This window comes from Symphalangus syndactylus, chromosome 6 (genome assembly GCF_028878055.3).
Source record: "Symphalangus syndactylus isolate Jambi chromosome 6, NHGRI_mSymSyn1-v2.1_pri, whole genome shotgun sequence".
Taxonomy (NCBI): Eukaryota; Metazoa; Chordata; class Mammalia; order Primates; family Hylobatidae; genus Symphalangus; species Symphalangus syndactylus.
Genome location: NC_072428.2, coordinates 114,730,661 through 114,874,839, shown reverse-complemented (window position 1 = coordinate 114,874,839; position 144,179 = coordinate 114,730,661). Strand labels below are relative to the sequence as shown.

The window sequence follows — 144,179 nt, the reverse complement described above, 5'->3', positions numbered from 1 at the left end:
GGGAACCCTCAGTTCCAGGAATTCCCCACCCTTTTCTGGAAAACTTATGAATAATCTACTCCATTTTTAGAGTATGATCAAGAAATAACCATAAAGGTAACCAATCGGCACCCCTCAGGGCCATTCTGACTACAGAATAGCCACCCTTTTATTCCTTTACGTTCTTAATAAACTTGCTTTCACTTTATTCTGTCAACTGGCTCTTCAATTCCTTTCTGTGAGAAATCAAAAAGCCACATGGCCTCCAGGGCTGAACCCCAGTTTTGGGATTTGCCCTGTGATAGTTCTTCCTGTGTCTTCTAATTTCTATTTTATCTTTGGCTTCTTATTTTAATGTTTTTATGAGTTTTTACCAGCTTTATTGATGTATAATCAATAAATAAAAATTACATTTATTTAAGATATACAGTGATTATTTGATGTATGTATACACTGTGAAATTATTACCATAATTAAGTTAATTGACACACCTATAACCTCACATAGTGACCTTGTGTGCAGGGGGAGGATGAGAATATTTACAATCTACTCTCTAGCAAATTTAAGATATATAATACAGTATTATCAACTATAATCACCATCCTTGTACATTAGACTCCCAGAACTTATCCTGCCTAACTAAAACTTTTTTTTTTCTTTTGAGACAGAGTCTTCCTCTGTCACCCAGACTGGAGTGGAGTGGCATAATCTCAGCTCACTGCAACCTCCGCCTCCTGGGTTCAAGCGATTCTCTTGCCTCAGCCTCCTGAGTAGCTGGGATTACAGGCACCCGCCACCACACCCGAGTAATTTTTGTATTTTTAGTAGAGATGGAGTTTTGCCATGTTGACAAGACTGGGCTTGAACTCCTGACCTCAGATGATCTGCCTGCCTTGGCCTCCCAAAGTGCTGGGATTACAGGCATGAGCCACCGCGCCCAGTCTAACTAAAACTTTTTACCCTGTAATCAACATCTCTCAATCCTGACTCCACTTGAGCCCCTCGCATTCTCTTTGATTCTGTAAGTTAAACTTTTAGATTCTACATATCAGTGAGATCATACAGTAATTGTCTGTGTCCGGCTTATTACATTAAGCATAATGTACTCCAGATTTATCTATGATGTAGCAAACGACAGAATTTTATTCTCTTTTAAGGCTAACATTTCTTTGTGTGTGTTTGTGCATATATCTCTTTAAAATATTGATTTCATTTCATTTGGAGACATACACAGTAGTGAAATTTCTAGGTCATATGATAGTTCTATTTTTAATTTTCTGAGGAACATCCATAATAGCTTTTCCATAATAGCTCTGCCAATTTGCATTCCCACTAACAGTATGCAAGAATTCCTTTTCTCCCACACTTTCTATCCCTTAGTCATTCTGATAATAGCCATCCTAACAGTTGTGAGATGCTTCAAATGTTTTTATTCTTTAGTATGAAATATGTGTTTTCTCATGCTCTTTCTGTAAGTGCTTATGTGGTTTACTTCTGAGAAGATTGAGTTTTTATGGTCACAACTTTTTATAACAATCTTAATTTCCTTTTATTATACAATATTTATTGACTTACCACTATAAGCAATTAGAATATCAGCTTACTTCACTCCCTCTGACTCTAGTTCCTTCCATTTACCACCTAATTTACGTGAGTTATTTTACTGTTTGTCTAGTAATTATTTTTACCTCATATATTCTTATGCCACTATTACCTGGTTTAATCAGCATTTTGGTGTCTGCAAACTTTACTACTACATTTTGAAACTATGAAATCAGGATTTTTATAAACCTCCCTTCTTTTTCCCTCTATCATTTAACAATTTGATATTAATAGTGTTATTTCTGCCTTGTCACAGAACTTGTTCTGTAACCACAGTTTTCCTAGATATGAAAGTCTTACTTCATTTAAATGACATTAGGCTTAACCACAGTCTTTGCGTTTATTTCTAGGTTGGTTGAAATGCATCCTCCAGTAATTTCTTAAAGAAGAGTTTTTATAAATTATCTTGCCTGAATTCTTACCTGGCTGAAAATATCTGCTACCTTTAGAGATATTAAAAAATGTAGAATGGTACAAAAAGTTTGAGTCATACTTTCTCTACTTGGTCTTCCGAGAATTGCTTTACTTCCTTATTACTTTGAAAAATGCTGTAGAGAAGGCTAAAATCAACCTAACAAGTACCTCTTAAGGTGAGTTAATATTTTATTTTGTATAGTTTTGGTAGTTTCTATGCCATAAAAATCTTGCTTTACTTTTAATCATAGGAAATTTATGTGAAAAGGTCTTAGTATTAATGAATTGGAGGCAATTTTAAATGGAATACAATATCCATTGAATTGAACCAAGTATTCTTTTATTTCAAGAATCTTTTTCATGGCTATGTCTTTAAATATAGTTTCTGTTCTATTTGTTCTATTCTCCTCTACATGAACCCCAAGAAAGAATGTAATGGATCTATTTTGGCAAACTCCCACATCTACCTCTTTCTCTCCAATTACTTAAATGCTTTTATTATTTTCTATTACATTTAATTCAATATTCTGAAAACTGCTCTGCATTTAAATAGGTTTGTTTTCAGTGGTATAAATGCTTCAATTTTTTTTTTTTTAATTGCACCATGTTCTTTAACTTTGTCGCACACCCTTGAATATGAGAAGTTCTTTCTGGCCCCAGTTATTTACAGAATTTAATGTGGAAAGAGACCAGGTGAATACTTTAGGCTAACATAAAGAAGAGGGTGGTAAGCTGCCTTGTTACAAAAATTGAATACATATAGTTTTATTTTCTTCAATCCCAACTCCCTTGCCACTAAGGAGGAAAAAGAGGGCTTCTTCAGTCATGCTACACACTAGACCTTGAATGTCTAACACAAGATTAGTTAAATTTCCACTGGATGGTAGTAGTCACTTTGGAAATTTACTACAATGACAGATCTGCTCATTATCTGTAGTGGGTGATGATCTCTTTCAGTCTTCTCTATCAAAATGGTCCAATATTTAATGGACTTGGCATCCTTTATAAAGTCTGAAATTATTGCTGCTAATATCATCTAAGATAAATTTCCCATTTCTATTTCTCATTTTCTTTGTTAGGAGTAGGCAGATTTTGTTCTTCCTCCAGCTTAAAACTGCAGGTCTGCATGGTTCCATTTTTTAAAGAGTAGGTCTTTCACTGTCTTTTCCGTTGTGTCTATTCTCATTAATTCCTATTTTCTATTACTCTAGAGCCAATACAGGTAATTTATATTTTCCTAGAAAATTATCTATTTCATTTAGCCTTCAATTTTATTGACAAATTTTTACACAGCATTAGTTTATACTTGTTTAACATTCTATATCTGTAATAAGTCCCTTTATTTCTAATATTTTTGTAATATTTTGGCTCACTCTGAAGATACTAATTATATTCATCTAAGAGTCTTCTGTTTATTTTCTAAAATACTGGGATTAACTTCCTGTCAAATTGATGACTTCTGTTAATAAACCACATTTTCCTCACAATTTTGGTGATTTTATTTTGCTAGCTTCTCATATTTTTTATTATTTCTGCTTGCCTGGATGCAGATGTATGTTCTGACATCAGAGCTGGACTCAGGAGATAGTGGGAAAAAAAACTGCTGGTAGATTGTGCCAGAAATTTCTGTCTGATTATGTCTGGCTTCAGTGATCTAGGCACTCTCCCTCGCAATGTTACTCTGAGCGCAAATGAAGCGGATGCACAGGGAAGGAAAGAACTCTGTCCACCTATTCCACAGGCACTCACCCAAAAAATCCTTTCTCTGGGGCTCTCCCCAACTGTTTGTCTGTGTTGACTCTGGGCTTGAAGCATCCTTTGGTACCATTCCACATCTGTTTCAGAATCCTCTTCAGTATATCTTTTTGGCTGTGGTTTAGACGAAACTTTTATCTCTGTTTCCTGTATTTAGTGAATTTCTCAAATTACATGGTTAATAGACAAAATAGATATTCTAGGTTTTCAGTACCACTTGAGATTTATTATTTTGCAAAATATATATGGCCATTTCAAACAGAATTTGCACTGGAGAGGATGACCATGTTTTCAGTCAGACAACTTTATCCAGTATCCACGTTCGGCACATTCTATGATAATCTGATTTGAAGCCTGTTTTTTACTCTGACCTGTATTATCTGAGTAGATCTCTGTTTTCTAGAAATTTGAGCATTTATTTGTTTAAGAGGCGTTTTTGCAAGGGACACTTTCCCTTGCAGAATGTTTTCTCCATATGTGCTTAAGGAAGGAAACAAATTCTAAAAGTTGTAATAGTAGAAAAAAATGGTTTAGTTATAGCTGACACATTAAAATACAATAATCCGTGGTACAAAGATCAGAATAATATCATTACATATTTTGTTATCTAATGATACTAATTGAAATTAGTTTAAAAAAACTCGTGGATTACTTTATGTGGAGGTTAAATACTCATATTTTCAAAACCTATGCTTTTCATCTTTGTGGCAGTCATCACCATAAAATGGAAATAATGGGGTGTAGACAGAGCACAAATGAATCTGTGCAAAAATAAAAGTATTTGCACTCAGCTAAATGACTCTAACATTCTGTGTTTTATGTCTGTTTTTCTTGAAATATTAGGGGGATCTGTTGACGATAACATGAAAACTCATATTAAAACTTGGAACTATATGAATGTAATTAAACATACAATTATAATTAAAAAATGCCAAAACCATCATTTTACAAAAATGACTCTAGCTTGAGTATATATTTTGTTATTTGAGTCTGGAGAAAGCTAGAAAATTGTAAATTTTATATGGGCATATAGAAATTGCCACATATAAAATTTCTGGGAAGAGTCTTATGATTTTAATATTTCATCTTCATATTAATTTTTTATGACTTTTCTCAGGCTTTCTGGGATTTACAAAAGTGTTAAACTAGGATAATAGATAGCTGTATTTACCAAAAGGCCTCTAAGAAACAGGATTTAGATTAACAATTTATCACAGATTGTTTGTCCTGAAAAGTGTCTTTGTCACTGTTTTCTCCAGGATTTCTTTTTATCTTCAAAAATAAACATTTTGAACGAGATTAGCACGGCCTTGAGGCACTCACCATGTGTACTTTCCTTTTAATTCAGCAATTTCTAAGAGATAAGTGCTTTACCTCCTAATTCAGTGTCCTGAAAAATAGTTATAAACTAGTCTTCAAAAAGTGAAATAAAATTCCTATAAGGTTATGCCGTATATCCTTTCCTTGGCCCTCTATGCCTTCTCAACAGTCTCCTTTGACCTACTTTCTACCAGAAGAGGCTGATATGTATAGATCTCCTCACCGCTACCCCATATACCCTCTGACTTTTTTTTTTTTATTTTAAGTTCAGGGGTACATGTGCAGATTTGTTATGTACGTAAACTCATGTCACAGGAGTTTGTTATACAGATAATTTTGTTACACAGGTACTAAGCCTATAATCCATTAGTTGTTTTTTTTCTGATCCTCTTTCTCCTCCCACCCTCCATCCGCAGGTAGGCCTCAGTGTCTATTCCCTTCTATGTGTCCAAGTATTCTGATCATTTAGCTTCCATTTATAAGTGGGAACATGCTGTATTTGATTTTCTGTTCCTGTGTTAAATTGCTAAGGATAGTGGCCTCCAGCTCCATCCATATTGCTTCAAAGGACATGATCACATTTTTTATGGCTGCATAGTATTCCACTGTGTATATGTATCATATTTTCTTTATCCAGTCTACAACTGATGGGCATTTAGGCTGATTCCATGACTTTCCTATTGCAAATAGTGCAGCAATGAACATACACCTTCATGTGTCTTTATGATAGAATGATTTATATTCCTTTGGGTACACACCCAGTAATGCGATTGCTGGGTCAAATGGTAGTTCTGCTTTTAGGTCTTTGAGAAATCTCCACAGTACTTTACACAATGATTGAACTACTTTACACTCCCACCAACAGTGTATAAGCATTCCTTTTTCTCCACAACCTAGCCAGCATCCATTATTTTTTGACTTTTTAGTAATAGCCATTCTGACTAGTGTGAGATGGTATCTCATTGTGGTTTTGATTTGCATTTCTCTAATGATCAGTGACATTGAGCTTTCTTTCATAAGCTTATTGGCTGCATATATATCTTCTTTTGAAAAGTATCTGTTTATGTTCTTCGCCCACATTTTAATTGGGTTGTTTGTTTTATTCTTGTAAATCTGTTTAAGTTCCTTATAGATGCTGGATATTAGACCTTTATCAGATGCACAGTTAGCAAAAACCTTCTCCCATTCTGTAGGTTGTCTGTTTACTCTGTTGATAGTTTCTTTTGCTGTGCAGAACCTCTTCAGTTTAGATTCCATTTGTCAATTTTTGCTTTTGTTGCAATTGCTTTTGGTGTCTTCATCATGAAATCTTCACCTGTTCCTATGGCCAGAATGGTATTGCCTAGGTTGTCTCCCAGGATTTTTATAGTTTTGAGTTTTACATTTAAGTCTTTGATTTATGTTGAGTTGATTTTTGTATATGGTGTAAGCAAGGTGTCCAGTTCCAATCTTCTGCATATGGCCAGCCAGTTATCCCAGCACCATTTATTGAATAGAGAGTCCTTTCTTCATTACTTGTTTTTGACAGCCTTGTCAAAGATCAGACAGTTGTAGGTGTGTAGTTTTATTTCTGGGCTTTCTCTTCTATTCCTTTGTTTTATGTGTCTGTTTTTGTACCCGTACTATGCTGATTTGGATATTGTAATCCCATAGTATAATTTGAAGTCTGGTAGTTTGATGCCTCCAACTTTATTCTTTTTGCTTAGGATTGCCTTAGATATTCAGGTGCTTTTTGGTTCCATAAGAATTTAAAAATAGTTTTTTCTAGTTCTGTAAAGAATGTCATTGGCAGTTTGATAAGCATAGCATTGAATCTGTAAATTGTTTTGGGCAGTATGGCCATTTTAACGATATTGATTCTTCTTATGTATAAGCATGGAATATTTTTCCATTAATTTGTGTCACCTCTGATTTCTTTGAACAGTGTTTTCTAGTTCTCATTGTAAAGATCTTTCACCTCCCTGGTTAGCTGTATTCCTAGGTGTTTTATTCTTTTTGTGGCCATTGTGAATGGGATTGCATTCCTGATTTGGCTCTCAGCTTGGCTGTTGTTGGTGTACAGGAATTCTAGTGATTTTTGTACGTTGATTTTGTATCCTGAGATGTTGCTGAAGTTGTTAATCAGTGTAAGGAGCTTTTGGGCCAAGACTCTTAGGTTTTCTACATATAGAATCACATTGTCTGCAAACAAAGATAGTTTGATTTCCTCTATTTCTATTTCAATGTCCTTTATTTCTTTCTCTTGCCTGATTGCTCTGGCCAGGACTTCCATTACCATGGTGAACAGGAGTGGTGAGAAAGGGAATCCTTGTCTTGTGCCAGTTTTCAAGGGGAATGCTTCCAGCTTTTGCCATTCAGTATGATGTTTTCTGTGGGTTTGTATAGAATAGATGGTTATTCTTATTTTGAGGTTTGCTCCTTCAATATCTAGTTTATTGAGAGTTTTTAACATAAAGGGTGTTAAAATTTGTCAAAAGCAGTTTTTTTGCATCTCTTGAAATAATTATGTGATTTTTGTCTCTACTTCTGTTTATGTGATGAATCACATTTATTGATGTGCATATGTCAAACCAACCTTACATCCCAGGGGTAAAGCTTAATTGACCATGGTGAATAAGCTTTTTGATGCGCTGCTGGATACAGTTTGCCAGTATTTTTGTGAAGATTTTTGCATTGATATTCATCCAGGATATTGGCCTGAAGTTTTCTTTTTTTGTTGTATCTCTGCCAGGTTTTGGTATCAGGATGATGCTGGCCTCAGATAATGAGTTAGGGAGGAGTTCCTCCCCCACAATATTTTGGAATAGTTTCTGCAGGAACAGTACCAGCTCTCCCTCATACATCTGATAGAATTCAGCTGTGAATCTGTCTGGTCCTGGGCTCTTTTTGGTTTGTAGGCTATTTATTACTGATTCAATTTCAGAACTTGTTATTGGTCTGTACAAAGATTCAATTTCTTCCTTGTTCAGTCTCGGAAGAGTGTGTGTCTCCAGGAATTTACTCCTTTTTTCTAGATTTTCTAGTTTGTGTGCATAAAGCTCTTCATAATATTTTCTGACAGGTATTTGTATTTGTGTGGCATCAGTTGTAATATACCCTTTGTCATTTCTAATTGTGTTTATTTGGATCTTCTTTTTCTCTTTATTATTCTAGCTAACAGTCTATCTATCTTATTAACTATTTCAAATAACCAACTCCTGAATTCATTGATCTTTTGAATGGTTTTTCATGTTTCAATCTCCTTCAGTTCAGCTCTGATTTTGGTTATTTCTTGTCTTCTGCTAGTTTTGCGGTTGGTTTGCTCTTTGTTCTCTAGTTTTCTTAGTTGTTTTGTTAGGTTGTTAAATTAAAATCTTTCTAACTTGCCGATGTGGGTGTTTAGTGCTATAAATTTTCCTCTTAACGTTGCCTAAGCTGTATTCCAGAGATTCTGGTATGTCGTATCCTTGTTCTCATTAGTTTTAAATAACTTCTTGATTTCTGCCTTTATTTCATTATTTACACAAAAGTCATTCAGGAGCAGATTATTTAATTTCCATGTAATTTTGTGGTTTTGAGTTATTGTCTTGGTCTAGATTTCTAATTTTATTGTGCCGTGGTCTGAGAGAGTGGTTGTTATGATTTCAATCCTTTTGCTTTTGCTAAGCATTGTTTCATGTCTTAATTGTGGTTGATGTTAGAGTATGTGCCATGTGGCAGTGAGAAGAATGTATATCCTGTTGTGTTTGGATGAAGAGTTCTGTAGATGTCTATCAGATCCATTTGATCCAGTGTTGAGTTCATGTCTTGACTTTCTTTGTTAATTTTCTGCCTCAATGATCTGTCTAATACTGTCAGTGGGGTGTTGAAGTCTCCCACTATTATTTTTGGGAGTCTAAGTCTCTTTGTAGGTTTCCAAGAACTTGCTCTATAAATCTAGATGCTCCTGTGTTGGGTGCAAATATATTAGAGATAGTTTGGTCTTCTGGTTGAATTGAATGTTTTACTATTATGTAATCTCCTTCTATGTCTCTTTTGGTCTTTGATGATTTAAGGTTTTTTTGTTTGTTTTGCAAATTAGGATTGCACCTCCTACTTTTTTCTGTTTTCCATTTGCTTGGTAGATTTTTCTGCATTCCTTCTGAGTCTGTGGGTTTCATTGCATGTGAGATGGGTCTCTTGAAGACAAAAAACCACTGGGTCTTGGTTCTCTGTCCAGTTTGCTACTCTGCTTTTTAATTGGGGGCATTTAGCCCATGTACATTCAAGGTTAGTATTGATATGTGTGAATTTGATCCTGTCATCATGATGTTAGCTTATTGTTATGCAGACTTGTTTGTGTGGTTGCTTTATAGTGTCACTGGTCTGCGTACTTAAGTGTGTTTTTGTAGTGGCTGGTAATGGTCTTTTCTTTCCATATTTAGTGGTTTATTCAGGAACTCTTGTAAGGCCAGTCTAGTGGTAACAAATTCCCTTGGCATTTGCTTGTCTGAAAAAAATCTTATTTCTCATTTGCCTAAGAAGCTTATTTTGGCTGGATATGAAATTCTTTGTTGAAATTTCCTTTCCTTTAAGAATGTTGAATATTGGCCCTCAATCTCTTCTGGCTTGTAGGGTTTCTGCTGAGAAGTCTACTGCTAGTCTGATGGGCTTCCTGTTGTAGGTGGCTTGACCTTTCTCTCTAGCTGCCTGTAACATTTTTTCTTTCATTTCAACCTTGGAGAATCTGATGGCTATGTGGCTGAGAGATGATTTTCTTGTGAAGTATTTTACTGGTGTTCTCTGCATATCCTGAATTTGCATGTTGGCCTCTCTAGCTAGGTTGGGAAAGGTCTCATGGATAATTTCCTGAAATGTGTTTTCCAAGTTGCTCCCATTCTTCCCATCTCTTTCAAGGACACCAATGAGTCATAGATTTGGTCTGCATAATCCTATATTTTTCAGAGGTTTTATTTATTCCTTTTCATTTTGTTTGTCCATCCTCATCTGACTGTCTTATTTTAGGAAGTCAGTCCTAAAGCTCTGACAGTCTTTCCTCCACTTGGTCTATTCTGCCATTATTACTGTGATTGCATTATGAAATTCTTGTAGTATGTTTTTTAGCTCTGATTGGTTACATTCTTTTTTTATACTGGCAATTTTTTCTGTCAGTTTCTGTATCATTTTATTGTGATTCTTAGCTTCTTTGGATTGGGTTTCAATATACTTCTGCATTTCCATGATCCGTGTTCCTATCCATTTTCTGAATTCTATTTCTGTCATTTTAGCCATTTCACCCCAGTTCAAAACCCTTGCTAGAGAGCTAGTGCCATTGTTTGAAGGAAAGAAGGCACTCTAGCTTTTTAAATTGTCAGAGTTTTTGCACTGGTTCATTCTCATCTGTGTGGGCTGATGTTCCTTCAATCTTTAAAGTTGCTGTCACTTGGATTTTTTTTTCTTTTATCCTATTTGATGACCTTGAGGCTTTGATGGTATAAGGTAGGTTCAATCAACTGGCTTTATTTCTGGAAGATTTTAGGAGGCCAATGCTCCACTCACAATTCCTGGATTGTGTGCCCTAACTCTGGGGGACTGGTATCAGGCCCTGACTTTGTTCTCTGGCTCTTTGAGATTAGGAACCCACTGCACTATGGAGGCTGAGTTGCTCTCAAATCACTGTTCATAGCACTCCAATAGGTGGTGCCAGCCAAAGTGTTTCATAGGGTGATGGGAGCAGGATCCATCTTCATTCACATGTGCCCACAGCAGCAACAGTGGCAGTGTGGCAGGATGCATGATCATCCACTGCAGTAGAGTGTCAGCAAGTGCCAGGGTGCCAGCCTTCCTGCAGGTGTTTGCAGCAGCAGCAGAGGCAGCACAGCTTGAGGAAGGTGGGTGCCCTGCTGGTGACTGTGAGCAGTTGCACTGGTGATAGTTTTAGCATGTGGGGTGGGGTGTTGGTGGGCACAGGTCTGTATGCACCCTCTGCGCATTCACACAGGTGGAGGTGGCCACTGAAGGTAGGGAGAGTTTGCTGTCCTCCATGCATAGTTTCACTGTAGTGGCAGTGTTGGCACAGTGGAGGGACACTGGTGGCAGCAGAGCTGGTGGGCATAGGGCCCACCAAGGCTCCAACTACAATGACAGTAAGATGTTGGGGTTGGCAGAGTACACTTTGCTGGCAGCAGTGGGAGGCCAGCTTTCATGCACACACATGCACTGGTGGGGCAGGGAAGGCAAGATGCCCTCTGGCTTTTGATTGGCCTTGGCCAGTGAGGAACCTTGACAGTGTTACTGAGGGAGTATAGGTGTGTAGGGTTTCCTGAGGCTGGCTCTATCAGGATATTGAAGGCCACACACCTGCTCAAAGCCGTGCTCTCTATATGACTTTCTGCTTCTGAGATCTACAATCTGCTAGCTCTCCTTGCTATTGATGTAAGTGGTCCTACAGCTTTACATGTTGACATAGATGGCATCAAGTCTCAAAATGGAAAGATTAATATCACTAGTAAAGAAAAAGAGATGGCAATAGTTTCAATAGCAGGGTTCACATAATGTAGATAAGATCTATTTTTGGCTTATGGACAATAAGAACTTGCATTAATTATTTTAAGTGAAAGAAACTCATCAAATTTTTATAAGTAAAAATGGATTGACTCTTACAACTGGAAAGTCTAAAAGTAGATAAACAGATTACAACAGATTGGCGGGGGGGGGTTGTAACCCTGCCTTTGGACACTTGTGCATATCCCTTCATTCTTATATTCCTCGGCCTCTTTTCTCCAACTTCTCCCTTTACTCTTTCTTAGTTCTACTTTTGTTTTAAGGGATTTTATTCTCAGCAAGCTCTATGTTTATCAAAGTTGAACTTACTTATGATCTTACAATATCTTAGTGTCTGGAAAGCCCAATGTAAGGAGAGCTTCTGTTTTTCTAGTTATTACAGCAAAATTCCCTAAAGTTACCAAAGTAATTGGCTGTGTGATTGTTTCTAAACATCAATTAGGGCGGCTGGGGGGATGGAATTTGTTAACTGACCAGGCTTGCAGCAAATGAATGCCTATGATCATGAGGATGGGAGTGGGGTTACCCATCAAAATATTTATTCAATCAATCAATTAATATTACAGACTATATCCCTATCACTTAGGAGAGTGTCTATACCCTGTGGCACTTTCCTAAGTGATAGGGATATAGTCTGTAATAAAATCTCTGTCATAATTAAACTTAACTTCTAGTCACAATTATAAATGGTAAAAATAAATAAACTAGAAATATATAGTGTATTAGTCTGTTCTCATGGTGCGATGAAGAAATACCTGAGACTGCGTAATTTATAAGGAAAAGAGGTTTAATTGGCTGAGTTCCGCATGGCTAGGGGGGCCTCAGGAAACTTACAATCATGGCAGAAGACACCTCTTCAAGGGGCAGCAGGAGAGAGAATGAGTGCCAGTGGGGAAAATGTCAGATGCTTATAAAACCATCAGCTCTTGTGAGAAATTACTCACTATCCTGAAAACACCACAGGGGAACTGCCCTCATGATTCACTAACCTCCCACTGGGTTCCTCCCATTACAATTCCAGATGAGATTTGGGTGGGAACACAGCCAAACCATAACATTCCACTCCGGCCCCTCCCAAATCTCACGTCCTCACACTTCAAAACATAATCATGCCTTCCCAACAGTCCCCCAAAGTCTTAATTTATTCCAGCATTAACCCAAAAGTCAACAGTTTAAAGTCTCATCTGAGGTAAGACAAGTTTTCAAAACCAATCATGCCTTCCCAACCATCCCCCAAAGTCTTAACTTATTCCAGCATTAACTCAAGAGCCACATTCCAAAGTCTCATCTGAGACAAGGCAAATCCCTTCCACCTATAAGCCTGTAAAATCAAAAGCGAATTAGTTACTTCTTAAATATAATGGTGGTATAGACATCGGGTAAATACACCCATTCCAAATGGGAAAAACTGGCCAAAGCAAAGGGGATACAGGCCCCATGCAAGTCCAAAATCCAGTGGGGCAGTCAAATCTTAAAGCTCTAAAATTATCTCCTTTGACTCCATGTCTCACATCTAGGTCAAGCTGATCCAAGAGGTGGGCTCCCATGGCCTTGGGCAGCTCTGTCCCTATGGCTTTGCAGAGTACAGCCCCCCTGCAGGCTGCTTTCACAGGCTGGCATTTAGTGCACATGGCTGTGCAAGTACCTATGGCATTGAGTGCCTATAGCACAGTGCAAGCTGTTGGTGGATCTACCATTCTGGGGTCTGGAGGATGGTGGCCCTTTTCTTACACCTCTACTAGGCAGTACCCTGGTAGAGACTCTGTGTGGGGGCTCTGACCCCACGTTTCCCTTCCATACTGCCCTGGCGGAGGTTATCCATGAGGATTCTGCCCCTGTAGCAAACTTCTTCCTGGACCTCCAGGCATTTCCATACATCCTCTGAAATCTAGGTGGAGGTTCCCAAACCTCAATTCTTGACTTCTGTGAACCTGCAGGCCCAAAACCATGTGGGAGCTACCAAGGTTTGGGGCTTGCACCCTCTGAAGCAACAGCCTGAGCTGTACATTGGCTCCTTTTAGCCATGCCTGGAGTGGATAGGGAGCAGGATGCCAAGTCCCCAGGCTGCTTACAGCAGAGGGGCCCTGGGCCCAGCCCAGAAAACTATTTTTCCCTTCTAGGCCTCTGGGTCTGTGATGGGAGGGGCTGCCAGGAAAGTCTCTGACATGCCCTGGAGACATTTTCCCTATTGTCTTGGTGATTAGCATTTGGCTCCTTATTAGTTATTCAAATTTCTGCAGCCCACTTGAATTTCTTTCCAGAAAATAGGATTTTCTTTTCTACTGCATAGTCAGGCTGCAAATTTTCCAAACTTTTATGCTCTGTCACCTCTTGAGTGTTTGATGCTTAGGAATTTTGAAACCGCCTTCGTAAAATTATGACTGAAACAGTGAAAGAGATCTAACTTAACCGATTCCATCTTGTTCTAACCTCCAAGCTGTCTTTGTTTATTCCTGGGCATAGGCTGAACTAACTTTGGGAGAAACTTAGTTTGTTGTTTTTAGTTTAAACAAAAATGGTAATAGCCCTTAACCAAAGCAGACCTCTTTCTTGCCTGGTGACTAAACTAACATTAGCCACAGGATTAGAAATTATGGTTTAGGAGTCCAATGAGCGAAGTGGCTTACGCCTGTAATCCCAGCACTTTGGGAGCCTGAGGTGGGTGGATCACGAGGTCAGGAATTCGAGACCAACTTGGCCAATATTGTGAAACCTCATCTCTACTAAAAATACAAACAAATTATTAGCTGGGCATGATGGTACATGCCTGTAGTCCCAGCTGCGTGGGAGGCTAAGGCAGGATAATTGCTTGAACCCAGGAGATGGAGGTTGCAGTGAGCCGAGATCACACCACTGCACTCCAGCCCGGGCGACATAGCGAGACTCTGTCTCAAAAAAAAAAAAAGGAGTCATGCAACTGGAGGTTATAATATTCTGACCCTCCCTACACTGCTCCTAAGATCAGCGCTTGAGATATTTTGCAGACCCTGCACTTGATGGATCTGCTTGCACCACCCAGATAGATAAACTGGCTCCTTTGATCTTGTGGCCACCACCCAGGAACTGACTCAGTGCAAGAAGACAGCTTCTACTCCCTATGATTTCATCTCTGACCAATGAGCACTCCTGGCTCACTGGCTTCTCCGCCACCCACCAAGTTATCCTTAAAAACTGTGCCCTCTGAATGCTCAGGGAGACTGATTTGAGTAATAGTAAAACTCCGGTCTCCCACACAGCCGGCTCTGCGTGAATTACTCTTGCTCTATTGCAATTCCCGTCTTGATGAATCGGCTCTGTCTAGGCAGTGGGCAAGGTGAACTCCTTGGGTGGTTACAATTTCTTTTGCCAGATACCCTAAATCATCTCTCTAGAGTTCAAAGTTCCACAGATCTCTAGGGCAGGGACAAAATGCTACCAGTCTCTTTGCATAGCGAGTGACATTTACTCCAGTTCATCATCTCCATCTGTGACCACCCCAGCCTGGACTTTATTGTCCATATCACTATCAGCATTTTGGTCAAAGCCACTCAGCAAGTCTGTAGGAAGACTGAGAGTTGGACATATCTTCTAGACATCAAGTGGAAATAGTTAATACACAGTTGAAAACACAAGTCTGCAATTTAGGGAAAAATACAAATTTGGGGTGTATACATCTAGAACTGAAGATATAAAATTGGCAAGTCATAAGCATATAAACTGCACTAAGAGTGGAAAGGGAGTGATTTACCAAAGGAATGTCAAGCTGTTGTTGGATAGTGGAAGGATGAGAAGTTAAGTACAGAACACTTAGGTGCTATACATTTATTAACTGTATTCTTCCACCTGGTACCAGTTTTTACTAAGTGCAAAGATTATTAGTGATTTTAGATGTCATATGCCTGTGAATTTCCTGATGTTTGACTGAAAGGAGACTGTTATTTTACTGCCAGTAACAGAAAACCAAAAACTCAAACTGACTTAAAATAATAAGGAAATTTTCTAGTTCCTGTAAGTAGAAATTAAGAGACACATGAGATTTCAGGGTTAGCTCATATAAGGGCTTAACACTACCATGAATGTTGCAGATTTTTTTTCTTTTTTTAAATTTATGTGACATTCTGTTCACTCAACCACAGGATTGGCTTCATCTTAAGTTGGGCTCCCTTTTGGTTGTGGAATGGCTGCCAGGAATAATCGGATTACACATTTCCTCACACAGCATCAGGAAGAGGAGAGGCTGATTTCCCATATTTCTCCAGAGAGAAAGAAAAAAAAAGTCCTAGAAATTCCGGAAGGTATTTCCTTACATCTCTTTGGCCTGAATTTGTTACATGCTCATTTCTGAATCTGTAGCTATAGCAATGAAGACAGGATTTTTCTGCTCCCGGATAGATGGTTTGATATAAAGGGTATTTGGCCAAAATGGAAAGAAAAGAAGCATTTTTACTATGAGGGAAATTAAGGAGGAGATTGATCAAGATTAATATCATTAGTATTTGGATGTATAATATGGATAGAATTAGCAGATTATCTAGAAGTGGTAGAAAATTATCGATGGTCAGATATAAATAACGAGACAAAAGGAATACATTTCTGTTTTAATATTTCCTTTCAGTCTACTAGACTTACAAGTCTATTAAACAAACACGCCTCTATACTTATGACTGGTTTACACCATCCTCATGTGAAAATAAGTAAGAGTACCAAAGTATTTCTTTTTCTCCATCTGTTCTGTTCCTTTGGCTGTGCCAGACTCTGATGCCAAGTTCCGGGTTGAATATATCCTAATTAAACTGAAGTTTTTCAAATGCAATTGTATAGTAATCACTTCTATTCTGCTCTAATCATAGAAAAGATATCTTGGAATAATTTTTTACTATTGAGAATTAGGTAAGAGGGACAACACAAATGAGATTTTATCTAATTAATACAATAGCTGTAAACTTATCCTTCTAACAATACATAGCCTTTGATGGGCAAATTGTGGGGAAGAAAGGTAAACTCACATTTAGCTATAGAAAGTCTCAATCTTATTGCACACAAGTGAAAAATAAATAAGCTATCCACAGTTTTCATCAAGGAGACTATATATTGACTTTCCCATTTCCCATAGAAGTGTATGAATGTAATGAATAGAGGCAAATTTAATTTAAATTAATAAGAAGGTTTGGACAAAGTTACAAAATGTCTTTCTGTGTTAAAAGTGCATTTTCATCCTAAAACATATGGTTCTCAATTACTTCAAATAAGCATAATGAACCTAAAAAACATGCAAACTCTTAATTAGCTTTCCATTATTTAAAACTATTCATTATAAAGTTTCCAAAATTGTGCCAATTTTTGATCATTCAAAAAACAAGAGGAAGACAAAGAAAAGTATCAGGCTAACAAATTGCTGTCTGCTTCTGTGCTCTCCAGCTTAGAGTTGGTCCATTATTTTTCAAAACAAATTAACTATCAATGCTTTTTTAAAAATCTAAGATTACACAGAAAAGAGGCTGTAGACGTGGGCATTACTACAGATTTTCCCAGGACATATCTTCATGATACAAAATGTAAGATACGTAGATGAAGGGGACATTAAACTCAAGACATAAACCCCTACTTCCACAGTGTAAAGGAGTTGAAAGATCCTCTTTGACTAATCTATTTTCTGTCTATTAATTTCCAGCAATTCTTTTCTTTTTCTTTTTCTTCATGTGCCTTTTGTGTGTGCTGCCTGAATTAGAAATGCAGCAATCTGACATAAACCAAGCTCCTCACTGGTTTTCTCAAAAATTTCACTCATTCTTAAGCATTCTGCAAGCTCGATAACTTTTCTAAAGATTTTTTCTTTGGATTGAATGTGGGTGCAGCACAGGCATCAAAGAGTGGCATCTCTTCTGGGAAACATACATACTCTCTTGGTTTTTCTGGTTCAATTTCTTTTCTTTTTCTCTTGCTTCCCCATCTTTACAGAGAAACCTGAAGAACCAATCATTTGTTAGGCAACATAGTTCTTCTCACACATAGGCACCTGGAGGGTCTTGGCTGTTACTATAAGCAGATTTGTCAAAGAATATGTTTCTGAATAAGCACTCAGAATTATCACTCAAAATAATTTTCCTAAATGCAGTTTTTTTAAAAAAATTCAATAAATATCTTTGGTGTAATTTAACCAAAACTTATCTCTGTCGAGATAGTCTATTTTAACCTTGTGCCTTTTACACACTGAGTCACCTAGGTGCCACATGGCACGGCTCAAAATTAGAAAATGACCCATTTCTCTCCACTATGAAAATTTTGCCTCTCCTTGCTTAATCTGTGCCTTGTTGCATGTCCTTTGATCCTCTGTTATGCTAATTTGACTTTGAGGCTTTTATTTTCTTTCCAGTCATTCATTTTTCCCTTAGTGCATGGCTTGTCTCAGCATTTCTCAGACAGCGCTTTTCATTGTATTTGTTTTCATTCACTCTAAGTCATTACCCCATCAGATGCAGTGAGAAGGGAGCTTAAAAGTAACCCAACCTGATTAAAAAATATCCTCTGTTGCTGAGAGAAGAGATGGCATGAGGGATCTTAATCTCCAAAGAGTGCTGGAGATAGACCTCTTGTTTAAACATTCTAATTAGAAACTATCTAATTCAAAAATCACTTGTCTTTATTAGCCTATGTAAACTTACAAAATTTGAATCTTGACTAATGTATGACATTACATTACACTCAAAAGTTTTTTCATTTTACTTGTAATTTACAAAACATGGTCTTTGAACCACTGGTAGGCCATACAGATTCTCCGTGTTATTCATGGAATAAAGATATATAATGCTCATGTTTATAATGTAGCTTCTCTACTTTTCTGGCATAAATAAGAAATTTGCCTGCTTTTCATCATCATAGACAACCTCACTGGTGTCGATCCAAAATCAGTCTTTCTTCATAACAATCCTACTGATAATTTCCAAGCGTTGCTATATTGAAGTTAATGAAATGTGTTTGTCTATTGGCCTGTGGACCACTGGAGACAGAACTGGTTAGTGAATCATTAGGCATGGTGTCTTAACCATTCATTAATCAAGTATTTATTGCTTGCAAAACGAACAAAACAGGCTGAAATCCCTACTACTGTGGAGCTTACCTTTTAGTGTGGAACACAATTAAAAGGGTCAGTTTTACAGTATGTTAGAAGATGACTAGCGCTCTGGGGAAAAAGAAAAGGGTAGCAAAACTCTGGAGGGATGTGTGTGCAAATTTAAATACAGTGGTCAGTTTGGCTGCTTTGACAAGGTTATATTTGAGGAAAATTCTTGAAGTAATTGAGGGACTTAGTAAGGGAAGAGTATTCTAGCATTCCACTCTAAGACTCCAGAAAAAGAGCAAGGAAGCCAGTATATCTCAAGTGAGTGAACATAAGGGGTAAATTCAGAAGGATAGCAGAGGGATTAGATCACTTAAAGGACTTTGACTTTGACCCTGACAGTACTGCAGAACCCTTGTAGTGTTCTGAGCAGAGGAGCAAATGATCTGACCTGCTGTTCTTGATGAGAATGGAGCAATAATTGTGTGTGGGCAGGAAGTGAAGAGTAAAGAATTGGGGGGACCCTCTAGGATGCTATTGCAGAAATCCAGTCCAGAGGGTATGGTGACTTGGATCACAGTGGTAGTGGTGGAGGTGATATGCATCAGTCGGATTCTGTACACATTTTAAGAAGAAAGCCAATAGAAATTCCTGAGTGTTATCTGTTACAATGCTATTGGCTGCAAGTAACAGAAATTTAACAAAAACCAATAAATACTGGTGGAATTCAAAAGTATCACATGGAAGCTAGAGTTTTAACTCCTTTTGAAGAACATTTAACTCCTTTTAAAGAAGTATGTCAAATATACTAAAGATACTAAGAACCCAGCAAACTACTCCATCTTTTTCTCTGGGGTTGCGTGGTGTCTGGTTTTGCTTCTCTGTATATATCTGATTCGTCCTTCTTTGCGGTTTGTTTTTTTCTGCCTCTTCATGCTGTTATGGACAATGGTCACCCTAGCCTCCTATTTGCCCTTGCAAATCAAGTGCCAAGGCCAACTCACTTGTACACAAATGACCAAAGTCATTTACTGGATTATTTTTTATTTATTTTTTTTATTTTTTGAGACAGAGTCTCACTCTGCCACCAGGCTGGATTGCAGTGGCACCATCTCGGCTCACTGCAACCTCCGCCTCCCAGCTTCAAGCGATTCTTCTGCCTCAGCCTCTTGAGTAACTGGGACTACAGGCATGCACCACCACGCCCAGCTAATTTTTGTATTTTTAGTAGAGACAGGGGTTTCACCATTTTGGCCAAGATGGTCTTGATCTCTTGACCTCGTGATCCACCCACCTCGGCCTCCCAAAGTGCTGGGATTACAGGTGTGAGCCATTGTGCCTGGCCCAATTTACTGGGTTCTTAAGAGACAGATTCTAACTGGCTCCATCCAAGGCAATAGATTGGCTGCCTCCGGAGTCAAGTGATCAGGTGATTATCTCGGTCCAGCCTATAGTCAGGATGGAACAGGATCAAGTGCATAATACCAACATGGTTACATATACAGACTTCTGTGTTTGGAAGGCAGCTGTTAGTGGAGTGTGAACTGCATAAACATGCAAAATGTTGTATATATGGTTATCAGATAATTTTACCACTAGAGGATGCTTAAATATGAGTCTTTCAAAAAACTTTTCGTTTAGTTATTTTTAGTCATGTGGCTAAGTGATAAAAGTAGTGAAAAAAAACTTTAATTAAAAAAAAAAGCAGCTAGTCATTTAAATTCTTCATTCAACAATAACCAGTGTGAACATTTTATGAATATCATTTCAGATACCTCTGTATAATACATAGAATTAAGCTATTAGCCAGGAAGACAGAATTAATTTAAAATAAAAGAATCATAGATAATATTTTAAATTAAAAGTATTACTTTAAATTTTATTTGAATTAATCAAAAGAGAAAACAGTTTAAGTAAAACTGAAGGGATGATTAAACTTTGGATAAATGATTTTTTCCCCAACAAAACACATAAATTCTTATAAGAATCCTCTGATCTGGAAGAAAGCCAGCTGGAAGAAGAAAGTGCCCATTCGTGTTGTAGCTTTGAGATAAGCCATGGCCTTTTATTTATTCTCAGGAAACAGCCAACTCTGAGTCTTAAGGGTGCTCAGGTTGACTTTCAGCAGCAGAACATCAAATTCACTGACAAGCCTTGAAGCCTTACTCTGTGCTTAGAAAGAGGTGAATACACATCTATAAAAATAAAATTATATGCCATAGATGAGGAAATTTAAAGAAAGAGATCCCTGTCTTTTCAGAATCAATAGAAAGATTACAGTGATTATACAGAGTCTTGAATTTTACAAATTGCTAGACAACTAAGGGAAAGAACATGGCATAGCCAAACACTTGTAAATATTACCGAAGCCATAGCTGTAATTTATTTCTAATCCAAATCAAGGCACCGAAAGAAAATAAAAAAGAAAACAGGACACATCTGAAGAAGGTTAATTACATGCCTAGAAAAGAGACCATCTGAGAGGCAAACATTCAGGGGAGATGGTGCCCTGACCACAAATGTGAACATCCATATATATTTCTTCAGTAGACTATGACATCAAACTCACATGACTTGATTATGTTATGTTGTAGGATCATCCAAAAAATTTTCTATGTTCAAATTCCATGCTTTCCCAACAACCAAGTGTTTATAATTTGGTTCCTCATAAGTACTGATATTAAGATAATGCCATATTCCAGATATATAGCTAATAATTTAAAACATTTGTTTGGAATTTAATACATTTGTATTACCAGGTTTTTTTTTAAATATCAATGTGAGTTTGTTTAATGTGAGCCAGTTTCACCAGAGTCACAGTCTGAGTATTTTTTTGTTTCTAATATCTGAGCATGATCACATAAAATCATTGCCTGTATGAGGGTTATATCTGTGGCAGTCTAGGGATAGCAAAAGAAGTGATGAGTTTCACCTGAAGACCAAAATTAAGGTTGAATACAGGGTTTAGAGAGTATTTAAGAAAAAATATATGTTTTGATTAGTCCACAGTTTTTTATGCTTGAAGCCATATATTTTTATAGTACTGAAATGTACTACAGATAACTAAAATTTGCCTTGATTGTATTGCTGTATTTTCATCTCTGCTTAATTCTTACTTCTCAGGAAGGCCTAATGTGACCTTTCTATCTAGGTCAGTTTCTTCCATTACATACTGTCCTAGTGCCATGACTATTCTTTGTATCTCACATCATAATCAAAATTTTGCACTGGTTTATCTGAATTTTGAAAAGATATTCTGTCTCCACTGCAATATCCAAATCAGCCAGGGCCATGCCTGGTTGTGTTTAACTTATTGTTAGATGGCCCTGCTCAATTTCAGGTACTTGGTAAATGTTCCCTGAATATTCATTAAGTTTACATAATGCCTTTTTTTAAACATATTAAAAACATGTTATCAGAAATGGTGGCTCACGTCTGTAATCCCAGCATTTTGGGAGGCCAAGGTGGGAGGGTCACTTGAACCCAGAGTTTGTGACCAGCCTGCGAAGCATAGTGAGACTTCACGTCTGCTAAAAATAATTAGTGGAGCACAGTGTTGCCTGCCTATAGTCCCAGCTACTCAAGAGGCTGAAGTGGGAGGATCGCTTGAGTCTGGGAGACTGAGGATACAGTGAGAGCTAGGATCTTCCCACTGTATGCCAGCCAGGGCAACAGAGTGAGACCCTGTCTCAAAAAAAAAAAAAAGAAAGAAAGAGAAAATCTTATACATGAGGTATATGAGGAAACATTTATATTTTTTGGGAAGTCATACATTTCTTATAGTCTTTCAACAAGAGAAAGTTCATATTTGTAATTCATTCATATGGATCAATATACTATAATATATTGACCTACTTATAGTTTATAATTAAAATTTGAATATAGGTTATTTTTTTCTTGGACAATTCTTTTTTTCTTTTCTTTTTTTTTTTTTTGGAGACAGAATCTTGCTCTGTCGGCCAGGCTGGAGTGCAGTGGCAGGATCTCGACTCACTGCAACCTCTGCCTCCCAGGCTCAACCAATTCTCCTGCCTCAGCCTCCAGAGTAGCTGGGATTACACGGATGTGCCACCAGGCCTGGCTAATTTTTTTCATATTTTTAGTAGAGACGGGGATTCACCGTGTTGGCCAGGCTGGTCTTGAACTCCTGACCTCAGGTAATCCACCTGCCTCGGCCACCCAAAGTGCTGAGATTATAGGTGTGAGCCACCATGCCTGGCCCAACAATTCTTAAAATGAGTAGCAATTGAAGGAAAGACAATTTTTTTAACTGATGAGGATTTTTTTTTTTTTTTTTTTTTGAGACGGAGTCTCGCACTGTTTCCCAGGCTGGAGTGCAATGGTGTGATCTCAGCTCACTGCAACCTCCACCTCCCGGGTTCAAGTGATTGTTCTGTCTCAGCCTCCCGAGTAGCTGGGATTACAGGTGCCCGCCACCACACCTGGATAATTTTTTGTATTTTCAGTAGAGACAGGTTTTCACTATGTTGTCCAGGCTGGTCTCGAACTCCTGATCTCGTGATCTGCCTGGTTAGGCCTCCCAAAGTGCTGGGATTACAGGTGTGAGCCACTGCGACTGGCCTAGGATATTTTAAAATAATAAATCAAAAAGATTTATTATTAAAGTGCAAAAGATTTTGAGAGACCTCTTCAATGGACAATAATGTTTTCTCAATTTGTAGTACCTAATATTATGTTTTAAAAATATCTTTATTTTGCTTCCTAGTATGCACTGAATGATTACATGCTTTACCATTTAAATTTGTAACTTAAACATACATTTGAGAAAAAATTATGTTTATCTCCTGGCTCAGCTATATAATATAAAAATTTGATGCTTTATTGAAATAGGATTTTACAAATCCATTTAGATGTTCATTAGGATTGGGCAGAAAGAATATTAGATACAAGGAAATGAACTCCAACTAATGTAGCCTAGATATTATTGCTAGAAAATCTCAGGAGTAAGAGGATGATATTGTCAGGCTCTAGAGATGCAACCTGATGATAACAGCTTGCAGGACAGATGGACTGCAAACAGGAATGGGTTAATCATCCCACAATTAATGCAAAGGAAATGAATTTGAAGTGCTGTACATGTTAGGCAATTCAATTTTACATGTAGACATCAACAAGTAAATAGTAAAGGATAATATGAAAATGCTATGAGAGGGAAGATGTGTCAGAAATTTGCAGACTAATTTCTTTCACGTTTGATTTATTTATAATAACTAGACTGAATCCTTATATTTATACATCACTTAAAAAATTACCCATTCTGCTTTTGGTCTTCATTATTTATTAATGAAAATTTAATTTTAACTTTTCTTAAAATTGAACATTTTTACATTGTAGATTTTATATAAAAACTTTTTTCATTGCACCTTTAAAAGTCATAACTTCTAATAACAATTACATTAATTGTTAGCCTTAGAGTAGCTTTTTTATGCTGCTTCAACAAGCATAGAACAATAGTAATGGATTGTTTTGGCATTAATATGTCTTCATTGCCTTATTCAGTTGATTCAATCTCTTTTTTTCCTCTCTTATTATCTTAAATTGTACTGTATATTCATGAGCAATTTTCTTCATTTGTGGAAACTAATTGCTAATGTGAGGGAAAGCATTACAGGCTCTGGAGCCTCTGCCACTAATTGGGAGATTATGCAGAAGAAATAAGATTGGAAGTTATTTGGACGTGTAGGAAGTGTTATGTCCCACAAGAACTGAGAACAACCACTTTAACAAAATAAAAGGACTTATGTATACCTGTGGGCGGCAAGCCACCCAGGCGCTGAGGCAAGAGACCGAGGACATGAGCTGTCCCAGTATAATAAAATATAAAACAAGAATAGTCATACCAGATATAGATCTTAGATATGATTATATATGAATATCATTAATCATTAGTTGGTAGTAATTACTCTTTATCCCAATATTATAAAAATCCCTGCTCTATAATCATAACCTAGGACAAACCAGGCCATACAGAGATAGGAGCTGAGGGGACATAGTGAGGTGTGACCAGAAGACAGGAGTGCGAGCCTTCTGTTATGCCTGGACAGGGCCACCAGAGGGCTCCTTGGTCTAGCGGTGATGCCAGCATCTGGGAAGATGCCTGTTGCCAGGCGGACCGTGGTCTAGGGGTAGCAAAAGGTGTCAAGGAACAACACCCGCTACTTAGCAGACCGGGAAAGGGAGTCACCTTTTCCCCGCGGGAGTTTAGAGAAGACTCTGCTTCTCCACCTCTTGTGGAGGGCCTGACACCAGTCAGGCTTTCCCGCAGTTATCCGGAGGCCTAACCGTCTCCCTGTGATGCTGTGCTTCAGTGGTCACGCTCTTAGTCCACCTTCATGTTCCATCCTGTACACCTGGCTCTGCTTTCTAGATAGCAGTAGTAAATCAGTGAAAGTACTAAAAGTCTCTGATATGTAGAAATAATGGCGTAAGCTTTGTCTTCTCTCTCTCTCTGCCTCGGCTGCCAGGCAGGGAAGGGCCCTCTGTCCAGTGGACACGTGACCCACGTGACCTTACCTATCATTGGAGAAGACTCACATTCTTTACCCTGCCCCTTTTGCTTTGTATACAATAAATAACAGCGAAGCCAGACATTTGGGGCCACTACCGGTCTCCGCGCATTGGTGGTAGTGGTCCCCCGGGCCCAGCTGCCTTTTCTTTTATCTCTTTGTCTTGTGTCTTTATTTCTACACTCTCTCGTTGCCGCACACGGGGAGAGACCCACCGACCCTGTGGGGCTGGTCCCTACATATACCTCTATTAGATATCTTCATCACATTCTATAGAACATGGATACTTACAGGCTAAACAGATTATGAGAAATTTTAAAAGATTCAGTTGGTAGAAGGTAAAAGAAAAACTAGGACCATGTTGTTGCACAAAGAATGTTTCCAAAAATATGAGACTAAAAATGTCCTTTTGGGTTAGCAACAAAGAGTTCTTCAGTGTTTTTTCTAAGGGCAGTTTAAGTGTAATGGGGTGGTGGGGGGCAGGGGTGGGATGGAGGGGTGGAAGTCAGAAGTAAGATAAACAGTTTTCCTCAGCATTTGTTCATTCAACAAATATTTAGTACCCACAGAGGAGTGTGAGACTGACTGGGCAACATAGTGAGAACTCGTCTCCACAAAATCTTTTAAAAAAATTAGCCGAGTGTGGTGGCCTGTGCCTGTAATCCCAGCTACTTAGAAGGCTGAGGCCAGACGATCGCTTGAGCCCAGGAGTTCCAGGCTGCAGTGAGCTATGCTCTGGCCACTGCACTCCAGCCTGGGCGACAGAGCAAGAGCCTGGGAGAATGTGTTTAAATGGTGACGGGAAAGAATGAATAAAGAAGGAAAGCTTAAAATACATTAAGAGAAAATATATTGATGATGATGGAAGGGAGATGAAATTGGTCAGGGTCCAAAGCCCATGTGGAGGGCTTCACATAAAAAGAAATACATAAAAGGAGTATTTCTCAGCCGGATGCAGCCAGAGTGGAAGGAGGATAGCATCTAAACCTTCCCTATAGTTTTCCTCAAATGGACAGCTCCTGAGTTCATGCACTTGTCACCCCTGGCTTCTGCATGGGATATAACTACAGAGATGGGGAGGGGAAACAGGAGATGGGCTAATACTGAATGCTTCCTGTTGATAAAAAAAAGGCACTTTAAACATAGTTAGCTGGCTGGGCGCGGTGGCTCATGTCTGTAATCCCAGCACTTTGGGAGGCCAAGGTGGGCGGATCACAAGGTCAGGAGTTCGAGACCAGCCTGGCCAAAATGGGAAACCCTGTCCCTAGTAAACAAATACAAAAATTAGCCAGGCGTGGTGGCCTGCGCCTGTAATCCCAGCTACTCGGGAGGCTGAGGCAGGAGAATTGCTTGAACCTGGGAGGTGGAGGTTGCAATTAGCCGAGATCGCACCATTGCACTCCAGCCTGGCGACAGAGCGAGATTCCGTCTCAAAAAAAAAAAAAAGTTAGCTATATCCTCCTGCAAATATGTATATAAAGAAGATATTTTAGTTCAAATTAGCCTTGGAAGTATTCATGTAATCCTTTATTACATTTAGTTTCACACTAGGATGGTTTCACTTAAATGATTGAAGGCATATATCTGAAATTAGCAGACAATTCATGTTTAACAATTTATCATTATAAATGATAAATTTTAATATTTATCAATTATGTTATCATAAATATTAAATAAACCATAATAAACCTATAAAATAATTTATAATATTAATTATACCACAAAATCATAGCCCTATGAAACAATGACAAGGTTAATCAAATCTGTCTGTAAATAGCAAGACTCAATGGTGGCATTATGCCAATGCCCGAAATTACTATAAAAACTCTCAAATAACATTGTTATCCTTGTAAATGCTTCATTGTAAAGACTGCAGTAGGTGCCTATTTCTTGGGGGAAGAGAATTGGACATTAAAAGAAAGGCTTTGCCTACAGGAGCTTCCAATCTACCAAAGGGAAGCTCAAATCCCGCCCAGCTGACCCTGAGTTTGCCTCCCGCCACGAAAGCTGGAAAGTGACTGGGGGCGGAGCTAAGGCGAGCGCCGAGAATTCCGGGGGATGTGACCGGACTGGGCGGGGCCTGTAACTTGGCCCTAAGCTCCCGTTGGCGCCGCATCCTGTCAGTATTTCGCCAAACCTCCAGGCGCTATCAGCGTGTGAACCTTGACGCAGCTTGTCCACCGCGGGCGAACAAGCGGCTATGCCCAGGGATCCTGCACGCATGCGTGGAGCTGGACCGTCAGCGTGCGTGTGACGTCACGTGCGCGCCCGCCTAAACTCTTCCTAGGGTTCTTTCTAGAGTGCGGGTGAGTGAAATTTGTAAGGTTTGGTGTGTTCATTTGAGTGGGTACCAGACGGAACGGGCCCGGGATTGAATTAGTTTAGATCAACATTTGATGTAATTATCGCAGAGAAACGCTTTCTTACGAGTGTTTATGTCGAGCCTGCTGTGTTCAGCATCTTTCTTGGTGTTTTGGGAGAAGCAGACAGGAGTTAAGTCCAAGTCCCCGCCCTCACAGAGCTCAGGTGGCTTGGGGGAAGGTTGGTGCGCAAACATTAAAATTAGATATCGACACTAGTGAGTGTCCCCGTCAAGAGGTCTGTGAAATAAGGTTGAGCCTATGATGCAGAAGTTAATTTCAGTTTAGTAATTTTTGTTTTTTCGTTTATTTAGCGGGTGGAGGGGGGCACAGAAACATCTTGGAGTACGAAGCTTTTCGTGCACAATTTGCCTATACGATATTACAACTCCTGTGGGGGTTAAAAAAAGACACGATTTTCCGGCCTTCCTCTTCCCCAATAAATTTTACATTTCAAAGCACAATGTTAAAGGCGGTTGTTAGTGACGTTACAGATCTTAAAACTGGCTTTTTAGAGGTACTTTACGCAGCTAAGTAGAAAATGGTTAAGTTTCAGTTCCTTGGGAGAATGTTTTGTATTGATCTTTGCAATAAAATTGTAAAATAATCCATGCTCCCGTCACCCCCAACCCTGAACCGTCTTAACCATAATAAGGAAAAGCATTACTAAGTCAAAGAGACTTAAAGCAAATTATTGACTGCATTTTGGGTAAAACACTGGTTTTGTATCTTCAGCAGCAAGTTGTCAAATTCCCTAGTTGAATTTGCTTTGGACATCAGTGTGAAGCAGAACTGATATGCCACTTGAATTAATAAAGGAAGTCAATGGGGTGCCTGAAGTTCAGCCGCTGAGTAAATTACATAAAGTAGATTTCGGATCCCTACAGCCAGGTTACAATTATAGCAAGAAATACATTCAGGTAAGAATTTCTGTAACTCAGAATACTTTTTCCTACTGAAAGGAATGCAGTTTTTAAATGTTGAGTTTATTTATGAGAACTGGTTTAGGTATGGTTTTTATCTTTGTCATAACATTTGAGATTGAATATTTCAATAAGTTATTCTTATTCAGTACTTATTTAGCGAACAATTATCAAATTCGTGTGTAAAACATTGGAGTAAGTTTCTGAGGTACAAAGATGAATAAATATAGTCCCAGAACTAAAGGTAATCACATTTCTGTGGGGTCTGACAGATCAATCACCTGATCTCCAATTAAAATTAGTAGGTGTGATACTAGCATTGTGATATGTGAACATGAGAGAGCTTTTGGTTCTGACAGGTCAGGAAAGTTGAGCTGGAACTTACGGGATAACAGACTGTGCTGTACCTTCCTTTGGGGTAAAAAGCAGTCCTTATGTGCATGTTGAGGAATTTGGATATTACTCTAAAAGCTATGGGAAGTCTTTAGTAGGTTTTAGCAGGAGAAAGAGATGATTTACTTTGAGTTCAAAAAACTTTGCTTCTAGGTAGAGAATATATTGGCAAATGCAAGATTAGAGGAAAGATGTTTAGTTAAGAGGCAATTACAGTAATTCAGGTGAGAGTTGGTGATCTGGGCCAGTGGCAGAGGGGATGATGGGAGGGAGATTGAAAAAAGATAGTAATAATAATAACTAAAGTTAACATCATTGCATTTTTTTTCATGCGTTAGGTAGTGTTTTAAGTGCTTTACATATATTGTTTAATCACCACAAAGACATATGACATAGGTACTGTTATTAAAGACACTGTGTTTCAGAAAGGTTAAGCAATATTGATTTAATGTCTAAATAGTATTGTGTACATATATGACTTTTTAAATGCAGTCCTCCATCGATGTACTCTGGTTGATTTCATATCTTTGTGATTTTGAATACTGCTGTGGTATACATATGAGTGCAGGTCTCTTTTTTATTTAATGATTTCTTTTCCTTTGGGTACATACCCAGTAGTGGGATTGCTGGATCAAATGGTAGTTCTATTTTTAGTTATTTGAAAACTCATTATACTGTTTTCCATAGAGGTTGTACTAATGTACATTCTCACCGACAGTGTATAACAGTTCCTTTTTCTTTGCACCCCAATGTCTGTTTTTTCTTTGTCTTTTTAATACCCATTCTGATTGGTGTAAGGTGATAGTTCATTGTGGTTTTAATCTGCATTTTACTGATGATTACTTATATTGAACATTTTATCATATGCTTGTTGGCTATTTGTTTATCTTCTTCTGAAAAATGTTCATGTCCTTAGCCCACTTTTTAATGGGCTTATTTGGGGGTTTTTTGGTTGAGTACCTTGTAAATTCTGGATATTAGTGCCCTGTTGAATGTATAGTTTGCAAATATTTTCCCTCATTCCTGAGATTGTTCATTCTGTTGATTATTTCTTTTGTAGCACAGAAGCTTTTTAGCTTAATTAAGTTTCATTTGTCTATTTGTGTTTTTATTGCCTGCGCTTTTGAGGTCTTAGTCATGAATTGTTTGCCTAAACCAATATCTAGAAGAGTTTTTCCCAGGTTTTCTTCTAGTATTTTTATAGTTTTGGGTCTTACATTCAAATCTTTAATCCGTCTTAAGTTTATTTTCGTGTATGGTGACATATACGTTCCAGTTTCACTCTTCTGCAGGTGGCAATCCAGTTTTCCCAGCACCATTAATTGAAAAGTGTGTCTTCTCCCCAGTGTAGTGTTCTTGCCCTCTTTGTCATAGATCAGTTGGCTGTAAGTATTTGACTTTATTTCTGGTTTCTCTATTTTGTTCCATTTATCTGTGTGTCTACTTTTATACTAGTACCATGCTATTTTGGTTGCTATAGCCTTGTAATACATTTTGAAGTGAGGCAATGTGTACCTCCAGCGTTGTTCTTTTTGATTAGGATTGCTTTGGCAATTTGGGTTCTTTTTTGGTTCCATATGAACTTTAGAATTGTTTTTTCTAATTTTGTGAAGAATGACATCAGTAATTTGACAAGGATTGCATTGAACCTGTAGCTTTGGGAAGTATGTTCATTTTAATAATATTAATTCTTCTGATCCACGAGCATGGGATGTTTTTCCATTTTTTTATGTTGTTTACAATTTCTTTCATCCGTCCTTTGTCGTTTTCCTTGCAGAGATCTTTCACCTTGTTAATTAAATATATTCCTAGGTATTTTATTTTATTTTTGTAGCTATTGTAAATGGGATTGCATTCTTGATTTGGTCCTCAGCTAGATTTTTATTGGTGTATAGAAACACTACTGATTTTTGTACATTGATTTTGTATCCTGAAGATTTACTTAATTTATCAACCTAAGAGATTTTTTGTGCAGTCTTGAGGGCTTTCTGTATACAAGATCGTATCATTAGCCAACTATGGTAATTTGACTACTTCTTTCCCAATTTGGATGCCTTTTGTTTTTTTCTCTTGCCTGATTGTTCTGGCTAGGACTTGCAATACTATATTGAATAAGAGTGGTGAAAGAGGGTATCCTTATCTTATTCCAATTCTTAGAGGGAATCTTTTCAACTTTTCCCCAATTCAGTATTATGTTGGCTGTAGATTTGTCATATATGGCCTTTATTATGTTGAGGGATGTTCCTTCTCTGTCTAGTTTGTTGAGGATTTTTGTCATGAATGGAAGATGAATTTTATCAAATGCTTTTTCTTCATCTGTTGGGATGATCGTCTGGTTTTTGTCCTTAATTCTGTTTATGTGATGTATAACACTTATTGATTTGCATATGTTGAACTATCCTTGCATCCCTGAGATAAATCTCACTTGATCATGGTGTATGATCTTTTTGACATGCTGTTGGATTCAATTTGCTAGTATTTTGTTAATAATTTTGCATCGATGTCATCAGAGATACTAGTCTGTAGTTTTTGTTTTTGTGTGTCTTTGTCTGGTTTTGATATCAGGGTGATACTGACCTTGTAGAATGAGTTAGGGAGAAATCCCTCCTCAGTAGTTTTGGAATAGTTTCAGGTGGTTTGCTGTTCGTTCTTTTTGTGTTTTGTACATCTAGGCTGTGAATCCATCTGGTCCTGGACTTTCTTTTATTGGGATTTTTTTTTATTACTGATAGAATCTTGCTATCATCATTGATTTGTTCAGGAATTCTCTTTCTTCCTGGGTCAATCTTGGGAGGTTGTATGTTTCCAGCAATTTATCCATTTTCTGTTGGTTTTCTAGTTTATGGACATGTAGGTATACATAGTAGTCTCTGATTACCTTTAGAATTTCTGTGGTATCAGTTGTAATGTCTCCTTTTTCCTCTCTCATTTTATTTGGATCTTTTCTCTCTTTTTCTTGGTTAGTCTAGCTGGTAGTTCATCAATTTTGTTTCTCTGTTTAAATAACCAACTTTTTTTTTCATTGATCCTTTAGGTTTTGTTTTTTTTTTTTTTTTTTTGGATTCTTGTTCATTTAGTTCTGCTCTGATCTTTGTTATTTCTTTGCTTCTGCTAACTCTTGAGTTTCGTTTGTTCTTGTTTTTCTAGTTTCATTGAGGTGTGATGCTAGTGTGTTAAGTGTGTTAATTTGTGATCTTTCTACTTTTTTTCTCTACTGAGTCCCACATTGTTTGCTTGTCTGGGAAATTTTTTATATCTCTTTTATTTATTAAGCTTATTCTGGCAGGATATAAAATTCTGGCTTACTGTTTTTGTTTGTTTGTTTGTTTGTTTTGAGCACTTGGAGAATGTCATTCTTTCTCTTCTGGACTGTAAGATTTCTGCTGAAAAGTCATTAGTTTTATAATGTTTTCTTTATAGGTGACTAGATAGATGCTTTTCTCTTGGTAATTTTAAGATTTTTTTTTTTTTAACTTTGACTTTATACATTCTGAATATAATATGCTATGATGAAGTCCTTTTTGCGGTGTATTTTCCTGGGGATAGCTGGGCCTCCTGTATCTGGATGTCTAACTCTCTTGCTAGCCTTTGGAAATTTTCATTGATTATTTCCTTAAATAGGTTTTTTAAACTTTCTAATCTCTCTTCCCCCTTAGGAATACTGATAATTCATACGTTTGTTTGGTTTATGTAGTCCTGGACATCTCAAAAGGCTTTGCTCATTCCTTTTTATACTTTTTCCTATTTTTGCCTGACTGCATTATTTCAAAATTTCGTTCTGTCTTCAGGTTCTGAGATTCTTTCTTTTGCTTGATCTAATCTGCTATTGAATCTTTTGAATATATTTTGTATTTTCTTCAATTTTTTAATTCATGGTTTCCATTTTCTTTTCTTCCTTTAAAGATGTCTGTCTCATTGGTAAATCTCTCATTCATAACCTGAATTCATTTTCTGATTTCTTTGTATTGGTTTTCAGATTTCTCTTGCATCTCATTAAACTTCTTTAAAATCACTATTTTGGATTCTTTATCTGGCATTTCGAGGAATTTTTTTAATTGATATATATTGCTGGATAATTGTTGTGGTCTTTTGGTGATATCATAGTTCCCTGCTTTTTCATGTTTCCTATGCCCTTCCTTTGATATCTGTGCATCTAGTGTAGCAATTGCTTGTTCCGTTTTTTTTGAAATTGCATTTGTAGCGAAGAAATGTTTTCTGAAGTTGTATATATGTTGTTGGTTAAGATACTTTGGCTTTGATTTTGGGTGCCTGTGGTAGTGTGGCCTTTATATTAAGAGTGTATCAACATTTCCTTTCTTTTTCAACTTATTTATGGTTTAGTATTTTAAGTATCTCTTAGCATATAATGGGATCATGCTTTTTTGATCCAGTCTGACAGTCTCACTATTTAATCAGCATAGTCAATTTATGTAAAATAATTATTGATATGGTTTTGTTTGTCTGTTAAACAATTTGAGTTCCCTTTGTTTTTCCTGTTTTTTGTTCTCCTTCCTGAGTTCTTTTGGGTTAAATATTTTTTATTCTATTTTATTTTCACCATTGGCTTCGAGCAACACCTGTTTTGTTCCTTTAATGGTTATGCTAGTACTAACAATATACATCCTTACTAAGGTATACTTACAGCTACTATTGTACCACTCCCCATGTTACATTTGTTATTTCTCATGTCCTGCTTTTTCTTCCCACTTGACAAATATAAGAATCTTATAATAGTGAAATTACATTTACTCACTCTCGTTATATCTTTTACATGTACATGTATTATAAACTCTACGTTATATTACTACTTTTGCTTTAAACAATGAGTCGTCTTTTAAGGAAATTAAAAGAAGGAAAAAATATAGTCTTTACTGACATATTTACCATTTCTGGTGTTCTTCATTTTTACCTGTACATCCATTTTTATCTGAGCGTTATTTCCCTTCATTGTGAAAAACATCTACTATTTCATGTATTTCAGCTGGAGCTAACTTCTCTTAGCTTTCATTCATTTGAAAATGCCTTTATTTCATGTTTGTTTTCAAGGATATATTTACTGGATATAGAATTCTGTGTTGACTTTTTTTTTCTTTTAGGACTATAGAGATACCGGTCCACTGCTTTCTGGATTCTATTGTTTCGTATGTGATTTGCATTTTTTTCCTGCACCCTTTCTGTTTTATCTTTTAGTTTTAGCAGTTGGACTGGCATGTGCTTAAGTAAGCTTTTTCTTTGAATTTCTTCTCTGTGGGTAACTGAGTTTCTTGGATTCATTCAGTGTTTTTCATCAAATTTGGGAAATTATTGTATAATATTTCTTGAAATATTTTTTTTCTGCCACATTATTACCCTTTTCTCTTTTTTGGGATGCCAATTACGTGTGTATGTTCATGTGTTAGGCTGTTTGATACTGTAACACAGATCTCTGAGATTCTGTTCCTTTCTCCTTTATTTTGTGTTTTATTTGTGTGGCAGAGAGGATTTTCAGTTGAGTAATTTCTGTTGCTCTCTCTTTGAGTTCACTGAACCTTTTGTCTGCCATATCCAATATTCTGGATGCATTTTTAGTGAGTTTTTAAATTTTAGTTGAGGGGGTGAGGGACAGAATGCATCTGATAATAAATAGAGAGAAATCTACATTTCAGTTTTGCTTGTCTATATTCTTCGTATAGACATTTGTTTGTTACACATTTTACTCACCTTTTTATTTCTTTTCAAGTTTTATTTCTATTTCCTGGAATTTTCTTTCTTATTAAATAAAGTTTTATGAATTACAGTTGGTCTTTTCTACTTAATTGCATTTAAATGATTATCAGATGCTTGTTAGCATTCTCAACTTATTTTACATTTGGTCAGTGTGATATTTCTTGTATATTTGTATTTATTAATAAAGTGCTATGATTTGATTTCTTTTTGACATATCATTAATACTGATTATTTCCGAGCTTCATCTAGTTTTGACATACTTTTATTGTTTTGTGTGCTTGATATAGAAATGTTAAATACTATGACAGTTTGCTAAGTTCTTATTTTATTTTCGTTCCTACTTAGTGAAATATTTTTTCAATTTCAACATTTTCTTATTTGTTTGCTTAAGAGATAGATCTTGCTCTGTCACCCAGGCTGGAGTGCTGTGGTATGATTGTAGCTCATTGTAACCTCAAACTCCTGGGCTCAAGGAATCCTCCTACCTCAGCCTCCCAAGTAGCTGAGATTATAGGCACAGCCACCACACCCAGCTAATTAAAAAAAAATTTTTTTTATAGAGGCAGGATCTTTCTGTGTTGCCCAGGCTGGTCTCACACTCCCAGCCTCAAGCAGTCCTCCCACCTTGACCTCTCAAAGTGCTGGGATTACAGGCATGAGCCATCGCCCCTGTCCAATTTAACATTTTTATTAATGAATTCTTTTAGCTATAAGTGAACACATTAGTATCTAGTAGGGTTAAAACTAGGAAATAGCTTTTATGTATTTTTCATGGTTAACAGATTGTTATGTAGAATGCTCACTTTTTTAAAAAATTGAAGTATTTGTGTTCTTTTACATATCTGAATAATTTTTCAGCTCTCTGTTGTGTACTTACGTACCCTTTCTAGCCTGCAGATATCTATGTTTTTTGAATTTTATTAAATGGATTTTAGTGCTACATTCTGTTTTTTGCATACACTTCTGCGAGTTTTGACGAATACATGCAAATGTGTATGTAACCACAATCACAATCAAGTAGTTCATCACCTTCCAAAATTTTATAGTTAGCTGTTTTGCCAACTCTAACCACTCATGACCGCTTACTAATTTCCTGACACTTGTTTTTTTGTTTTTCAAGAATTTCATATAAATGGCATTATACAGCATGTGGCCTTTTGCATCTGGCTTCTTTCACTTACTATGATACATATGACATTCTTTCAGGTTGCTTTTTTCATTAGCATTTCTTTTGGTGATTAGAATTTTGTTGCAGCCTATTCATCCATTGCCCAATGTAGGAATATTTGGATTCTTTCCAGTTTTTGTGATGGTAAATAATGCAACTGTAAATATATATGTACATATTTTTATCTGAACATAGGTTTTTATTTCATTTGAGTAAATGTCAAGTGTTCAAATAGTTCCTAAGCAACAGTATGTGATATAGCTCATAGGTTGGCATGCTACACTTCTCTAGATTCAGCTGTTAAGGAGGCAAGGCACCCAAATAGATTTAGGTAGTATATTACTTATTGGCACAGCAGGGAACATGAACTTTATGTTTGCACTGGTTCTTCTTTCCTTCCCAAGTCCCATGGGGGCAGGGCCAGGTACATAATGTGCACACGGAGTTGGTAGCACATCTGAGGGGCACTGAGCTTAGAAAATCCCCAGTTTTTATAGAGGGTGTATTAGTTTGTCAGGTCAGCCATAACAAAGTACCACAGACTGGGTGGCTTAAACATTTCTTTTCTCATAGTTCGAAGGCTAAAAGATCAGTATCAAAGTGGCCGCAGGATTGATTTCTTCTGAGGTCTCTCTCCTTGGCTTGCAGATGCTCACCTTCTCGCTGTGTCTTCACCTGGCCTTTTCTCTGTGCATACCTGAGACTCTGTTTTCTTTCTGTGTATCCCATTGTCTTTTGGGGACACCAGTCAGACTGGATTAGGGCACATTCTAATGGCCTCTTTTTAACCAAACTACGTCTTTAATGGCCCTGTCTCCAAATACAGTCAAATTCAGAGTTGTTGAGGGTTAGAGCTTCAGCCTGAAATTTGGGAGAACACAATTCAGTCCATAACGGTGTGTTACATTTTTTATATCTATACTAACTCATTTTTGTCCTAAAAGCAAACAGGATTTCTAGAATACAGGCAGACTCATTACAGTTATGCACTATATACAGCACCTCAGTCAACACTGCACTGCATACATATGATGGTGGTCCATCCCATAACATCATAGTATTGTGTTTTTACTCTACCTTTTCTAGGTTTGTATATGTTTAGATACATACATACTTACCATTGTCTTATAATTGCCTACAGTATTCAATACCATATATGTTGTACAGGTTTATAGCTTAAAAGCAATAAGCTATATTGTATAGCCTCGGTGTATAGTAGGCTATACAATCCAGGTTGGTTTAGGCGTACTCTGATGTTCACACAAAGACGAAATTGCCTGATAACACATTTTTCAGAATGTATCCCTATTGTTAAGCACCACATAATTATATTATTCTCAGCAATAGCTCCCTGCCCATCCTCCCCATTCAGATCGTTGCAGTGAGGGCCAGATGTCTTCCTGCTGTGTGAAGGGGATTTCTTGTGCTCTCAGAGAGGAAGGCTGAAATGATGCATCTAGGAGTTTATATAGGACAGCTGTTCAGCTTTACCCCTCCCGAGAGAGGGAGAGAAACCTAATTTCCTTAATGTAAATACGTCATTTGGAATTTAAGGGAATAGCTATAGATTTCATCTCTTGAATTGTAAACATGTAATTCTGGGACATCAGTCTCTCTAGAAGTCTCTCGGTGTCCTTTAATTTTCAAAGCTTGTCTTTTAATTCAGGTTCCAGATTTCTTTGCTCACTTCAACAAGGGCAGGGACAAATTTCCTGCTACCTTTCTAATGGAATAACTTCCATTGTAGGTAAAACTGTTGACATAACGTATAGCATGATCACCTAAAAAGGTCTTTTACTGAAGACTTGAATGTTTCTTATGTTTCTTATTACTACCTCTGGGTGCAAGTCACACTGTTTATTTGGTTAGTTTATGCCTTTCACACAAGAAACGCAGTCCCAGTGGCACCCATGCCAACCCTGAAAACAAACAGTTTATAATTGTTGGTCCCCCCTCCAGGAAGTATGTGTTAATAGATAGGCAGGCAGCATGGGTTGACAATGCCTCTTGTGTTGTTAGTTAGCTAGTAGTCTCCTAAGGCCCCTAGTTTAGTCCCGGTAATTTGGTTTGGTCTGGTTTTCAGAAAGACTGCCTGAGGGCAGTTCGTTAAATTTGTCTTAATTTAGTAATCCATTTGTCCTAGTTATGGACGGCATTTGGAAGTAATCAGCATCCAAGCTGCAGGAGCTGGGCCATGCCCTGCGGGCTCATGGTTAGAGCAGTTGGGTCACGCATGGTAGGTAGGCTTAGCAGTTGATTTACTTTCAAATTTCCCAGTAGTTTCTGAGAGTAGCCCCAGAACATTTTTCTTTGGGAAAGGAGGTTCCTGGAGTTCTGAAAGACAAAGATGATTAATGCCTCCCCTCCCCTACACCTCTTGGGACCTAAGGGATTCCCTTTCCAAGTTCTAGAGTTTTCTCCTCCAGGTGCTAGGGCCCCTTCGCAGGTGCTAGGAGTGTCTTCTTACATGCCTAGGTGTTTTTTGCTCTCTTTTCATTGTTCTAAAACCAGTGTGTCTCTTTCCAATAACTATAACTTTATATTTTTTCTGATTATCCCCTACTCTGAGACTTTTCTTCTAGTCGGATCACATAAAAGAGGAACAAAAGCACCTGCTTTGAGTTTAATTTGATTAATGTCATTTAATCTGATTGATTATGGTTCTCGATTGCTTTGCATTTTTTCTTGCCTCTTTTGTATGCCTCATGTTGTTATTGTTCAAAGCTATACGTCTTGTGTAGGACAGTGGAAACTGGGGTGGTTTTTATATCTGGACTTGTGTAGGTCTTTCTTTGTGCTAGGCCTTTAGTTTGGTGCATTGAGTTAATCTAGTCGGGTTAGAGTTAGGTTTGGGATTTGTTGTTGTTTTTGGTGCTTCAATGCACTAGAGGCTTCATATTCCTTCAAAGTTACTTTGTATGTAGGATCGGAGATGGTTGACAAGAGGATTTTTCTCTTGTCTTCCTCATCCTTAGTTTTAGGTCTTTCCATTGTGCTCTGCCTCAAATAAGATCTCCTCCCTGCTCGAGGGCTTCTCTTCCGGTAGTAGACCATGTTACTTTTTACGAGGTACTGGTTAGCCTTTAATAGGTAGATGTTCTCTGTTCTGATGAAGCCTGTCTTGGTAGCAGTAGGTCCTGGGTCTTGTGAGTGGGGCCTTCTCAATGGTCCTGCTTTGCCTCTAGCTGTATAGGTCTGGGCCTTACACCTGTGTACCCGTTCCTGCCCATCCCTAACAGGGATAGAAGGTGTTTTTTTCTGTTCTTGCCTTTCAGCTGCAGTGGGTTTCACCAATGGTCTTGGATTGACATGTTTTTTTTTTGCCCTTCTCCCAGCATTTTAAGGCCTTTGTTCTGAAAGAAAGAGGAGAAAGAGCCAAGCAGAGTTTCCTGCCTTTCGTGCAGTAACTGCTGCTGCCATTGCCCTACCTCTGTCCTGAACCTTGTTAGGTCTGTGGAGAAGCGCATGTAAATGAATGAATTCCCCTGTGTTTGCAGCTTGGGGGCTCCATGTGTTTTCATTGCCCCATACTTGGCCTCTAGCAATTCATTAAAAGTGTTAGATGAATTTTTCTTAGAGATGTCTGGGAACATTTGTCATTTATCTTAGGTAAGCAAGTTGCTATAAAAATTTTATTTGTATCTTGGTGTGATTATAAACTTTGGCTCTTCTTTGTAACTATTTTTTTTTTTCTCATTTCAGGGAAATCTTTCACTTATCTCTTCTTTAACTTTTTTATTCTTATTAGAAGTACCTTGCTTTCCTCAGATTTCTGCTTAGTTGGTTGCCCTGTGACCTCAACTCTCTGATGGGTCAAGAAAAGTTTTGAGATTTACAGATTGTTTAACTTTTTATTGTTGACACTTTTTTTCAGCTTTCTAACTACTTTTACTTTTGACTATGAATCATGCATTGTTGATAACTATATTTTTATTTATGTTCCTATAAGTAAAATTGAGTCCTATTTTATAAGTAAAATTGATATGTTTTTTATTAGCTATATCAAAGTCTGGAATATTAGCCTGGGAGGCTAATAGGATCTATTTTTAAACTTTATTTACATAAACCATCCAGATTAAACACTTTATTTGATCTGAAACTCTAATTAAGTAACTTTTTTTAAACTGACAGAGCTGGTTAGTTACAGAAGCTGAACAAAGACTAAACTGTACTTGTGTCTTAATCTGTTGATTTGTCCACACTATATTTATGAGATTTCCATTTTGCATTTCTAAATCTTTCTTTATTAAGTTTTCATTTCTTTCTAGGAGCAAACATCATTTATTGTTTTGTAGAGAACAATTTACAGATTAAAACAAAGCTAGGGAAAGTTGATCTAGTTATCTGCAAAATAAGGAACTGATAGTACTTAACTAACAGGATTACTTAAGAAATTATATTATAAACCTTGAAGTATTTGTAGACCTGATTTTTCTCTAGAGAAATGAATTCAGCACTGTTTCTTGTCTTAAAATAGTTACTTGAACACAGTACTTTGACTTCTTGAAAGATAAAACTGTTGCTATAAAAATTTCTAATTTTTATTTCTGTCTTGGTTTTATTATAAACTCCTTTGACTCCTCTTTGTAACTATTTTTTTTTTCTCATTTCAGGGAAAACTTTCACTTCTCTCTTCTTTAACTTATTGTGGAAATAAAAGAGCTGTTTTGCAGATTGGACTACAAGGTATATAGTATAAGCAAACTATTTCTACTTTTTGCCTGTAATATATAAATATGTGACTTCTTATATATATATATGTGCATGTACCTACATACACACACATACATATAAATGATTTCTGACAGGTAGTACATTAATAGTAGTATGAAAATCTATAGAATGAAAAATTAGTCTTTCCTCTAGCAAAGTTTTTCCCAAATATCCCTTCCCTTTCCCTCCCATTTCTTCTATTCTACTTCATAGCCCTTTACTCTCATATCTAGACCATTGCAGTAGCTAACTGCTTCTAGTTTCACTTATGTGACTTAAACATCTTAACAGCTTAACTGTCTTAAAACTTGGCTTTTAACATGTTACATAGATGTACTTGTTACATAGGTGTTGTTCTTACATAGGGAGAATTCTTTCTCCATATAGTCCTCAAGTAATCATGGTAAGCTAGGAAGGGCTACTTTGTAACACTTAGGGACAAAAGTAGATCTCATCTGAAGCCTGTGGTTGGTTAGAACAGTCTGGAGCAATAAATGGGAAACAAACTACAAAATTCTACAACTACTGACTACTAAGTATATATCAGACACTGTTCTAGGTACTGGGGTTATAGCTGTGAACAAAACTTAGTTCTTGCCTTATTGAATTTACATTTTAGGGGAATGAGGAAATGCAATGAATAATTACATAAAGTAATATTAGGTAGAAATGTGGTCTGGAGAAAAAGCAAGTTAAGGTGGTAGAGCATAAAGGGAGTTATGAGAAATAAATAAATTTTCTGAATAAATTAAATATAAATACATTTATTAAGTAACAGATACTTGTAGAAAATTGAGTTACAGTTGTTTCTCTGTATATGCGTGAAATTAGTTCCAGGAGCCCCCTATGGATATAAAAATCTGTGGATGCTCAAGTCTTATATAAAATGGCAAAATATTTGCATATAACCCATGTGTATTCTCCCTACCATTGACATTAAATCATCTCTAGATTATTTATAATGCCTAATGCAATGTCCATGCTATCTAAATAGCTAGAGTATATATTTTTAAATTTGTATTATTTATTGTTGTAGTATAATTTTTTAAAAAACTTTTTTCTGAATACTTTTCAGTCTGAGTTGGTTGAATTCGCAGATGCAAAACTTGCAGATACAGGGCTATGTGTCAGAAGAAGGACTTTTATTCTTTTTTCTTTTTTTGGTACATTCCATGGTTAGTGCCTTGTACATAGCAGAAACTTGTGTAGAAAGACTTGATATATTAAGCTGTCAGTACTACCTAAGATAACCTATAGATTCAAGACAGTCCCTATCAGAATTATAAAACTTTGCTGCAGAAATGTAAAGACCAATCCCCAAATTTGTATGAAATTTCAAGGGGCTTCAAATTTTTTTAGAGTGGGAGAAAATATTTGCAAATCATATATCTAATGAGGATTTGCTATCCGGGATACATAAAGGACTTCTTAAATTCAACAACAAAAAGATAAGCAATTCAATTAAAAAAATAGGTGATTTGATTTAGGGTATCCTCAAAGAAGAAATACAGTACTGATGGTTGTTGATATGGTTTGGCTGTGTCCCCACCCAAATCTCATCTTGAATTGTAACTCCCATAATTCCCATGTGTCATGGGAGGAACCTGGTGGGAGGTGATTGAATTATGGAGGCGGGTCTTTCCTCAGCTGTTCTCATTATAGTGAAGGAGTCTCACGGGATCAGATGATTTTATAAACGAGAGTTTTTCTGCCCAAGCTCTCTCTTTGCCTACTGCCATCCACATGAGATGTGACTTGCTCTTCCTTGCCTTCTGCCTTGATTATGAGGCCTCCCCAGCTATGTGGAACTGTAAGACCAATAAACCTCTTTCTTTTGTAAATTGCCCAGTCTTGGGTATGTCTTAGCAGCTTGAAAACGGACTAATACAGTGGTCCTGGCATTCTGGGGAGTATCTTATCTTTTGAGGCTGTGGTCATCTGTTGGCTTTCTGGAACTGGAGCCTCTGCAGTATACTTTGCTAGTCTTTTGTATTTGAAATATTACTCTGAATACATCTGTGCTTCCTAAAGGAAATACGAGAATTTGCATGTATTCATTAAGCCATTCACACATTTATTAAACAATATATTGAATACCTATGAGGAGCCAGGCCCTATTCCTAGACACCGATGAGCCAAACAAAGTTGTCATTATACAGCATACGTTCTAGGGAAGAAAGACAATAAACCAAAAAAAGTAAATATATACCTTTTCTAGTTGGAAACAGTGCTATGGAGAATATAAGGCAGAACTGTAAACGTGAGAAGGGGAGGGAAGGTATATATTTATCTGGTGGTGAAGAAAAGACTGACAAGTAACATTTGATGAGAGATTTAAAAGAAGTGATGTGAAGTGATCCTTCAGATATTTGAAGTAAAAGTGTTCTAGAACAGAACTTAGCAAGTACAAAGGCTCTGCAGTGTGAGTGTATGTTTCATATATGGCAAGGGGAGGCTCAGGGTATCTAAAACCCAGCAGGTGTGACTTGGAGTAAAACCCTTAATTCCATTGAGCTTTTTTTTTCCCCCCAATTTTAAAGATGGAGGTAATGATACCTGCCTTTCTGGATTGTTGAAAGGACTCAAGACAGAATATAGCCACTACTAGCACATAGTGGGAACTCAGTACATAGCAACTATTATTATTGTCATTACTATTATTGTAATTAGATACAGCCTCAGTGAGGAAGAAGAGAGTAGAGTGAGGACATCTGAACCCTGAGCCCAGTAGTTTATTTTCTCATCCCTGCTTTTCTTCAGTTAATTATTGGCCCTTGAGTAACATTGAATGTTGCCAGATTCAAATTTAATCAAATATAAAGTAAGGGTTTTGGATTAGCTGAGAATTCTGAATAGCTATGACATACAGTAGTTGCAGAAATTGTGGTGGTTTATAAATAATTCAGTGCCCTTGAGAAATGGTACCATTTTTGTAAAACCTATGGGGTCTGGAATAAAGATCCATTTCAAGCAAACTGTTAGAACATCTGCTTTTATTTTCTTGTTACAAGAATTTTGTGATACATTGTCAAACTCAGATTTTATCTTTTTTGCTCAAGTTGCTGTGAAGAACTGTTAAATCAGTTAATTTTTTTCTCACTTCTACTTTGAACAAAGAAAGGGAAAATCAGTGTTGTGTTAGTTTTCCATGTGCAGTGCTGTTACTAATCAGTGGTATATCTTAAAATCTTGCTTTAGCATTTAGGGAAGTAACGCATTTGCCATACAGTTCATGTCCTAAAGCTCATAGTACAAATCATCGGACCATTTCTCTGAGATTGATTGCCGATAAAATTTTTAAAATACTGATTGAAATATAGTTCTAACCTAGTTGATGTAGCACAAAAATTCTAGAGACAAATATACTACAAAGAAGTCTTTTGACAGTCATCAGAGAAGGACACTAGGAAATAAAATAGAAAAAAAGCATGAGTGCATATACACATAATCATGCCTGCTTGAGGTGATGTCAGATAGGAATTAATTGCTCCAAACGAATCCCTTTGTAAATACCTATTTTGATAAGGTGCTTTTGTTAGTTGGTGGCCCCAGTAAAGGTCTGCTATCATTACTGCTATTTGTATTATTCTTTCCCTTGAAGGCAAGACTTTATTTCAGCTTAGTTAAAATAATTAATATTTGAGATGACATTTCTAAATTATTAAGAATTCAGTGTTGGTATCTTATAAACATTTTGCATTTATGAATGTTAAATAAATGTCAGGTGCTAATATGAATACAAGATCTCATTCACTAAAGAATTTTTGAAACATTTGTTTTAACACAATACAGAAAATAATGTTGGGGTAAATGTAGGTAGAGTTGCTCTGAGAGAGGTGTGTGTACATTATATTTGTATGAATATATTTAAAAATTTATCTGAGTGTATAAATGTTATGCTTTTTCTCATTACTCTTAGGGTGTGTCTGATTGTGTACCTGTCTGTTACACACCTATGTGTGTTTATGTTTGTTGGGAATTCATAACTTAAAGGGTTTTTCTAGTTAACATTTTAGATGTTTTGAGGTATGATGTAAAGAGATGCAAATTCTAATTTCTTGTGAGGTAAGGAGATTAGAGAACTTATTTTTCTGTTTCTTTTCCTATCCTTTGTTTATTTTACATAGTTCAGTAGCAAATAAGGTCTATATTTAAAGAGTCGTTAGATAGTAAAAACCACTGTTTCTTTTTCAAACGTTTATTAAAGCCAATTTTTAACATTTAACCAGTTTTTTTCAGAATTAAAATTTTACTAATAATACTATATTTGTATGAAATCTTACAGATTGCAAAGTGTCTTCGTATATGTTTTTCATTTAAGTATTAACTATTAACCCTCTGTGATGATGGTGATTAGCACTTTTATTATGAAGATAACCCTCTAAGGCTAACAGTTGTTAAAGGGCTTAGAATAAGTAAAGAAACCACTCTATCTCCACACCTTTTTTTTCTTACCTCATGGTGGTATTATGGACTTGACAATCTTGCAAATATTTGTCTGAGAAGATTTTGTTGTTTTTGTGTAGTCATGATTTAAAAACATTCAGACAGTATGGCAGGCTATAAACTGAAAAGCAAAAGTCCCCTCATTCCCACTGAATCCCCTGCCATTTCCCAGTCCCATTCTTCAGGTAAAAAACACTGCTATGCTTTTTTTAGTACCCTTCCAGGTTTTTTATATGTGTGTATATATATGTGCACATGCTTTTATGTGTGTCTGTGGGCATGGATAAGCCTGTATGTGCATATTTTTCACCAAGTAACTATCTGTTTTGCAAGTTGCTTTATTTTTACCTAATATATCTTGGATATTTTAGAGATGTGTTTTAAAAATAAATACATGCTATTGAATATCAGAGATCAATTTGTTTATATTTTAAATATATTTCACCTTTATCCTTTAAGATTTTTACATTAAATGTTTATTTGAGAAACAGTATAAAAGGGTTATGATATGAATTAACAAAACATGTATAGTACATCTACAAAACATGTACATTACATTAGGTATTAGTATTTTACCTGACATGTGAAGTGTTTTCTGCTATTGAAATACATTTTAAATAGGTATTCATTAAAATAGAATAGAACTATACTAGTTAATTAGTACCTGTCAGATAACAGAGGTTGTTAATAATGGTAAGTCAAGGTTTCTTGCTTTTAAAATATGATGTAAAGACTGAGGTCACATTTACTTTAAATTATTTCTGGATTTAAAACCCAGAAATGCTGATTATTTGAGGGTCTAATATACCCATTTATTAAAGTATCAAGGTTGAAGATTGTTCCAACCCAAAGGTAAAACTTTTTGCTTAAAGGAATGAGTTTTCTCCAATTTGATTGTTAAACCCTTCTCTGCCATTTGCTTGTTCCCTTAAGGGTAGGGTTGTATTTGAATACAATAATCCTAAAACACTAAAATGAATTTTAACAAGATTTTAGTCCTTGCTTTGGTAGACTAATGTGATATATTTTGCAGAAATACACATGATGTAATTAAGCTTTCCTCTGTATGAGACATTTTCTGTTTTAGTTTTCATATTTTAAAGTCAGTTTTAACATTTAATACGTGGACATAAAATATGAGGAAAGACTTTTCCAAAGTATTCTGAAAGTTAAAAAAAATTACCACAAAACTGTCAAAAATAAAGACACTTATTAATACCTTTTTTTCTCCCTGTATGCCTGTTAGAGTTAGTTCTGAAAGAGGAATTAGAGTGGTGCCTGTTTTGAGAGTCAGGAGATTTGGATTCTTGTTTTGGTTCATAGCTATTTAACTGTATGTGATCTTAGACCATTTATTTATTCTCTCTGGCCCTTATTTTCTTATCTGAAAGATGAAGATGTTTGGTTACATGGTCTCTAAGGTCCTTTTAAGTTCTAAAATGCTAACGGTCTATGAAGTAAGTTTTGTAGTAGTTGTACAGTTTATTTTAAGATTCGTGAAGGTATACTGTCTACATATGTATGAATATTAATATCTTTGATTATTTAGTTGTCCAAACATTTGTTAAGTGTTTTTGTATTCGATGATAGATGTTGGAGATATAGCAGTGAATAAGACAGTCATGGACCTTGCCCTCATAGAGCATAGTGTCCCATGGAGAAGAATTAAACAATTATGTTTAATTGTTTAATTAAAACAATTAAACATACATACATATGTTTAATTGTATACATATCGATATGATATGTAACTATGAATATTGAATAGTAGAATGAGAAGAGTAATGGAAAAATGATCACGGGGTACTTGGGTTATAGATTGCAAAGAGAGAATAGCATATACAGAGGCCTTGAGCAAGCATCCTGGAATATTTAATGAATTTTGAGAAGACAGAATACCAGAGTGAGTCACACAATATGTGGCTGATGTGGCTGGTGAGGTGGGTAGAGGTCAAATCATACAGTGATTTGTAGGCAATTTAAGAATTTTGGTTTTTAATGCTAATATTATTCACATACATTACTTCCAATTGTGACCTTGGTACTACTCAACCCAGTACCTGCAAATGCTCATGAAATACATTTTTATAGAGAAACATTTTCTGTCAGTCACTGCACTGTCAATGCTGTCAGGTCCCTGGTTTCTGCCTGTACCCTTGCTCTTGAAAAATGTTTTAAAATATGATAAGGTCATATTTTAAGATTTGTAAGGTCATATTTTAAGATTTGTAAGGTCAATATAGAAAAATTATTTAATGCTTGTTAAAGTCCAATAAGTGTTTTTCATTTTGGATTATCAGTTATTTTATATTTTCAATGCCCTTTTCTTGCCCACTAAGTGTAACGACTTGAGAATTTCTGATGTATTATTTATTAAAAATCAGCAAACTAATACACGAGTCCTGTAGTTTATGCTATTATTTGCCTGTTGATTTGCTTATTTCACCACTGACTGTTTCCTTTATTAGGAGGTACTAACATATAAAAACCATATTTGTTAATACACAAATAAATAATCTGATACACTTTTTAAAATACGTGTTTAAAGCTTTGGTTTTTTAAAAAATACTTTTTTAAAAAAAGTTTTAAGTTCACAGCAAAATTGAGAGAAAGGTAGAGAGATTTCCCTCACACTCTCTACCTGCAGTTATGCATAGCCTCTTCTGCTGTCAACGTTCCCTCACCAGAGTGGTATTACAGTTGGTGAACCTGCAATGACATCATTATCACTCAGAGTCCATGGTTTACATTAGGGTTTACTCTCGGTGTTGTACATTCTATGAGTTTTGAAAAATGTATTTTGACATATATCTGTCATTATAGTACCTTATAGAGTATTTTTCACTGCCCTATAAATCCTCTGTGCTCTGCCTATTCATCCCTCCCTTTCCCTAACCTCTGGCAACCTCCGATCTTTTAGGTAGAATCATACAGTATGTGGCCTTAATTTTGCGGAGGGTGAAGCAGTTAAGTTCATTGTTGATTTTTTGAAGAACACTTCTTATTGTTAAGACCTTTACTGACTTCATTTTTCTTCTCTGAGACTGGTTTGCAGTATATTCTATTTGGCTATACTAAACAGGGAATTGTTTAATGACAAGGGAGCGTACTCTTTGTAAGGCAGTGTGACAGGGGTGACAGGTAGTACAGACACAAAAGGGAAATGACCCATTTGCTAATATTTAAGTATCTTAAATTAGTTTAAAGATTTCAGTGATTCCAAATGTGTTTTTAGTTTTATAACTCGTATATGCATTGATAAAGCCTTCTCACTTTTTGTAGCATAGTATTTTTTCTCCAGGCTGGTCTCCTAACTTTTTTCACCCAATTGAGTTAAACATCTACTGTGGCATGTCAGAATATACTCTTGGCACAGAACTAGGTAATTCCAATTCTCGTTTGAATGGCTTCAGTATGCTCTTCTCAGAAGCTTAGAACACCCCATATAAAATACCATTTTCAATTCGATCTAATGAGTGTTTATACAAAGTATTACCTGTTATATATTTTTCTTATCCTCTGTGTACTTGAATGTTTTAAAAGCCATTATGATTCATGGAAACTGGATCCTAAGAGCCATTTATTTTTTCCCTCTTTGTTTAGTTCTGTGCTTCAGTTTTTGCCAGTGTTAATTCATTAATTCACCAGATATTTGTTGAACACTATGAACAGAAGCCTCTGGCAGCCATTTATATGAAATATACACATGAATAAGACATTATTTTATTTTATTTTTTATTATACTTTTAAGTTCTAGGGTACATGTGCACAACATGCAGTTTTGTTACATACGTATACATATGCTATGTTGGTGTGCTGCACCCATTAAGTTTCATTTACATTAGGTATTTCTCCTAATACTATCCCTCCCCCCTCCCCCCACCCTATGACAGGCCCCAGTGTGTGATGTTCCCCACCCTGTGTCCAAGTGTTCTGATTGTTCAGTTCTCACCTATGGGTGAGAACATGCGGTATTTGGTTTTCTGTCCTTGCAATAGTTTCCTCAGAATGATAGTTTCCAGCTTTATCCATGTCCCTACAAAGGACATGAACTCATCATTTTTTATGGCTGCATAATATTCCATGGTGTATATGTGCCACATTTTCTTAATCCATTCTATCATTGTTGGACATTTGGGTTGGTTCCAAGTCTTTGCTATGGTGAATAGTGCTGCAATAAACATATGTGTGCATGTGTCTTTATAGTAGCATGATTTATAATCCTTTGGGTATATACCCAGTAATGGGATGGCTGGGTCAAATGGTGTTTTGTAGTTCTAGATCTTTGAGGAATCGCCACAGTGTCTTCCACAATGGTTGAACTAGTTTACAGTCTCATCAACGTGTAAAAGTGTTCCTATTTCTCCACATCCTCTCCAGCACCTGTTGTTTCCTGGCTTTTTAATGATCGCCATTCCAACTGTTGTGAGATGGTATCTCATTGTGGTTTTGATTTGCATTTCTCTGATGGCCGGTGATGATAAGCATTTTTTCATGTGTTTTTTGGCTGCATAAATGTCTTCTTTTCACAAATGTCTGTTCATATCCTTCACCTGCTTTTTGGTGGGGTTGTTTGATTTTTTTCTTATAAATTTGTTTAAGTTCTGGGTAGATTCTGGATATTAGCCCTTTGTCAGATGGGTAGATTGCAAAAATTTTCTCCCATTCTGTAGGTTGGTGTTTTAGTCATGAAGTTCTTGCCCATGCCTATGTCCTGAATGCTATTGCCTAGGTTTTCTTCTAAGGTTTCTTTTATGGTTTTAGGTCTAACATGTAAGTCTTTAATCCATCTTGAATTAATTTTTGTATAAGGTGTAAGGAAGGGGTCCAGTTTCTGCTTTCTACGTATGGCTAGCCAGTTTTCCCAGCACCATTTATTAAATAGGGAATCCTTCCTCCATTTCTTGTTATTGTCAGGTTTGTCAAAGATCAGATGGTTGTAGATGTGTGGTATTATTTCTGAGGGCTCTGTTCTGTTCCATTGGTCTATATCTCTGTTTTGGTACCAGTACCATGCTGTTTTGGTTACTGTAGCCTTGTAGTATAGTTTGAAGTCAGGTAGTGTGATGCGTCCAGCTTTGTTCTTTTTGCTTAGGATTGTCTTGGCAAAGAGGGCTCTTTTTTGGTTCCATATGAACTTTAAAGTAGTTTTTTCCAATTCTGTGAAGAAAGTCATTGGTAGCTTGATGGGGATGGCATTGAATCTATAAATTACTTTGGGCAGTATGGCCATTTTCATGATACTGATTCTTCCTATCCATGAGCATGGAATATTCTTCCATTTGTTTGTGTCCTCTTTTATTTCGTCGAGCAGTGGTTTGTAGTTCTCCTTGAAGAGGTCCTTCACATCCCTTGTAAGTTGGATTCCTAAGTATTTTATTCTCTTTGAAGCAATTGTGAATGGGAGTTCACTCATGATTTGGCTCTCTGTTTGTCTGTTATTGGTGCATAGGAATGCTTGTGATTTTTGCCCATTAACTTTGTATCCTGAGACTTCGCTTAAGTAGATTTTGGGCTGAGACGATGGGGTTTTCTAAACATACAATGATGTCATCTGCAAACAGGGACAATTTGACTTCAATTACCTGTTTTCCTAATTGAATACCCTTTATTTCTTTCTCCTGCCTGATTGCCCTGGCCAGAACTTCCAACACTATGTTGAATGGGAGTGGTGAGAGAGGGCATCCCTATCTTGTGCCAGTTTTCAAAGAGAATGCTTCCAGTTTTTGCCCATTCAGTATGATACTGGCTGTGGGTTTGTCATAAATGGCTCTTATTATTTTATGATACATCCCATCAATACCTAGTTTATTGAGAGTTTTTAGCATGAAGGGCTATTGAATTTTGTCGAAGGCCGTTTCTGCATCTGTTGAGATAATCTTGTGGTGTTTTGTCTTTGTTTCTGTTTGTATGATGGATTACATTTATCGATTTGTGTATGTTGAACCAGCCTTGCATCCCAGGGATGAAGCCAACTTGATTCTGTTGGGTAAGCTTTTTGATGTGCTGCTGGATTTGGTTTGCCAGTATTTTATTGAGGATTTTCGCATTGATGTTCATCAGGGATATTGGTCTAAAATTCTCTTTCTTTGCTGTGTCTCTGCCAGGCTTTGTTATAAGGGTAATGCTGGCCTCATAAAATAAGTTAGGGAGGATTCCCTCTTTTTCTATTGATTGGAATAGTTTCAGAAGGAATGGTACCAGCTCCTCTTTGTACCTCTGGTAGAATTCGGCTGTGGATCCATCTGGTCCTGAACTGTTTTTGGTTGGTAGGCTATTATTGCCTTAATTTCAGAACCTGTTATTGGTCTATTCAGGGATTCAACTTCTTCCTGGTTTAGTCTTGGGAGGGTGTGTGTGTCCAGTCATTTATCCATTTCCTCTAGATTTTCTAGTTTATTTGCGTAGAAGTGTTTGTAGTATTCTCTGATGGCAGTTTGTATTTCTGTGGAATCGGTGGTGATATTCCCTTTATCATTTTTTGTTGCATCTATTTGATTCTTCTCTCTTTTCTTCTTTATTAGTCTTGCTAGCGGTCTATCAATTTTGTTGATCTTTTCAAAAAACCGGCTGCTGGATTCATTAATTTTTTGAAGGGTTTTTTGTGTCTCTATTTCCTTCAGTTCTGCTCTGATTTTAGTTATTTCTTGCCTTCTGCTAGCTTTTGAATTTGTTTGCTCTTGCTTCTCCAGTTCTTTTAATTGTGATGTTAGGGTGTCCATTTTAGATCTTTCTTGCTGTCTCTTGTGGGCATTTAGTGCTATAAATTTCCCTCTAACACTGCTTTAAATGTGTCCCAGAGATGCTGGTATGTTGTGTCTTTGTTCTCATTGGTTTCAAAGAACATCTTTATTTCTGTCTTCATTTCGTTATGTACCTAGTAGTCATTCAGGAGCAGGTTGTTCAGTTTCCATGTAGTTGTGCAGTTTTGAGCAAGTTTCTTAGTCCTGAGTTCTAATTTGATTGCACTGTGATCTGAAAGACAGTTTGTTATAATTTCTGTTCTTTTATATTTTCTGAGGAGTGCTTTACTTCCAACTATGTGATCAGTTTTGGAATAAGTACAATGTGGTGCTGAGAAGAATGTATATTCTGTTGACTTGGAGTGGAGAGTTCTGTAGAAGTCCGCTTGGTGCAGAGCCGAGTTGAAGTCCTGGATATCCTTGTTAACTTTCTATCTCTTTGATCTGTCTAATGTTGACAGTGGCGTGTTAAAGTCTCCCATTATTATTGTGTGGGAGTCTAAGTCTCTTTGTAGGCCTCTAAGGACTTGCTTTATGAATCTCGATGTTCCTGTGTTGGGTGCATATATATTTAGGATAGTTAGCTCTTCTTGTGGAATTGATCCCTTTACAATTACTTAATGGCCTTTGTCTCTTCTGATCTTTGTTGGTTTAAAGTCTGTTTTATCAGAGACTAGGATTGCAACTCCTGCTTTTTTTTGTTTTCCATTTGCTTGGTAGATCTTCCTCCATTCCTTTAATTTGAGCCTATGTGTGTCTCTGCACGTGAGATAGGTCTCCTGAACACAACACACTGAGGGGTCTTGACTATCCAATTTGCCAGTCTGTCTTTTAATTGGAGCATTTAGCCCATTTACATTTAAGGTTAATATTGCTATATGTGAATTTGATCCTGCCATTATGATGTTAGCTGGTTATTTTGCTCATTAGTTGACGCAGTTTCTTCCTAGCCTCAATGGTCTTTACAATTTGGCATGTTTTTGCAGTGGCTGGTACCAGTTGTTCCTTTCCATGTTTAGTGCTTCCTTCAGGAGCTCTCGTAAGGCAGGCCTGGTGGTGACAAAATCTCTCCGCATTTGCTTGTCTGTAAAGGATTTTATTTCTCCTTCACTGAAGAAGCTTAGTTTGGCCGGATATGAAATTCTGGGTTGAAAATTCTTTAAGAATGTTGAATATCGGCCCCCACTCTCTTCTGGCTTGTAGAGTTTCTGCCGAGAGATCAGCTGTTAGTCTGATGGGTTTCCCTTTGTGGGTAACCCGACCTTTTTCTCTGGCTGCCCTTAACATTTTTTCCTTCATTTCAACCTTGGTGAATCTGACAATTATGTGTCTTGAGGTTGCTCTTCTTGAGGAGTATCTTTGTGGCATTCTCTGTATTTCCTGAATTTGAATGTTGGCCTGCCTTGCTAGACTGGGGAAGTTCTCCTGGATAATATCCTGGAGAGTGTTTTCTAATTTGGTTCTATTCTCCCCATCACTTTTAGGTACACCAATCAAATGTAGATTTGGTCTTTTCTCATAGTCCCATGTTTCTTGGAGGCTTTGTTCATTTCTTTTTACTCTTTTTTCTGTAAACTTCTCACTTCATTTATTCATTTGATCTTCAGTCACTGATACCCTTTCTTCCACTTGATCCAATCGACTACTGAAGCTTGTGCATGCATCATGTAGTTCTTGTGCCATGGTTTTCACTTCATGAGGTCATTTAAGGTCTTCTCTACGCTGTTTATTCTAGTTAGCCATCTGTCTAATCTCTTTTCAAGGTTTTTAGCTTATGTGCGATGGGTTCAAACATCCTCCTTTAACTTGGAGAAGTTTGTTATTACTGGTCTTCTTCTGGCCTACTTCTGCCAACTCATCAAAGTTATTCTCTGTCCAGCTTTGTTCTGTTGCTGGTGAGGCGCTGTGATCCTTTGGAGGAGAAGAGGTGCTCTGATTTTTAGCATTTTCAGGTTTTCTGCTCTGGTTTTTCCTGACCTTTGTGGTTTTATCTACCTTTGGTCTTTGATGATGGTGACCTACAGATGGGTTTTTGGTGTGGATGTCCTTTTTGTTGATGTTGATGCTATTCCTTTCTGTTTGTTAGTTTTCCTTCTTACAGTCAGGACCCTCAGCTGCAGGTCTGTTGGAGTTGCTGCAGGTCAACTCCAGACCCTGTTTGCCAGGGTATCACCAGCGGAGGCTGCAGAACAGCAAATATTGCAGAACAGCAAATGTTGCTGCCTGATCCTTCCTCTGGAAGCTTCGTCTCAGAGGGGCACCCAGCTGTGTGAGGTGTCAGTCGGCCCCTACTGGGAGGTGTCTCCCAGTTAGTCTACTCAGGGGTCAGGGACCCACTTGAGGAGGCAATCTGTCCATTCTCAGATCTCAAACTCTGTGCTGGGAGAACCACTGCTCTCTTCAAAGCGGTCAGACAGGGATGTTTAAGTCTGCAGAAGTTTCTGCTGCCTTTTGTTCAGCTATGCCCTGCCCCCAGAGGTGGAATCTACAGAGGCAGGCAGCCCTCGTTGAGCTGCAGTGGGCTCCACCCAGTTCAAGCTTCCTAGCCCCTTTGTTTACCTAGTCAAGCCTCAGCAATGGCGGAAGCACCTCCCCCAGCCTTGCTGCAGCCTCGAAGTTCGATGTCGGACTGCTGTGCCAGCAATGAGCAAGACTCTGTGGGCGTGGGACCTGATGAGCCAGGCATGGGATATAATCTCCTGGTGTGCAGTTTGCTAAGACCGTTGGGAAAGCACAGTATTATGGCAGGAGTGTCCTGATTTTCCAGGTACCGACTGTCTTAGCTTCCCTTGGCTAGGAAAGGGAATTCCCTGACCTCTTGCGCTTCCCCAGTGAGGCGATGCCCCATCCTGCTTCAGCTCACACTCCGTGGGCTGCACCCACCGTCCAACAAGTCCTAATGAGATGACCCCAGTACCTCAGTTGGAAATGCAGAAATCACCCGTCTTCCGTGTGGCTCAGGCTGGGAGCTGTAGAGTGGAGCTGTTCCTATTTGGCCATCTTGGAATGATCTCCATTACTTTTAGTCCAAGGAACTTACAGGACTTTAAGCGCTTTAAAGGCATTAAGAAAAGTTTGTAAATAACATACAAAGTGAAAAATGCTAAAACGCTATATAGGAGAGTTTAGTGGAAGGTAGAATTACTTGTTTCTGAGAGAGAATCTATGATAGATTATACCAGGAAGAAGAACGCTAGACTTTGAAATTTAGATTAGGTCAGATATGTAGAAATGGGAAGCATGTTATTTATTTGTAGCAGTGGCTCAAAATAAATAAAGAATATATGTGGAAAAGCACTATACTTATAAGAGGATCCATTTGTCTAAAATTGAATGGGAAGTATGTGGAAATAAAACAGGCAGAGTTGGTTGGGATGAGATCACTGAAAGGCCTTCAATGCAGTTTTTATATGTATATTCAAATATAAATCCATGTTTATGAATATAATAAGCTCATTTTAATTAAAAAAAAACTGTGATTGTTGTTTCCATGCTGTTGAATATATGCCAGAGGAAGGGTTGTAACTTTTTACTGAATTGTGTGTAGCTACTGTTAAATTCAGAAAAATTTTTCTTTTGAATGCTGATGTCCAGCTTTTAGTCATTTATTCTTTTCAAAATTTTTCTTCATGATAAAAGAAATACATACATACTCAGTCTTTTTAAAAAGTTTAGGTTCTACAGGAAAACAGAAAAAAAATGGTCATCTATACTCCAACATTTGCATTTGGTGTATAATATTTACTTTTGAAAACATTTTTAAGTGGAACAGAGAATAACAAGAGGTAGGTTTTTTTTCTACTTGGATAATTTAGAACTGATAAACTGTTGGCTTCCCTACTTCTGTTTGTCTTCCTGTGTTAGTTTGATAAACAACTTTAAATCTTTGACTAAAATCTTAAGTTTTCATTTAATCAGAATGTATTGGTTTGAGGTCACTTGAAAGCAGAGTGTATATTTCAGTTTGTAAAACTGAAAAAAAGTAACTCAGTTGTTATTTTTATTCCAGAAACATGTTCATTTTATTTTTTTAAACTGCATAAAAGGTTTTAGAGAGATATAAAATCTTAAGTAAGAAGAAAAATTTTCTCCCATTTAACTTGAAGAGTTGTGGTAATTTGGCATTATCAGCATATGCTCAGTTATGTTTGCAATCTCATGTGAAGAAAAAAACGCAGGAATTTGCAGAGCTACAATACCTGGTTAGGGCAAGAGATTTTTAGAAAAGGCAACATAAGGTCTTTCGTTTGATTCATAGACAGTTTGTTTTGGGAGGGCCTGCTTTGTGCCAAGTCCTGTAAATACAGAGCAGAATTAGAAATGACCACTATCTTCAATATGCTGTCAGTCCAATTATTAAATCTGAATAGAGGATTGTGGGAATTGACACCAGGCCCTTGTATGTGCAAAGCAAACTGTGGTAATGCAGAAGACTTCCACTTGATAGAGTTTTAAATTATTGAAGGAAGATGACCAAAAGCCCAGACATTTTGGTGTATCTTAAGGTTTTGTTGTTAAAATTAAGAGAATAAGACAACAAAATATATATATGCAGCAAGGCAAAACTCTTTGAGTATTTCTGTTTTAGTATTTGGAAAATAAGAAAAGGAAATTTAAAGAATGAGAGAGGAAGGGATAAATGGAGAATGGCTTCTTACTACTGTTACAAACCTAAGTAGAAAGAAAATATCTTTGTTCTTATTAGTATATAAACAGAAATTTCTTATTATGTCCATGCCTGTATTTGTATGCACATATATTAGTTTTGTAATATGTGGAGTTTTTGCACTGTCATGCCTTTCTCAATGTAGTTTCTCAACTTTGAGATTTAGTTTCATTTAAATTCCATCCTTATTACTATTGGAACATCTGAGTTTCACTAAATAAAACTTTCTTAGTGATTTAGCATTTTCCTGGTCCATGAAGTGGGACGTTATAGTCATCTGTGGCTATATTGTAGCTGTAGATGTTGAAGATGTTTTAGAGGAGGTGGTAGTCTAAATAATGTATTAGGTAAGTATTAAACAAGTTTAGGTTAACCAGTTTTCTACTTTATAGAGGTAATTTTTATTCTAAACATAGTAATATAAATAAGGATTTATATGACATTCCAAATTATAGATATTTTGGTGATTGATTCAAAAACTTTTTTTTTTCCTATGTAGGACACCATTGCAGTGGCTAGATTTATTGTTTTTTTAGCTTCTTCATCTACAAGCAGAGATGGTAAACCTTGCATATTTTTGAAAGCATTTGAAGACCTCAAATCAACTGTTTATGTAAATATGCAGCTTTTATTCTCTAATTATATTGCAGATTTAATGAGCTAAAGTGATGGGATTGAAAGTATTTCTGTAAATCTGCAGATAAACTACTTGGTCTGACTAAATTATTTTAATTGAATATTTTAAGTTTAAAAAATAAAAGTTTTTTTCCTTGGTTTTATTTTTAGAATGACAAGATAGAAAAGGGAATTACTTTATATTTAACAAGTACTTATTAATGAAACTTATAAAACTGCACAGACATTCTAGACTGGATCTTCTTTGTAATAATACCATCAGGCATTTTGTTCTACTTGATTTCACTTTAAATTAATCAACTGCCCCTCTTTAGGTAGAACTGATTTTTTCCTTCTCCTGTTTTATTCGTTGTGAAGATGGCCTTCCTCTCCTTTCCTCTTTTAATACCCTATCTTCCACACACACACACTTGAAAACTGCCTTTTTAGTCAAGGCTATTAGGTAGAATTGGGCTGAGCCAAGAGCCTGCAGGCCAACATCTGCCTGTTTTTTTCTAGTATGCACAAAGGTACTATAAGCAGTGGCGGTGGCTCTGCTTGATATTAAAATTAATTAGGCTGGAGATGGGTAAAATTTGCAGTTAGAGTGATCACTGAAACACTTCCTTATTTATTTTTTTTTCTTTCTGAAAACATCTAGGGGTCTATGCAGGAAAAATTTTCAATATCAGCTCTGATTTTCCACTTCTGTTGGACTGATAGAAGTTTGCATTCTTTTACATTCTATCCTGAGAACTGAATATTGCTGTGCTTCAGATTTAATCTGTAAGAACACTAATATTTTAATAAAGTACATTTTCATTTGACCTTATATCTTTGCCTTTTTTTTAAGTTTCTGTAGCTTAGACAACTTTGCACATTTCACTCTTAATTTGTAAGCCATAACTTTATGTCATCCTAGTGAATTTGAATATTTTACAAGTAAGTGTGTACTTTTACTACAACTAAAAGCATGTAATCACATTGGAGGTTATCTGTATACAAATAAGTTCTTTCTTTTTTTCCTTCAGGTTTATGTCAAATCTGTAAGAGATTTTTCTACAGAATCAATGTCTTTGGTAAGATGATATTCAGTTTAATTCAGAATATTACACCCATACCTGTATATGCCACACACACATAGATACATGTGTATGTATATTCAGTCCACTTTTCCACTTTGTAGTCTGATATTGATATAGTATCAATACACTGGAAAAACATAATCTTTACTTTTTTATAGCTGATAATGTTATATTGGAGTTATATATTTTACCTAGTAATCAATATCTGAATATTCTGTTGTGTGGAATATCTGCTGATATTTTGTGTAAGCTATACATACACAAGAAAAATAAAATAAGTTTTTACCATATGAAGATCCTTAAATTTTTGTTTTAAACCATAGGCAAATTCATTTCTTGTTACATTAGCTTGTATTTAACCAGACAATTATGTGCTGAATTATATAATTGAACAAATTATATAATTTTAAGTAGTTTTCTTATACTTATGATACATTTCTCTTTTTTTAACCGTTTTTTCCCGCTATTTTATAGCATAGATATAGCTATAGCTTCCTCATAGCAATAGGAAGATACCCATTCCCATTTTTACTGATAGTCTACTTGTAGCTGAGTGAAACTGGAAAGATGGTATTAATAATTTATTGGTATAGTTTAATATGATGTTTATGTTCTACTTATGTTTTTGAACCTTTAGTTTCAAATGGACAGAATTCAGGAACTGTTTCTAGTTGACAATGACTGTAGGACACAGATACTAAATTCTGAGTATTAGTATAATTAGTGTTTTTGGGGGGACTGTTACTAATGAAAGAACTGATGTACTTTTTACAAAATGTGAGTTAGCTCTGGTATTAATATTTCCCAAAATTGTTATAGATTGTTTAATTTAAAATATTTGATATATCTGTGAACCTGTAAATAAGGCGGGAATAAATGAAAAAGCCTCTGAACTTTGCAAAAATGTTTTTTCACAAAGCCTAGGTATTATAAGTTAAATCAGGTGTGGATCTATTTGACTTTATTTTCCTAACTCATCAAAAGATGCTCATTTGGCACATTTCTACATTTTTAAACTGAGCATGGATCTTGCAGTTGATATCAAGAAAACGGAGTTATTGTTTTTGAGTTTCTTGTTTTCCTGAAAAAGTGTATTTTTTCGAGAATATAGTATTAAAAGTGTAGTCTATGAGGACCAGGGTATTTTTAGAATTTCTGTTCTTTAGTGGTAGAAAGTTTGCTTTTCAAGTGACTCAGGGTAATCATCTGATCTTGTATTGTCTTCAGGATTTAAAAGCTTTCCTAGCCCACTTATGTGATCTGAAGGCCCAATATAAACTATCCCCTATATTTTTATTCAACCTAATTTTGTCATTCCTTTGACCAGTACTCTCCAGCCATCCAAACCTCCTGGATTTTCAAATATACTGAATGTGTTTTCTCTGCTTGGAACACTGTTGTTTATCTCATTCCCAACTTCTGTACTTCATTTAATTAGTTCTTTCTTTAAATATCTTTTCCAATAGACCTTCTAAGACAACTCTAAGACATCTCTCCGCTTTTATGGTTTGTTCTTACATTGGTGCAGGGGCTATTTGTGTTTTGTTCACACTTATTTTTAGTGCCCTGTATAGTACATGGCCCATCAATGAATGAATGAAGGCAGGACAGAAATAAAGGAATGAATGAATCGAATTATGCTGCTAGGTGTCTTTCTCTCTTCAGGCTTTTATTGTCTGCTATGCTTGATTTTTGTCCACTAGTTAACTTTCTGCGTATGCTGTAAATTGCATTTCATTTAACCCAGTGCTCACATTTTCTTGACTGATTGATTCCATAATGGGCAGCCCCTTAAGCTGTCAAAAAAAAATTGTTCATGTCTGTGTGAAATGTGGATCAAGTGATGTACTTAATGATAATGCTATCAAGTTATCTTTAGTATATCATGAGCCCATGGTTTTCTCATGCACATGTGCCTATGCTGTGCAATACTGAGCAACTAGCTGTGTGTGGCTATTAAAAATTCAGTTCATGATTTGCACTAGTCATATTTAAATTCCTGAATAGCCACAATATTGATATAGAATATTTTCATTATCACAGAAGCTTCTCTTGGATAGTACTCTTCTAGATTATTTAGTGAGCAATAAAAATCTTCAACAAGTATTTTCGTAAGTAATAGTTTTATTAACCTAGGAGTTGTTAGGATGTCATAAATATTATATGCCTATTGCTTTAGATATTAGCCATGTGCCTTTTGCACCAGCAGTGTAAAACTATTTTCAGATCCCGATTACATAATGCTAGTATGTGCTATCATTTCTCCTTGTTACTTGTCCTTCAAAATTTAGATTTTGTTGCCACCTTCAGAAAGCCTTTGCTTACCATTCTCCTAAGCTAACTACACTATTTCTCTCGCTAACACATTTGTTCACACGATTTGGATGTCCCTCTACAGTCCTTTTTTATGGGATACAATACTTTATTGTGTCAGCAAGGGAGGCAAATTGGCTACTAAGATAGGGCTTATTGGGAATCATGTAAATTTAATTACCTTTTTCAAGTGTGAGCTTACTCAAGGGTACATTAACCAAACTTATAAGAATATTAACCCAACTCATCAGAGAATGATTAAGAAGCAAAAATACCAATTTATGAATTTATAATGAGGATTATATCTTAGCTGTTGTACACATAAATACTTGCTGATTTACATGGAAAGCCAAACAAGAAGTTGTTTATTGGTAATGAATTAACAAATGGCAGTTACTTGGTTGATTATAATGGTTAGTGTCATAGAGTTTTGCTGGCCTTTCCCATTCAACTCTCCATGAGATGTTAAGATAGAATATTGAGTGTAAGCTAAGCACATGTTTTCTCCCTACTGTTCAGTATGCTTCTCTTCCATTATTTCTCTTTCCATTCCATTATTCCATCATTCTTTTTTTAGTCATTGATGAGCTAGCTTTCTTTATATTGAAGTTTGATTAGATTAGCAAATTCTACCCTTTTGTTTAAACTGAGAAGCCTCCTCGGAAAAACTAATGTTTTAATTTGAGTTTTAAAATTTTAACTCTCAGAGTGATAGGTGTTCTTATTGCCATTTGATGTCGGGGCCACCTATATAAAGCCCTTTAAGGCTTTATTTAGTATCACTGTTAATATGCAAACATATCCTTGTAAACCACTTTCCCTTTTCTTTCCCACCTTATTCACAGTTATTTCAAAAAATAATCTTTTGGTTCTCTTATTATTATAGAACAAAAGAAGCTCGCTACCTCATGTGTTATAAGCCAATACTGTGAAATCAAATTTTTGAGAAAAGAAAAGCTGAAAGTCAATACCTAAGGAGACACGAGCTGAGCTCAAATATGTCTCCCTGTGCTGTCTTTAAGGCAGTAATTTTATTAGAAAAGTTTTAGAGAGTAGATACTGGGATTAGTAAGTCATTAGTTGGATGAAAGGGGAAGTTTGGAAAGTCCTTGGGCATGCATAGTTATTTCTTCACATTAATGCCTGGGTTGCATGTGCAAATTCAGGTGGAGTTAGTATGATGAATGTGATGGAAATTCATACTGTGATGTCAGCAAACTTGTTCTCAAATTCCAGTCAGCCATCTTGGTTTCAACTGATTTCAGATAGTTTTTTCCTGCTCTCACAATCAGTAGGAGTTTCAGTAGTATCTCAGCAAGTTGTTTCTTTTCTTATCTGATACTCTGCAAGCTCAAGAATTTTTGTTAGTTGCTGATTTCAACTTCTCAGTAAGTTTTAATTTCTTATCTACTATACTGTAAGCCCAAGAATTTAGGCATTGTTAGTTTTAATTCTTTGGGGTAGGGTTTCATTATTAGCATTTTAAATCTTTTTATACCATTTATGACTCAAAACCTGGCTTGAGTTATGAGTCAAAATTTAAGCCTACGGAAAATCTCTATAATAGCCTGGGGGTAAGGGGAAGAGAGAAATTGTACCACAAGTTTCAAAGTGATATTAGTTAAAAAAATAGAACCAAAATCTCTTAAATTGCATTTTTTAGAATTTGCTCTCTGTTAACAATTTGTTTTATTGTCCCCCAGCTACAGTTTCTTGACCAAATAAGCTAGGGATATACTAACTTAAAGATAGCTAGGATGATTTAATTACTAAAAGATTCCTTGAGAGTGTCCTTAAAAAAAAAAGTTTTCTAAACTTACAAGAGATGTAACTTGTATTGTTAAGACTAGTAGTCTAGTTGCCTTTTCAGGGCTTCTAAAAATATCTCATTATGCCTAGTCATTTACCTTTAATAAAACTCTCTTTTCTTAGACCTTTTACATTGAAGATGTACATATTTAAAAAAAGTATTTCTTGTTTTGTGTTATTGCTTCAGTTTTGACATGTATTGCTGTTTTTCACTACAGATGCTCCTTCATTTACAATGAAGTTACATCCAGTATACCCATCATAAGTCAAAAATTTCATAAATACAAAATGCATTAAATTGCCTAATAGACCCATTCTAAAGTCAGAAGATTGTAAGTTGAACCATCATAAGTCAGGGACTATATGTATATACTGTTTGCTACATTTTTATTGAAGAAGTATAATGTTTTAATTAGATTATAGGTTATGCCTTTATGAGCTAGTGTACAAATTGTACCATTTATAAACAAAGTTCTAAAGAAAACTAGTTGGATAAGCTAAGCTGTGTGCATTGCCTTATTTCAGGTTATAACTTCTTTTAGACACTTAAAAGGATAAAATACAGTTACATGGATTTGCTGCTAATATGATTAAAACATGATTCTACAATGTAAATACTTTCTATAAATGTATTCACTGTCTTCTCTTTCTTTAGGTTCCAGCAACAAATTATATATATACACCCCTGAATCAACTTAAGGGTGGTACAATTGTCAATGTCTATGGTGTTGTGAAGTTCTTTAAGCCCCCATATCTAAGCAAAGGAACTGGTAGGTATTAAAACTGGTGGAGTGTTTTGGAGTAGAAATGCATTATTGATTTAGGAACATAGTTCCATCAGTACCCTAAGTCCTAGAATAGAAGCTCAGTTCTGACCTGTAATTGCCAAACAACACTGATGCATATTCTTTGGCTAGTTTAATTTGTAAAATAAACATGATCTTTAGATTCTAGAGTCTAGTTAAAGACAGTAAGGATAAAGAATGAAGCAAAGGATGCCAACCAGCAACGTGAAACCATATGAAAATATAAAATTCACTGGGAAAGGTAAATATATAAAGAAATGCAGAATACTGCAATTCTGTAACATTGATGCATAAATCACGTTTAATTCTGGTATAGAAGTTGAAAGGCAAATATATAAAAGGTATAACTATAGAAATATGTTAATGGATACATAGTATAAAAAGATGCAAATGGGGGTATAAGTAAAAGTGTAGAGTTTTTGTATGCAATTAAATTGTCAGGTTAAAGTAGAGTGCTATAAATATAAGGTACTTTATGTAAACCCCATGGTAACCACAAAGAAAATACCTATAAAAGAAACACAAAAGAAAATGAGAAGGGAATCAAAGCATGTCATTACAAAAAAATGAAACACAAAGGAAGATAGCAAGAGAAGAAAATAGGGAGTTGAGTGTCACAAGACAGATAGAAAACAATGAATTAAATGGCAATCGTAAGACCTTCCTAATGAATAACTACTATTATTATAAATGAATTAAATTCCCTAATAAAAAATCATAGAGTGGTTGAGTGCATTAAATAAATGAGATACAACTATATGCTGTCTACAAAAACTCACTTTAGATTTAAGGACACACATAGGCTAAATGAAAGTGAAGGAATGGAGAAAGGTATTTCTTGCAAATGGTAACCAAAAGAGGAGAAGTGGCCATACATACATCAGACAAAAGAGACTTTAAGTCAAAAACTGTCACAACAGGCAGTTTTTAGATATCATATAATGATAAAAGGGTTAATTCACCAAGAAAATATAACAATTATGTATGCTGCTAACATCAGAGTGATTAATCCATGAAGCAGACATTTCAGAAGTGAAGGGAGAAATAGACTGCAACACAATTATAGTAGGAGGTTTCATTTCACCACTTCCAATAATGGGAGAGACCATCCAGACAGAGATCAATAAGGAAACGGAAAACTTGAACAACACTGTAGACCAAATGGACCTAACAGACATGTACAGAATATTCTACCCAGCTAGAGCAGAGTATACATTTTTCTCAAGTGCACATGGAACATTCTCCAGTATAGATAACTTGTTAGGTCACAAAACAAGTGAATAAATTTAAGATAGCAAGTATCTTTTCTGACTTCAGTAAAATCAAACTAGAAATCAATAGCAGGAGGAAAATTATCAAATTTAGAAATGTGTGGATATTAAACAATACACTTCTTGAACAATTAAGGAATCTCCATGCTGTTTTTTATAGTGGTTGTACTAGTTTACATTAAAAAATGTATGCACCTTGATGATAAATACAGTATTGCTAAAAAATGCTAAGGATAAGTTGAGCCTTCAGTGAGTTATCATTGTTTTGCTGGTGGAGATGATTGATTGGTCAGGATGGTGTTTTCTGAAGACTGGTGTGGCTGTGACAGTTTATTAAAATAAGACAATACTGAAGTTTCTCATATCAGTTGAGTCTTCCTTTTACAAAAGATTTCTTTGTAACATGAGATGCTGTTTGATAGCATTTTATTCACAGTAGAACTTCTTTAAAAATTTTAGTCCTTGTCAATCCTGCTGCTGCATTATCAACTAAGTTTATGGAATATTCTAAGTCTTTTGTTGTCATATCAAAAATATTCATAACACCTTTACCAGGTGTTATGGTAAAATCTTAAGATTACTTCTTAAGAAACTACTTTCTTCCCTCATCCATAAGAAGCAACTCTTCATCTGTTGAAGTTTTATTATGAGATTGCACCAATTCAGTCACACCTTCAGGCTCCATTTATAATTCTAGTTTTCTTACTGTTTCCACCACATCTGCAGTGACTTAACTCCACCAAAGTCTTGAACCCCTCAAAGTCATCTGTGAGGGTTGGAATTAACTTTTTCCAAACCCCTGTTGATGTTGGATTTTGACCTCACATGAATCATGCATGTTCTTGATGTCATCTAGAATAAATACTTTCTCGGTTTTTAATTTACTTTGCCCCAGTCCATCAGAAGGATTGCTATCTGTGGTGGGTATAGCCTTATAAAAGGTATTTTTTTTTTAAATAAAGACACTTAAAAGTAAAAATTATTACTTGATTTGTGGGCTGCAGAATGGATATTGTATTAGCAGGCATGGAAATAACATTGATCTTGAACATCTCCAGCAGAGCTCTTGTGTGACTAGGTGCACTGTCAATGAGCAGTAATATTTTGAAAAGAATCTTTTTTGCTGAGCAGTACGTCTCAACATTGGGCTTAAAGTATTCAGAAAGCCATGCTGTGAGCAATGTCATCCAGTCTTTGTTGTTTCATTAAAGAGCACAGGCAGAGTTGGTTTTGCCTAATTTTGAAAGGCCCTGGGATTTTGAGAATAAGTGAGTATTGGCTTCAACTGAAAGTCATCAACTGCATTAGACTCTCACAAGAGAGTGAACCTGTTTTTTGAAGCTTTGAAGGCAGGCATTGACTTCTCCATAGTTGTGAAGGTCCTAGATGGCACCTTGTTCCGAGAGAAGACTGTTTTGTTTACATTGAAAATGTATTGGTTTGTGTAGCCACCTTCGTTGATGATCTTAGTTAGGTCTTCTGATAACTTGCTCCAGGTTCTTCATCAGCACTTGCTACTTGCTGCTTCACCGTGTACTTTATGTTATGAAGATGGCTTCTTTTCTGAAATGCCATGAACCAATGTGATAGCTTCAGATTTATCTTCTCTAGCCTTCCCACCTCTCTTGGCCTTTAAAGAATTGAAGAGAGTTAGGGCCTCATTCTACTTTAGGCTTTGGCTTAAGGGAATGTTGTACTGGTTTGATCATCTAAGCAGACGACTAAAATTTTCTCTGTATCAGCCATAAGGCTCTTTGACTTTCTTCTCATTCATGTGTTCACTAAAGTAGCACCTTTAATTTCCTTCAGAAGCTTTTTCTTTGTATTCACAACTTGGCTAACTGGGCACTAGAGTGCTAGCTTTCAGTGTATCTCAGCTTTGGATATATGCCTTCCTAAGCTTCATCATTTGTAACTTTTGATTTAAAGTGAGAGACATGTGACTCTCTCACTTGAACACTTACAGGCCATTGTAGGGTTATCAAATCGTCTAATTTCAATATCGTTGTGTTTCAGAGAATAAGGAGCCTCAGGAGAGGGAGAGAGGGGAATGACAGGTTGATGGGGGAGTTAGAATACACATATTTATTGGTTAAGTACACTGTCTTATATGGGTGTGATTTGTGCTACCCCAAAACAATTATAATAGTAATGCCAAAGATCACTTATCACACATCACCATAACAGATACAATGAAAATGGGAAAGTCTGAAGTATTGTGAAGATTACCAAAATGTAACATAGACACACATACTGTTGCAAAAATGGTGACAGTAGACTTGCTCAATGCAGAGTTGCCACAAACCTTTAATTTATAAAATTGCAGTATTACAAAGTACAATAAAGTAAAGTATAATTACATGAGTTATGCCTTTATTAACATGGCCATACTACTCAGTCATCTGAGATTCAATGTATTCCCTATCAAAATCCAAGTCGCATTTTTTATAGAAAAATAAAAATCAATCTTCAAATTCATATGGAAACACAAAGGACCCTGAATAGCCAAAAGAATCCTGAGAAAGATCAAACCTGGAGGCTTCTCTCTTTCTAATTTCAAAATATGTTAAAAAGTAACAGTATTGAGACAGTATGATACTGCCATGAAGCCAGACATACTGATTAATGGAATTGAATAGAGCGCCTAGAAATAAGCCCACACGTTTATTATGGTCAACTGATTTTCGACAAGGGTGCAAGAATATATAATGGGGAAAGTAGTCTCTTCACCAAATGGGGTTGGGGAAACTGTATATCCACATGCAAAGAATGAAATTGGATCCTTAGATCATACATAAAAAATCAACTCAACGTGGATTAAAGACTTAAGAGTATGACCTGAAACTGAATGTTCTAGAATAAAACATAGGGGAAAGCTTTCCTGGCATTGGCCCTGGCCATGATTTTATATAAATATATACATATATATGAACTGATACAGAGATGTATATATATTTGGATAGTTTTAAAAGTAAAGTAAAAATATATAACCTATTAATTGCTATATGATAACCATAAGGTTTTAACAAACAAGTAAATGAAAGCATCAAAAGCCATGAATTTCAGTTTATTGTGAGGTAATAAAGTGAACAGAAACACACACTTTACCTGTGTTTAATTTAGTTTTACTAAATTTAACAGTGTTTATTGTATTTAATCTATTCTAAAACACCATTATTTGTAAAAGGCTTTATCATTTTATATATCATTAAGAAGGGAAAAATGCTAATTAAACTATGCTTAACTGTCAATTTTAAGATAGAGCCATATTTCAAAGATGTTAAATAGTGAAACATGGATGTTGTTGATGAAATGTAGACTTTATCTTCTGCATGCCAGGAGTTGTGATCATGTTGCAAACACAAAGATGTTCTCATTGACTTCATATTACAAAACCATTTTTAAAATAAAGATACATATATACAAATTTTATTGTTGAGGAATGAACTAGGATTCTACTCTTTGGTCAGGTGGATGGGGGAAAATCTTTTTCTTGTGGTCAGCATATTTTATTAATATATAATATGAAAAAACTAGTCTGTGTAAATGAACATTGTGAAGACTATTAAATACAGAGATAAGTTTTAAATAGACCTCATACTAAGCCTGAAGACTGCAAAGAATGTTTTGTGGAAAATCCTTTTAATACCTGTTGTTTTAGAGGAAAGAGGAACATTAACGTTGAAGTAGAGAAATTTGTGCTTTAGGACCTATTTTTCAAATATTCTCATTTCAACTTATTCCCAGAGTCTTCATTTCCCCACCCCATCATACTGTTCAACATAAACTCACATACTTTTTCCTTAGTAGTTTCCTCTCCCAATCAATTTTCTTCAAATCTTACATGTGCCGCCCCTTCTGGGAGTTAGCCATAAAGATGTAATCACTATGATCCTCTTCAAATTTGAAGTTTTACGTGGTTGAATTTAATTGGCCCACCAAACTTAGGAATAAGCTACATTGTTGCTAATAATGTCTATCTATAGAAGATATAATTTAAAAAGTTTTTTTAACAAATTGATCTGCAAATATATCATTTTAAAAAACAACTTAAAATATGATAGTATAGACTGAAATGATAGCTCTGTTAAAACATTGATGACAACATTCATTTTCAGTTGTTATTAGAAAAATCATGTTTTCTCATGATAATGTTATTAAATCTTGCATATAAAATGAAAGCCATGGGGAACAAGGATATGTATTATATTTGCATATGTATCTTATATCTCTATCAGATATGTTTACTTCAATCACTGCAGTCCCCTAGTAAAAAATTCATGGCTAGTAATGAGCCATCTGTTATTACCAAGATAATATATTTGTTTCTTCTAAGATACTAAATTAAAATGAATGTCATCAATTTTATCTGAACCTGGTCGTTGAAGCTTTTAAATAAATCTTAAGACATAGCAAGATGTCTTGAGTACTAGCCAGACAATAAAGTTTTAAAACTATCTCTAATAACTTTAGTTACAGTTATATTAGACAAATAGCACTGATATTTGTGTTCAAGAAAAGATCACCTTCATTAGTATTATCACAGAGAAGTACAAGAATAGATGTACAGGAACAGTCCACAGCTGTGCCTTTTAAAATATTACCTAAAGCAGGATTTTTTCACAAATACAGGGCTACAATCTAAATAACATCCAGATGTATATAACTAGTTATGTGGTGGAAAATTACCTTTATGCAATTCAAATTTAGGTAGATGGAAAAAGTGTATTCTATTATATATCATTAGCTAGAATTTTTCGTGAAAATTCATCTTATAAATGTTAAATTCAATGTGATAGAAGCAATTAGCAATTTGGCATCTTTACTCCTTGACAGAAATTTTTCTTGAAAACTTTGCTCTTATCCTGAATAAAGATTACATATGACCTGTAGCATGCTATCTTATTTCTGGTAGAAATCTTATTCTGGTAGAAATGCTTCTATTCCTAAGTTTAAATTCACCTTTGGAGTAAAGTTTTAATTTTTACATAGAGTCTATCAGAACTATCAGAGTTAAAAGAACATATAATGCTATAGATACTAACATTCCTATTCAGTTTTGGTAAGATTAATGATGAAAACTGAGAAAGAATTCTTCAAGTATTATAGAATCAACGTATATTGAAATGTGCTTTTATCATCAAACTCTATTTTATATTATTTTATTATTTTTATTTATATTTATTTATTTATTTTTGAGACAGAGTCTTGCTCTGTCACCCAGGCTGGAGTGCAGTGGCATGATCTCGGCTCACTGCAAGCTCCGCCTCCTGGGTTCATGCCATTCTCCTGCCTCAGTCTCCTGAGTAGCGGGGACTACAGGCATCAGCCACCACGCCTGCCTAATTTTTTGTATTTTCAGTAGACACAGGGTTTCACTGTGTTAGCCAGGATGGTCTCGATCTCCTGACCTCGTGATCTGCCCGCCTTGGCCTCCCAAAGTGCTGGGATTACAGGCTTGAGCCACCACGCCCAGCCTGTTTTTTAAGAGAGACAGGGTCTTACTCTGTTGACTAGGCTGCAGTGCACTGCTGAGATCATAGCTCACCTCAGCCTCAACTCCTGGGCTCAAGCAATCCTCCCACCTCAGCCTCCCTAGTAGCTGGAACTAGCAGCATGTGCCACCGTGTCCAACTAATTTAAAAACTTTTTTTTTTTTGTAGAGATGGAGGTCTCGCATTGTTGCCCAGGCTGGCCTGAAACTCCTGGTCTCAAGCAATCCTTCTGCCTTAGCCTCCCAAAGTGCTGGGATTACCGGTGTGAGCCATCATACCAAGCCCAAAATTGATTTTGATAATGACTCATCAGTGATACATACTGTGCTTCTTTCATATAGGAAAACAAAGTCATTGCCTTCTTTAAGACTAGAGATTTTATAGCAATAATTTTCTCTGAAAGCCTTACGTATACTTTTGCTTTGGGAGCTGGCTAGATAGTATTAGGTATGCAGTTTTTGCCATGGACACATACCATTCATCATATCGTCTTAGATAACACATATAAGGGAATTTAATTTTAGCTGTGTTTCAGTTTTCAAGAAATAGCTATATTTTAAACTTGAGACACATTTACTTTGTTTTTATTGTCTGCTCTTACAAAATAAATGTATTCAGACCATAAAACATTTCTAGACTTGTTAATAGTGTATAGCTCATCCTTGCTTGATCAATATCATAATTCCTACTCACAATGTGAGCAAATAGGAAAAATAGAGGGAACCTTGTTTGTGCTTAATCTCCTAATATTTGAATTTAGAGGAAGGGAGAGGCAAAGTATTTATTGTTAGCCTCTCCTTTTTGTTCTTTCCTCAGATTTTGAGTCCCTTTTTTATTCGCTAGAGATCTCTCATCCTCTTTGTGCCACATAATGTGGTACATCACCTGTGGGCTCACCACCTTACCTCAGGAATGGTCTGTGTTCCAAAATTATTTGTTTCTCTTACCCTACCTCCCATTAAAACTCATTTTAGAAAAGTAGTTTGTTTAGCAGTCTTGGATGTTACAGTGTTTCTAGAAGCAGATCTTTGTCTCTTCCTGTTCACTGTCTTACAAGGACACCTTCTGTTTTAGCTACTTACTGAGCAGTATAATCAAATTTCTCAGAGTAGCATCCAAAACATTGGATTCTGAGAGGCTCTGTCAGTTTTGTTTGCTTTTAAATTTTGGGATAGGATGCTAGGATATGGGGTCCTAACATTTTTTTCTTTTCCGCTTCTATAAAAACATCCCAGCTAACTCTAGAATGCTGTTTTTTGTTATGTAATATTGATTATTTTCACATCTGAGAAGGACATGTCATGTACACGTAGTGTCATGTAGCATAATTGTTTTAATATTTTGGTTTTGTATTAGTAATACTGGTTGCATATTAAATGAATATATATTTTGCCTTTTAATTTTTTAAAGTATAACAATGTACTTCCACATATCCGGAATTGACATAGTTGAAAATGTCAGCTATGTATTATTGATATACATATTGATATTAATGTATTAATTACTGAGTAATTAACCACTCATTGTTACTTCATAAGACCTAGGAGCCTTCTGATTTATCAAAGAGAGATTAAAGAATCTAGTATGATGTAAAATTATATGTAATAATTATTTAATCTTTTTTAATTTTTTTAAATTGAAAATGCACCTTTGGCATTTTAAAACAAGCCTTTTGCAGTCATACACATGTGATGACAAGTTATAGAACCTATCCTAGAAAAATATACAACATACACGTATACAGACTTATCTATGGTTCATGCTTCTCCCACTTTGAACTCCATGTTGTGAACTCAATGACCTGTGATATGTTCATATTCACTTACTGAATATTTAGATAATATTAAAACCGTAAGGATGCCCTCTTCATTTAATGCATGGCACATAAAATAAATAAATATATAGTTTTGTATTTTGGTTCACTCATTTGTTTGTTCAACAAACTGATTATTTATTTTCTATATGCCAGATAACATGACATGGGAAATTCAAAAGTATATGTGTCATTGTTTCTGACAAGGGATTAAGTTTTGTGAAGACAGATAAATTAATGAATAATTACAATACAATTACTATAACTACTAGTTATATAAAATTTTTTTAGTCTTTCCCCAAGTGGTAAAACTCTACTTTTCTGTTTTTTGGCTATGTAAGACAGAATCTTCATTTGTGAAGGATACCATGCTTTTTGAATATATATTTTCAGATTGAATGATGACTTATCTATTATAATGAATGGAGTTGGTGGATCAGACAGACACTGAGTTTTCCATTTATCAGGAGCCAAAAAAAAAAAAAATATTATGGTATGTCTAGGTGAGTGAGGGGAGACTCTTCCCAGGTGCTTAACTGCCTTTCAGAAATGGACTCATTCAGGTCATGGCGGGTTATCACTTACCTCTTTAAAGATTTGGGTAGTTGAGACAAGCCTCCCCTCTTCAGCTTACTCATACTATTTTCCAGCTATTCTATCAATTTTCATCTAAAGAATGGAGATGGAGAAAAGACACTTTCCTCTCCCTACCACTTCACTTTGTATTTATTTTTTGCTCTTTCTCCTTTTCAGGAATGACTTTTTTGATGAGACTTCAGACCTCCATCTGACTTTTATGAGACTAGCACTAGCTTTTTGTCTTTCACGACTTTTTCGCAAATTATTAGCATACTAATTTAGAGAATTATCCCTGTCTTCATTAGTTTACAATTTGAATTGTTTTAATGAATCGTAAAATTTAGTACTGTTTTTTAATTCTTAAAACTTGTGGTACAGTCTTTTATTCATTCAGTTAAAAGACTTTTTCTCTAGTCTTATGTGTAGTGTAAAACATAGAAGTAAAACTCCACCAGAATAACATTTATGAACGCATGCAATGTCTAACATCTATCTAATCTGTGTCATTGTATATATCATAATATTTATTATATCATAACATATATTCTTCTTTCTTTCATCTTCCATGCTGTCATGCTCTTGCAGTAGAATAAAAGCACAAGGGGAAATTATGTAAGCTCACACCAGAAAAATAAAGAGTGCTCTTATTTTTGTATTGTACAGTAAGTTTCCTTGTAAAAGAAGTAAGATGACAGCACATAATGTAGCTTGATTCAGTGCTTTGCCTTCATAAGTATTACTTGAATGTTTTAATGATATACTTTTCTACCAATAGAATAGTGTTGCTCAAATACTGATAGGTTTGAAAACAGCAGTGTTTTAGTAGATAAAAAGGAGATGAAGCAACTTTCATGGAGGAACTTTTTGTGGATTGTATAATTTATACATGCATGCTTCTTTGATGAAAAACCTTGCTTAGATGAACTACCAGCTTTCCCTTATAATAAAACTCCAAGGCAATTTACACTTAATTATACTGAGTAAATTCGGTGAATTGCTCAAGATTGCAAAATAGAGAACTTAATTTATCATTTGTTATCTTTTCCAGATTTATATCAAGCTATGTGAATTATTACCAAAGTGTTAAACTAGTTAAATATGAAGTATTACTAAAGCATTAAAGACAATACTTTATCAATGGATTAAAGATATACATTATAAGTACTGTGTACTATTTATTTAAAGTACGAATGCTGATTTATTAAAGGATTTTCTACTCTTTCCACTTTCCCTGTTAATGTTAGCTAACAAGAAGATAGACTTAAATTACCTTTAGCTTTGTACCTTTGTTTGGGAAAGAGCTAAAAATAAGGCATGGGGAAAATATTTTATTTGTGAAGTCATTATTGAAGGATATTTTTGCATGCGTGTTTGGTAAAACACTTCACTTCCTTGGAGCAGTTAAATAAGACATATTTTAGCAGTTTGCATTGTTACTATTTGTTAAAACAAGTAGTGCGATTCCCTTCATGTCATGAATCTAATGCTAATTGAGGGAACCTGAAAGCTGTTTAACATTTCTTTTAGCATGCTATTTTTTTCTTATTGTTCTTGAGAGATTATTGAATAGATTTTTTAAATGCCACTTGTTCTCTTAACCTGAATTTTGTTTCTTTTTACAAATATGTACTTATTTAAATTAAAAATAAAGTACAGTCATGTGCCACGTAACATTTTGATCAACAATGGACTGCATGCATGACAGCGGTCTCATAAGATTATAATGGAGCATATATAGAAACCTGATACGTGGCACTTAATATTGGCGTAACAGATCAGTTAAGGGAAATGACTGATGTTCAGTAATGATGCTGGAACATTGTGTTTTTTTCATATGAAAATATATATATAAATTTAAAAATAAACTTCTGGGCTTGTGTAAGTACACTCTGTGATCGCACAACAATGAAATCGCCTAACTACACATCTCTCAGAAGATATCCCCATCATTAAGCAATACATGACTGTATATTGAAACAGTATTTTATTTTGAAACTGCTCATTATTTTATAGATGACCTTAGGAGATTCTAAGAACATGCTAACGTGTAGTTATGTCATTTTGGAGAGCTTGCATTGTAGCAAGTAGATGATATTGTGGAAGTATTGCTACTGTAAGTATATCTGAGCCTACAATTCAGTAATTTAATAGAATTGTGTGTGTGTGTAGCCAAGGCTGCTGCTCTCTTGGACTCAGTCAAGTTCCTCTGTAAAATTGTTTAGGTTTTTGCAGTACTTTTATTTGAGAAAGGAGAGTCTTTTTCTAACTTGCACAAAGATTCTGCAAAAGCAAGAGGTGGCCTTGTAAAGATCTCGATAGTGGGTCTATAATAGTGTTTCTCAAAGTGTTACCTGGAGTCTTTTGCAGTCTGTTAGGTCATCTTTTGGAAGGTTGACATTTTCATAGAAAAATCAAAATGTGAAACAATTTTCAGTATTAAATCTAAATTTTTACAAAAATCTCAGTAGTTTTCTGTAGTCATTACATTCTTCAATATTATGTAAGTGCTACAGGGACTGAGCTTTGTCAGTTCATCTTGGCTAACATTAAACTATTTAAATGAAACATTAAACTAACATTAACATTAAATTAAACTATTTACTATTATTTATGCCTAGTTAAATTCACAGTTTTTTTCTTGTATTGGTCTTATATTCACAATTTACAAAAGTAGATCAATTTGGAGCATTTAAAGTGAGAGGCATAATACAGAATTACTGCAGCTTAAAATCTGAATTGGATTTTGTCAGACTAGTGATCTCTTTGCCCTTGTGTTTGTCATGAAATTTTAAGAAACTTCAAACATTCAAAGTATTTGTGTTTTATGCAAAGTACATTGTGTGTTTTTTTTTTTTATTGGCAAACCAATCATTTGTTTCACTGTGAAATTGCTTAATTGTGTCACATTTGTGGGGAAAAGGGGGATCAAAACTATACAGGCATTATTCACAGTTCTACTTACAGCATAAACAGGTTCAAGTGATACTATTGGGAATATGCTTATGAATCCAGCTGCAAAGTTAATAGCCAGTATAGTGTTTGGGAAAACACTATAAACTATTACCAAAAAATCCTCTGTGAGAGGGTGTTAGTTGGATGTCACATTAACATAAATGATGTACTGTGTGGAAGAACAGTTGTTGTATTGTGTATTGTGGGATTTGTTTTTAGATGAAACCATTAATGTACATAGTAGGAATTAACTTTTACATAGGTGAAGTACAAATAGAGAAGTGATAGTGATTTTTTTCTTTATCACCTAAATCTTATATTGCCAAAGAATGAATTTTCCCTCTCAGAAAACACTACATTATCCTAATTTCTTTACTTTTTAATCTTGCTATTCAACAGAAAAATATCCCATTGCATTCTTCTTTTTCAAGTATGTCTTAAATAACAGTAGCCCCCTGCTCATCCATTTTAACTTTAGAGTCAGCATGTTATTTGCCATTAACAAAAACCAAAAAAAAAAAACAAACTAAGAGGATATCTACAGAAATTTCATTGAATGTATTAATGCCAGTTACTCCACAAACTGGCCTATTATTATTTTTCCCTCATTTCCAAACCATGGCACAGACAGGCAGATTTTCTTCATGATTCCCTGTGCTAGCAGGTAGATTTTTTTCCCCTAGCTTCCATTTTTTAAGGTCACTGATTTATGCTGATAGCTCACTTTCAGCTTCTACCTTGCAATAGACCAAGATGTAGTTTCTTTTTTCAGACTTGGTATATAATTTCCAAAACTCTAGATTTCTAGTGAGAGCCCTTTCAGATGTGTTTTAGCTTTTGAATTTGCCTCCCACCTTGGTTCACCTCCTGGATTATTTGTTTTTATTCTGGGATTAACAACGATTTGAGAAATGATTTTTTAAAAGTGTTACCATGTGGTTGTAATTTATCAAGCAATTAGTATTTTCAGAGGAAGAGTTTAGATTATATAAACGTTTTATACCATGGAAAATATAATTCCTTTTAAATTTTTATTCTTTTTTTCTTACTGATTCTCTTTAACTTTAAATAATATATTTGTCTTTCATTTCTTATTCGTCAACTTTATTCAGTGTTGTTGTTTACTTTCTTCACTAGTCTTCTGTCAAGTATACCTTTACTTATCTTTTGTCATAATTATGAGCATTTATATTCTTTTCTGTAACCGTACATATTTCTTCCATTCTTTTGCTATCTCTGTGCTACATTTTAGTTTTCTTCATATTTGGATCAGATATTCCTGTATAGCCTTTTATATTTTGTGGGATTTCTAATGCCTTTTCTTTTTTGTTGCTGTTGTTATTAATAATAAAACTGTGCCTTCACTATGCCCTCAAGTTTATATAAATATGTAGTTGTGTATGGGATTATCTATCGTTTTAATTTAAATTTTTATTTTAAATTGGCAAACAAATATATATTGTGGGGGACAATGTGATGTTTAGATATGTGTATACATTGTGGAATGATTATATAAAGCTAATTAACATATCCATTACATCACATATTTACTTTTTGTAGTGAGAACATTTAAAATCTATTAGCAATTTTGAAATATGCAATACGTTATTATTAACTATGGTCACCATACTGTGCAAATCTTGAAAATTTATTCCTCCTGTTGAACTGAAAGTTTGTATATCCTTCAGTGAGCATCTTCCCCCCGACCCCCTGCTTTTTTTGAGACAGAGTTGCTCCGTCACCCAGGCTGGAGTGCAGTGGCATGATCTCAGCTTACTACAACCTCCGCCTCCTGGATTCAAGTGATTCTTGTGCCTCAGCCTCCTGAATAGCTGGGATTACAGGCACACACCACCACACCTGGTTAATTTTTTATATTTTTAGTAGAGATGAGATTTCTCCATGTTGGCCAGGCTAGTCTCAAACTCCTGGCCTCTAGTGATCCACCCACCTTGGCCTCCTAAAATGCTGGGATTACAGGCGTGAGCCACCGTGCCTGGCCAGCATCTCCCCATTTCTCACCACTGCCACCCCCCTAGGCATTGATAATCACTTTCTACTTCTGTAAGTTTGACTTTTAAGATTCCGTGTATAAATGAAATCATGTGGAAAAAAGAAGGAAATTCCGTCACTTGAAACAACATGAAGGAATCTGGAGAACATTATGCTAAATGATCATTTTTTTTTTGAGACGGAATCTCTCTCTCTCTCACCCAGGCTGGAGTGCTGGAATGCAGTGGCGCCATCACAGCTCACTGCAAGCTCTGCCTCCCGGGTTCACGCCATTCTCCTGCCTCAGCCTCCTGAGTAGCTGGGACTACAGGCTCCCGCCACCATGGCTGGCTAATTTTTTGTGTTTTTTAGTAGAGATGGGGTTTCACTGTGTTAGCCAGGATGGTCTTGATCTCCTGACCTTGTGATCTGCCCACCTTGGCCTGAGTGCTGGGATTACAGGCGTGAGCCCCCGTGCCCAGTCCATTACTCTTTTTTTTTAATGGTTCTCTCCTTTCGTATCAGCTCCCTTTCTTCTGCTCCAATCTAGAGTAGTTGTTTGCTAGGCCTGCTGTCTATCTATCTGGGAGATCCATTACTATTGTCCGTACTCTGCTTTTTTCTATTTTATGGTTTTTGCCATTGTATTGCTGGAGAATTACCTAAGAAAGATACTGTGGAGGTAAAATATCTGATTGGCCAAAATCTGGAAATGTTCTTCATCTGTCTTTATGCTTGATTGATAGTTTTGTCAGGTTTTATAAAGTTGAAGTATCAAAATTACTCCTTAGACTTTTGAAGCCATTGATTTGTTGTCTTTTTAGTAACCCCAGTCATGTTGATAGAAAAGTCTGATGTTAATCTGCTTCTCAGTCTTGCATTGGTGACCTGTTTTACTCTCTACAGAAGTTTTTAGAATTTTAAAAAATATTTGGTGTTCCCTAATTTCACAATTATGTGACTTGGTGTGATCATTTATCCTGTTTGCCTTCAATGGGCCCTTTTAATTGGAAGACTGCATCTTCATTTCTAGTAAATGCTCTTCCTCTGTTATTGAACAGTTGACTTTTGGGGCTTCTCTTGGTCAGATATTGTACTGCTAAGGTTGATTTTATGGAATAAGATTGTCAGCTGTTCTTCGGTTCTGACTTTTTTGCCTGGTGTACAGAATTTAACAGAAACAAAGTCTATGTAGAGTAGAACAGTTAGTAGAATATTTTTGTATGGCTTTTCTTTTGCTCCTGTATTTTCTACAGAGTATGTATTTGCTGTGGAATGTTCCACAAAAGTGTACAAGTGCTGGAGTTGAGAACAATGGCCATTCTTGCCACATGAATTTCCTTTAATATGTATGTTCCAGAAAAATTTACAGAAACAGTCTATATACTTAAGTAATGGTACATATGTTCAGTGCCCCTGAGTTTTGAACCAAATTGTGTAAGTGAGGATATAACCTCATTGTGGGGAAGCAAGTACACCATATTCAGATATCTATAAAGAGGATCTCTTTCTCAGAAGGTAGAGTTCAGAAAGCCCAATTCTTTTGAGTTTGCTTTCTCTCTCATTTTGTTTTCTCTATTTTCTGTCCTTTTGTCATTCTTTTTCCTTTTGCTTTAAGTTCTAGGAGATATCATCAGTTTTTTGGCACCTAAGCATAATAGGAAAAACAATCATTATCTTTTACTATATGAGTCCAAACCTTTTAAAGTTTTTGAATTTTTAAGTCATTTTTCAAATATTATACAGCAGTGAGAATAAAGAGGTAATAAAATCATTAAAAATCATAAAAAGGATATAAACATAGCAAAGTCATTTTTATTTCATAATCCCATATTTGCCTAGTTTTAAAGATATACAAACAAATGGTTCTAGCTTATTACTGCTTTCGGTTTTTCATCTTGCACTTGCATCATCAAAATACTTTTGAAAACTTTGTCGACTCAAAAATTTTTTTGGAGAGAGCAGCTGTTTTTGCCCCATAATTACAGAACAGTTTCTATTTTAGATTTCTGAACATCAATTCAAATGATTAAAGATTGATCTTTCATTTTGATATCACCTATTCTTTCCACTACCTTTAGTTATACATTTGCCTTCTGCATATCCACTTACATGCCATTTTATGTAAATTTTGGCGTGCAAATATCATGTAAGATGAAAGAATGCCATCACAAGTCATTTTAGCAAAATGGAACGGTCCTCAGTCATGTCCCAGAATATCGTATGGTGAAATCATTTTTGTTGAATGACTTACTGGATAAGAATACCATATTTCCCCTCTGTTTTTAGAAATATTTTGTATTTTCTCCCTATTTTTAGAAACATTTTCCTGCATCAATTCTTGAGCTTGAGAAACTTTATATAGGATATCATCTGGAGATAAATAGCCTGAGATTTCACTTATGTGATCAATTTTATCATCATTAGCTAAAGTGCTGCTGTTTTTGCATTTAGCTTCTGATTCATCTAATAATGGTTAAATGACTTCCTCCATCAATGTTCTTCTCACTGACCATGGGCACAAATTTTAAAATTCTGAATTTTTAACTATGTTTTAATAAAGCTAAAGAAGAAACTCAAACGATGGTGTCTCCAAACTTCTTTTATGTCTTGCAGTACAAAAACTGAAGAATGATATTAGTGATTATTTATTTCATTCTTGTATCATCCTTTAGACAATTGTCTCATTTCGTATTTTAAAAATTAGTCTTTTTAAGCATACATAGAAATAATTAATGCATAGTGATGAAATCATTACTCAGATAATGAATATCAATATATTTCAAGATATAGGAAAAAAGATCCCATAATGTATCTCAGATATATAAAAGGGTACAATAGAGCCATATGGTAATTGCAAGTAAGAATGTGTTCTCTATTTTGAAATATAAATAAAATTTGTCTTTGGTCTTTGGAAGACCACTAGCAAAGAAAAAATGTCATGAAGTATCAGTCCTTACTAATAGTAAGAAATATTGACAAAGGAAACTTAAAACCTAAAATTGGAGCCAGTGCGTCCTCAAGGGATGAGAATATATTTTTACTCTTTCTGAAAGTGCTTATTAAAGTTTTTTCATTTTTAGGATTTTTTTTGTTCCAAGTTATTTCACCCTTCTCACAAATTCAGATTTCTCTTTTTCTACCCTCCTTTCTTTCTCGTCTCCCTTTCTCTTCCCATTCCTCTCTCCCTTTCATCCCTTTCCTCCCTTCTTTCTCCCCTTTACTCTCTCTCTCCTTTTTTTTCCTTCCCCTCACTCCCTTCTCTCCTTTTTCTTCCTAACCTCATTTTCTTTCTGTCTTCCTTTTTTTTTTTGAGACAGATCTCACTCTGTCATCCAGACTGGAGTGCAGTAGCATGATCTCGGCACACTGCAACCTCCACTTCCCAGGCACAAGCGATTCTCCTGCCTCGGCCCCCCAAGTAGCTGGGATTACAGGAGAGCACCACTACCACCCAGCTAATTTTTGTCATTTTTAGTAGAGGTGGGGTTTCACCACGTTGGCCAGGCTGATCTTGAACTCCTGACCTCAAATGGTCAACCCACTCGGCCTCCCAAAGTGCTAGGATTACAATGTCTTCCATTTTTATTCTAATGTCTGGTAATTTTCTGCTGTGTTTTTATATTTAAGAATGTAGGTATAGTTTATTTTAGGTTTTATATACCTTTCTCCTTTGCTTTGTATGTAAGTAGTTTGTTTCTCTAATACGCTTTCCCCTTGAGTGGGAAACTTGATAGTGACTAATAGTACTTGTTAGGGCATATTGATTGAAATTTGCAGCCTAGGGTGGGTGGGATGAGAACTTCCAACTAGACTGTATGTTCCCTAATGTGATGGTGAGGAGGAATTTATTCTAGTTGTTAACACTAACATGAGAAGTCTTAACACTTCCCAGTTAATGAGTGCAGCCTCCTTGGAAAAGAGCCTTTGCTCCTAAAATTTTTCAAAATGGGAAGGTTGTTAAATACAAAGATGCTGCCTGAAGTCATTTTCAGGGAAGTAGAGAATAAGGATGGGTAGTCATTGAAACACTTGTTCTGTGTGTAAACTTCTAATTGATCTCCTGATTTCAGCCCTACTTTTTACTCTCACCCTTAATCCCAGTGGCTCCCATCTTCACTGTAGCCACCTTGTAGTATCTTCTGGATTTTGGCCTCCTCTGTTTATTTTATCCCTTAACCACTTACTTTCCATTTTCCTGAAATATGTTGATATTTTCTTCCACTCTCCTTTCCTTCACTGTTTTGGGGTTTGTTCCTTTAAATCTCTATACCTTCATTGCTGGGGGACTAGGAAGGAAAGAAAGTCAGTGCATTTTCTGAATCATGTGTATAGGCAGCATCAAATTGTATCAAACATTCGATGGAGAACTAACACCAATTCTTCTCAGCCTCTTCCAAAAATGGAAGAGAAGGGAATGTTTCCAAACTCATTTCACGAGGCCAGCATCACTCTGATACTGAAGACAGACAAAGACACAATAAAAACTAACAAGCAAAAAAACTACAGGCCAATACAGATGCAAAAATCCTCAACAGAATACTAGCAAACCAAATTCAACAGCACATTAAAGAGACTATTCGCCATGATCAAGTAGGATTTATTCCAGGTATTCAAGGGTGGTTCCACAGATGCAAATCAAAATGTTTATTAGCAGAATGGAGCACAAAAATTATATGATCATTTTAGTAAATGCAGAAAAAGTTGAAAGCTTTTCCTCTAAGATCTGTATCAAGACAAAGATGCCCACTCTTGCCACTTCTATTCAATGTAGTACTATGAACCTACTAGAAGAAAACATAGGGGAAAAGCTCCATGACATTGATCTCACCAAAGATTCTTTGGAAAGGACCTCAAAAGCTCAGGCAATGAAAGCAAGAATAGACAAATGGGATTGTATCAAACTTGAAAACCTTCTGCACAGCCAATATTAACAGAGTAAAGAATGAGAGAAAATATTTGCAAACTGTGTATCTGATAATGGGTTAATATCTAAAGTATATGAGGAACTCAACTAGATGGTTAGAAAACAACCCAATTTAAACATGGGCAAAGGACCTGAGTGGACATTTCTTTAAAAATGACATACAAATGGCAGACAGGTATGCGAAAAGATGTTCAACATCACTAATCATTAAAACCACAACAAGATATCACTTCACACCTATTAGAATAGTTGTTATCAAAAAGAAGACTAGTATCAAGAGGGTGTGAAGAAAAGATAACCTTCGCACATTGTAGGTGGCAATGTAAATTAGCACAGGTATTGTGGAAAACATAAATGTTCTTCCAAAAATTAGAACTACCATATGATCCCATAATCTCACTACTGGGTACAGTACTTTTCCTTTGTCCAAAGGGGATATGCTCCAAGACCCCCAGCAGCTGCCCAAAACCGTGGATGGTACTGAACCCTGTATATACTGTTTTTTCCTGAATATACATACCTATGATAAAGTTTAATTAAGCACATCACTTTGCCTTAGCACTGTGGGGCAATTATTAAGTAAAATAAGGGTTACATGATCACAAGCACTGCGATACCTCGACAGTTGGTATGATAGCCGAGACAGCTACTAAGTGACAAACAGGCAGGGAACGTAGACAGTGTGGATACCCTGCGTGAAGAGATGATTCACATTGTTTATTTCTGTAATTTTCCATTACATATTTATAGATCACAGTTGACTGCAGGTAACTGAAACTGTGGAAAGTGACACTTCAGATAGGGAGTACTACTATGTATATCAAAAGGAAATAATCAGTATATTGAAGAGACATCTGCACTCCCATGTTCGTTGCAGGCTTATTCACAATAGGCATAGAATAAACCTAAGCGTCCATTAATGGATGAATAAAGAAAATGTGGTCTATATACACAGTGGAATACTATTTAGACATAAGGAGGAAATTCTGCCATTTACAACAACATGAGTGAACCTGGAGGACATTCTTAAGTAAAATAAGCCAGGCACAGAATCTTAAAAAATTGATCTCATAGCAGTAGAGAGTAGAAGGGTTGTTGCCAGGGGCCTGTGTGGCTATGGGAAGGTTTTGGGGAGCTGTTGGTCAAAGGATACAATATTTCAGTTAGGAAGAATAAGTTCAGGGGTTCTATTTTATAACATAGTGACTGTAGTGAAAAATATGTTGCATTCTTGAAAAATGCTAAGAAAATGGATAAATGTTCTCACTGCAAAAATAACTAAGGTAATGTGTGTATTTTCATTAGCTAGATTTGGTGATTTCACAGTGTATGTGTACTTCAGAACCATGTATAGCACACCATAAATACATACAATCTTTTATATGTTAATTATAAAAAAATTTAAAGGCAGGATCTATTACAGTTTTTACTACCACCAGTGTTTGAAGTTACCGTTTTATAGCAACCCAAATATTAAATTTTTTTGCCAGTTTAAATTTTATAAAATACCTCTCTTTTGTTATAATGTATAATTTTTTATAGGTGACTAGCAAGAATTACCACTTCCTCTTTTGAGTTTTTTGTTATGACATAGTTTTCTATGTATTGTTTATTCATTTGTATGACTTATTTACTGTATCATCCTGATTTTTGTAACAGTTTTCATAAATTCTTTATGCAGTATGGATACAACTCTTCATATCTGCTGTAAATATCTTAGCCTTTGTTTTCATTCTAAATTTAGTTACGTTTATTTTATAAATTGCATTTTTCTTATTTGACTACATTTATGTTTCATGATTTGTAAACCCTGAAGCAATAAAAAGTTATTTTCTCTCCAATTTACACTGAATGAGATTTTTATTTTTGTTTTACTAAACTTTCTAAAATTAATATTTATAGAACACTTCTGCAAAATAATTTTGCGGTGTGTATTGAAAGCCAAGAAAATGTCTCTGTTTTAATCCTCTTAGAAGACTTAATTAAAAGGAAGAATAAGGTTTGGTGTTTTGAAGTAAGCATATTCTTATTTTATCAAATGCTTTAAAATATTGAAAGTCAGGTAAAATATTTTTGTGTTTTCCAGATTATTGCTCAGTTGTAACAATTGTGGACCAGACAAATGTAAAATTAACTTGCCTGCTCTTTAGTGGAAACTATGAAGCCCTTCCAATAATTTATAAAAATGGAGATATTGTTCGCTTTCACAGGCTGAAGGTATAATTCATATTGTCTAGAACTTATATTTATTTGAAGAGAACTCTGTATTGTTCACTGAAACTAGTTAGCACTAATTATATAGTTGCTTTGTTAGAACATGACAGCAAGCTTTTCAGGATATAAGAAGTAATGTAAATATTATCAGACTTTAAATAACTTACAGTAAGAAACATCTTCATTTGAACAAACCACTTGCTTTTATTCCCCAGAAATCTATTACATGCCATGATTAAAACTAGTTCCATTCTGTCTTCTGTTTCTAAATACAGACTAATGCTGTAGAAGTTTTATCTGTAGATTTTGATAAAGAACATTTATTTTTTAATGTTTTAAAAAAGAGCTTTAGGTCAACAAGAAAAATGTATACAAAGATTAGGAGATTATATTATTCTTTCCCATTTCTTGTATTAATTCAAGCTCAGTGAAAACATTGAGATACTAAGTATAAAATCAGATTAAGTTGGTTTTCATTTATAAGAAATAATATATGAACAGGAACTTTAAAAATTATGCCTGTAGTTAAATAACTAAATGTAAGAAAGCCTTTAAGGGTAGAGTTATTAAATAGCACAATTAAAAAAAAAATTTAGAACTTACAAATACAAAGGATTATTATTTTCTCAAAATTATTATCTTTATTGTTATAATATTTGTTTAATTGAACTTTTTTGTTCAATGAACTTTTGGAATTTTTCTTTGGAAATTACTACATGATGCTTTGGACAGCTTTTAAATACTTTGTATATTTTCAGTCCCTTAGATTTTAAATATTTCTGTTTCTTCATCTTTTCCTCTGTTACATGGGTTTCCATGTAACCTCTTCATCATCTTGGTTGTCTTTTTCTTCTAATGCTTAAGTTTAATTCTGTCCTTCATGGTCAGTCTGCTGCTCATAAACGAGGACAATGTTCAGCTGTATTCTACTCTTAGGCACTTTTTATGACCTATTAATGCTGTTTCCTTGAGAATAGGAGGATAATAGAGAATATTTGTGTAAAGATAAAAAGAAATAGAAATATTATCATAGCCAGGCGTGGTGGCTCATACCTGTAATCCCAGCACTTTGGGAGGTTGATGCTGGCGGATCACCTGAGGTGGGGAGTTCAAGACCAGCCTGACCAACATGGAGAAACCCTGTCTCTACTAAAAATACAAAATTAGCCGGGCGTGGTGGTACATGCTTGTAATCCCAGCTATTCAGGAGGCTGAGGCAGGAAAATCGCTTGAACCCGGAGGGCGGAGCCAAGATTGTGCTACTGCACTCCAGTCTGGGCAACAAGAGCAAAACTCTGACTCAAAAAAATAAATAAATAAATAAATACAAAGAAATATTATCATCATAGAAATGTAATACATACTTATTTAAACGTCAAAAAGTTGCTTACTTTTCACAGTATTGTTTCCTATATACTGTATTCAAACAATACACTCTTTCTTCATAAACATATTTAGTTGTTGTTATTGTTTATGGAAGTTACTATTTAATAGCAAATAGATAAACATCTCATCATTCACAATATAACCATACTCATATAGCTACCACTCTAGAAACTTCCCTCATATCCCCATCCAGGAAGGTCATTATTGTGTCTCCTGCTACAGGAGTAAAGAGTCTCATGACCTCTAACAGCATGTAGTTACCCCTTGAACAACACAGGTTTGAACTACATGGATACACTTACATGCAGACATTTTTCAATAAGTATTTTGGAAAACTTTTTGGAGATTTTCAACAATTTGTATGCACAAACACAGACCATACATGGCTCCATTCACAGTCTAGAGAAATGTGAATGAATGTAAAGATGCAGTAAATCACTGTATAAAATTAACTGTACTACTATAATAATTTAGCCACCTCTTTTGTAATATATTCATTTATGACTGTAAATTTTTCACAGTCTAGAGAAATGTGAATGAATGTAAAGATGCAGTAAATCACTGTATAAAATTAACTGTACTACTATAATAATTTAGCCACCTCTTTTGTAATATATTCATTTATGACCATAAATTTTTTAAGTACTGCCTTAGTTGTATCCAGCAGGTTTTAATTTGTGATAACTTCATTACCATTCAGTTCAATATATAATTAAATTTTTATATTGATCATAGATTTCATCTCTGATCTGTGGGTTTATAAATAATTTTTAAATAATCCATAAATCAGAGAGGAAATCAATATGAAAATTCAAAAAATATTGAATTAGCATTGAATATATATTGAATTATTGAATATAATATATTGAATTATATTGAACATATATATTGAATTATATTCAAATAATCCAAATAATATATATATTGAATTATATTCAATCCAATTCCATAGGAGTATTACTTTTTTTTTTATATTTATTTAAATCATTTAATAGTTACCTTTTTTTTACTATTGTTTATTGTGGTCAGAAAACATACTCTGAAATGTTTAGTATTTTGAAATTTGTGGATGCTTACTTTATATTCTAACATATGGTCACTATAATTTTTTATTTCTTATCTATTTTATCAGCTATTGAAAACTGTTTTAAAGGCTACTATGATAGAGGATTTGCCTGTTTGTTTTAGCTCTATCGATTTTGCTTAATAATTTAAGGCAATGTTAATGGGGTTTAAGCCTTCTTATTTAATGTTATGTTTTATATATTGTGAGGCTGCTGTATAGATTTAGGGTTACTATATTTCTCTATAAAGTTGTTTCTCTATTTTCATGAAATGTTCATATTTAGGGCTAGTAGTGCTTCCTTACACTCTTTATGTTGACAGTTCCACTAGCTTTGAATAGCCCTGTTGTGTTTGGTTGAGCAATGTCATTCTAAGTACAGACATCTGTTTTAGATATTAGAATTTATTTTTTCTTGTTTTTCTTATTGCAATTTGAAGATCGTAGTTCATAGCAAAAATATACATAAAACGAGTCAAGATCTACTCTTCTTTTTTCCAGCAAATATTTATTTATTTATTTATTGGCATCTGTTTTAATGCAAAGAAGCAGACAATATAAAAGTAAGCATATAAATCAAAGTAATTTCAAGTAGTGATAGCTACTATAAAGAAAATAAAGCGACCGGGCGCAGTGGCTCATGCCTGTAATCCCAGCACTTTGGGAGGTCTAGGCGGGAAGATTGGAAGGTCAGGAGTTCGAGACCAGCCTGGCCAGTATGGTGAAACCCCATCTCTACTAAAAATACAAATATTAGCCAGGTGTGGTGGTGGGTGCTTGTAGTCACAGCTACTCAGGAGGCTGAAGCAGGAGAATTGCTTGAACCCGGGAGGCAGAGGTTGCAGTGAGCCGAGATCGCACCACTGCACTCCAGCCTGGGCGACAGAGCGAGACTCCATCTCAAAAAAAAAAAAAATAAACAAATAAATAAAATCAATAAAGCAAAATCAGGAAAGGCCTTTCTAATGAGGAGACATAAGAATTGAGATCCAAATAATGATAATGAGAAGTCCTACTGAGATATGAGGGAAAATGTTTTCCACCAGATGACACTATAGGTGCCAAGGCTCTGTGATAGGAATGAGCATGGTATTGGAGAAACAGAAAGAAGACCAGCATGGTCAGCTGTGGGGGAGGTGTTACAAGATGAAATTGTGGTAGGTAAGTTATTTAGATTTCACTGTAGGTATAATGAGAAGTCATTAGAGGGTTTTAAATGTGAACATGAAATTATTGGTTCAAATTTTGAAAAAAATCACTCTTACTAACGTGGATAACAGATGAGTTCTTGAAAACAAGCATGAAGGCAAAGATATTCTTTAGAAGGCTATTTCAGTTTTACAGACATGAAATGAGGATGCCTTAGACTACAGTGGTGGTGGAAATAGAAGTAGACTAATTAAGGTATATATTGAATCTCAACCAAAGAGGACCTGCTCATAAATGATATGTGAAAGCTACCAACACACCTAAGCTGGAAGATTGTTCTGGTTTACTATGTTAATCAGCAGAGGCAAGCTTTAGTCAACAGTATACACTAGTGAGCATGGAATTGGTGATAAAAATGATGATCACAGAACCAAGAATCAATCAGACATTGGAGTATAAAAGAGAAGCAGCATATACATCAAGTAGAACCCATTTAAAAGGTAATAGATCAGTTGTAGGCAAGTATAGTTAGAATCTGCAGAGTGAACTTCTGTGTTACGAAAAACTAACTGGTACTGGACTAGCCCTACTGCCACGAAGACCCATAAAATGTTATGAGGCAACTGTTTTTTAGGCATCGGGCAATGGGTAACTATGAACAGAGAGTGAAGAGAAACTTTTAAAGTGAGCCCCATGATGACCACATCCCTGCCTACGGACATTTTCTCAACCACTGCACAGTAAGCTGAAGTTCAAACTGTGGTCAAAGTTCAAGGCAGCTGAAAGCTGGAATTTTCACAACAAGAAACCAGAGAGGAAAGAGCTATACAGAAGGGGATGTCTAAAAGTCCACCAGGGTTGGGGTGGGCTTGAATACTTGGTTGAAAGCCAGGCTGCACAGGGCAGGGTAGATCTACTTAAGGATTACAAAAGCTGCTGTGTGGTTGAACTGTGGTTGAACATTGTGGTTGAACATGAAACGGATACTGGAGGTCTAGTAATGGGGTGCTGGAAGTCCAAGATAGTCAGGGACAAATAACCTTATTAATACCTCCTTAACAGCTTGGACATGCAGCTGAGGCAGCACAAGGGTTTCACCCCCCAAAAGTAGCTCACCTCACGAAGGACCACATCTTATAGTAAGGCCTGTTCTACACATGTTTTATCAAAGCCTAAAACAAGTTCTACGGAGAAGACTTCGCAGAGAGTTTGCAGGGTGAGTCCCATCAAGGTAGAAGACTTTGGGAAACATCATGGGCTTTCCACAGATCACCCTAACAAAGCATAAAAACAAGCATTCATGAGTTTAAGATGACCAGACAACAACTCAGTGGCCAACAAGAACAAAAATCAGTGTTTGTCAGAAGAAGCCAACATAATTCAGAGTCTTTACAGTATAGCATCTACGATGTCTAGTAAAGAACAAAAGATATATTAGACATGAAAACAAGAAAGTGTTACCCCTAGTCAAGAAAAAAGAAAAAAACATACACATTCTAGACCAACTCCATGGTAGCCCAAATGTTGTCTTTATTAAACAAAAACTTTAAAGCACAGATTATACAGACTTTCAAAGAATTAAGTGGAGGTGAGAGGATCCCTTGAGCCCGGGAGGTCGAGGCTGCAGTGAAATATTATTACACCACTGCATTCCAGCCTGAGTGACAGAAAGAGACCCTTCTCAAAAAAAATAATAATAATAAATAAATAAAATAACTTAAAAAAGGAATTAAGCAAAAATACATTCACTGAAATTTTTTTAATGGACAAACACTTGTTTATTGTGTATTCATTTTTTATTTTAGAGCTCTAATATAATCTGAAGTGACTTATTTGGAAATATTCTCCCAGCTGCTGGCAAAACTTCTTTTTTTTTTTTTATTATTATACTTTAGGTTTTAGGGTACAAGTTAATGGGTGCAGCAAAACAACATTCACTGAATTAGAGGAAGATGTTGAATGAAAAGATAAGAAATTTCATCAGAGAAGTAGAAACTATTAAAAAGATTCAGGAACTGAAAAGAACAAATGAAATGAAAAATCTACTGGATGGGCTAAATAGATCAGATATAAGTTAAATTGATGACAAATCATTAGAAGCTACCTAATCTGAAGAACAAGGATTAAATAAAAATTGACAGACCCTAAGGACCTATGGAACAATATCAAATGTTACATGTAATTTAGGATGCAAGTGGAGAGAGGGTGAAGGGAAATATTTATAGAAATAAGGACCAGAATTTACCCAAATTTGATGAAAAACAAAGACTTGAATGTACTTTATGCGGGGTATGTGCAAAGAAATGCACATCCAGACAAAACATGGTGAAACCTTTGAAAAAGAGAAAAATCTTGAAGTCAACTGGAGAAGAAAATGATGCATTGTCGGAGAACAATGATACCAGTCATCTTTCACTTCTTACCAGAGACAGTGACACCCAGAGAACAAAGAAATAAGTTTTATATGGTGATAGAAAAAAATTTATTCACACAGAATTTTATATCCAGCAAATACATTCTTCAGGAATGAGAATAAAATAAAAACATTTTATATAAAGGAAAAATGAGATAGTCCATGGGAGCATATCTGCATAGCATTAATGCTAAAGAATGATATTCAGGCCAAAGAGGAATGCTAGCAACTAGAAGCTGGATAGTTAAGAAGTGACAAAAATACAAGAAATGATGGAAAAAAATAGCAAATATGTAAACACGATGTTTTTGTTTCTTTCCATAATTTAATTAAAGGATAAATGCCTATTTAAAGCAAAACCAGTAATATTACATGGTAGAGATTATAAAATATGTAGAAAAAATACTACAACAGTAACACAAAGGATGGGTGGGATGAATAAATGGAATTCTACCATTGAAAAGATATTTGTGAAGTAGAACGCGTGAAATAGGAAGTGGCAAGTATGAAATGGAAAGTAGAAAGTACATAGTGGAACAATATTGATTCCAAGTAGATATTAAGAAGTTAAAGATTTATTCATAGCTAAGAAGAAGGAAATGGAGCACTAATAAGAATTCCAAAAGGAAAACAAGAAAGGAACAATAGGAAAAAAAATGGTTTTAAAAAGAAAAGAAGCAAAAAAGCAGTATGAAAAAAAGGAAAACAAATAAGATAGTAGACTCAAATATGGCCGTGTTAATAACTGCGTTTCTGTGAATGGACTAATTTCCAATTGCAAGGAAAAGATTGAACAAAAATAATCAGGAACCAAATATATGCTACCTACGAGAAATGCACTTTAAATATGAAGACCTAAACAAGTTAGAACTAAAACTGTAGGAAAAAAATGTACAAAGTAAACAAGGGAAATGAAGTAACGATATTACTACAAGAGAGTTTTGGAAGGAACATTTCATAAGGACAAAGGGGTCACTTCATGAAGATGTAACAATATAAATGTATGTGCCTCTGATAACAGCCCCTGAATTCAGAAAGCAAAAGAGCTTATGGCATATCTCAGTGCTCTCAGTCACGCTGATTAAACTCTAGCCTGAGCTTCATTTTGTTCACTTTATATTCTCATATTTCAAGTGTTCTAGTCTTTTCTATAATATTCATAAGTCACTGTCATTTATGATCCTTTTTCGTTGTATAAATTACACCTTAATAAAAAAACTAATAAATGTAAAACTGCAAGCTTGATAGGATTAGGGAGACTACCACCTAGCTCTTTAAAAAATGTAAGTGAATTTTGCATGGAGGTTCACAGTTTCCATGATACTTCTGTATCTTGGTGTAGCACCAGCACTTGGGTGTAGAATTTACATGCTAATTAAATGAAAAATAGTTTTTAAAAAATGCCCTCTCTTAATTATGCTGGCAAAATTGATAATCTTTCCAATTTCTTCGGTTTGTAGGTTCTGCATCAGTAAGCTATTTTATTTGTATGTTTTCTACTTTGCCCTACTTTCTTAGATTCAAGTATATAAAAAGGAGACTCAGGGTATCACCAGCTCTGGCTTTGCATCTTTGACATTTGAGGGAACTTTGGGAGCCCCTATCATACCTCGCACTTCAAGCAAGTATTTTAACTTCACTACTGAGGACCACAAAATGGTAGAAGCCTTACGTGTTTGGGCATCTACTCATATGACACCGTCTTGGACATTACTAAAATTGTGTGATGTTCAGCCAATGCAGTATTTTGACCTGACTTGTCAGCTTTTGGGCAAAGCAGAAGTGGACGGAGCATCATTTCTTCTAAAGGTACGTATTTTTTAATAATGGGAATTATAAGTTAGCACCACTTACATGTCTGTAAAGAGCTTATGTTTCAGTGTTCTGATGAGATAAATATGCATGCTGTGTATTATACTAGGAACTTAAATTTTAACTATTTTTGATGAGCCTCGATATTCATGCAGCTCTACTCTTGTACCTCTGTAAAATTTTACACTTTCCTTCCAGAGAAATATAGTGTTATCGGATCTACATGTTAAATATAGTATGACTTATGCATTTTTTTATTTTAGTAGTAATAAGATGTAGACTTGTTTTCTATTATTTCATAGTTTGTAGTCCTTTACATGAATATTTCTGTTTCCCTGTCAAGGTCACCTTCCCTCTCATTTATTTACTTTTTTGTCCCATTGATGTTGGGTTCTCTCCTCATATCTTTCACTGCCTACTTCATAGTCATACCATGGATAGTTTTGAAGCATTTTGTATTACTGTGTTTTGCTTTTAAATCAGCAAGATAAACAAATAACTTAAGACCCATCAAATCTCTGTATATACCTATCCTAGTTTAGAGAATATCTTCTGGAGAAGCTGGATGCCTGATGTTTTTCTTGCCTGGACATCCTATGGAGGATCCATTTGAACAAATGCCTATTCAGGCCTGCTCCTATGGTTATTTCTCTATACTCTCTTTGGAATAATAGGGCAAGAAATGGAGTGCAGTGGCACTTGGACAAGTCTTGGAGTTTAGCATTATTATCATTTACACCTTGCCCATATTAAAAAGCAGAGAAGTTAGAAATCATTGAATAAAATACAAAGTTCTAGCAGTTGAAAATAGCACATTCATATACACATGGAATATTATGAGAAAGTCGTAAATTCATGCTGTGCAGAAAGTTACATAAGTCAAATATGATAAAGCTGAAGCTAAAGCAATATAAAATCAAACAAACTTAGAACGAATCTTAGGTCAGCCAGTCATACTCTCTGGCAAAAGTGACGTTCTTAACAAATGAGCATTTGCCAACAACTGAACACTTCCTATGACAAGGACTGTACTACTATGCAGTGAGGCATATTCTGTCTTTCGACTATGTTTTTAGAAAATTCTTAAATTCCAAGATAAAATGTGCCAAATTTTAGCTGAGATAGTTGAGTCTACCTTTTCTCTCTACAGAAACACAACATATACCTGCATCCCATTGTAACAGATAACTTTTTTGGACAAGTGGAAACAACTGTCATGTAACTGTTAGTTTAAAATACAATATTGAAAAGTCAAAAAAGAGCCCATATAGCCAAGATAATCCTAAGCAAAAAGAACAAAGCTAGAGGCATCATGCTACCTGACTTCAACCTATACTACAAGGCTACAGTAACCAAAAAAGCATTGTACTGCTACCAAAGCAGATATATGGACCAATGGAATGGAACAGAGGCCTCAGAAATAACGCCACACATCTACAATCATCTGATCTTTGACAAACCTGACAAAAACAAGCAATGGGGAAAGGATCCCCTATTTAATAAGTGGTGTTGGGAAAATGGCTAGCCATATGCAGTAAACTGAAACTGGACCTCTTCCTTACACCTTATACAAAAATTAATTCAAGATGGATTAAAGACTTAAACGTAAGCCCTAAAACCATAAAAACCCTAGAAGAATACCTAGGCAGTACCATTCAGGACATAGGCATGGGCAAAGACTTTATGACTAAAACAACAAAAGCAATGGCAACAAAAGCTAAAATTGACAAATGGATCTAATTAAGTTAAAGAGCTTCTGCACAGCAAGAGAAACTATCATCAGAATGAACAGGCAACCTACAGAATGGGAGAAAATTTTTGCAATCTGTCCATCTGACAAAGGGCTAATATTCAGAATCTACAGGGAACTTAAACTAATTTACAAGAAAAAAACAACCCCATTAAATTGTGGGCAAAGGATATGAACAGACACTTCCCAAAAGAAGACATTTATGCGGCTAACAGACATATGAAAAGTTCATAATCACTTGTCATTACAGAAATGCAAATCAAAACCACAGTGAGATACCATCTCACACCAGTTAGAATGGCAATCATTAAAAAGTCAGGAAACAACATGCTGGAGAGGATGTGGAGAAAAAGGAACGCTTTTACACTGTTGGTGGGAGTATAAATTAGTTCAGCCATTGTGGAAGACAGTGTGGCAATTCATGAAGGATATAGAACCACAAATACCATTTGACACTGCAATCCCATTACTGGGTATATACCCAAAGGATTATAAATCATTCTCCTATAAAGACACATGCACACGTATGTTTATTGCAGCACTATTCACATTAGCAAAGACTGGGAACCAACCCAAATGCCCATGAATGGTAGACTGGATTAAGAAAATGTGGCACATATACACCATGGAATACTATGCAGCCAAAGAAAGGATGAGTTCATATCCTTCGCAGGGACATGGATGAAGCTAGAAACCATCATTCTCAGCCAACTAACACAAGAACGCAAAACCAAACACCTCATGTTCTCAGTCATAAGTGGGAGTTGAACAGTGAGAACACATGGAGACAGGGAGGGGAACATCACACACTGGGGCCTGTTGTGGGGTAGGGGGCTAGGGGAGAGATAGTGTTAGGAGAAATACCTAATGTAGATGACGGGTTGATGGGTGCAGCAAACCACTATGGCACATGTATACCTGTCTAACAAACCTACACATTCTGCACATGTATCCCAAAATTTCAAGTATAATTTAAAAAAAAGACAAGAATTAGTAAAAGCCTTTCTTATGACAATTTAAAAGTAAGCCTCAAAAGTCTTTTTGTACCCTTCAACTCAGCAATTTTATTTTCATTATCTTAAGGAAATAATTTAAAATATTTACAAAGGTGCATTTAAAAGAATATATCTTTCTTACAGTATAAAAAATGAGAATACAGTAGAAAAAATTAGAAAAAAAACAAATACTAACAATAGAGAATTGTGTATACTATTACACTATTTATGTAGGATGACCATAAAATAACATTGTAAATGTCACCATAAAATACTTTGTAACCATAAAATGACATTATAGACATACACTTGTTGAGATAGAATTTCATGATAGTCTATTTAGTGATTACTGTAGTTTCATTTACACACTAAAAATGTATATGTACATAGCAAAAATATATTGGGAGGCCTATAAAGCAACATTTTACTGTTTTCAACTCTGGAAAATAGAATTATGAGTGATTTTTTTTTTCCAGACAGTGATTTTCTTATGTATCAGAAATAATTTTTAAATTATATTTTTTAATAACAGAGGAGCTAGACATTACTCGATATAACATCTGGTTACATACAAAACAGTATAATCATTTTCCATCTCAACCTGAGCACAATATTAATATTGGTACCTTTTTTACTAACCACAGTGCATTTATTTTAATTTTTCAGTAGCCATAGTATACCAATCATTTGCATTAAATATAATTTAATAAATTTGTTGATCTGACATCATTCCATATTTTTCTCTATTCTGTTAATATTATATGTTATTTTTCTGAGCAGTACTCTCAAACTGAATTTTCTCTAAGTGTATATATTCTATTTGTTTTAATATCTACAGTATTGGTGCGGCCTTATCTTTTGTGTGTTTTGTTTTATGGTTTGTTTTTTTTTTTATAAATAACCAGGCATCATTTATAGCCAGAGCTGGTGGGTAGTTTGTATGTCTCATCTGTAATATGGTTTGGAGAACAAAAAGTGTAATATGAACCAGAAAATCATCATATAAAGGAAATTATTCAAATTTGCAACATTTACTTCTTTGTATGGAAACATCAGAGTAATGCTTTACAACTAATTTAAGAATGAGACTGAATCTCATAAAAATAATTTGATTAATGTCAAAGAAATGTATTACTATTATAATTTTTAGAGCATTCGTAATTTCACTAGTTGTATTTATATCCAAAAATATTTTAATACATACGAGTGTTTTTCAAGACCATTTTGGTTTGTTTTTATTGTATAAAGCACTTGACTCAGGAATATTTATTCTGAGCTTATGGCAGTGTGACTCTTTCTCCTTTACATTCTTCTACATTTTCCACATTACCCGTATTTCATATGTAGTTCTTTAACAATCAGAAAATAATGTCATATTTGAAATAGTGCCAATATTCAGAGGCATAAGTTTAATTACTTTTAAGTACTGTTCCCAGGAAAAAAACTTTTTAGCACAAGCATTTTTTCGAAAGGATCATAAAACTACTCTACTCTCTTATGGCAGGTATGGGATGGCACCAGGACGCCATTTCCATCTTGGAGAGTCTTAATACAAGACCTTGTTCTTGAAGGTGATTTAAGTCACATCCATCGGCTACAAAATCTGACAATAGACATTTTAGTCTACGATAACCATGTTCATGTGGCAAGATCTCTGAAGGTGATGTTGAGTAGGAAAAAATGTTACTTTATGTTTTTATAAATTACAGTGGTTTTTGCTCATGTAAATTTTTTATATATGGTTACATGTATAGGTGATACAGTGTAGAAATTATATTTATTTCTTTGATTTTTAAGTTGTAAAATGTATGTTACAGTAAATTATTAAAATATAAACTTAATGGGTTACAGCAATTTTTAAAATAATCTTTCTTAAATATCTTAAAGGTATACATAATTTTACTGTGAAAATAGTATAGAAAAATTTTATTGTGTGAGATAATACTGCTTTAGAGTGAAAAAGGCTATATAAAGTATTGCTAACTTAAATGCTAAACTTGGTAAACTGGTTTGATAGAATGTAGCTGATAACTTTTTGTTCATTAGTTTAACAAATTGTTAAATTACTTCTAATATATATTGTAAATTAGGTGTGTGTGTATACTGTGTAATTTATAGAATTTGCATACTGTCTTCTGAAATACATTAAGGTGCACAGTTTAGATATGGCAGTACTTAACTATTAACAAAAATTGTAGGGAATTTTTTTCTCTATTATATCTTTTATTTGAAAGTACTTTTTGCAGTAAAAAATGATAAATAATAATACAATAAATAATAAGAGTAACCTTTGCTAGGCACTTCATATGCATTTGGTACTCTCCTATAAGATAGGTGATGATAGTCATCTCGTTTTACAAATGTGAAATGAGGCATTCAGTGGTTAAATCAGTGGTTCAAGATTCCACAGCTAGTTGGATTGAAGCAGGGTATTTCCCTGACCGCTTCACGGGCGGAAACTGACTCCAGTTCCACAGGTGCTGGAACTAGCCAGCCGCTTCAGTGCTGGCAGGGGAGAGCTCCACTCACTCAGACCACAGGAGTGGAAGCATGCAGGTGAGCAGGTGCAGGAGCCAGGGCAAAGGCTTTTGGGCACGGGCAGAAGCAAACTGTACTGGCCCCACAGCAGCATCTGAGAGGGTGCCAGTGACCCCTGAAGCCCCAGAGGAAGTGTTACAGTACTGTTTTAGCTCTGTCGTCCATGGACAGCTTAAGTGTTAACAACTCAGTGGAGGGTAGCTGTGACTGACTTTCATACCACACTTGTGGCACCTGAGCTCTTGTCAGTCATCCAGGAGGAATGAGGTCTCAAGAATAAATTGAAGATGGTAAATGCAGGGAATTTTATTACTGATGAAAGTGGCTCAGTGGGAAGGGGAAGTGAAAAGGGGATGGAGCAGGAAGGTAGTCTTACCTTGAAGTCTGGCCCTCTCTGGCTAGATTGTTCTCCCAGGTTACACCATCAAGCTGTCCCTCTGAAGTCAAGCTGCTTCTCTCTGACATCCAGCCATAGTGTCTGATGGCCAGCTGCCTCTCTCCTCTGCCAGCTGAGCCTGGGGTTTTTATGGGCACAGGATGGCAGGTGGGGTGGGCCATGGGTGGTTTTAGAAAAGGCAACATTTGAGCAGGAAAACAGGGATGTAAGTTCTCACTTTGGGCTGTGGTATCAGGCTTTTCAGCTTGGGAGCAGGGTCCTTGCTGGGGACGTGCCCTCTTCTGCATAGAATTTCCCTGCCTCCTGTACCTATCTGGATGAAGCTAGTGTTTGAATCCACAATGTCTCTTTGCAGAGCTAATCTTTTAAAGCATTAAATGGAAGTGATCTACATCACAAATATCTTCTAGCCTACTTATAGGAAGTTAAAAGAAAACAGTAAGAATGAAGATCTGAATTTTAATGCCCAATTTCCCTTTATAAATCAGTGGCCATGGAGTAGCAAATATATCCATTCTACATTGTATTACAAATAAGTTCACCATCAACACTGTTCTGGGTTACAGAAAAAATAGTCATTAAAAAACAAAACAACAACAAAACAAGTAAGTTTACCCAACTCAGATGAATAAATTAGATTAAATCCAGGGTCCAGGAAGATAGTGACTGTACTTTTTTGTCCTCTGTGTCTATATATGCATGCACATACATCTGTGACATCAGAAAATACTATTGAAGATATATTTTTGACATTATTTCCCTGAAAGCTATTATCTACATTGATTAGTTTATTTCAAAATTAAATATAATGATAAGTTCAGTTCTGGAGGTTTTCTCATAGAGTTCTTTCATAAATAAAATGAATTTACATTTTAGATTCACCTCAGTTCCACACTCTGCATATCTTCCTTCGCCATTTTATTCTCTTCTCTTTCCCTATACTGCTTCCAATCATAGGTCTTCCAACATAGGTCTTTCTGTTTCTGTTTTTCCTGCTTTTCTTGTCTTAGTCCTGAACAGCACCTATCACAGTGCTTTCACTATAGTGAGGATGAAGTAAGTAATAGCTGCTGCTGAATGAATGAATCAGTGAATGCTGTGGATTTTTTTTCCAGATTCTTTTCTCCTTTTTTATGTTCTTCTTTATTTTGCCCACTAGAGGGTGATATGAGCACACATAATTAAGAAAATATATGGCACTTTGTTTTCTGTGAAGATATCATGGCATTATATTATTTGTCTGCAATGCAATATAAAAATGAAAATGATTTTTCTCTGTGTAAGTAATATAACTTTAGATTTTTATTTAGTACACATTGACATCACATTTATTTGTTTTCTGACAACCTCTGTAACATTTCTTCTTAATTTAGGAACTCTTCACTCACGTGACATTGATATAAATGAATTCTTCTTGGTACTTTCAAGACAACTGTTTAAAATTACGTTTTTGTGTCAAAATACCTGGAACCAGTGCGAAAGACTTTTGTTGTATAGGAGCAGGAAAAAATGTGTTTTTATTTTAATAAAGAGGACAGTATAATGCAATTATAGAATATAATATAATCAACATCTACAAGCAATATATTTTAGAGCCCAAATTGCCCTTAACTATTTTCTGAATCTCACTTTTTGTTATATCATTCCCTTAAACATTTTACACAGACCCAGTCACATAAACTGAGATTTCAAATCTTTTGTCTGGAAACTAAAGCTTTACTTTCTAAATCCCTACTCTTATCCAGACACAATTGTTAATTATAAAATATACATGGTCATAATTATGTTTTGGCCTTCAATAGTTCAACAGCTGTGATTTCGTTGGCTATTTTAAACATATTCAGGGAACTAAAAATAGTCAACGTAAAGAGAAATTCTTGACAGTTTATGAGGAATCGTTTGATTATTTCTAAAGGGATAGTCATTTCTTACTAGCCATATTTACTTTGCTTTTTTTTTTAGTGTTTCTAGTTGTTTTTTAGTATTTAAATAGACTTCTATAGTTGTTTTTTAAACTATATTTATATAATTTTTTGGTTGTTTCATTTGTATTTTTGGAATCTTAATACTGACAGAATTAATCAATACTTGTTTTTTATAATAGACCATCTGGCACGTTTCATAGTATTTTTAGTCAAGCTTTTGAAAAAATACAATGCTGCCTCCATAAGGAATTTTTGATAATAACAACTTATCTTTATGTGAATAACTTATATCTTGGCCTCAAAATTTTGTTATATTAAAAAAATACTGTAGTAGACAAGATAGTATAATAAACACCCGTGTGTTCACCTTATTTTTAAATGTTTTGCCACATTTATTTCAGACACTTTTAAATTTTAGGAAGTAAAACTCTGCACATTGAACCGTCTTTGAGCCCCTGCCTGCTCTGGTTTTTTTTTTTCTCTCTTTCTCTGTGTCTCCATATGTAGGTTTGTATGTACACCTATGTTTATTATCCTTTCTCTTTATGTATTTTCTGATAGGGTAAAGCTCCCCTCTCATATTCTTTAAAATTGATTTGACTATTCTCTTTTGTAAAAGTTTTTGGATTAGCTTTTCAGATTCCATGAAAGCTTCTGGGAATTTTGATTGAATTGCATAGAATTTAAAGTTTAATTTGGAGGAAATTATCATTTTTGTAATATCAAAGCTTTTTGTATGTGAATATCTTTCTCCATGTGTTTAGGCCTTCTTTCAAATCTTTTGTAGATCATACATACATGTGCTGTACTGATATATTTACATATATACACACGTATTTTAAAAGAATCACAAAATAATCAAGTCAAAAAGAATGAGATAAAACTGGAAAATTTTATGTTTTTTCCAATATCTCACTTTGAAGACTGAGGAAAATTAGTTTTTTCTTTTTTCTTTTTGTGCTTTTCTTCTTTAACTTTCTTTATACTACTCCTTGGCTATGATATAGATGTAAGTGAAAGAGGTCAAAGGAAAGGCTTATATCTTGTCTGCTCCTCATAAAACCCATGATTGGATGGGAAAAAAGATCTTGGGAATGAAGGAGTAGCACCTGGGAGTGTGGGTTTTCTCCTTACCTCCTTTGTTTATATCCTCCATCAGAAATATAAGAGTAATGAGGGGAAATATAATTAAGAGAAGCTACAATAAGCAGAATTGGAAAGTTGATTTGCTACTCATCTTTTTTTTTTTTAGATGTTTCCTTTTATAGGATTGAGCCTCTGTAATCTAAAAGTCCAGAATTCTCCTAAATGCAAACCTTTTTGAGTGCCAGTATGAGAGTGACCCCTTTGCTTTCCGATTATTCAGTGTACAAAAATTTTGTGTCATGCACAAAATTATTGAAAATATTATAGAAAATTACCTTCAGGTTATGTGTATAACATGTATGTGAAACATAAATGAATTTCATGTTTAGACTTGGGTCTCATCCCTAAGATAGCTCATTATATATATGCAGATATTCCAAAATCTGTAACATCTGAAATCTGAAACACTTCTGGTTTCAAGTATTTCAGATAAAGAATATTTAACCTATATAGCTTTTTTGTTATGTAAGATGTTATTCAATCCTGAACTTGTGGGGGAAAAAAAGTGATATCCCTGTAGTCACCCAGTAGTCAGCAGTGCTATATTTATACAAATGAATTAAATTTCCTTGTTTGTGACTCCTTTTGCTTCTAAATCTTTCTTCATAAATATAAATGTGATTTAGGTTATATAGCTTCTTTTAGGTAGTTGTCAATATCTTTGAATAGCATTCTGCATCTCTCTCATTTGAAATCTCCATTAAAAGAAAAATCTCAGTGGTCTATAATTAAAGACATTTGTAGGCTAAGTTTAGCAAAACATCTGAGATTTAACTATAGAACATTTAATTCAAAACTCTAATTAGTTAACTCTTATGTTTGAACTCAAAGAGTGTTTCACACTGTGGTGGTGCAGGCACAGATGCAGAAGTTTTCTTTCCATAGAACTTGTAAGATGGAAAATGTTTATTATTTTTCGATAGTACCATATTTAAAATTTCTTCTTAGTATTCTTGTAATGACAGTATCTTCGGGATCATATTTAATTAATCCTTAAACTAGTTAAAGCAAGGCATTTTCAGAAACCTTAGTCAAATAGAGGGCTTGAATTCCGTTTAGGTAATGGGTTTCTTAACCATTATATTTTATTGATGCTAAGACAATATTTTTTCACATTTTAATATATCTGAAATGGATATATCTCTTACAGTTGAATGTGTGTGTATATGTATGTGTGTGCACACGTGCGTATGCATGCACATGTCCATATATTTAGTTTTGATATAGTCTCCATGCAGCTGATACTCAGCCCCACTCATATAGCATACTTTGCAGATACTTTAGTATATTTCCTGACTGGTCAGTGCCCTCATTGGCCCCATATTGGTTATTAAAGTTTTAAATATCAGAAGTATTTTAATTTTTCCCCGCTTTCTAAATCAAATGATCTATTTTCTAGGTTGGAAGCTTTCTTAGAATCTATAGCCTTCATACCAAACTTCAATCAATGAATTCAGAGAATCAGACAATGTTAAGTTTAGAGTTTCATCTTCATGGAGGTACCAGTTATGGTCGGGGAATCAGGGTCTTGCCAGAAAGTAACTCTGATGTGGATCAACTGAAAAAGTAAGCTTTTAGTATTTAGAAAATGTAAATAAGGTATTGATTAAGCCAATTTCTAAGATAATATTGTTCCTGGGGCTTCTGATAGTTCCCTAGCCTTTTGTGCCATTCGCCATGTTTTTAAATAGATGAGCCAAATGAAACAAATCAAATGATTATAGGCTCATATAGCTAAGTAGTAGCAGAGCCAGGGTTATAGTTGAAGTTTTCCAAGAGTTAGAATCTGGCTTTTACACTCATGCTTCTCTTCTATCATTTACCACACTCTCCAAGTATAGCAACAAACAGTGGAAACTAGACCTTAGCTAAAGTTTGGAAAATTTGATACATATCTAAGATTCCAAAAATATTTAATTCTTTCATGAAAAAAATATATTTCTGAAGTGCCACTGATTAAATAGATAACACATGTTTTGGTGTATCACTCTCTTTTAAACTTTTTAAAACTTTTACATGTGCCAGAAAGTAAATAGTATCTTAGACCTGCTATATATTTAGATCTGCTTTTCCCAAGATATTCCTAGTGAGTACTGTGTGTAGAAGCATTTTGGTCAATATTCTAGAAATTTTAAAAATCTTCATATCTTCAAAGAGAAAACATACTGTTCATTAAATTTAAATAACTTTTGTCTACATTTTAATTCATTGGAATCAGTGTGACATTAAATTAGCTCCTGTTTTATTACTTTTATATCAATTTCACTGATTTTTAATATCTAGCTTCTTGAATCTAGACTTAGATTGTTCTGACTCAGAATGCCATCCATTAAATTCCCAGTTTATTTTTGTTTGTATTATTTCATCATTCTGCTGTTTCACTTGTATCTTTCTAAACTCAGGTTTTTAATTTGAACCCTCATAAAATCTGATGAAAGCAATAGATCCTTTACTGAAGAATGCATATACATACAAAATTTTATATACAATTTCAATGAATTTCTGGATTTTGTGGGTAGAGCTAAATTTACTATGTTGGCTTTGTTTTATGCAATTTGAAATTGTATTCTTTCGATTATAGGGATTTAGAATCTGCAAATTTGACAGCCAATCAGCATTCAGATGTTATCTGTCAATCAGAACCTGACGACAGCTTTCCAAGTAAGGATAATCTTTAACATTGACAGTTTAGTTCTTGCTAAATAAAATAGTTTTGTCAACATAATTCTTTTTAATGTCTTCTCTTTGTCTCTCATTAAAAATTTCATGTAGGAACATATTAAAATCTTTAGCTGTGCCCTATGCCAAAAAGTAAACATGGTTTCTTCCTGAATTATATAATTATGTTTTCAAATTGGGTGGTAGTGATTACTTGATTATGATCTATACATATCATATGTGTGTATTCATAAGAAAATCTGTATTGATTTCATAGACAACTATTTTGCTTGTCAGTTTTTAAAGGGAACAAAGATTGTTTTTGTCACTTATTTCACATAACCCAAGTACTTTTTGCTCATAGTTATGTTAGATGTATACATAGTTTCTAGTCTTTATTGAATTAATCAGGTATCTAAATACAAAATATTAACAAACAGTGGGATATGTCCTTCTAATATTGTCTGCTTGAATAAGTGACTAGTCAAATCTGAACTTGAACACTTTCAATGTGCATTGTTTTTTCCTTTACCACTTTGTCTTAATTTCTGGGTTTTTGTTTGTTTAAGAGACAGTGTCTTGCTCTGGCGACCAGGCTGGAATGCAGTGACAGGATCATAGCTCACTGCAGCTTCAAACTCCTGGGCTCAAGCGATATCCTCCCACCTCAGCCTCCTGAGTAGCAAGGATTTGTAGTCCTGCACGTGCCAACATGCCTGGCTTTTTTTACTCTTAATTTTTTAATTTTTTATTTTTTGGTAGAAATGGGATCTCACTGTATGTTGCCCAGATTGGTTTCGACCTCCTGGTCTCCTGGTCTCAAGCAATCCTCCTGCCTTAGCCTCCCAAAATTCTGGGATTACAGGCGTGAGCCATCCCACCTGGCCTGTCTTAATTTCTACTTCTGCATTTTGGGACCTAGAATCTAGGTCATGTTTCTCTGTTTTTTTTTTTTTTTTCTACCTAACTCCTACCCTGCTATGATTCAAAGAATCATTTTATGAGATTTATTATCTTTCCATCCCAATAATAAGCATGAAAATTAACATACATTTCTTGGTAGGCATGTAAGTGCCTGCAGGCATTATTATTTAATTCTTTGTTTGTTTTTTTGTTTGTTTGTTTGTTTGTTTTTTGAGACAGAGTCTTGCTCTGTCGCCCAGGCTGGAGTGCAGTGGCGCGATCTCTGCTCACTGCAAGCTCTGCCTCCTGGGTTCACGCCATTCTCCTGCCTCAGCCTCCCGAGTAGCTGGAACTACAGGCACCCGCCACCATACCTGGCTAATTTTTTTTTTATATATTTTTAGTAGAGACGGGGTTTCACCGTGTTAGCCAGTATGGTCTCGATCTCCTGACCTCGTGATCCACCCGCCTCGGCCTCTCAAAGTACTGGGATTACAGGCGTGGACCACTGCACCTGTCTGCATTATTATTTAATTCTAACAACACTCCTATGAGATGAATTATTCTGTCTCCTTTTAACAGTGGGAAACTGAGGCTTTGATGGATGGATATCATATAATTTGTCCACAGTTACTTAGCTGTTAACTGATGACAAAGCAAGACAGATTCAAATGCAGGCTTTTTGAGTTTTTGTACATACTTTACATTTGTTTTCTTCATTCTCTCTGTTTTAAAACTCTCCTTATTTTAAAATGCTAACAACTTCGTGATAACATTTTGGCCTGGTGTATGATTACTTGAACTACTATTAGGAAACCAATTTAGTTCAAATGACAAATCACTTGGAGACAGTATAATTTGTAATTATACTTCATACTTTTTACAATCTTTTTTCCTTTTAAAATGATAGTTTCATTATTTTAAAGTACACTGTAATATGTGTTATAATATGTAGTTGAATAGTTTTCACTATGCCTTTATTCCCTACTCCCTGAGGTAAGATTTAACAGTTTAGTGTGATTCCTTCAATCACTTCATCTTTATACAAACATATATACCTATATATAAACAATATGACTCTTCTCTTTCTCTTAAATTTTTACCAAAATGAAATCACACTATAATAAATAGTTGCTTTCTTCAACAATACATTATAGATCTTTTTTTCTGGGCTAATTCATGTGACTCAAATTCATTATAGCTGCGTAATAATAATGTTATGCTTTTTTCATTTTTCATTTAATAGACATTGAGATTGTTACCAGTTTTTTGCTCTTACAAATAATACTTTAATAAACATCCTTGAATATATGTACTTCCATGTTTTTACTTCTCCACAATAAACTCCTAAAAGTGAGGTCGATGTATCTAAGGTTATGCACATTTTTAGATAGATGCTGCCAGATTATTTACCAAAGGTCATAGGAATTTATATCCAAATAGCAGTATAGGAGAATATACTTTACTCACACCTTCACAGTATTGGAAGTTAACACTATATGTAATTTTTCACAGTTCAGCAGGTGAAAGGCGTTTTCTTACTTAATTTTCCTGACTACTTGGAAACTTGAAAATCTTGGTATATATTTACGAACGTTTTTAATTCCCTCTTCCTCAGATTTTCTGCTCTTACTCGTTATCTGATTTTCTGTTGAATTATATTTTTGTCAGTTTGTGGGCAACTATGTATGTTTTACACATTTTTCTATTTGACTACTTTTATGGTCTCTGCCATTATTTCCATCTCATGTTGTAATGGCCAGTATTAATTACTAAATTAGATTTATTGAAATTATACCATGCCAGCTTGAGATGTCCATTCAAGTCCTCTTGACTTGGATTTTTATACCACTTATTAGCAATATTGAGGATATGTTTGTGTATGATGCTTCATAAAATAAATTATAAAAACACAGCGTAGTTATGTATAATAGATTGTAAGCTAAAGTGATTACAAAATACACATTTTTAAAGTCTTAAATTCTTCTTTTTAGAAAGCATTTTGTAACCTTAATGCTGTGACTACTACTTTTGCTTTCTTGTTAGAGTAAAATCCTATTTTTGATGTTCATTTGGTCATTCTATTAAATTTCATAAGTTTTACTATTTTATCCATCTCCGCTTTTATTTCCTCTACACTGTATTTTTTCAACATAATAAAAACTTTCATACGTGGTAGAGTTAAAACAGTTGTACAATGAATGCTCAAATAACTACCAGCTAGACTTTCCAATAACTATTTTACTTTGTTTGCTCCATCACGTGTATTTATTTCTATATGTCTCTTTTTTTTTTTCTTTTGAGATGGAGTCTCGCTTCGGAACCTCCAGGCTGGAGTTCAGTGGCACGATCTCGGCTCACTGCAACCTCCACCTCCTGAGTTCAAGCTTCTCCTGCCTCAGCCTCCCAAGTAGCTGGGATTACAGGTGCCCCCCACCACGCCCAGCTAATTTTTGTATTTTTAGTAGAGACACGGTTTCACCATGTTGGCCAGGCTGGTCTCGAACTCCTGACCTTAGGTGATCTGCCCGCCTCTGCCTCCTAAAGTGCTGGGATTACAGGTATGAGCCACTGTGTCTGGCCTATGTGCCTCTTCATTCATTAATTTATATTTTTTATACATTTCAAAGTAAGTTGCAGACATAAGTATATTTCCTAAACACTGTGGTATGAACATAATTAGCTAGAGTTTAGTAGTTATTTAGAGTTTTTTATTTTTGAGGTAAAATTAGCAGTGAAATGGACAACTTTCCATTTTATGAACTACTCCATGAGTTTTGACTAATACATAAACGTGTAACCCAAATCCCTGTAGATTTGCTGTTCTAGAACTTTGAAAAATTTGAATCATATGTACTCTTTTTGTACATACTATATGTTTTTGAGATTTAATCACATTGTTGCATATATCATTAGTTTGTTTCCTTTTTAATGCGTAGTCACATGATATGCAGTAGACATTTTTTCTTTAGATAGGAATTTCTAGTTGTTATGACATCATTTGTTTCCTTTTTTCCTATTAGATGGCTTCAATATCTTTGTCAAAAATCGAGTATAAATGTGGGCTTATGTCTAGGCTTCCCATTCAATGCTTACTAATATAGTGTGAAGTATACATTTTCCCCATACTAAATTTTCAGTTATTGCAGCACCATTTGCATTCTCCTTGCATTGCTTTGCTGCTTTAGTAAAAAATCAAAATACAGTTTAAATGTGGGTTTATTTCCAGGCTCTCTATTTAATTTAATTCAGTTGACCTATTTTTCAATCCTCATGCCAGTACCATATTATCTTAGATTACTGTAAATTTATAGTAAGTCTTGAAGTCATGTACATTGTTCTCCAACTTTGTTATTTTATAAAATGTTATTTAATATTCTAGATTTTCTGCACTTCCACATAAGTGATAGCATCTGCTTTGAAATCTCTACAATAAAGCCTCTGCTATTTGTTTGTTTGTTTGTTTGTTGTTGTTTTGAGGCAGAGTCCCGTTCTGTTGCGCAGGCTGGAGTGCAATGGCACAATCTCAGCTCACTGCAGCCTCCGCCTCCTGGGTTCAAGTGATTCTCGTGCCTCAGCCTCCTGAGTAGCTGGGATTACAGGCATCTGCACCACACTTGGCTAATTTTTGTATTTGTAGTAGAGAAGGGGTTTCACCATGTTGGCCAGGCTGGTCTCTAACTCCTGACCTCAAGTGATCTGCCCACCTCAGTCTCTCGAAGTGTTGGGATTATAGGCGTAAGCCACTGTGCCCACTCCAGCCTCTGCTATTTTGGAAGGATTATGCTGAATTTACAGATTAATTTGGAGAGAATTGATATCTTAACAATATTGAGCCTTCTAAATCATGAATGTGGCATATCTCACCATTTATTTATATTTTCTTCAGTTTCTCTCAGCAACGCTCCATTATTTTCAGTGCTACATTGAAGTTGTAATGGACCTAATTTTTTTGCCTTTTCCTTTTTATAGGCTCTGGATCAGTATCATTATACGAGGTAGAAAGATGTCAACAGCTATCTGCTACAAGTAAGACTATGTATCGGTTTTGAGATAGGCACAGTAATGAGCATAATAAAGTCTGCCTCTACACTTACCAACTAATCCATTTCTTTCTAATAGTAGAACACATATCCTTTAAAGCTAAAATATGTTCATATTTAACTTTCTTCTTCTACCGTGTCTTGTTGGCATAGAATGGAACCCGTAAAGATACGTGTCTTTACATTGCATATTTTAAGTTATGTATCTCTAACAGACTTAATGTTTAAAACAGACATATGTTTTAAACATTAAATACATGATGTATTTGAAGTCATGTATCTCTGTTAGAGTTACATGACTTAAAATATGCAATGTAAAGACACGTATCATTAAACTATTACATGAAGAGTTATCTTGTCACATGATGCATTTAACAGTGTACCATAAAGGAGCTCCTTGCAATATGCCTCAAAATTTTAATTTAATGTTAGTAATGATAGTGTGTCTATCAAGTACCTTCCTTCTGTTAAATCAGCTAAGATTAAAAAAAATTTTTCAGAAAAATATTTTTTACCACAAATTTATTAAATTTGCTATTTTAAAAATTTTAATTTCTCAAATTGGAGAAGGAAGATACAAATATGAATGGGAGAAGGATTGATGAAAGCTTTTAATGTTGTGTTGTAATTGGAGGTGCCATTATGTACTCATGTTTTCTAGGTAAATACAGAAGTCGATGTAGCCATGTGTATGTATGATATATATATATTCACACATATACACATTTGTTTATATTATGGGGGTGTGTGTGTGTATGTGTGCATGTGTGTGTGTCAGTATGAATGTGTGTTCATATGTACCCTATCTCTCTTTCCATGAAAAGGCATAGAGGCAGCAGCACTCCAGTTGCCATAAGCCCACCTAGTGCTCAGATCTTGGTTTATAAATAATATTTCTCTCTAAAGGAATCAGAGTTCCTTGGTGAAACAGCAGATTTCAGAACTAGAACAAGGGAATTACAAGATTAGTATGGAGTAATCTTGTAGTACTAGAAAGTTAAGGCGGTTCTCAGTTAATGATGAAACTCGTCAAATGGCTTAGGATAGAACATGTCTAGGAACATTTGAGCATCAAAACAAATAATATTAATACTAATTAAGTAAAACAAGAATGCATGAGCCCATGTTGATGATGATAAAGGAAAAATAAAATATATGGGGTTAAGTGGAAATATCTTTCTTAAAGAAAAATAACAAATATAAAAGGGATAATGAAATTAGAAAAAAAAATCACCATTTTGTAACCATGATAGTCATTGTTGAGTTAGTTGTGAATCTGTGGCTTCTAAACTATCAGGATATTTGATGAAAAATAAGATATTTACATTTTCTCTAGTATATTCTTATTAAATACAAGGGAGAAACAGTAAGTTTTTAGTAGAGAAGTGATTGGACACTACCTTTACCAGCTGAATAAAGTTTAGGTCTACAGTAATAGAAACACTCACTTTGTATGCCCTTTGAGGTGATGCACTGAGAAGCATACAGTATCACTTATGCATTATTCCTGCCAAAAATGCATAAGCTAAATCTGAGCCTGAGGAAGAACCAGACAACACCCAAACTGGTGTTTATTCTATAGAATAAATTGCTGTACTCTTCAAATATATCAGTGTCATGAAAGATAAAGAAAAGCCGAGGACTTACTTTACATTAAAGAACTCTAAAGAGACATGAGAATTAAATATAATACATGATCCAGAATTGGATCTTAGACTTGAAAATAAAATGAATGCTAAGAAGAACATTTTGAGGACAACTGTAGAAATTTGAGTAATGTTTGTTAATTTGATTATAGTAATAAATCAGTTAAATGTTCTAATGTTGAAAATTGCCTGTAATTATGTCAATAAAATGTCTTCTTTTGAAATACATACTGGAGGATTTAGAGGAAAGGAGACATAATGTCTGGTAGTTATTCTCAAATGATTCAATAATATTTATGTGATGAGAGACAGATAAAGACAGACACAGTGACAATGATAAATGTGCAAAAATGTTAACAATTGGTGAATCTTGGTGAAGATTATACAGAAGGTCTTTGTATTGTTTTTGCAATTTTCCTTAAGTTTGAAAGCATTTTAAAATGAAAAGTTAAAAACTTTAGGTTAAAATATGAGTTTGAAGCAATTGCTCTTATCACTGTGTAGCAATTTACACTAAATTGATCAGGTCTGCCAATGGCCTTTTTAAAACCATCGCCAGCTGGGTGCGGTGGCTCACGCCTGTAATCCCAGCACTTTGGGAGGCCGAGGTGGGCAGATCACCTGAGGACGGGAGTTCGAGGCCAGCCTGACCAACATGGAGAAACCCCGTTTCTACTAGAAGTACAAAAATTAGCTGAGCGTAGTGGCGCATGCCTGTAATCCCAGCTACTTAGGAGGCTGAGGCAGGAGAATCGCTTGAACCTGGGAGGTAGAGGTTGTGGTGAGCAGAGATCGCACCATTGCACTCCACCAGCCTGGGCAACAAGAGGGAAACTCCGTCTCCAAAAAAAAAAAAAAACAAAAAACACAATTACCACCACAGCAAAATGTTCCACTGTAATAAATGTTCCACTCTGATGTAATAAATGTTCCACTCTGATAAAGGCAAATGAGAAATAATAAATGATGAATATATTTGGGCAGACTCATTTGTCACAGAAGTATCTTCTTAAATATAAACCTTTATTAACTGAAATATTTGAAAAGAGTTATAATTACTTGAAATATCTAGTTAAGTGATACAGAGAGCCTTGTTGGTAAACTTCTGTCCTTCTTGGCCATTTGCTCCTTGAAGGAAAACTAATTCAACAATAATTTCATTGGATTAAAGCTCAGTACTGAAAGGAATTGTCTTCTCCATTGAGGTTAATAAGATTTGTACATCATTTCCATTTTCTAAAACACATGAAAGTGTTAAGCTAGAGTGTATAGCAAGCTGTTGCCTTAAGCTAAGGGTCACCAGCAATTTTATACTTTTTCCCAGTAAAAACTGATCACTACAATCCCAGGCCATCTTTCCACAAGTAGCTGAGGAGACCTATTGTACCTATTTCCCAGGCAATTGCTCCTCATGCTTTTGTCTGAGTTTTTTTTTTTCCAGTTTGATTCAACTTCCTCTTACTTTTCCTCTCCCTCCTCCTCCACTCCCTCCTTCCAACTCCCCAAACTTCCTCTTCTTCACTACTACACCACTCCCGTGACAGTTAGATCACCCTAAATGTCCCTTCCTATTCTTAATCTGATTTTATAAATGGTGGTTCCATAAAAAGTAACTGATTTGAAACATCCAAGAGCCTGCAAATAATATTTGCGAATAATATTTTGCAAGTGTGTTTTGTTACATTCTTTTGTGGCAGACACCAGTTAGAACTTAAACGGTTGCCTAGCATAATATTTTCTTAGCTAAATAAACCTTGCTTTTTTGAATGCTTACTAGGCAATTAAGTTATTTCTTGCCCCAAATTATCCAGCGTTTATTTAGTACACATTTGTTGAGTACCTACTGTGTGCCTGGCACTATGCTAGTGGGCCTTGGGTATACATCAGGGAATAAAGACATAACCCTTGCTTTCATAGAGTGACACTTAATGGAGCTTAAATTAATTAGATTTTATAGTATGTATTTGGTTCAGGAGGATGCATGTCATAAATATGATTCTTGTTATTCTGATTTAATATAAAAATTCTTTACAGTACTTACAGATCATCAATATTTGGAGAGGACACCACTATGTGCCATTTTGAAACAAAAAGCTCCTCAACAATACCGCATCCGAGCAAAATTGAGGTCATATAAGCCCAGAAAACTATTTCAGTCTGTTAAACTTCATTGCCCTAAATGTCATTTACTGTGAGTATTTTCCATAATAAAACAAACATTTTCATATTATTTGTGTGTATATGTGCACATATGTATAATTTTGTGTCTTAGGAATAAGTAAATGGTTAATATATATATTACATTTTGCAAGAGTGGTAAATTTTTTAGGTAAAATGCTAAATTCTTAGAGAATAAATTATTCTGATAGTAATAAAAGTGGATGCTATTTTCAGATCTAAGATTCAGCTTAGTCACTCTGATAAAGGCAAATGAGAAATAATAAATGATGAATATATTTGGGCAGACTGATTTGTCACAGAAGTATCTTCTTAAATGTAAACCTTTATTAACTGAAATTTTTGAAAATAGTTGTAATTACTTGAAATATCTAATTAAGTGATAAAGAGAGCCTTGTTGGTAAACTTCTGTCCTGCTTAGTAACTAGAATATAATAAATATAATTTGAATTTTCTATATTAAGAATTTCTCAGTGCCTTTACTCTGAACATCAGTGATTTTATAAATATGTAATAAATGTATGTAACTGTTTCGTAATCCTTTTACTACATAATCGGCTCAAGACGTATTCTGAAAATCACTTTTAAAAGCTCCTCATCTTTTTGCAATTTGCCTACTTTTCCTCCGAATATCTAAAATGATGTTTTGGAAAATGTAGGTAATTGATGGTTATATGCATCTGAATGCCCTAAATTGAGTTTTCACTAAAATGTGCTACAATGTGTAAATATATATGTACATCGCCATGTATTTGTGTGCTTATAAATTGTGAGTATCTGTGTTCATTAATATACATATATTTTCCAATCCAAAATTTGGGTTTGTTTGAAGAAATTTTTTATTTTAAAATCTCTTTAAATAAAATGTGAGGGAACTGTTTTTACCCATTTGAGCTTGAAATGGTGGTTGGGATTAAAATGTATATATAAGGATTTTAGATAATTGTTCAAGTATTATCAAATTTTTGTTTATTAAATTTTGTAAAATCATATAGCTTTGTAAAATAAAACCACTCTCTGCGATCATTTTTTAAACAAATAAGGATATTATCTCAGAAATTAACAGAAACTATCTAAAGTTACACAGTTAATTGGCAACAGAACCAGAATAAAGCCATACACCTTTTGATTCCAAATGATGCCATTTCTGCTACATGATACTTAACCATATGACTTCTTAAAATTATTAATTATTAAACAGAATTGGAAATATTATTAGTTTAGAAGTGCCCTTTTCCCTAAGTGTGGTAAGTGGATATTTAACTGGAGTGAAGACAGGGCCACTGCATTTTTTGTCTCCTACTGAGAAATTTAGCATTCTTTACAGAGGAGAAAAAAATTGATACTAGAAATAATTATGAGTAAGTTTGTATCACAAAACCAGGCATAGAAATCACTGGTAATTAAAGTAAGTATGATTTGGATATACTTACCCACAAAATACCAAATATTTATCTATTGAATAAAAGTTATTTCTTCTGCAAAGTGAATTATCTCCATAATTTACATAATTTAAGAAAAAGTGACTCATCTACATATAAGAATGATACTTTTTAATTTGATAACTTGTTAAATTGAAATCTTCACGCTTATACCAAAATCGATTTCTATCATTTCATTGTCAATAATTTTAGGCAAGAAGTTCCACATGAGGGCGATTTGGACATAATTTTTCAGGATGGTGCAACTAAAACCCCAGATGTCAAGCTACAAAATACATCATTATATGATTCAAAAATCTGGACCACTAAAAATCAAAAAGGACGAAAAGTAGCAGTTCATTTTGTGAAAAATAACGGTATTCTCCCACTTTCAAATGAATGTCTACTTTTGATAGAAGGTAAGATATTTAAGTCACTGTTTTGTTAGAATACTTCTTTTGCATATTTTTCCTACTTAATTATTGTTTAATACATTTTACAGACAACCTAGTACATATTAAGTAAAAATAGTATTTAAATTTTACAAAATTGAATATATATGTTAACTAGGTTCAAATAATATATGCACACGTACATAAATTTATCTTAATTACATTTGAAATTGTACTTCAGACTCAAGTGTTAACATTTAACTATATTGTTGGATTGCATTTTATTTTGTCAATGCTAAGCTGATTGTCTAGTTAAGTAATAATAAAGAGGCTGATTGCTTATGTACCATTGCTGTTTTCTTGGCCTTTGGATATCACTGTTTCATAGAAATAGGGTGAAAGTCATCTATTGTATCAAAATCAGAAGAGACCATTGAAACAAGTAAAGATAACTTGACAAGTTTTAAATGAAATTTATCATGTTTGTTTTTTCATTTTCATTTTCATCTAATTTTTATCTCATATTTATCTAAAATATGTACTGTAGATTTTTTCATGGCAAATTTAGAGTTTTTCTTAAGGCTTTTCTTCCCTTATAACCTTTTCATTGTTTTTCTTAAGACCTTCCTTCCCTTGAAACCTTTTCATTGTTTTTCTTAAGGCTTTCCTTCCCTTGAAACCTTTTGTAATAGAAGAAAAATACCTTCTTTAATTTGCATTAGAGTAATATTTAGCTTTATTTTTAATAAATGAGGGAATTCTATGTAAATTATAGACTTTGGGTGATTATGTGTCAGTATAGGTTCATTTTTAACAAATGTACCACTCTGGTGGAGGATGTTGATACTGGAGGAGGCTAGTATGAATGGTAGAAGAGGATACGGAAAATCTCTGTACCTTGCTCTTAATTTTGCTGTGAACCTAAAATTGCTCCTTAAAAAAAAAAATCTTAAAAACAAAACATAGAATGTACAACACTGAGAGTAAACCCTAATATAGACTGGACTTTGAGTGATAATGGTTTGTTAGTAAAGTGTGAACTTTGAGTGATAATAGTTTGTTACTAATGTAAACTGTGGACTTTGAGTGATAATGGTTTGTTAAAATAGGTTTCTTGATTGACTAAATTTACCACTCTGGTGCAAGATGTTGATAATGGGGAAGAGGCTAGGGGACATAGGGAAACTTTGTAACTTTTGCTTAATTTTGCAGTGAACCTAAAACTGCTTTTAAAAAAAGGTAAAAAAAAAAATGAGAATGTATGTAAAAGCACTTTGAAATGTAAAAGGAATATAAGAAATGTGAGCTATTTTTATTTTATGTTTCCAAGTATTATAACCTGGACCAAGGGCTAGGATCTTACTGCATGCAGTATGGCACTGTTCTGGTTAGGAAGTAACAAAATCAAAAACTGACCTGGACTTAGAGATGAACCAAAGAAAACGATATAAATACAAAGTCATTCTTAGACTTTAAGGACCTGGAGCAGTATTCACTGATATTCATGCCAAGTTAATGCAGTTGATACTATTTTATTGTGACCATAGTTTACATTAGGGTTCACTCGTTCTGCTTTACAGTTCTTTATGCTTTGACAAATGCAGAATACCATGTACCCACCATTAGAGTCTCATACAAAACAGTATCAGTTAATTTCTGTAAAAGCTCTAAGATCTGTGTCCAGATTTTTTTTTGCATACAGATGTCCAGTTTTCCAGTATCATTTGTTAAAAGACTGTTCCTTCTCCATTGAATTGTCTTTGCTTCTTTGTCAAACCAGTTTATTTGTGTGAATTTGTTTCTCTGTTCTCTATTCTGTTTTAATCTATTTGTCTGTTATTTTCCTAATATCACACCATCCTTATTTCTAAAGCTATATAGTAATTCTTGAAATTGTGTAGTGTTGGTCCTGCAACTTTTTTCTTTTTCTTGAGTATTGTGTTGGGTATTGTAAATCTTTTGCATTTCCATATAAACTTTATAATCAGTTTGTCAATATCCAAAAATAACTTGCTGGGATTTTTATTAAGATTGCCAACTGGATGCGGTGGCTCACTCTGTTAATCCTAGCACTTTGGGAGGCCAAGGCAGGCAGATCACCTGAGGTCGGGAGTTCAAGACCAGCCTGACCAACATGGAGAAACCCTGTCTCTACTAAAAATACAAAATTAGCCGGGCGTGGTGGTGCATACCTGTAATCCCAACTACTTGGGAGGCTGAGGCAGTAGAATGGCTTGAACCTGGGAGGCGGAGGTTGTGGTGAGCCGAGATCACACCATTGCACTCCAGCCTGGGCAATAAGAACGAAACTTCATCTCAAAAAAAAAAAAAAAAAAAGATTGCCATAATCTATAAGTCAAGCTGGAGAGGGAGAACTAACATCTTGATGTTAATTGACGATGAACATGGACTATCTCTCTGTGTAGATCTTCTTAGATCTCTTTAACTAGGGTTTTATAGTTTTACTCAGATAAATCTTGTAAATCCAACAAAATATAGATCACATTTTGTTAGCTTTATATCTAAGTATTTTCTTTTTTGGTGCTAATTATTTAATGTTAAATTCAAACTCCGATTATTGCTTATATATAGGGAAACAATTGATTTTTTTTTTAAATTAACCTTGTATCCTCTACCATTGTTATAATTGCTTATTATTTCAGGAATTTTTTTATTGTGATTTCCTGTAAACAAAGACAGTTTATCTCTTCCTTCCTAATATCTATACCTTTTGTTTCCTTTTCTTACTGCATTAGATAGGGCTTCCAGTACAATATTGAATAGGAGCAATGAGAGGAAATGTTCTTGCTTTTATCTCAGTCTTAGGTGGAAAGTGTCACCATTAAATGTAATTTTAGCTGTAGCTATTTTATTGATGTTCTTTATCAAGTTGAAGAAGTTCCCCAATATTCCTAGTTTGCTGAGAATTTTTATTATTAATGATGTTGGATTTTATCAAATGCTTTTTCTATTGCATCTATTAATATGATCATACAATTTTTCTTCTTTACCCTATTAATGTGATAAATTACATTAATTGATTATGAGGTGTTTAACCAGCCTTGCATACCTCAAATAAATCTCATTTGGTCATGGTGAATAATTATTTTCTTTATTGATTCGATTTTTAAATACTTTTTGAGTTTTTTTGTATGTGTTTTCATAAGAGAAGTTGATCTATAGGTTTTCATTCTTGTAATGTATTTGGTTATGTATTGGAATATTGCTGGCCTCATGAGAGTTAGGAAACATTCCCTCTACTTCCATTTTCTGGAATACATATTAAAGAATTGGTGTCATTTCAGTGTTTGGGTAGACTTATCTATTGAAACAATCTGAGCCTGGTGACTTTTTTCAAGATTATTATTATTGATTTAATTTCTCTATAGACATAGACCTATTCAGATTATCTATTTCTCCTGCGTGAGTTTTGATAGATTATGCCTTTTAAGAAATGGAACCATTTTATCTAAGGTGTCAAACTTGTGGGTATAGAATTGTTTATAATATTTATTTATTATTAACACTATATTTTAAACTGCATAATATTTAACTTCCTCTGAAACATAATTTGTATGGAACTCTAATGTCACTGAATCGTTTTATCATAATATTTATTATTATACCTATAATTTACTGAATAGACTGTGTCAGGCACTTTACTAGTTTAGTATTTTAACTCTCATAACAGTTCTTTTGTAAGCTAGATGTATCCCCTTTGTAAACAGGTGAGGAAACTGAGACCAAGAGAAAATGGTGAAGTACTCAAGGTTAAAGACCTAATAAATGTCAGAAAAAAATTCAAGCTTAGGCCTTTCTGTCTCCATAGTCCATGTTAGATATTTCTACTGATTGCAAATAAATTGCTCTCGGTTAGGATGTCTCCAGATACAAACCTTGAGAAACGTAGTGTGCACATATATACACTTAAATGTCTGTCTTTGTACTCATTCATTTGTTCAGCACATGTTTATTGAATGCCTACCGTGTGCCAGACACTGATTTAGGCATTAGTGGTAATGTAGCAAACACAACAAAGTACTTCCTTTCATGGACTTTATATTAAGAGGAAATCACTAAAATATTGATAGTAATAGTCACTCATAGCTCTAAGTGCTTTACAAATATTAACTCATTTAATCTTTATAATGATCTTACAGAGTAACATTATTCTCAGTTTTACAAATGGGGAAACTGTTATACCAGAGTTAAGTAACTTGACCAAGGTTGTCCAGCTTATGTGCCAGAGCCAAACTCGTGTGACTGGCCAGTGTGAATGACTAGATGAGCTCTCACCAGATTCTTTGAAATAGTATTTTTGGGGAGGAACTAATTGAGAAAAGAGTTAGTGAATGGTCACCTATTGCAGTTTTGAACAGTAGGCAGGAGTCTCTTCAGAAGGGCTAGGTATCCATCTCCAAAAGATAGACTGACTTTTGGGCTGTGAAACTTTTAAGTAGCATGCTTAGGGAATATTGTTTTGAGTTTTTAAGCATGCATAATGAGAGTTTCTATCTAACTGCAATATGATATAGCAGAACTGTGTCTTCCAATAACAAAGAGCTCGGGGGAAGGAGGATGGGAACAGGGCAAGTTAAAATGCCACAGAGCTCACTGTTCTTGCCAAAATTCAGCCCTTTTTCTGGAGCAAACACTCCTTGGATTGTTGAAGGCCTCTGGTAGTTTCCAAAGTTCTAAAAAAGGTTTTACAGTTTTTGCCAATATTCTTACTGCTGTTATAGTCAAGTGTGTCTTTGGATGTCCTCACTCTGTTATACCAGAAGTGCTTCTGCTTTATAATTGAATGTTGACATTACAAACTCTACCCAAATTTTAGGAAATACACAGAGGTATTTTTTAAATCCTATTCATTTTGCCTGGAGAGAGGAAGCATTATAAGCTAAGTAAAAAGGTCACTGCCTTCTAATAATGGCATGCCATTGGGCAATACTTCTCAGCCAGCTTGGTCATTTGAATGCTTGCTTGGTCATTTGAATGCTTTCTCTGTCATAGAATTAACTGTGATAATTTTCCCAGGAAAAATGAACAAATTTTATATGTGAATTCATATTACATGAACTACTCATATCTATATTTAAATGAAATATTGACCTGAAAATTGAGATTTAAACTCTAAATTTGCCCAGATATTAATTAGTATATAGCAAATTAGTGAGAATCTGATCATAACTTAGCTTTTAACTTATATTCCCTCTTTTGGTTATTTGAACCAAAGTGTTCCTGGCATAAAGAGCAATTTGTTTAAATTTAAGAAGTTGGTTAAAATTTCACAAGCTTTATATTTTACCCAAGTCTCAGCATTTTTGTGCATTGATTTTTTTAATCAATGTACAGGATCGTACATTTACAAATTAATATTTTTCACATACATTCATTTTCTTTTTCTGTCAATTCCTTTAGTCTTTTATTATACCTCACATGTTATTTAATAGGACTGTACTTTGTCTACATTTTATTTGCACTACTTGAAGGATTTATTTATTCTCTTAACAGGAGGTACACTCAGTGAAATTTGCAAACTCTCGAACAAGTTTAATAGTGTAATTCCTGTGAGATCTGGCCACGAAGACCTGGAACTTTTGGACCTTTCAGCACCATTTCTTATACAAGGAACAATACATCACTATGGGTATGTTTTTTTTGTTTTGTTTTGTTTTGTTTATTATACTTTTAAGTTCTAGGGTCATGTGCAGAACATGCAGGTTTGTTACATAGATATACACGTGCTATGGTGGTTTGCTGCACCCATCAACCCGTCACCTGCATTAGGCATTTCTCCTAATGCTGTGCTTCCCCTAGCCTCCTACCCCCTGACAGGCCCTGGTGTGTGATGTTCCCCACCCTGTCTCGATGTGTTCTTAATGTTCAACTCCCACTTATGAGTGAGAACATGTGGTGTTTGGTTTTCTGTTCTTGTGTTAGTTTGCTGAGAATGATGGTTTCTGGCTTTATCCATATGCCTGGCAAGGACATGAACTCATCCTTTTTTTGGCTGCATAGTATTCCATGGTGTATATGTGCCACATTTTCTTAATCCAGTCTATCACTGATGGACATTTGGTTTAGTTCCAAGTCTTTGCTATTGTGAATAGTGTTGCAATAAATGTACGTGCGCATATGTCTTTATAGTAGAATGATTTATAATCCTTTGGGTATATACCCAGTAATGGGATTGCTGGATCAAATGGTATTTCTAGTTCTAGATCCTTGAGGAATTGCCACACTGTCTTCCACAAAGATTGAACTAATTTACACTCCCACCAACAGTGTAAAAGCATTCCTGTTTCTCCACATTTTCTCCAGCATTTGTTGTTTCCTGACTTTTTAATGATCACCATACTAACTGGCGTGAGATGGTATCTCATTGTGGTTTTGATTTGCATTTCTCTAATGACCAGTGATGATGAGCTTTTTTTAATGTGTTTGTTGGCTGTGTAAATGTCTCCTTTTAAGAAGTGTCTGTTCATATCCTTTGCCCACTTTTTGATGGGGTTGTTTTTTTCTTTTAAATTTAAGTTCTTTGTAGAGTCTAAATATTAGCCCTTTGTCAGATGGATTGCAAAAATTTCCTCCCATTCTGTAGGTTGCCTGTTTACTCTGATGATAGTTTCTTTTGCCGTGCAGAAGCTTTTTAGTTTAATTAGGTCCCATTTGTCAATTTTGGCTTTTATTGCCATTGCTTTTGGTGTTTTAGACATGAAGTCTTTGCCCATGCCTATGTCCTGAATGGTATTGGCCAGGTTTTCCTCTAGGATTTTTATGGTTTTAGGTCTTACATTTAAGTCTTTAATCCATCTTGAGTTGATTTTTGTATAAGGTGTAAGGAAGGGGTCCAGTTTCAGTTTTCTGCATATGGCTAGCCAGTTTTCCCAACATTTATTAAATAGGGAATCCTTTCCCCATTGCTTGTTTGTGTCAGGTTTGTCAAAGATCAGATGGTTCAACTGAGAAAACTTTTGGAATTAAAAACTGTTTAAGAGTAATTTTTATTAGTTTATTTCATTGGTTACTATATGTTCAACAGAAACTTACAGTGTATCAACTTATATGTACTAGGTTTTTCTGGCATATAGCTGTTCTTTTGATAAGCATATATAGTGAGAGTATACACAGTGTGTGAGGCATAAGGCTGCCATCTTTTGATTCCTCAGCCAGAGACTGGTACTTACTTGTTTTCTTCAACAGTAAGGATTTAGATACCAGTTACAGAGAAAAATTCAGAGCTGCAAACCTAGTAAAAATTAAGTGATTCAATTTCAGAATTTCTGAGCCACTAAATTACAAATTTGCTGCCACTGAAAATTGGAATATAAAAGAATTCATTAGGAGCTATAAACAGATTTCTACGTTTAGAAGGAGGGGGTAGGGATAAAATCTCCTCTACTGCTTGATGAAACAATCACCCTGGACACATTCTGATTTGAGAAACCTTGGATTATAGTATATGTTTTATCATCCTATTCCTCTTTCTTTCCGACTTCTACATTTGTAGCAATTAGTAGTCATTGTCATAATGTGTAAATCCTGATTGAAAAATTATATACTGGTTGAAAAATATTATACTGTAAGCATGATACCTCCCTAATTGTGTGGTAAAGTCACTGTTACGCATTGCCCTGTGTTCTTCCAACATATCATAAAATTTTAGCCATAAAGCGAAACTGTATGCCGCTGACTTAAATCTCTGTGTTATAGCTGTTTTTACTCTGATATACTCAGTGTCTAATTCCCCCTCTCATTAGACTCATGATCTGAGAGTCCGTCTTTTTTGAAAATAAAATGATTTTTAATTAAGCCAATTAATTAAAAAATTAAAACTCATAAAATTCTGTTTTTCTTGTATAATAAGTCACTGAGCTTTCTCTTTTTGCATGCTCATCCTTGTTCACTTGCTTTTGTTCTTTCCCCTTTCTCTCTGTTTTGCCTTGCCAGTACTGGGCACCATGACGAGTCTAAACCAGGAAAGGAAATATTCATATTCATTTTAAACTCTGAAATACTACTTCTTCTTTTACTAGAAGTCTCAAAAAAATTACCTTAAGGCCCCCATTTTTTTTTTTTTTTTTTTTTTTGAGATGAAGTCTTGCTCTATTGCCCAGGTGGGAGTGCAGTGGCATGATCTCGGCTCACTGCAACCTCTGCCTCCCAGGTTCAAGTGATTCTCCTGTCTCAACCTCCCGAGTAGCTGGTACTACAGGCACGTACCACTGACACCCAGCTGATTGTTTTGTATTGTTATTAGAAACGGGGTTTCACCATGTTGGCCAGGCTGGTCTTGACCTCCTGACCTTAGGTGATCTGCCCGCCTCGGCCTCCCAAAGTGCTGGGATTACAGGCGTGAGCCACTGTGCCCAACCAAGGCTGTCGACTTTTTACTAGTTGCTTCAAAACTAAGGCAAATGCTGTTCACACTCCAGATTTTAAGACATTTTTACATTTTTTATTACTTGAGTTTCATCATCAAAAGCCAGTATATCTTTTAATTGATTCTTCTTTTTATTTTTGGGTTATGAAATAATTTTAACTTATAGAAAAATATAAAAAGTAACATCACAACAATTATGTGTCTACCATTTAGATTTAACAAGTCTTAACGTTTTAACATTGTTTCAGACTCTTTTTTTTTTTTTTGAGACAGTGTAATTCTGACACCCAGGCTGCAGTGGCATGATTTCAGCTCATTGTAACCTTGACATCCTGGGCTCAAGCAATCCTCCTACCTCAGCCTCCCAACTAGCTGGGTCTACAGGTGCACACCACCACACCTGGCTAATTTTTGTAGGGATGGGGTTTTGCCATGTTGCCCAGGCTGGTCTTGAACTCTGGAGTTAAAGCAATCCGCTTGCCTTGGCCTCCAAACTTTTATTTTTAAGAAATTAAATGTTACAGAGAAGTAGTATAACCCCATATCAATCCCTTCTCTAACTCTTTTTTCTCAGAGGTAGCTACTTTTCCAAACTTGAATTAAATCCTTCTCATCAGTGTTTTTATGCCTTCATTATATGTGTGAACTCTTAAGCAGTATGGCGTGTTTTTCGTTTTTTAAATTTATATAAACTGTTTCGTACTATGCCAAGCCTTTTGCAGCTTGCTTTTTTTGATTCATTATAATTTTCAAGATTTACCCCTATTGACGCATGTAGATTTAGATTATTGAACATCTATGGAGTATGTTATGAAATATCAGAATTTATTAGCCTATTTTCCTATTAATGGATATGTGTTATTTTTGTTTCATTTGCAGACCATACTGAAGTCACATTATATGTTTTCTTGTGTATTTCCCTTGTCATAAAATGAGTTCAGTGGGTCATAAACAGTTTTTTTTTTTTTAATTATATGATGTGGTTGTAGTAACAAATGGAATGAGAGGGAATGGATAACAGAGAACAGTTTACACAGTAAGGGTCAGTGTCGTTCCCTAAACTTTCATTTCAATTGTATGTGTATGTGTGTATTACTAAGATATGATATTAAATGAATTTCTTACTGTGAGTCCTTAACAAAAATGTTTGAAAGTTACTCCTAAAGTGTTTACCTGGAATTAGAATTACTGGATTATAAGGTATATATAAGTTTTGCTTTATGGGAAGAAATACCAAATTGTTCTTCCCATGGTTTTAACAATGTATGGTCCCATCAGTAATGTATAAAATTTTAATTTCTACCAAGTTCACTCCAACACTTGGTATTAGTCTATTTCTGTCTGGTACTTGGCATTAATTTTGTAATTTTGTCAGGCCAGTGAGCATCAGATGGTATTCATGATGTTTTTATTTGTATTTCCTAGATGTCTAGTGTGTTTAAGCAGCCCCCGTGTTTATCAGCTACATAGGTTTCCTACTCTATGAATTCCATGTTCACATCTTTTGCCTGTTTTTCTATGTGGTTACTGATTTCTTTTTTGGTTCATGTGTGAGCGCACATACGTGTAATTGATTGTAAGGTTTCTTTCCATGTTAGAGATACTAATCTTTTGTCAGTTTCATCCATACTTCTAGTGTATTCCATGCCTTTTTAACTTTATGATTTCTTGTGTTTTATAGGTTTTTTTTTAATTTTTGTTTGGTATTTGCTTTATAGGTTACTCTCATCCCTTTGCTTTAAAGTTTCTGGCATTCTATTTTGTATGTCACTCATAAATAAAAGCTTATGGCTAAATTTTAGTTTTAATAGTTGAGTTTAAATATGTTCTTAAGTTATTGATATATTTAGTTTATGTTTCTAATTTTTTCTGTTTCCCCTTTCACTGCTTTGGAAGTAAGTAGTTCTGTATTTAATTTTGACTTAATATCCTTAATTTTTAATTTTTATACTATACTTTAATAATGTCTAATGCTAATCAATATCGTAGTCTTTTTCTTAGGCAATAATTTTCATTAAATTGACATCTTTTATTAGAAAAGAAACACCTATATATTTAATAAATAGAAAGGGATAAGATGTAATGTGGTTACCCTCTTGTTTTCCTCAAAGTGCAAATGAAAACAAATTGCATGGACCTTTGGAACTTTTATTTTTATTCAAGTATATCTTTTCAAGTATGTTTTCTTATCAACATCTCATAAACATTATGATGATGCATAATAAAAAATAAATTACTCATAGTTAAAATATGTTGGTATTCAAGTAAAGCAGAATACCTGTACTACACAGTGCACAACTTTAGTGTATTGTGTAGTCTTACATATATATACATTTCAAAAGTTAACTATGGAATTAGGCATCATAAACTACAAACCTCTGGATATGTGCTTACTAAAAATATTAATTATCTAGAATCTTGCATGTTCTGACTGTTTAGTAATTTTTCTCTATTGGCCATATTTATTAACACTTTGAATTTATTAAGATATTACTTACAGAGGCCAGGTATGGTGGCTCACACCTGTAATCCCAGTACTTTGGGAGGCCAAGGCAGGCAGATGGCTTGAGCTGAGGAGTTGAGACCAGCCTGGGCATTGTGGCAAGACCCAGTCTCTACAAAATTACAAAAATTACCCAGGCATGGTGGTGTGCAACTGTGGTTCTAGCTACTTGGAAGGCTGAGGTGGGAGGCTCACTTGAGCCCAGGAGGCAGAGGTGACAGTGCCTGGGTGACAGAGTGAGACCTTGTCTTAAAAAATATATATATATATACATATAGATCATAGAATCAGAGAATTCTGAGAGATGATCACTTTCTTCAACTTTTCATTTTAACAAATAAGGATATTGAGAGCAAAATTAATTAATGATTTGGACCTGGAACCGAGCACCCTGTTCTCAATTTAGAGTTGTTTATTCTGAATCTTATACTGTCTTTTTATTGGCTTTATGTAATAAGCTTACTCTTTCATAATTCTCTTGTGAAACAAGCAAGCACATTACAATATAGGGATGCAGTATTCTTGTGTTTAATAATTTATATTTTAAAACTACACATGTTTGAGCAGTAAAAAGTTATAACAAACAAGCTAAATTATTTTTAAATATTTATGGTTCTTTCTTTTATAAATTTCAGATGTAAACAGTGTTCTAGTTTGAGATCCATACAAAATCTAAATTCCTTGGTTGATAAAACATCGTGGATTCCTTCTTCTGTGGCAGAAGGTTAGCTAAATTTCCATGCCCTGCAATTTTAACTGTTTGTATACAAGGTTATTTCACCTACTTATATTTCAGTATACCTGAAAGTATACCTGTTCCTTCTTTGTATACCTATTCCTTCGTCTGTAAGATAAACAGACTTTGTAAATTTAAAGATATCTGCCAAGCCTTCCTTCAGTCTGTATTTCTTCAAGCAGGCACTGTCACATTTGTTTGTACTTTCCCCTATACCTTACTATTTTGTTTTTCCTCCTCAGTAAGCATTCCACTTTACCAGTGCTCTTCTCAGAATTTGGCATTCAGAGCTGGACATTGTGCTGCAGATGTTGTTTGGCCAATTCAGAATAGAGTGAAATTATTATTTACCTAAAACTGGACACTCAGCTTCTGCTAGCCTGAAATGTCATTGTATAGCTATTTATTTGTACATTTGGTTTTGTTTTCTTTCCTTTTTAATACAGCCATCTCATGTTTTATTTGTGGTCCAGTGAAATCCTAGGTTCCTGTTACATGAACTTCTTGAACTTGGTCTCCTCATTCTATTCTTAATGTAATTTTTTTTTCTGTCACATGAACTTCTTGAACTTGGTCTCTTCGTTCTATTCTTAACATAATATTTTTGTTTTTATGGTCCCTGGGAGTAGGTGCTAAGTTCATCTTTCTTTCTTTGAGTTCACAGTTTTAACCTATTGAGACCTTTTGAAGCCTAAAAATCAGTTGCCCTGTATTAATGTCTGTTGTATGCCCTAGTGCATGTCTGTATGTCCTAATTTATTCTTAACTTGCCCTCTTAATTAGTCCTACTGTTTAAATATGAGTTCCACAGATAGAAGCTAATAAAACATTCTATAAATTGAGCATCTTCCATTTCCTAACAAGAAGATATTTATCTTAACCTGTGAATTTTCATTTTACCCGGTATCTCTAGTTTCTTATTTCTTCCTCATCTGACCAAATTATTAAATCTCAGATTCTGACATTCTTGTCCATTCAACCAGATGATATCCCTTTTTTCTTTTTTAAAGTTATAAATTATTCCCCTAGCTTATAATAGAGAGGCATGCTAAAACGATATTTAACTGCATGCTATTTTTTAGAATATTCTGTATTTTAATTTTATCTTTCATAAAACTAACATGCAATGAGTTACATTTCATGAATCATTTTTTATGGTTTCTATGGAGGCTATCAACTGTTTTATTTATTTTTATTTATTTATTTATTTATTTTGAGACAGAGTCTTACTCTGTCGCCCAGGCTGGAGTGCAGTGGTGCAATCTTGGCTCACTGCAACCTCCGCCTCCCAGGTTCAAGCAATTCTCGTGCCTCAGCCTCCAGAGGAGCTGGGATTACAGGTGTATGTTACCATGCCTAACTATTTTTTTTGGTATTTTTAGTAGAGACAGGGTTTCATCATGTTGGCCAGGCTGGTCTTGAACTCCTGACTTCAGGTGATCCACCCATCTCAGCCTCCCAAAGTGCTGAGAATCCAGGTGTGAGGGTGTCAACTCATTTTAAATATATGTTAATATTTAATCAAAAAGATTAAATTGCTTATCATAAGATATTCTCCCTATGTAGGTATAGTGAAATATTCCAAAACGAATCTGCTAAATGAGCTTAATTATAGGTTGAGTATCTGTGGAGTTAAAAACACAAACTGTTCTCTGCTCTGACACCACAGCAGAAGACTTATGTGACCAAATGCATAGGGGTTTTCACCCACACACCAAGCAGGCAATCCCTCAGCAGACACCAGCTGGGTGTCCACTAATTCAATTCTAACACTATCTACCTGGAGATAATGCCAAGTTTTTCTTTGTATCTTGAGTTATTTTAGTAAATAAAATTTACAGGTCTATACTATCATAAAACAATTTTAACTTTACCTTGATAATAAGGAATAGCAGACTCATATGGTTTGATCTTTTTTTCCTTCACTAGTACTGGGTATTGTACCCCTCCAGTATGTGTTTGTTATGACCTTTACGCTTGATGATGGAACAGGAGTACTAGAAGCCTATCTCATGGATTCTGTAAGTATTAGAGGTAGTAAAGATATTTTTAATTAAAAAATAATATTTAAGAAATTGAATACATTTATTCATACCTGCTTTATTCCTAAAAGGACTTAAGGCAACTTAAAAATATAAGTAAAATATGAGCACATAAATCTTGAATCATCTGTGTATGTATCTCTTTTTTTATTTGACACTAAATCTTAACATTTGAATAGTGAAAAATTAAGGAACAGGGATTTAAAGAGCCATTCCCTATACCACGGCCAAAATGCAGAGATATGGCCACACTATGGAAGCATTATTTGTAGTAAACATTTTATCGTACTTTTGTTTGTTTGTTTGTTTTTTGATATGGAGTCTTGCTCTGTTGCCCAGGCTGGAGTGCAGTGGCATGATCTCGGCTCACTGCAACCTCCGCCTCCCAGGTTCAAGCAGTTCTCTGCCTCAGCCTCCCAAGTAGCTGGGATTACAGGTATGCGCCACCACACCCGGCTAATTTTTGTATTTTTGTGGAGACAGGGTTTCACCATCGTGGCCAGGCTGGTCTTGAACTCCTGACCTCGTGATCCACCCGCCCTTGGCCTCTCAAAGTGCTGAGATTACAGGCGTGAGCCACCGCGCCCGGCCTTGATCATATTTTTTAAACCTCCACCTTTTATATTAGAGGAATGAAGTTACTTTAACAGGGAAGATAGATATTATTGTATAAAGTTCTGACGCAGTCTACAAAACCTTCCTCATTTCTGACACTAATTGCAATTGGAAGTCCCCAAGGCCACTCTTAGATTTGATGATTCACAAGACTCCTAGAACTCACAGAAAACTATTATACTGACAGTTACAGATTATTACAGCTAAAGGTTGTACATTAAAATCAGATGATGAAAGAGATGTACAGGACAGAGTCCAGGAAAGTTCCAGACATGGAGCTTATGGTTGTCCTCTCCCCATAGAGTTGTGGACTGTTACTTTCCCTGCAACAGTGTGTAGCAATATACATAATATATTGCCAGATAGGGAAGCTCTGCTAAAAGATTTTAGTGGGACTCTATCATGTAGGTATGGTTGACTGCCCATATGGCTGATCATAGTCTTCAGCCCCTCTTGAGATCAAGTTGATACCACATGCTCCAAACTTCCCACCCTACATCATATTGTTAAACTATTCATAGTGACCCAGGGCTTCCAAGCAAAAATACTTCTGTCAAGTGTGACGTGGAAAGGGCTTAGAGATTACGTTCCACAAGCTAAGGTCAAAGCCCAGACCTCTCTTAGGGTAAAGTTAAAATGTGTACTACGTGGATTGGAAAAGATCTGAGGTATAGTTGAGAGGAGAATTTTTCTCCCACCTACACAATTCATTTAACTTTTCATTAAATATTTAATGAGCACCTGCTGTGTAGTAGGTACTATCCTATGTGATGGAGACACAGCGGTGAACAAAGTAAAAATTCCTTCCTTCTTGAAACTTATAATACAGTAGAGAAGAGAAAAATTAAATAACTATATAATACATATATGTTATATTCATTTAAGTTTAGCACAAGATTTTTTTATATGCACCAACAGAATAGTCAGCCTCATTGTTTTTAAATCATTATTACCATCGTCATTATTAAATCAGAGCAATTTACTTGATTATGTGTATCTCAAAGCTATTTTAAGATTAAAGAGTAAATAAGATTTTGGAGTTGAGACCAGCATTCTAGTTTATGAATTCTACAATCTTGATAGAGGGAAACTGTCTAGATTATCTTTTAATTGGACAGTATTGAAATATGTGTTAATAATAACATTAAAAAGGATTAATATTATTTCCTTTTTTTTTCTCTCATGAAACATTTTTAAGGACAAATTCTTCCAGATTCCAGCATCAGAAGTTCTAATGGATGATGACCTTCAGAAAAGTATGGATATGATCATGGATATGTTTTGTCCTCCAGGAATAAAAATTGGTAGGCAAGAATATTTTAACAATTCCACACTTTTTTTTACTTGAGATAGCACTAACATACATGTACTCTGTGGACTTTTAGAAGGCTGAAAGCTTTGCTTCCAAATGAATTACTAAGTAGTGAGTGATTACTGTATGATCAACCTTTGACGAAGAGAGTGGCAGGAATAAAATAGTTATGAATCATAATTCCTGCGGTCAAAAGATTTTTAAAATATTTTTAAATATAGTTCTTGCAGTCAAAAGATTTTTAAAATATTTTTAAATATAGGAAAGGGAGTTAGTTTTGATCACAAGCATATTTGACATTGTCATGCTACAAGCATTTTACTTGAAATTAGACCAAAAGTGATAAATTGTTGGCAGTAAACATTTTCTGTAACAAACTCCAATTATCCAATTTAATTCATGGATGAATTTTTTTATTTATTGTTAACTAGTTTCAGATTTTACAAGCTTTTGTTTTACCGATTTTTTATGAGCTTTGTTTTCTGCATAAACATTTGATTAATAAACCAGATCTTCCTCATTTCAAACTGTACTGCTTATATCTGCTGCCACTGAATTTTCCATCTGTGACCATATTGGTACTTATGTTGAAACTTGCAGATCTAAGTCGTATTAAGACAATTTGATTTTTCTAACAATTTTTTATTGTAGGAAATTTTACCAGCTGCAGATTTAGCAGCTGGTTTAATTTTTATGTATTATTTTTAATCAGACTTTACTCTCCCTGGTCAATCTTTGCATCTTATAATAGTTACATAATGATAGGAATTTCTGTTGGTCTCTAACAAAGTTTAACTTGAATACCTTTATTTGTTGTCAGTTTTAATTTGTGTTAGCTGTTTGGATTCTTTTGAATAGATTTCTAGAAGTAAATCTTTATATCCAAAAGCATGGGCCTGGTAGACCCCTTTTTAACCACTATTTTAGATTTTTAAAATATATACCAACCATTTTGAAACCCAAGATGTAATCACTGTTACCTGCTTGTGGCAAAAAATTCAAATTAGTCACAGTTGCTCCAAAACAATAACATGAATCTAGTATGTATTTTGAAGAGAGAATAATGTTAAATTTGGAAGGGACGTTTACTTACTTTTCAAGCCAAAATAAATGTTGATTTTTCTAGCTCAGTGGTAAGCTTAGGTACCTATTTCAGAGTTATTTATTTTGTTTTAATGGTTAAATAGCTTTTTTTGTTTTTGTTTTTGTAGATGCATATCCGTGGTTGGAATGCTTCATCAAGTCATACAATGTCACAAATGGAACGGATAATCAAATTTGCTATCAGATTTTTGACACCACAGTTGCAGAAGATGTAATCTAATATTGCCATCCAATTTAGCATACATAAAATGTTGCCACTCACCTTCCCTGTTTGAGCTTCTTTTCCTGCCCTGAGTTTTATATCAGCAATGTTGATGATGTTAGCATGGGTATGGGATTAGAAAATGTCCTTACTTTAAATCTCTTGGCTTTTACTGGGTGCAAGGTAAATAATGGCTATGGATTTTGTTTTGCTTTCTGTTTTGCTTTTGTACAAAGAGACCTGCTTAAACAAGTACTGCTGAGATAAGTGTTTGTCTGATCAAGCTACAGTGTACTTTAAGTAGAAATGGCAAAGTTGCTTTGTTGGGGTGCTGATACTGATGATTTTAGGATAAATTCATTTCTTTAAACTTGTAATACATGGTTTTATTGCTTGTTTCTCTCCAGGATAGTAGAGATTTCTCTATTTCACCTCAACCTAATAAAGTGGTCAGATTTATAATGTTAATGACTTAATATTATCCTTTTCTAATATTCTCATGTAAAATATGCTGGTATGACAACTTACAACTAATTGAATGAGATGTTAACTTAGTAAAATAGTTTGATTTTTACCTGACAGTGTTTGTCAAATTTAAAATCATGAATATTCAATTTTATACAAACATTTATATATATGTATAGATTTGTGTATGTTATTTGCCAAAGACAGATATAAATTACCTGGTTTAATATTAGTGAAGAATAAATAAGTGCACACATTTCAACTGTTTCATTTATTTGCCCTAAGTTGAGCCGAAAAATGATATGAGGCAAAGAATCGAAACAGGTGTGGCAATACAGCAGATGTTTAGGGCTGTCTACATCCCAGGTACTGTGCTAAGCACTAAACATGTATTTGATCCTCACAGCAACCCATTTTTCTGATAAGAAATCTGAGGCTTGATTGATAAGCTGACTTTACTAAGTTCATACAGTTTTTAAATGCTAGAGTCTGTGCCTTAATTCACATAATCTCTATTCAGAGCCTGTACTGTTAACCACTCAAGGATTCTGGAACAGAAGCTAACAGTTTTCTGCAACGAGTCTTTGACTTAAATATCTGAAATAACATTGGAAATAGATTGTAAGAGGAGTCAGTGTGTTCTTCTGTAGTTTCAAAATACTTTTAACATTTATTGTCAAAAAAGGATTGGATAACTGATATTCTTTGCTCGTAATAACTCTAAATTCTAGTTCCTGAGTACATTAACACATCTCTATACCTAACTACCAATGTCCCCCATTATCGACTTATCAGCTTGTTTGAGACAATGAGAAAGACTGATTTTATTTTCAGGAATATAGACTCCTGGTTCAAAACATTTTCAGGAAAAATATTTTAAAACCCTGCAGTTGAACAGGTGTGTTTGTGTTGATGATGTGCTCAGGATACAAAGGTGAGATAAACATTTTTTCTGCCTTCAGGAAGCACTCAATCTAGAAGAGTAGAGGCCCAAAGGTGCCATAGGTTCACACTGTGAGCCTGCAAGATCTCCACATTAACAAAGGAAAACTCTTCCTATGAATCTTCGTGATGATAGGCTATGTCTCTTTTTATTTCTGTTTTAAATAAACATCCACATTATCATGATTTCTTTTGGTTTATTGTGGGGTTTTGTCCTTGTCTTTTTTTAAAACTTTTCAGTTTTTAGCAAGAATTAGTCCATCAACACCTAGTGTTTATCTAGAGATGATGTATGCACTTTATGCTAATCAGGAACCCAGAGAGTTAGGAGAATTTTATTTCTGGAGCAACAACTAAATGGTAGTTCATTGTGCCCCAATTTGATCCCTGCCCCTTTCTGTAAACACTGATAGAATCTTCCTGTCAGATTTTAAATTACATAAATTTAAGAAAGAGGTTTTTGTACAGACTCAGCCTCAGTTTCCACTTTCTGCAGCATCCATTTTTTAAGACACTACTGGATTAACTCATGCTGTCCCTGTGTTGTTCTTAGAATGTATGTCTTAGAAAAATCTGAGACAGTCCATTATTCTTTATCTGGATGTAGCAATGAGAAACATGCTACTTGCAGGCTTTTTCTGTGGCCACCTTCAATTATACTGCTGTATTTGAGGGAACTATACATGCCAACATACAATGTATCATTCCTCATTTCTTTTTACCCCTGCTCATGCTGTAAGTTGGAAATTGTTTCTGAATGATTATAGAAAGACTGATGTTGACGGACTAGAAGAAGCTGACTATACCTCTGTCTACCTAAAAAAGCCATCTTCACCCATTAGGGTACTGGCTGCTCAGATTTAAAACTGGTGTAGATCCTGTGCCTTACCTACTTGGAGGTAACAGAAAGGGACCAAAATCTTTTTTCTGCCTACTTCCCAGCTGACTATGCAGTCCTGTTTTAGATATCAAAGCATGAATTTGTCACTACGTATGACTCTGAATCCAGACAGTTTTCTTCTATACGTTCTAGAAGCTTTCCGTGGGATCTGGAAAGGCTAAACTCTTGATTATTTTCAGTGTTGTTTTAAATTTGACCTTATATTTCATCAAGTTTTGTTTTTATCTAGACTTTTTAAAATTAATAAAAATAAGAATTTGAAACAAATATAGGGTCTATAAACTTGAACTAATTCCTGCTCCAATTAGTACCCAGGAAGAAACCACTTTTAACAATATGGTGTATAATTTGTCAGATTGTTCTTTCTAAGAACATGTGAGCATGCATATGTGTGTATGTATATACACACACGTATATTTTAGCATCACGTTAAATAGTTCTGCAACTTTCTTTTGTCACTTTATGTAGAGAACTGTATTTTTTCATGTTGATAGAGGGAGAAACTCATTGCTTATATGTAATTCTCTGATAATTTTACTTTCTATTTCTGTTGTGGTTTTTTGTGTAAGTATTCTGTTTTTTATTGTGCCAGTTTGGGATTTTATATGTTTACAAAAATGTATTCTTGTTATCTGCTTTATTACCACATAGTTATTCATGATAATGTGTTTTACTTATTATTTTAGTCTGTATTTTGTCTGGTGTTATTTCCCCTTTAAATGCATCTGGAAGCCCAGAGACCTAGTTTCACTATGTCCTCTGGAGGTTTTTAGGTGATAAGAATTTTGGAGACCTGTACAGACTTCCAATACAGGATTAGGACTCTGCCATGACGTAGTTGCTTTAAGTTATTATTTCATGCTTTGAAGAATTTATTGTGAAACGAATGTTAATGTAAGAAAAAAGAACACCTTCTGTAATGCTTTTCATTAGGAAATGCAGACTCTGTGAAGGCTATGATAAGTCACACTAAAGTTCTAGAATATTATTTTAGGGGAAATATAATATCTCTTCCTTTCTTGGCCCCTCAGAATCTCTGGAGAGTGTCAACCCTACCCATTCCAGGAAAAAGGGACCTAGTCAGCTAGTAAAATCTGGGCATGATGACCTGTCTTCTCTCTGGTACTTGAAAAGGGTATCTAAACTCACTAAGCAGGCACTCACAAGTGCTCTCAGGTATGTGAGATCCTATCTTCTTTTGGCAGTCGGGAAATTAGTAGTGCTATGTTTTTGTTTTGTTTTTTCACTATTATGATTTAAGCTGTTAGGAAATTTGAGATCAGCTAGGGATTCTAAGTGATGATCATCTTACATAGAGATACATAAATGTCCCTTCCATCAGGACTGCATTTGATGGGTTGAAAATTATTGGGCATCAATTACAATGACAAAGATAATGTATCAATATATATGGGAGCTCTCCCTCACATGGCCAATTGGTGAAACATGGATAGTGCAGAGATTCCTCAGCTATTTTTCAACTCTAGCAACATTTTAATGAATTTCTGGTATTTTTCCTTGAGATCTAGGCCACAAAGTCACAGTCACATTGGTTGTGTGTGTGTGTGTGTGTGTGCTTGCTTTTATTTTCTTTGTGTTCACTTTGCAGGGTACTATGTTGGAATTTACCTGAAAATCTAGTCCACAACTACCAAAGAAGCATTTTCAACTTGTGTGAAAGTTTCTTTTATTTCATCTATTTGTTCATAGTATTTTAAAGATTTGGAGCATGTGTGTGTTGAAAACCTTAACCTTCCTATCATCTATTAAACAAATATGGTGCAGTTCCTAAACATGCACGTTTTTATATACAACCTTGCTTTTTTTTTCCTATAACTTCAAAATGGTTTTTCCCTTCTTTGAAATTGGAACTCCTAGAGAAAAGCCCGTTTGTTGTTACACAAACACTATTCCTTAGCCGACTTCTGTCCTCCATTAGAAGGCAGTCTTTCTAGAATTTAAAGTCTCTTGCCAAGTTTAGCTACTTCGTAAGTGACATTCTGTCCCAAGCTTTTATAATAGTTAATACATACATAAATAGCTAATGCAAGTCTCTCATAGCACTACAAGGAAGGTAAGTCATTTTAAAATCAAAAGTATTAACCTGTGGAGTCAAGTGAAAACATAGCTTGCAGCAGGTAGGCATGGCTGTGGTTTTATTTTTGTATAGGAAATCTTATGTGCGTAATCTTCATTAGAAAAGGTTCTAAAAAAATAGACTTATCTTTAAATTTTGGAATCAATAAATATTTTTGTACAATAAAAGGTTAAATGGAGATTAAGACAAAGAATACAAAGTACAAAATGATATGTAAAAGTTGTTACATACCTCTGTATTCATTTATTACTCATGCAGTGTCTGTATCCAAAAAGGATTTGATGTGATTTACAATAAAAGACAAACATGGGACACAGGACACACCTTTAGAAACAGGGCAAGAAGGGCCAAAGAGAGAAGTTTAAGATAATTTAAAAACTCTAAGGAATGCTACAGGTTTTTGAACAAAACATATTGAAACAGCAGTGTTCCTTGACACCCCTTGCAGGACATGCGACAGGGGTGTGACTGTGTGTTCAGGCTGCTGCAAGCTCAAAACCCTTATTGGACAGGGAGCACACATACGGGCAGGTGCAGGAACTGGGGTGAGAACTTTTGGGCTCCAGCCCCATGGCAGCATCCAGGGGTGGGTGCCTGCGACTCCTGAAGCCACAGTGTTACAGTGCTCGTTTAGCTCCGCCGTCCGCAGATGGCTTAATTGCTAGCCTCTTAGTGCCCCCTTGTCACGCAGGCTCTTCTTTGGAGTCCAGGAAGAGTCAGGTCATACATGGACTTGAATGGTGAATGTGGGGGTTTTATTGAATGGTGGACGTGGCTCTCAATGGGATGGGTGGGGAACTGGAAGGGGGATGGAGTGGCGAGATGATCTTCCCCTGGAGTTTGGCCATCCACCAGCTGATCTCTCCCATCACCTCCAGCCAAACAACATTCAGACACTCCTTCCCTTCTCTCCTTCTCTACTGCTCCTTTCTGCCATTTTTCTGTTTGTCTCCTCATCTGCTGCTGGAGTCTGGGGCCTAACGTTCGTATGGGTACAGGATAGGGGGGCATGGCAGGCCAAAAGGCAACTTTTTGGGTATGAAAACAGGAATGCCTCTTCCTATTTAGGGCCGTGGGTTTCTAGGCTTGAGAGTAGGGCCTTTGCCAGGGAACTGCCTTCTTCTACCCCGTATTTTCCTGTCTTCTGTCCGTACCATTGTTACACATGAAAATATAACAGGTTACATTGCTCCTACTAAATAAAAGTTATTAAATTATGCTTTTAGGACATACAAACCTTTTCTTTATCTCAGTATTGAGTACGAGTAAGTTTTTATATTACACACCCTAAACAGAATGATTTATGTAGTTAATAGTAGTTGCTTTAAAATGCAAAAACATGATCCAGAATGTAGGAGTTAAGTTCTGAAGATGGAAGAAATGGAGCAGGGGACTGTTCCTCTAACTATCCACCTTTTGTCTCTTATGTGAGGAATGTTTTTGTTTTAATGATTAATGTAAACAATCTGAAATATCTGCATATTTAAAAATTATTAGAAGCAATAATTACAAGAAAATGTCAAATATATTTCTGGTATTAAAAAAATCTATTCTCAGCCAGGCATGGTGGCTCACCCCAGCACTTTGGGAGGCCGAGGTGGGTGGATCACAAGGTCAGGAGATCGAGACCATCCTGGCTAACATGGTGAAACCCCATCTCTACTAAAAATCCAAAAGAATTAGCCAGTTGTGGTGGTGGGCACCTGTAGTCCCAGCTACTCGGGAGGCTGAGGCAGAATGGCGTGAACCCGGGAGGTGGAGCCTGCAGTGAGCCGAGATCACGCCACTGCACTCCAGCCTGGGCAACAGAGTGAAACTCTGTCTCAAAAAAAAAAAAAAAAAAAAAAAAAAGTCTATTCTCTTCTGATACAAAGGTCACTGAGAAAATTGGCTTTTTGCCTTTTCCTTTTCTTGTTGGAGATGATGAATTAAAAGAAATATCTTGAACATAATGATTCATGTCAGGAAGAATGCAGGTTTTAATGAGTCATTTGGAAGACATGCATTCCAGTTTTTCACCTTTAGTGCTCCATGGAAAGTGTTGCTTTAGTCATAAGTCAAATTAGCTTCACACCTGTGGCCAGCTGGGAATTTGCTGGGAGACTATTTTACCTACATCAAATTTACTGAGCTCTAATACCCAAACATTACATCTAGTCATCCATGATTCCTTTTTCTTTTGCGCTCCACATCCAATCCATTATAAAAATTATTATGGCTAACTCTTTAAAATACATCCAGAATTTGACCATTTATTACCACTTCTACCATCATGTTGGTCATGCTACCATCTTTTTATGCCTGGACTAGAGCCAGTGCCCTGCAACTGGTCTTCCTGCCTCCACAATTTCCCCACATATTGCATTCTCAGCCCCAGGTTGATCTGTTAACACATAAGGCACATATTATTTTCCATGTGATTACCATGGCCTTCACCACCCAATGTGATAGATCCATTTCCTCACTACCACTCTGATAACTTCTATTCTCATTTTTCTCCTTTCGCTGCTTTCCATACACTGGTCTTATTTTTCCAACCTACAGGTCCTTTGTACATGATGTTGTTACCTTAGTCTGGATACTGTTGAGTAGTTGTAGGTTTCATGGTTCATTGCCTGACATCCTCTGTTCCAACATGATCTTACCAGAAAGGCCACCCCTGACTATATAAAGGACGACCCTACCCATCCCACTCCATGCCCCCACCCCTGCCTTATTTTTCTCCACTGCTTTTATCCATCTGACATAGATTTATTTCTTCATCTCACATACATTTATTTGTTCAGTAGAACATGAGCTCCTTAGAGAGGCATAGAGTTTGATTTGTTCACTGCCATTCACCAAGTATTTAGAAATTCATGGCACATAATAAATGCTCAGTAAAAATTCCTAGAATGAATAAAATGATCGTCTCATATTTGAGAACTCTCTCCCAAAAATATTAGATTAGTGCAAATGTAATTGCAGTTTTTGCCATTTAAAGTAATGGCAAAAATACTAGAATTTATCAGCACCTAAAGTGATTTTAGAGCAGTAGTAACCTGGGATGCAGAAATTTACATTGAAAAGTAAAACTGCTTGAACCCGGGAGGCAGAGGTTGCAGTGAGCCGAGATCACGCCACTACACTCCAGCCTGGTGACAGTGAGACTCCATCTCAAAAAAAAAAAAAAAAAAAAAGTAAAGTAAAACCTAGGTAATTGTGATATAGATTGAATAAAGATCCGATGGGCTGAGACTCAGTCATTTGTGTTAACAATGTCCCCAGATGATTTCTCCTTTAGTAAAAATATATGGACCCACTATTCAAAATTATTTCAGAGTATGGGGTCTGTATCTGATTGCTTTTAAAAACTTATTTAAAATGTCTGGCCCTGAAAACAGTTGAGTTGAAGCGCCTTGATCTAGAATCTGTACCAATCAGTGGTTCTTAACCCTGGCTTCAGGTTGTTAATCTGTACCAGTCAGTGGTTGTTAACCCTGGCTTCAGGTTATTATCACCTGGGGAGGGAAATTTAAAAGTATCAGATTCCAAGGTGTCACTCTGGAATCTAGCTCAAGACTGCATGGATTCAACTGCCTGCTGCACAGCGCACTAGCTATTTGACCTTAAGCCAGTGGTTAGCTTTTCTTGAAAACTGGGAATTATAATAGTGCCCACTTTAGAAGGCCGTGATGGGGCAGGAAGAAATGAAATATTAAAATGCTTAGAATCTGGCACAGAAGAAAGTCTCATAAAGGATTAGATGTCAGTGAGTTTTGGCGACAAAAACTAATCATCTTTACTGTTACTCTCTTAAAAAGAGCCTTAAAATTTATTCCTTTCCTCTATTTTGCTGATTCCTTAACATCCCAGCCACCCTTGCTTTAATGGTGACAAGGGGAAGCAACTACACCCTTCAGGTTATTTCAGGCCCAACTAGTGAAGCTATTAAAAACTATGTATGAAATGGAAGGAACATGGGAATGAAATGGAGTGAATGTCATTGGATCAGATGACCAAAGAATCCTCTCCTAAGATGGCTATCTGGATAGTTTTATGATTGCAAATGCTATTTTTTCATTATCTTGTTCCTGTTGTGCAAAAATATGGAGAAAAAAGAAACTCAGTAGTCATAATATGCTAGTAGGGCTGATTTTTAAAATTGAGAATAGCTTGACTAAGTAACTTAATGAAGAGGAATCTGAAAATAATAGTGTACAAGCACTGAGGAAGAAGGAAAACACTCTTTTCTACTCTGAAACAATGGCAGAAAGGAAGTCATTTGTAAATTTTATGGGAAATTTTTTTGCATGTAGCTAGTTTGTGAAAGTCTTTGCAGTTTCTTCATTCAAGTCACTTAAAACTAAATGCAAATAAAACTGTACATTTCCCAATGCCTTTATCACTCTAAAGTGTTTATATGTAATAAATCATTGACTACCATTAGTTGTTTTTCAGAGTCATCAGGAAATATTTGTCTTATTATTTGGTATGATCTAATTTGGAGTGTGATTATATAACTCAATGTACCTGTCTCTTCTTATAATAGAGATTTAAAGAAAGAATAATGATAATTTGTGTTGAGTCCCTGTGGCTTTAGTGAAATCTAAATGCAAATCAAAATGCGTTTTTTATGCTAGGATATCTGGTAAGACATTTTAATGCTTATTTTATGGTTCTACAGACCATAACTGACATCTATTTGAAAGCATTGAATTTCCAATATTGAATATGCAAGATTACTTTCTACCTTAAGATCACAAAAGAGACATGGAGCATAATTTATCTACCTCAGAAAATAAGATTTGGTTCGTAATGAGAGAACACATGTTAGCTACTTAAATTTACTGAAATCGGGCTTCAGTATATTCCTCAGTCTTTATGACACTACACTTGGTCATTCTAAGACAGTGATAAAGCAAATCTTTGACAGCAGTACCACACCCACAGGATAACAGCAGAGGAGGTAAAACCATGTGGCACAATTCAGTTAACTTCCCCTATTAGGGAAGCCAACTCTGCAAACATTCATATCATGTTTTCTCCAGCTCCAATCCAAAAAGATCAATGTTGTTTTGCAAAGTTAAAAAAAAAAAAAGCTCATATTTGTCTTAGTCATTGGTTCTTTACCAGAAATTCCACTCTGCCAAAAGAACACCTACGGAGAGGTTGAATCTCTCTTGGTGGAGCTTCAGTTCTTTGCCTTAAAGCCTTAAGCCTTCATGAAATGCAAATCAATCTGGAAAAACACAATACTTGATGTTGTTGTCAATATCTGAGATTAAGTGACATTTTATTAAAAATAGAAGGATTACCAAGCACAGGTGTTAGAAGGCTCCATTGCATAACTCTGGGGATCACCCCTGACACAGACTCAGGGTGAATGGCACCAGCCCAGCCAAGTTGAGAAGTAAAGGCAGAGCTGGCAGATGAGATTGCTTACCCCAAGCCTCACCTACTAAGAGTCAGCAAACTTGAGATCCAGTCCCAGGCTTCACACTAATTCATTTAATCCTGAGCAAGTCACTTTTCTGGACTCATCTATAAAAGACCATTTGCTTGCAAATTTTCAGCACTTACTAGTTTACAAAGTATTGCCTATAAAATTTCACCTATTAAATGAAAATGGAAATAAGAGCTTTTGGTCTGATTAATATAATGCTGAATTTAACATAGTTCATCTACTAAGCAAAAGCAAGGAACTGTTGCAGATTTCTCATGGTTAATATTGCAACGTTTAAGCTTTTTGAAATGTTATAAATAGTTTAGGAACCCCACTTTCTGCCCATTCCTCCCTCGAAGTCCTCTAATAGTTCAGAAATTGTTTGTAAACCAGTAAACTGGAAGATCTTTAAGGTCCCTTCCAATTCTAACATTTCTTTGACTGTTCAGTTTTGCCCAGAGACACTTCTGTTGTATCCCACTGACTGTTGGTGTTGACTGCCCTAAAATAGGAAATCACCCTATCCAGTAACGAGATGTTTTACACTATCTAACTAAAAGGCTTAATATAATGAGCATTCTCAGTGGAAAGAAGGAAATGACAGAATACTGCTTTACAGGTTTCCTTCTGGACATGATTTAAGAACAAACCCCTAAGTAGCCTAAAGGAAAAGTAAAAAGAAATAAGAAATATTACCACAAATCCAAAATCATCATTGACCTTTATTCATAATTCTCTTCCTGTTGAGTTTCTTTCCTCTTAAGTGTGAATTCCTCTTTGACATCTGAAAGAAGACTTTTCAATCTCACCTAGAAGAACTTTATATTACCCATGTTCATGTCAGTGTTTTAAGAAAGAGGAAAATTAATTGCTTAGCTCCTTCATCTGAATGGAGCTTTTTTTTTTCTATTAATTTCAGTCTGTAGCAAGTAAAACATTAGTGTTCTTGCAAACTAATCATTAATTTTCTTTAAATCCCTGGCAGTTTATTTAGGTAGTAGGTATTTTTAAATGGAAAAATCACAAATTTAAAGAAATAACTACATACATTACTCTTTACAATTCATAATGCATTTCCGGAGACTTCAGGTTGGTAGTAGTATTAACCTGCCCTGAATTCTCTTATGTCCTTCCTCCCACCTTGGAGCGGGTGGGGGTGGGGAGGGATGTAGGCTGTAATTTTCCCAGCAGATTCTTCTAACATTCCTCCAACTTCCCCCAAGAGCACCGATCCAAAATATACAGGCTAAAATTTTATGACAATTAATAAAATTATATTACTGCCTGAAACAAAAGCTTTACATGTGGGTTTGTTCCACAGATTTTTACTGGGCCCCATTATGTAGAAAGAATTGTTGTAGCTCCATTTGAGTATCAGACATACCCATTTTCTTTCCTAACAGTTATTTAGGAGATGTACTTCAGACTCTGAAAGCACAGATGAACACAGGAGAGTTAACAAGTTGGGTGAAGATAGCCTGCATTGTTCAGTACACTGTCAACCTTTCTACCAATATTCAGCTATAAGCCAGGTGTAAGTAAAAAACCTATACATTAGAAGTCATTGATAATAACTGATGTTGACATAATAGCAAACATATGTAATTATTCTAATATCTAGATCGATTTTTCAAAATCCATAAGAAAGAATTTTATGCCTTTCGCAGCAATAGTTGATTTGTTTTTTCCTGTGAGTAGACAGAATGCACAAATACAATTTCACGTATATGGTACAAATTAAAAAGGCAAAAGGATCAATGTGATATTACAATGTTTATTTATAGTAACCTTTCTCCAAGTTAGTGGATCACAAAAAAACCTTCAATGAGGCACTTCAAAGACAATAGATGAAAAATTTACTCTTTTGTTCCTATTCTTGTATTAGGGAAAAAATTCAACAGTTGTTGGAAGGAAAGTTTTCGTGTGATATACTTCAGTTGTATACTCTTGGCTAATCTAAAGACAGGCTGTTAATGACAAAAAAATGCATTGATAAAGGTAATTACCATAAATACCAAAAAATTATTTTAAAAAGTCACCGCCTTTAGATATGTATAACAATACCTTTTTTGATAATGTTTTATCTTGGTCTTCTCAACAACCTATTTTAGGGGAATTTCATTATCTTCTTCCTACTACAACCAAGAACACTGGCACTTGAAGACCTTTACTATCTTGGAGGCTGTTTGAATCCCTTTGGCTGCTATAACAAAAACCATAGACTGGGTGGCTTAAGAACAACAGAAATTTATTTCTCACGGTGCTAGAGGCTGGGAAGTCTAAAATTCTGATGTTGGCAGGTTAGGTGTCTGGTGAGGGCCAACTTCCTGGCTTACGATGACTATATTTTCACTGTAACCCCACATGGCTCTCATGACTTACACCCAAAGGTCCCACCTTCCAATACCATCATCTGTGGGGTAAGATTTCAACATACAAATTTTCAGGGGACCTAAACATTTAGTCCACTACAAAAGGCCTAACAAAAAAAATCTGTGATCAACTGACACATCCCCTCCCCACTTTAATGAACTGAAAGTTGAAACTGACTTAACCAGAAACTGAACCAGGGCTATAACTATATTGCCAACTCTTAGTTTTGCACTTTTTCACTGTATAATATTAATAAATTAATATTAATTTACTTATAATACAATGCTTATATGTCATAAAAGTGGAAAACTGTATTATAACAATGTTTCTTTCATGAAATGATTAAGGGTCTGCTGTCCACAAAACAATCTTCAAAATCTATTCTAATGGCAGCAACAACAAAATGTTCAATGTATTTGGATTGTGAATTTCCTTAAGAAATTATCAGTTGAAAAATGAAGCCACAAAAGATAATACATGAACTTGGTTTTAAAAATTGGTAGTGCAGTAAATAGGAATGGAATATGGGTACAACAAAGAGTAGCCTGTCAACTTTATTTTTCTCTATTTTAAACAGTCACTTTAATGTAAAGCCTTTCATCTAACATGTGATCTAGTTTGACTATTCTTAAGGTTTGTCTCTTGATGTTATGAAATTAATCGTGTCCTACTATATAAAACTATTTGAATTTACTGTTGTCAAAAGACAAAACTACAACAGATGTAGTTTAAAAATTTTAATTGGCTTTATTTGCAATTATAGAATTGGGCAACATTTATTTAATAAAATAGAATGAGCAGGCTGATGAGCTGACCAGATCAGAAGGGGTTGGTTTTATACACAAAGAAGGGCTGAAGAAAGCAGGAACAAAGAACAAAAATCCCTTTGTAGGGAATAAAGCAGAGGGAACTTCATTATCATGCCTATTGAAACTGACCTATTTGGGAATTTGGCTATTCTCTCTCTCTCTCTCTCTCTCTCTCTCTCCTGCTTTCTCTGAAGGTCAGATAAAGTCGTTTCCACCTGGTAGCTTGGAATTTTTGCAATGAGTAACTCCATTTTGGTTTGGTCTGTTGGGCCCAGCGCAGGAGCTCAGTCTAAACTGGTGACCTCCA

The 144,179-nt window shown here is 35.2% G+C and overlaps 1 protein-coding gene across 38 annotated transcripts; it reads left to right on the top strand.

The window, feature by feature from the left end:
* Window positions 1–27,226: 27,226 nt before the first annotated feature.
* Window positions 27,227–131,580, top strand: POT1 (protection of telomeres 1). Of its 38 annotated transcripts, XM_063642192.1 has the most exons (21): window positions 27,283–27,461; window positions 28,251–28,435; window positions 40,319–40,391; window positions 55,283–55,392; window positions 56,773–56,886; window positions 57,550–57,674; window positions 57,920–57,967; window positions 62,751–62,865; window positions 84,017–84,147; window positions 91,674–91,964; window positions 96,217–96,372; window positions 102,118–102,284; window positions 103,300–103,379; window positions 108,252–108,308; window positions 112,003–112,159; window positions 113,781–113,986; window positions 119,474–119,609; window positions 125,484–125,572; window positions 127,514–127,605; window positions 129,440–129,545; window positions 130,765–131,580. In XM_063642192.1, the coding sequence occupies exons 7-21, from the start codon at window positions 57,959–57,961 to the stop codon at window positions 130,875–130,877; spliced, it is 1,905 nt and encodes a 634-aa protein (XP_063498262.1). In that variant the 5' UTR covers window positions 27,283–27,461; window positions 28,251–28,435; window positions 40,319–40,391; window positions 55,283–55,392; window positions 56,773–56,886; window positions 57,550–57,674; window positions 57,920–57,958; the 3' UTR covers window positions 130,878–131,580. The 38 variants fall into 38 exon arrangements, with proteins under 38 accessions (XP_055139838.1, XP_063498265.1, XP_063498271.1 ...); XM_063642188.1 differs by lacking the exon at window positions 55,283–55,392 and having other exon boundaries at window positions 28,254–28,435; XM_063642187.1 differs by lacking the exon at window positions 55,283–55,392.
* Window positions 131,581–144,179: the final 12,599 nt, after the last annotated feature.

Bases quoted from the DNA above. Each gene is read 5' to 3' on its own strand.
- POT1 (XM_055283863.2), top strand. The intron at 84,148-91,673 runs GTATAATTCATA...CTACTTTCTTAG, and splicing joins TTCGCTTTCACAGGCTGAAG to ATTCAAGTATATAAAAAGGA. The intron at 91,965-96,216 runs GTACGTATTTTT...CTCTTATGGCAG, and splicing joins GAGCATCATTTCTTCTAAAG to GTATGGGATGGCACCAGGAC.